Source organism: Lepisosteus oculatus, chromosome 27 (assembly GCF_040954835.1).
Source record: "Lepisosteus oculatus isolate fLepOcu1 chromosome 27, fLepOcu1.hap2, whole genome shotgun sequence".
NCBI lineage: Eukaryota > Metazoa > Chordata > Actinopteri > Semionotiformes > Lepisosteidae > Lepisosteus > Lepisosteus oculatus.
The window spans coordinates 1751279-1891750 of record NC_090722.1 but is presented as its reverse complement, the minus strand read 5'-3'; the positions used below and the strand labels follow the sequence as shown (position 1 = coordinate 1891750).

At 46.7% G+C, this 140472-nt stretch overlaps 7 protein-coding genes and 1 long non-coding RNA gene across 27 annotated transcripts; 6 read left to right on the top strand and 2 right to left on the bottom strand.

Annotated features, from left to right (window-relative positions):
- Nucleotides 1–10212: 10212 nt before the first annotated feature.
- On the top strand, nucleotides 10213–11334 carry LOC138225292 (fish-egg lectin-like). The gene is made up of 3 exons (XM_069185056.1): nucleotides 10213–10451; nucleotides 10631–10973; nucleotides 11061–11334. Exons 1-3 carry the CDS (start codon nucleotides 10346–10348, stop codon nucleotides 11200–11202), a joined length of 591 nt encoding a protein of 196 aa, XP_069041157.1. The 5' UTR covers nucleotides 10213–10345; the 3' UTR covers nucleotides 11203–11334.
- An 8092-nt stretch (nucleotides 11335–19426) lies between these two features.
- On the bottom strand, nucleotides 19427–30177 carry LOC138225322 (uncharacterized). 7 transcript variants are annotated; one of them, XM_069185170.1, is made up of 20 exons: nucleotides 29249–30177; nucleotides 28739–28836; nucleotides 27678–27820; nucleotides 27195–27329; nucleotides 26819–26981; nucleotides 26496–26594; nucleotides 26205–26332; nucleotides 25755–25901; nucleotides 25253–25345; nucleotides 24840–24962; nucleotides 24603–24728; nucleotides 24121–24243; nucleotides 23617–23765; nucleotides 23342–23462; nucleotides 22482–22670; nucleotides 22096–22245; nucleotides 21719–21790; nucleotides 21299–21395; nucleotides 20728–20793; nucleotides 19427–19648 (listed from the first exon to the last, which is right to left on the bottom strand). In XM_069185170.1, the coding sequence occupies exons 2-20, from the start codon at nucleotides 28827–28829 to the stop codon at nucleotides 19566–19568; spliced, it is 2298 nt and encodes a 765-aa protein (XP_069041271.1). In that variant the 5' UTR covers nucleotides 28830–28836; nucleotides 29249–30177; the 3' UTR covers nucleotides 19427–19565. The 7 variants fall into 7 exon arrangements, with proteins under 7 accessions (XP_069041271.1, XP_069041272.1, XP_069041273.1 ...); XM_069185171.1 differs by having other exon boundaries at nucleotides 19559–19648; nucleotides 21231–21395; XM_069185172.1 differs by lacking the exon at nucleotides 19427–19648 and adding an exon at nucleotides 19674–19851 and having other exon boundaries at nucleotides 21231–21395.
- A 5883-nt stretch (nucleotides 30178–36060) lies between these two features.
- LOC138225327 (maestro heat-like repeat-containing protein family member 1) lies at nucleotides 36061–73213 on the top strand. 5 transcript variants are annotated; one of them, XM_069185200.1, is made up of 8 exons: nucleotides 36061–36585; nucleotides 36814–36921; nucleotides 38307–38359; nucleotides 38575–38694; nucleotides 39112–39282; nucleotides 39514–39593; nucleotides 41208–41309; nucleotides 42968–46842. In XM_069185200.1, the coding sequence occupies exons 3-7, from the start codon at nucleotides 38339–38341 to the stop codon at nucleotides 41242–41244; spliced, it is 429 nt and encodes a 142-aa protein (XP_069041301.1). In that variant the 5' UTR covers nucleotides 36061–36585; nucleotides 36814–36921; nucleotides 38307–38338; the 3' UTR covers nucleotides 41245–41309; nucleotides 42968–46842. The 5 variants fall into 5 exon arrangements, 4 of the variants coding, with proteins under 4 accessions (XP_069041301.1, XP_069041300.1, XP_069041302.1 ...); XR_011183848.1 differs by lacking the exon at nucleotides 38307–38359; XM_069185199.1 differs by lacking the exons at nucleotides 41208–41309; nucleotides 42968–46842 and adding an exon at nucleotides 73003–73213.
- A 75-nt stretch (nucleotides 73214–73288) lies between these two features.
- On the top strand, nucleotides 73289–74879 carry LOC138225326 (fish-egg lectin-like). Its single transcript, XM_069185197.1, has 4 exons — nucleotides 73289–73377; nucleotides 73748–73993; nucleotides 74172–74514; nucleotides 74602–74879. Exons 1-4 carry the CDS (start codon nucleotides 73329–73331, stop codon nucleotides 74741–74743), a joined length of 780 nt encoding a protein of 259 aa, XP_069041298.1. The 5' UTR covers nucleotides 73289–73328; the 3' UTR covers nucleotides 74744–74879.
- An 8042-nt stretch (nucleotides 74880–82921) lies between these two features.
- LOC138225321 (uncharacterized) lies at nucleotides 82922–93672 on the bottom strand. 7 transcript variants are annotated; one of them, XM_069185162.1, is made up of 20 exons: nucleotides 92744–93672; nucleotides 92234–92331; nucleotides 91173–91315; nucleotides 90690–90824; nucleotides 90314–90476; nucleotides 89991–90089; nucleotides 89700–89827; nucleotides 89250–89396; nucleotides 88748–88840; nucleotides 88335–88457; nucleotides 88098–88223; nucleotides 87616–87738; nucleotides 87112–87260; nucleotides 86837–86957; nucleotides 85977–86165; nucleotides 85591–85740; nucleotides 85214–85285; nucleotides 84794–84890; nucleotides 84223–84288; nucleotides 82922–83143 (listed from the first exon to the last, which is right to left on the bottom strand). In XM_069185162.1, exons 2-20 carry the CDS (start codon nucleotides 92322–92324, stop codon nucleotides 83061–83063), a joined length of 2298 nt encoding a protein of 765 aa, XP_069041263.1. In that variant the 5' UTR covers nucleotides 92325–92331; nucleotides 92744–93672; the 3' UTR covers nucleotides 82922–83060. The 7 variants fall into 7 exon arrangements, with proteins under 7 accessions (XP_069041263.1, XP_069041264.1, XP_069041265.1 ...); XM_069185163.1 differs by having other exon boundaries at nucleotides 83054–83143; nucleotides 84726–84890; XM_069185164.1 differs by lacking the exon at nucleotides 82922–83143 and adding an exon at nucleotides 83170–83346 and having other exon boundaries at nucleotides 84726–84890.
- A 6095-nt stretch (nucleotides 93673–99767) lies between these two features.
- On the top strand, nucleotides 99768–137273 carry LOC138225330 (maestro heat-like repeat-containing protein family member 1). Of its 4 annotated transcripts, XM_069185220.1 has the most exons (8): nucleotides 99768–100079; nucleotides 100308–100415; nucleotides 101801–101853; nucleotides 102069–102188; nucleotides 102606–102776; nucleotides 103008–103087; nucleotides 104701–104802; nucleotides 106461–110338. In XM_069185220.1, the coding sequence occupies exons 3-7, from the start codon at nucleotides 101833–101835 to the stop codon at nucleotides 104735–104737; spliced, it is 429 nt and encodes a 142-aa protein (XP_069041321.1). In that variant the 5' UTR covers nucleotides 99768–100079; nucleotides 100308–100415; nucleotides 101801–101832; the 3' UTR covers nucleotides 104738–104802; nucleotides 106461–110338. The 4 variants fall into 4 exon arrangements, with proteins under 4 accessions (XP_069041321.1, XP_069041320.1, XP_069041322.1 ...); XM_069185219.1 differs by lacking the exons at nucleotides 104701–104802; nucleotides 106461–110338 and adding an exon at nucleotides 137099–137273; XM_069185221.1 differs by lacking the exons at nucleotides 104701–104802; nucleotides 106461–110338 and having other exon boundaries at nucleotides 102654–102776; nucleotides 103008–103274.
- Nucleotides 122850–129176, top strand: LOC138225341 (uncharacterized). Its single transcript, XR_011183853.1, has 2 exons — nucleotides 122850–124089; nucleotides 125748–129176. It is a non-coding gene; the product is annotated as an uncharacterized lncRNA (long non-coding RNA).
- Nucleotides 137274–137355: 82 nt separating the features above from the next.
- LOC138225329 (fish-egg lectin-like) lies at nucleotides 137356–138976 on the top strand. The gene is made up of 4 exons (XM_069185217.1): nucleotides 137356–137473; nucleotides 137844–138089; nucleotides 138269–138611; nucleotides 138699–138976. Exons 1-4 carry the CDS (start codon nucleotides 137425–137427, stop codon nucleotides 138838–138840), a joined length of 780 nt encoding a protein of 259 aa, XP_069041318.1. The 5' UTR covers nucleotides 137356–137424; the 3' UTR covers nucleotides 138841–138976.
- The last annotated feature ends 1496 nt before the right edge of the window (nucleotides 138977–140472 follow it).

Sequence of the window (140472 nt, the reverse complement as noted above, 5' to 3'; positions counted from 1 at the left end):
CACTGACCCGAAACTCACAAGTGAGTTAATGGAGATCCAAGACAGACTGTGAATCCCATGACTGTGGCACAGTCCTGTATGAGCTCCAGATTGAACCCCACGTGCTCATCTCTTTACATCTGGACTGGCAGATCAAAGTTGAGAGAATCAATGGGATGTCTTGCTTAAGACAGGGGTGACCTTCTACCTTAAACAGGGTAACAAGCAGCTACAACAACGCATCTAAGAAGATGGCACTGTGTTAGTGGCAGCCTGCTACAGCAGCTCTGTGTCTTTTTGTTGTCTTTTTGTTTCTTTCAGTTAGTTAATGGTAGTGTGTTAGTGTTTTTTCTTCATACCCTTGCCGGCAACTAGATTTGCGATCACAACATGATGGATGCTAGGAAAGCAGAGATACTTTTTCTTGTTTTTTCTGATACTTGGACCTCTGTTTCTATCGGGTTGCAATGCCGATAGCTACAAAGGCATTGTCTACACGCGGAACCAGCTGATCGCGCTAACGCGTCTGGCTCTACTCACTGGAGAGAAGCCATCAGTTCCAGAGAAGCTGAGGAGGAGAAGCCGAGGCTGTAGGCCTGGTGTGACGCGAAAGGCAAAGAGAAGGAGATTTAAACCCTATCTTCCTTCGATCATCATGGGAAATGCGAGGTCCTTAGTGAACAAGATGGACGAACTGGTGAGGAGCCAGAGGGAGTATAGAGAATACAGTATCATGTGTTTCACCGAGACGTGGCTCAAATGTTACCATCGGCGGCTTTCAGCCGGTGCGGGCGGACAGAAACGCCGTGAGCGGTAAGAGGAAAGGAGGGGGCTCGCTCTGCTTGTCAACAACAGATGGTGTAATCCTGGACATATTCATGTAAAGGAGCGCTTCTGTAACCCGGACATTGAACTGGTTGCCATAGGACTGCATCCATACTATCTGCCGCGGGAGTTTACATGCACCATCTTTGTTGTTGTTTACATTCCACCCACGGCGAACGCAGAGGCAGCGTGTGACATCATACACACAGTCACAGCCAGGCTACAAACAAAGCACCCTAACGCTTTTATAGCTATTTCAGGGGACTTAAACCACGTCTCTATTTCCATCACTTGGCCTACTTTCCCCCAGTTTGTTAAGTGCCCAACCAGAGAACAGAAAACACTGGACTTATTTTATGCCAACGCTAAGGATGCATATAGTTCCACAGCCCTTCCCCCCCTTGGCAGATCAGATCACAACCTTGTCTTGCTTACACCACTATACACGCCTATTGTCCAGCGCCAACCTCGGGCATTAGGACTGTGAGGAGATGGTCTTAGGAGGCTATGGAGGATCTATGTGGTGGTCTGGAGGCTACCAACTGGGATGTGCTGTGCGACCCACATGGGGACGACATAGACAACATGGTGGACTGTGTCACTGACTACATTAACTTCTGCGTACACAACACCATCCCCACCAAAGACGTACACTGCTTTTCCAATAACAAACCCTGGATCACCAGCGACCTGAAGGCTCTTTTGAATGATAAGAAGAGAGCCTTTAGGAGGGGGGATAAGGAAGAGGTGTACAGAGGGAACTAAAGCAGAAGTTTAGAGAGAACAAGGACGCCTACAGGAGGAATGTAGAGGACAAGCTGTAAAGGAATAGGGTGAGGGACGTATGGAGGAGCATGTGAGAGATCACTGGCTTCAAACAGGCTGGGGGTGCAACGGAGGGGAACCTGGAGATGCCCAACGAGTTGAACCAGTTTTTAACAGGTTTGATTCAGGGTCCTCTGTGGCTCAACACCCATCCCCTCACAGCCACACGCTCCCTAAGCCTTCACAGCTGCGACTGCCCAACACCTCCTCCATCCCCCACAATCATGGCCGCCTACAGCTACAACCCCCGACAGCTACTCACCCCCCCCATCCCCCACAGCTGCCACTCTCCAACACCTCCGCCATTAACACCTGCAGCACCTACAGCGCTATGAGCACCATCCCCCAGGCCAGGCTGACCATCACGGCTGACCAGGTGAAGAAGGAGCTGAAGAGGCTTCACCAGGGTAAGGCCACAGGTCAAGATGACGTCTGTCCCAGAGTTTTGAGGGCTTGTGCGGATCAGCTGAGTGGAGTGCTCCAGCGACTGTTCAACCTGAGACTGCGCTTGGAGAGAGTCCCTGTGCTCTGGAAGACATCATGCCTGGTCCCGGTACCAAAGAAAGGGTGCCCCTCTGTCCTCAATGACTACAGACCAGTAGAGCTGACTTCTCATGTCATGAAGGCACTGGAGAGGCTGGTCTTATCCCACCTGAGATCTCTAGTTAGTTTATCACTGGACACCCTACAGTTCGCCTACCAGCCCAGTTTTGGTGTGGAGGTTGCAATCATCTACATGCTGCTAAGGGCCTACTCACACCTGGACAAGGCTGGCAGCACTGTAAGGATTTTTTTTTTTACTTCTCCAGTGCCTTCAATACTATCCAGCCCTTACTTCTAAGGAGGAAGCTGGAGGAGATACAAGTCGGTGCCTCCATGATCTTGTGGATCACTGACTATCTGACAGGCAGACCACAGTCTGTGAGACTTCAGAACTGTGTGTCTGAACAGGTAGTAAGTAACACAGGGGCTCCTCAGAGACAGTTCTTTCTCCGTTCCGCTTCACCCTTTATACTTTGGACTTTAAATACAACTCAGAGTCATGCCACCTGCAGATGTTCTCAGATGTGCTGCAATTGTGCAATTGTGGGGTAGGCATCCTCTCATAAGACACCAATAAATGTAGGGGTTTTGTGCATTTACTGGGACAATTATTAATTGTAGTATTAAGTCACAAAATGATTCTTTGATGGCTATTAGAAGACCGACCCAGAGGGATACTCAGCAATGCACACACGGATACTAATACACGACAATACATTTATTAATACATAAAATGTACATAATAACATAACAGATCTTATCCAATCTGTGTGGATTCAGATCTCCTGCGGACACAAACAGCTGCAGGCTTGTTGCTGTGTCCAATCGGCGTTCTCTGGCTTGGTGCCAGGCAGTGCTGGTTCAGCGAGAGAAAAGTGGGAGAGATTTCTGCTGCGGTGTTCTGCTGATGCTCTCTGAAGACCGGCTAGTTAGTGTTGGCTGAAACTAGCAGAGTTTGTCCACAGGAGAAAAGTGACTGTGGGTCCAAGCAGGTCACACTCTTTAGACAGGAAGAAGACCGGTTCGTTCCTGATGTAGCGCAAGTCCTGAATCCACAGATTCCGCTGTCCACAGTTCTGACCGTAGTTCACTTGTTGAAGTGAAGTTCTGACTCTCGGACACACTGGTCGTTACGAGGTGGTCCGAGCTGAGTCTGAGGATGTCCAGGAGGACCTGAGTCTGAGAATGTCCGGGAGGCGCCCCAAGGAAGCCCTGTGCTGCCTATTTTACCTGGAGGAACTACGGTCGTTCATTGGTTGAAAGTTCTGTGGGCATTTGAGACCCACGTGGGCTAAACCTGCCCTACCAGTTCCTGATTGGCTGAGGATAGGTAACAATGCACTCTGACCTTAGGGTTGTAAACAACTTTGAATAAGACTCTCCCAGACAGTAAGGCGCAAGAGATGACCTTTTATTAGGGTTGCTGGAGAATCTCAGCTTTGGGAGTTGTTCCTTATCAGGACACTCTATCGGCTAGAAAAACACCTTAAATGTGAACCAACTGGAATGGCTTCTCTGTATCCAGCACCACTGAGATGAAGGAGAGAGGGACTGGCAAGGGAGCAGCAAACTTAATTCCTGTATTTTAATAAGCCTTGCCGCTACAGTGGGATGTATCAAGAATGGGCAGGAGGAAGAGTGCAGAGGAAGAGGTCAGCAGCTTTGTGGAGTGGTGTGGGGAGAACCACCTGCAATTGAATGTAACAAAGATGAAGGAACTGGTGGTAGATTTCAGGAGGAAAAGCGTCAAACATACTCCTGTCTATATCCATGGGAGTGGCGTGGAGATGTTGGACTCGTACAAGTACCTGGGAGTGCACATTGACGATGGAATGGTCTAAGAACATCGAGGCCATCTACAAGAAGGGTCAGAGCCGACTTTACTTCTTGAGGAGGCTCAGGTCCTTCAATGTATGTAGTAAGATGCTACATATGTTCTATCAGTTGGTGGTGGCGAGCGCCATTTTCTACGCAGTGGTGTGCTGGGACCCTGGGATTAGAGCAGTGGATTCTAACAGGCTGAACAAGCTCATCAGGAGAGCAAGCTCTGTCATTGGGTCTGGCCTGGACCCCCTGGAGGTAGTGGCCAAGAGGAGAATGGTGTCCAAACTAGAGGCCATCATGGACAACATCTCCCATCCCCTCTATGACATGCTTGTGAGATTGAAGAGCACGTTCTGCAATAGACTGATCGAACCACTGTGCGACAGGGAGCGCTACAGGAGGTCATTCTTGCCTTCTGCCATAAGACTGTACAACGCATCCACTGTGTGTCTGGGCAGAGGCAACATTGACAGGGACCTGTTTCTGGACTGAACAGTAAACTGATACAGCTGTTCTTTTTCTTTTTCCCGTTTAAAACCGTTTTTGGGCAATATATGCCAGGGACCTTTGCAATACATTTATATTCATATTTATATTGTGCAATTTGTGTACTGTTCTGTTCTTTGTGTGTTCTGGACTGTGAGTAACTCTTCGTAGTGCACTTCTCACTGTACTGATTGTACTGTATGTATAGTATTATTATTATTGTATCATTCGTTACACTGTTGCTGTGTTGTCTGTGTTAAGCTGCAATTTTTTAATCATGGACATAACCTTTTACATACATGTAAACTATTTTGAAAAGCCAGGATGCCTTTCTAAATTGGCAGCAAACTGGTCCCTGTCTTGGAATTTTTTCAAAGACGAGCCAGGAGAGGTGTTCTCATTCACTCAGTAAGGCATTTATTCATATTGCGCAATAGGGAAAAACAGCAACCACCAGTCTGTGCAGCAAGTGAGAGCTGATTTTCAAAGTAAAATAGGAAAAGGTCCCTTATTTTATACACTTAGCTGATGCAACACCTGAACTTGTTTACTTCATTATGGTAGGTTGGTAAAACAAAGACAGGCGAGACAGTCATTTTCCAGTCCTTATAGGTCTTAGGCTGAGGACAGAGAAGACAGCTACGTGCAGTTACCCATCGCCTTTTTGCTGGGACGGAGATCAACATATTCTTAGAACATCCCATGGCCTTGACTCGCTGGGTACAATCACACTTTGTTCTAAGAATCCAGCTGCTTTTACAACACAGCTCTGCCCGTAAACAGACATATTTAGGATAAAACACTTTTTTTCAGTAACTTTCCATTACATCCCATAGAGAAAATCCACATGGAAGACATGCAAGCTCCACACAGCTGGAAATTCAGTTGGACATCAACCCCAGGAACTGTGAGGCTGCAGTCCTTAATCCACACCACTGTGCTGTCCAAATGGTCACTCGTGAATTAAGTGCTTTAAGAGCTACAGTATCATTAATTCCCCATTCTGAATGCAGGAACTTGTGCTTTCATAAATTTTAATTATCACCAATCCTCCCCCACATGACATTAACTGAGAAAACAAGACTGGACTTTGAATATTTCAGTCTAGGGCCCAGATATTTTCCTCTAAGTGCTCAGAAAAATGTAATCTTTAATCTGGGAGATCAAATCTGAAATGAAAAAAAAATCTCATGACAAAGAGCAAGAGTAACCAAACATTCAGCTTTGCAATGAAACTATTTGTCTCGTTTTCTAATTTAGACCACCCCTGACCTGCACTACTGGAGGATGTCACTGCTGGTATTAGTACTAATCCAGCTCATGACTATCTGAAGCACTGGGCTTCAATTTCAGTTCTTGTCGCCGTGATTCCTAAACCCTTAGGATAAGGTCTATGGCCTATGGTCTATGGTCTATAAGGTCTATGGAGAGAATATAATTAATGATGTCTTCTGTAATTGATACTTGAGTGATTCAATCAGCAGCTCGTTATGGTTCACAATTTAACACCTGGTTAGACAGGTGTGTGTAGGAGTGGAAGCCCAGCAGCCTTGAGTATATAAAGGCCACTGTGGGGGTTTATACCATACATGAGGTTTGTGTGATCACTCATCAACATGGAAGGGAGAGGCTGTGTGTTGTGTTTGCTTGTAGGATTCTTTCTAGGTAAGGTTTGGGTTTCTTACTTTGAGTAAAAGGAGCAGCATAAAGGCAGATGGGAGGATTAACTGCATGCTGCTAGTATTTAAGGATTTCAGTATAGGTATTTGATCTTGAGTATAGATGCTGCCTGAGTGTTAAATCCATGACATGGATGTTTGTGTGCTCTCAAAGTTCTGCAAACCTTTGATTCTGTGTATGGAGCTCTGTTCACTTGTGGTTGTTGCTGATTCATTAATGCCCTATTGGCTTGTTTCTTCTGTCCTCGTATACTGACTTAGTCCCTTTGTGTCGGATGCTCATGATCCTATGTTGCCCTCGGCTTAGGCTGCTTTTAAGTGATCATTGACCCAGTGGTGTCCTCTCCTTCCCAGTATCTGTGGCTATCCGCTCCCTCTCTCTCTCTGCCTCCTTGGCCTCTTGGCTGGGAGCAGGTACACGTGGCCTGCCCGCGGTGCTTGCTTTCTTCCTTGAGACCCGGAAGCACTTTCCGCTCTTCTCTCTCTCTCCTCCTGTGCGTGCACCTAGCTGAGCTTTGCCCCCAAGGACAAAGGCCAGGGCTCCTTTTGCTCTTTTTTCCTCTTTTTTGTTCCCTTTTTCTCCCTCAGAGATGGCGGACAAGAGGACTTTGATCCGGTTCCACTGGACAAAGAAGACGGAGCCGATGCCGACTGCAAAGGCCTTTTTCATGACCTTCCTGCGAGGGATCTTGCAGTTGGTGGCCGGCGATCTCTACTGCCTCCAGGACAACAAGGCAGAGAGATGTATGGAGGCCTACATGGCCACGGACGCGGCGTACGAAAAGGCAACGAGACTGGTCAAGGAGAAAGGTAAGCACCCTGGTTTCTCTGATTTCAGGCCGGAGCCTATGAGGAAGACGAACCAGAGGACCATTACGGGGGCGTTGACGGTTTCCAGCACCCCCCGGCTCGCTTCAACATCGGAGCCGACAGGGGGTACCTCTACTACCCCAGGATGCCGGATTTCTGCAGCAAGTGCAGACGGTCCGGCCACAAGACAAACGCATGTGACCTCGTCAGATGTCACAACTGCAATGAGGACGGGCACCTGGCAAAAACCTGCCGGGCAGCCAAAAAGTGTGACGGATGCGGCACCGAGGGACACCTCCTTCGCCAATGCAAGGTAAGCAAACCTTCGTTTGCGCAGGTGGTGGAAGCCGGCAGGCAGAAACCGGTCTCCAGACAAAGGGAGAGGGCTGAGAACAAAGAACCCGCACCTCCCCCGCTGAGACCCGAAACTGCCGAGGCCACACCCCCAGCCGCATCGGTGCCACAAGATGGCCGCCAGGAAGAGGGACAAGATGGCCGACAGGAGGAAGGGCCCTGGATAACTCCCAGCAAAAAAGGGAAAGCGCAAGCGGGAGAAGAGACCCAGGGCGGACCCACCTTAGGAAGGACAGAAAAAGAGAGTGGTAAGGGAAAACCGTTTCCTCGTCCTAGAGGAAACGGAACTTTCTTCCCTCCAGGCCCAGGAACAACCGGAGGAGGCGCTCCAGGAAATGGAAACCCTCCCCCCCGAGGCCCAGGGACAAAAGGAGGAGGCAGCCCAGGAAGAGGTAACCCCCTCCCCCGAGGCCCAGGGACAAAAGGAAGAGGCAGCCCAGGAATTGGAGCCCCCTTCCCCCGAGGCGATGGAGAGGAAGTGCTGGACGAGAGCGACAAAGAGGCGGCCACCGCTTTCTACACGGGGCTCTTTTCAGAAAAGCAGACGGAGGTGGAGGCAGGCGATGCTTTTCTGGAGGGGCTGACGGCACGAGTACTGGAGGAGGTGAGGGAGGACTTGGAGGGTCCGATCACGGCCGAGGAGCTGAAGGTGGCGCTCTTGTCCATGGAGAATGGCAAGGTGCCGGGGCCGGACGGACTCCCCAAGGAATTCTACACCTGCTTCTGGGACACCCTGGCGGCAGATCTGGTGGAAGTGGCGCAGGAGATCTTCTGCCGGGGGAAACTCGGAGACACCATGAGGGAGGGCGTCATCTCCCTGCTCTTCAAGGGAGGAGACGCCGCCGACCTCAAAAACTGGAGGCCGATCACGATGCTCTGTGTGGACGTAAAGATCCTGTCCAAGCTCCTGACCGGCAGACTGAGAACCGCCCTCCCCCACATCATCCACAGCGACCAGACGTGTGGGGTGGAGGGGTGATCCGTCAGCTGGAACCTCCAGCTGACCAGAGACGCCATCGCCTGGGCCGAGGACCGGAACGTGCCCATGATGGTGGTTAGCCTGGACCAGGAGAAAGCCTTCGACAGAGTGAACCACAGCTATCTGTTCAGGGTGCTGGAACGCTTCGGTTTCGGAGAGCGTTTCAGCCTCTGGATTCAGATTCTGTACTCTGACGTGGGCAGCAGAGTGAACGTGAACGGAAACCTGGGGGATTTCATTCCCCAGGAATCCGGAGTACGACAGGACTGCCCCCTTTCACCCCTTCTCTATGTTCTCTTCACAGAGCCCTTAGCAGAGGCGGTGAGACGGGACCCCGTCATCGACGGCCTGGAGATACCGGGAGGCGCGGGGGAAACCCTGAAGATCTCCCAGTACGCCGACGACACGACGCTGTTCCTGAGGTCGGACAGGGGGTTGAGGAGGGCCCTGCAGGTCATGGAGCAATACTCCAGAGCCTCGGGGTCGAAGCTCAACCGCCGAAAGAGCAAACTGAAGTTCTCCGGACCCTGGAAGCACAGGACGACGGCGCCGGAGGGTCTCGAGCTCTGCACGGAGCCCCTCAGAATACTGGGGGTTTCCTTCCAGAGCCAGGACAACGAGACCAACAACTGGACTGAGAGGATCGCCAAGGTGAACGCGAAGCTGGGTCTGTGGAAAACGCGGTCGCTATCCTACACGGGGAAAGTGATGGTGTTGAAAGCAGACGTCCTGCCGGCTTTGGTTTACCTGGCGGTGGTGTACCCGCTGCCGGCCAGACTCAGACGAGCGCTGCAAGGGATGATCTTCGGCTTCGTCTGGGGCGGCAGGTACGAGTCCATCACCAGAAACCGGATGTGTCAGCCGGTCGAGGAAGGGGGTCGAGATGTCCCACATTTCCCCCTGAAACTCGACTGCATCTTCTTCTGCAACCTCTGTCGGGCGCTGCGGGAGCCCATCAGCCACAAGTACCAGTACTTTGTCAGGCTGTGGCTCTCCATCCCGATGAGGCACTTGGTCCAGTGGTCAAACACTGGGCCCAAGGCAGAGAGGCAACCGGAGTTCTACACCCACGCTGTCAAGTGGAGCAGGAGGTACGAGGCCACGAGACAGCCAGAGCTCTGCACCAACCACAGAGCTCTGTACAAAGAGGTGAGGGGGCACCTGGTCGCCAACGAAAGGCTGCGAGTTCCCAGACAAGTCTGGGAAAGAACGCAGCCGAAAGAACTGGCCAACGAACTGAAGGACCTCAACTGGATGGCCGTTCACAAGAGACTGGCTACCAGAGAGGTCCTCTACAGACTCGATTTCCAGGAATCCGCATTGCCCCCGGGACGCGTGTTTCGTCGAGGAGACTCAGGAGCACGTTTTCTGGAGCTGCCCCTTCGCCAAGGCGGTGTGGGGCAGAATGGACAACATAATGCAACTCCTGGAAACGAATGCGGTGCTCAGCTACCAGTACATTCTGCTGGGGCTGGCACCTACCGGACTGGACAGGGGGACGCAGTTCCTGATGTGGCTGCTGCTGTCCCTCACAAAGAAAGGCCTGTGGGACGTGAGGAACAATCTCATCCGGCACAACAACAAGTGGGGAGCGAGGGAGCTGGAAGAGAGGATCCTGGCGGACCTCAGGAGGAGGATGAAGCGCGACGTTGCTAAATGGGGTTTCCCCACGGCAAAGGAGCGCTGGAAAGGCCTATGGACCCTGTACAGGGATTAATGGGTTACAGCAAGCGGTAGGGTTTGGAGGGACACTCATAATAGCGCAAATCCGCCCACCCTTGCATGGATTGATAACGGACAATCACCGCCGTTCCGCCGTTGTTTGAATTTGAGGAGTGTTACTGTGTGAGATGTTTTTTTTTTTTTTCAGAATAAAGTAAATTTTATCTGTTAAAAAAAAAAATCTGTGGCTGAAGCCCTGCAGTGTCGGGCTGTGCCTGGCAGTCTGAAGCAGATAGATGCTGGTGCTGGAAGGGTGTGTGGAGTCGACAATGCAGACAACCTGGTCAGCTACCAGGGCAACAGCTGGGTCTCTCTGGCCATGAAGGGGAAACATGTGAGTGTGGGGCCAGCAGGGCTCTGGAGTGTGAGTGTCGCCAGCCTTGTGTTCAAGTGGCTTCGGGGAAAGTGGATCCAAGTACAGCCAGGTGAGGCTGCAGCTGATCTATATGGGTTAGAAATGATGGCTTTCAAGTTCATCCATGGTTAGTGGCTGCTTTCAGCCAGAACATCTTTAATTCCTAAAGTGTTCATGACTTCATACTGAGGAATGAGCACTGCACTGCCCCCTGCTGAGAACAGCTGTATTTCTTGCTCTCCTCTGCAGGCTCCCTCATCCAGATTGATGCTGGTGGAGACAAGTTCGTGGTTGGTGTCAATGCTGCCAATTCCATCTTCTGCCTGAACAGAGGACCTGTGCTGCAGTATGCTGGCCAGGGCAACATCCCCTGGATTCCTGTTGTGGGCTCCCTCAAGTACTATTCCTGTGGGCCTTTTGGCTGCTGGGGAGTGAACAGGCTGGACCAGATCTTCGTCAAGCTGGATGTGAGTGGGGATTCCTGCAGAGGCTCTGACAGGTGGTACCCCATTCAGGGCTCCCTGTCCCTGGTGGAGGTGGGCTCAGATGGCAGTGTGTATGGGGTGAACAGGAATGGAGTGGTCTTCAAGAGGTGAGCTGGGGGAGGGTTTAATGCACATGGTTGCATGAATGACTGTCCTAATTCTAGGCTGCTCTAACCCTGTGCCTTTTCCTGCAGGCTTGGTGTTGATGCCTGTAACCCCTTTGGCAGGAGCTGGTGGGCTCTAAGGGCAGCTGGTGTGGCCAGGCATGTGTCCTATGACCGAGGAATCCTCTGGGTTGTGTGCAAAGATGGCCGAGTCCAGAGGTGCCAGGTCTGAGCAGCCTGTGTGGTCTGGTCCTGAGTGGAAAGTGACAGGCATGACTGGGCTGCATGAAGGGTTCTGAGTTGAATGAGGCACTAATGCCCGTCTTGGGTTTTCTCTGTGCTGCAATAAAAATGCCTGAAAGACCCTGTTCTTCTGTGGTGTCTAATTCTGTAGCTTCAAATTGGTTAATGAACTTAAAACCAGTCCTCCTGATATAATGAGGAAGACTACCTGGCCTGTCCCATTAGGCATTAATATCCAGACCTTAAAGCCCTCTACTCACATGGCCCTTTGCCTGAAATAAGATAATGAAACACCTAGTCTCTTTCCACAGTGGCTTAGTCCCAGTTTTGTGCATGACTGGATTAGCTAGAGTGCCCCCATGTTTCTTGGGGAGCATCACTGATCGGTCTTTTCCAGTGGCCCTAAACAGGGATGTAAGTTGAGGCTGTGACTGGGGTCCTCAAGGCCTTCCACTCTCTTAACCCTAAACCACTTCAGTGTAACATTTGTTCCCATAATGTGTCAGTTCAAAGCACTTGGTCTTAACTTTCTATTACATCCCTGACCATGGTTACTGGGTGCCTTTTTTTTTTTTTTTTACAAGAGAGTTCACCTTCATGGTTGAATATTCACCTGAGGTTTAACTCAGGTTTAGGTGTGATACTTCATTGCTGTAACTAGTTCAGTGGGATGTGGCTTGGTGAACTTGTACAATTGAAGATGCAGTTGCCATATGAATACCTACAACACATTACAAAAATAACACTTATTAGTACTTTACCAAGTTGTGTGTGTGCATTTGTAGTCAAGTGAATCAGTATTGTGTACAGTCCACTCAACTGTGACTTTTTTTCAGGTGATTGTTTACATTTTTATTTCCTTACTTGTAATCAGTTTTCCCATTTATCTTTCAAAATGTTAATTTAAACTTTTAAAGTAGGCTGAGTACGTGACAATTGCTGATACAATGTCATTGAGATATCTTTTTGTAAAAGATCATTACCAACTGCAACAATATGGTTCCATGCAGTACTTCTGACCACACTTTGTGCACAGAAGTGACTCCTGTTTCCAGACAGGAAGGTGAAGGTCATACAGTAGAGTTGTAGTTGCCCTTCAGGATTTTCAATACATAAATTGGGCCCCTGACCAGTGCAGGATAATCACGTGAACCTGAGAATGTATCTGGTCACTCTTCACAGTTTGGGCTGATTCCAGAGCAAAAACTTTGTTGCAACAGACGGTGAACTTGAAATGAAGCATTACTAGTGGTACAGTTTTTGTATAGCATTTCCTTATTTAAATGTTACACTTAACTATGTATCCTAACAATATTTGCTTTATAATTTTTCCCACATAATCCCTCATGTCGTTATAATCCTACCCGTCTGTGCTCAGCTTTCTGACCACTAGGTGGCACTGCTGCTTGGCTGACTGGCCTCTGGATAGACTTCTCTGGGATCTTCAAAAAAGCTTTGATATTTTTAATGAGAAACATGAAAAACAGACAATAGATTAAAAATCCTCAAATTTGCTTCTGCCTTTTTACCAGTTTTCTTGTTAAGTCAAAACTTTTCAACAGCCATAATCACACAACAACAACAAAGCTCTATGTTTTTAAATATATTGAGGAAAAGGGCCCCAGATCTCATGACATGGCTCCAGATTGCTTGTGCCATAGAAGCAATTTTGTTCAGCCACAATTATTCCAAACGCCAGTGCTGATGGTTAATGTGAACATTGTCGCTGAACAACCAGAGAGTGCTAATTCAGGGTCTGGGGTATATTCTTCCCAAACACCTTTGAGTACCACTGAAATATTTCTACCCAAAGTTTATATAACTTGGGGCACAGCCTTCAGAAGATCTGCACCTGTCACATAAAGGAGAAACGGATATATCTTCAATTTAATTTGAGATTTTAGTCAAATTAGTTTTAAAATAATGCAGTCGACCTACGATCTTCTATTGCAATATCTGGTGTCTAACATTATTAGAGCACCAGTGGATATTGTTCTAATCCTCGTTAGTTCCTGACATCAGGTGTCCTTCATGTGATTAACAGACAGCTCTGTGTGCCTAGAAAAGCAGGAAGCAAACTCTGATATTAGTTGTCTAGAGATGTGAGGTCATTGCACAAGATTGTAAAACAGATCAACTCTTGTAAATTGAACATAGAACAGCTCAAATTTTCAAATTGAGAACATCTTGCTTAACAATGTGTCTGACCTGTAAATAAAAAGCATGTTTGTGAGAGGTCAACACTGTGGGATATTCTGCCTGAACCTCAGCAGTGAGTTAGTGAAGTCTCTGTTGATCCCATGTGAGAGCTGGTCCACAGTTCTACTGGACTGATGTCAGGAGAAAAGGTCTTGTCTCATCCCAGCAGCTCCCCAAATAAGCTCACAAATATGGACTTGACTGTGGCTTTGAACTGCATATAGAACTAATGGTGGCTTACAATGAGCTGAACAGCTGTACAAGTCACTGACCAAGTCACTGAAAGGAAATATCTTCAGTTAATAATACTACAATATTTATGTTTTAATAAATATTTTGCTTTCTTGTTCCATGTTAACAGACAACAACATGTGAAAATGTTACTGCAGCAGAAAAAAAATGCAGATCAGGGGGAATTTCAAGCTTTTCAAGAACAATGGACAGCGCTTTGTGAAGAGTGGCAAATCTCGGTGTCCTTTGTGAGAACACTCTTACTGAAAGAGTGCAATGTTAAAAGCTTTTGCATGTGTTAAGTATAGACAGTGCCTCTGTATGTTGACTTTTTCTTTTGCAATACTTTAAATTGGATTATTATGTGGTATTTTAGCCTATAAAATAACTTGTCCTACAGTATATATATATCCAACGATGTATGTACAAGACTCTTGTAAAACACATTGTGCGAAAGAATTAATTGATATTGGTACTCTCCATGGTTACACAAACAAAAGGTGGTGTCAGAGGTTATATCAGTCTGAATGGAAAGAGCCTCTCTGGAGTATGTATCAGTAAGACACTGAGTTCAAGCAGCAGCCAGGTAAGACTACAGCAGATGTGTATCATTCAGCAGCTGAGCATAAAGCATGTTAGATGAGTGACACCTGCAGGAAAAGGAAACCTGTTTGCAAGAGGGAATTATTTTCCTTCCTCAAAAAGGCGCCCTGAAAGACATACTATTCTATACAGTTGTTGAACACATTCCATTCTGAAGCACAGATGAGCTGTGTATTGGGCAAAGTGTAGTTTAGTTTCTGCCATAAACCCTCAGATGGAGGTGGATAGAAATGCCCAAGTTACAACACCCAGCTCTACTTGGGAGCCTCGTTGACTAACTCCTGAGTAACAGGGCTCTATGCTGCCGATGTTTGAAAAAAATGCTCCTTTGCTACTTGTTATGATCCCCGCTTCCCTGTTGCGTAGACCACGCTGAATTAGGCAACCTACCGGATCACTAATTCACCACCACACCACCATCTCATTATACACTGAAGCACAGTCTTCCCTGACCTCCTCGCTCGGAGTCCATGTGAGCTTTATTATTGCTTTTCGCTTGTTCTCGTTAACACCTCTTCAGCTTGGAACTGCTTGTCCCTGTTGGACCTGTGGCCTCTGGATTGCGGAAAGTACACTCCTCGGTTTCAGACTCCTGGCTTTCTGCTTTGAACGACGGCTCCTGGATCCCGGCTTTGATTTAGGATTACTGGCTTCCCCTTTTGATGTAGTTTTTTTCGAATTGCGGAAAAGATCAGTTGCAAGATTCTTTCAGCTCCCGCATTTATATTTTGTAATCTAAAATATATTGTAGGGCCCTTGCCCGGTGGTGAGGAGGAAGCACACCTAGGCACTCAGGGTACCGCGAAGCAGGCTGGGAGTTGTAGCCGGGGGGAGTCTGAGGGTCAGCACAATGACCAGCAGCTGACCCTGCTGATGTAAATAGTGTTATAGTAGTTTTAGTGTCCTGTGTAGCTTTATAAGTCTATAGCCTGTAGTTCATGAGTTACCACCCTAAACTGTGTACGTTTTCCGTCGGTCTCCTCATGTGTGCGTATATTTTGCGTGGTTTCGATAGCAGAATAAAGCAGTCGCTTTCTCTTCAGTCAAACTTCCTCCTACTGTACTGTAAAAAGTTACCGTCCTTTGGATGAGACGTAAAGTGAGGTCCTGACACTCTGTGGTCATTAAAAATCCCGGGGCATTTCTTGAAAAGAGTAGAGGTGTTACCCCAGTGTCCTGACCAAATTTCCCCCTGGCCCTTACCAATCATGGTTTTCTAATAATTCCCATCTCTGAACTGGCTTCATCACTCTGCTCTCCTCCCCACTGAGACCTGGTATGTGAGGAGTGTACTGGTGCATCATCCAGGTGGGGCTGCACACTGGTGGTTGTGGAGGGGATCCCCATTACTTGTAAAGCACTTTGAGTGAAGTGTCCAGAAATATATTTATTAATTTATAAGTGTAAGCAAATAGGCTAGGATTTGAATACTGAGATTGACTCGGCATCCTGAATATAGGGTGAGAGACTGTTCCATAAGATAGGGGTCCTGTAACCAAAGGCTTTACAGCCAACTGTTATTTTATTAATTCATAGAATATGAAGATGACCTGCATTCTGTGAACTAAGCAGGCGACTTGGGTGGTATACATTAATAAGTGCCATTAGAAAGACAGGTGTCTGACCTCTGAGAGCCTTGTAAGTAAGTACTGTGTAGAAGGATTTTGAAGTCCGCCCTGTACCTGATAGGAAGCCAATGAAGAGAGCTAAGTATGGGGGTTATATGGTCGTACTTTCAGCTCCTAGTAACGATTCTAGCTCCTGCATTCTGAATTCGCTGTAAGGTGTTGAAAGTGCGATATGTGCTCCCTGATAGTAGGGCATTGCAATAGTCTAACCTGCTGTTACAAGAGCATGTATGAATTTCTCTCTGTCTTGAGTGGAGAGAAACTGCCTTAGTTTTGTGATATTTCTTAACTATAGGAAGCATGTTTTAGATACTGTTTTAACATGAGAGTTAAATGAGAGCCTTGTGTCTAATATGACGCCTAGGTTACGTGCAGAGTCTTTGAGGCAAATTTTTAAATCCTCTGAGTTAAGTGCTGAAGTTATAGTAGTCCTATCAGTATTGTTGCCTCCAAACAATAGAACGTCAGTTGAGTAACACGTTTTCACACATCCTAATCTTTACTTCATTAATGCAATTAACTAAAGTGATAAGAGAAGAGTTGTCATTTGGTGTAAACAAAATGTATATTTGAGTGTCACCAGAATATGAATGAAATTTAATATTATGTTTTCATGTTTTCCTCCCTAGCGGCAGCATGTAAAGAGAGAACAATATTGATCTAACAACCGCTACCTTAAATTGATCAGGTACAACGCCTGATGCAAGGGACGTGTTCATCATACTAATTATAGGTCCTGCCAGTACTTCGAGGGAATCTTTGACTAGCTGAGTGGGGATGGGATCTACCGGGGGGTCTGTACACTAAAAGAATGTATGTAGATGATTCGGGAGCTATTTTAAGGAGCATTGCTTCAAATGTGTGAAAGTCATTAATAGTTTTTAATTCAATTCTCAGAGACTGACTGAAGATGGCTGCTAGGCCACCTCCATGCCCTGAGCAAAGAGCTTTCTGTAAAAAAGTTTCGCCATTAGGTGAGACTTCAACTAAAGGAATAGTGTCAGTGGGTCGAAACCAGGTTTCTGTTAGTAGGCAGAGGTCAGAGTTGGTGTCAAGAACCATATCATTAACCAGAACTGATTTGTTGCCTAGTGAGCCAACATTTAACAGTGAGCATTTTATGGTAGTTTCATGTTTTAACTGATTTAGGTTTACCTTCCTTTAGGTTTAATTTCCAGTGGAATGGAAATTAAATTGTCAACACAGGAGCCCCTAAAGGAACGTCTGAATTCTAATCTAGGTCTAGTGATAGTTGCAATACTCTGTCTATTCACACTCATAGCTGGTTCTGGATAGTAATGTGATTGATGGGATGCCGTGTGGTAGAGAACCTGGGTCGGTACAGGAGGTGAACTAGAGCTGGGAGTACAGACAGCACGCGATTTAAGATCACATGGCTGAGGCCTGGTTGGTGCTCTTAGTAGTCAAGCAAGCAGCTTCTCTGCTAGATTTTGGGATAGAATTAATGATCCCCTCTGGTTAAGGTGGAGACCGTCCCATTTATAAAAGCCATTCCCCAAAAATGTCCCAATTATTAATAAAGGTTATTCTATTGTATGCAACCAGTGATTTAGGGAGTTTAGCCTACTATAGGGTATGTCCCCTCTGTATAAGATTGGTAAGGGACCAGACACAACTAAATTCCGAACTTTTTCTTTGTGCTCTTTTGCACATTTATATCATTTGTTCCAGCATGAACAACCAAGGTGGAAGATTCATTACTGGAAAATGTGTCTAGTTTCGCCTCAATGTCAGAAACTCAGGCCCCAGGAAGGCATTTTACAGAGACCACTGCTTTGTGATGGTTAGGATTTCTAACATTCCTGATTATCAAGTCGCCAATTATGAGCACCTTATCTGCATCAACAGACGCACTGCCTAAAGCAGAGAACCTATTGTTGAGTCTGATTGGTGACTGGTGTGCAGGGGGTCTAGTCCTTGAGCTCTTAGACCCCTGTCTGCGACCCAGGGCTCACGTGTGGTTGCTGCTGGTGCCGGCGCTGACCTGGAGACAGCTGGGCCAGGAGGGACTGCAGCCACTTCTGAAATGACTGAGTGTTCTGACTGAGCTGAATCTATCCATCCCTCAACCTGGTTAATATCTAATAGTGTGCTAATGCACCCCTCCAAAACGGAATTCTGTCCTACAACTCTACTATAACTAAACGTTTCTGGCATTTAAAATTATCAACACAGTGAAGACGTGAGCTGGACATGCCTTCACGCTCGTGACAAGTCAACGTATTGCTCACAGGCCAGCAGCAACACTCACTAGGTACCACAGAACTCTCTTTTACCAACTTCTTGTACTGGAATACAATCCACCTCTGCTAACTGGCAGAATGGGGAAATGAAAGACGCAAGGAAGTCCTGCACTTCATGAACAGAAGCGACAATTCATTTCTCCTGAGATCTGCACTCTGTACATAGTCTTCTAGTGAATACACAACACCCATAAGTTAAGAGGCTTGAACTCCTTCCTGCTCAGAGTCATGTTCACACAGTAATAACTCGATCTGCCCAGGAGACACAACACTAGAACAATCCGATCTGTGTGACCGAGCCTCAGCACGTCCCTGCCTAGTCCAGTACACAGCTATGACTCTTGAATCCGCAGTGGAAAAAGAAGCTCAGAAGGTGAGATTTTTTCTTCGCTTCGTACTTGAGCTCTTTAAGTCAGTAAAATTGGAACGCGCTCCTGACTGCCGAATGTTACGTCACAATCCTGCTGCCACTACGTGACACATGCGCATAATCAGTGATTACAATCATTAATATTATTAATTGATTGAAAGTTATTATACAACTTAGTATTCTTCCTGCTCTCCCCACAAGCAAATGGTTCTCTTATTTCCAGTGTCAGTTGGAAAGTGTGTGAAGACACAGAGCAGCGCTTCTTCTTTATGACATGACCTCAGACATGCGTCTCCCCACGATCACTTCAGACTGCAGCTTCCTCCCACTTTCCACAGACCTGCTGCTTTGTCTTTCACGCTACACCATCACCGTGGCTTTTCCTGATCATAAAAATCTCCAACCAAACCAAACCAAGACAATTCATGTTCATTTGCTGCACCGATTGTATGAAAGAATGATCTAGATTTGCAACAGACAGATCTGTCTGCTATACAGTGCATTATAATGTTCCTACTTGATTCCCTCACACAGAGACCTCGTGCTCTCAACAATCTGTAAAAGCAAATCGCACTTTCAGAGCAGCTCGACTCCCAGCACACTGCAGCAGGGCGGCGGTGTGAGAAATCCCTGTGGGCCAGGAGAGCCAGAGACCTGCCGCTGTGCCACAGGAGGTCAGCGGACTGATGGGTGGACAGACTCGTCGGTTTGGGCTGAAGCTGAATCACCTGAGCTCTCCTGCGCCCCTCTGTCTCTCTCCTGCACTTCACTGCTCTGTATTCTGTACTTCTGTGTGAAACAGCTTGTTTCCAGCTTCTCCTGTCTGAACACTTGCAGACTGAAGACAGAAAAGCGCTTCATACACTTCAGTGTTGGTTCAGCACCATTCATACATTCTGGAATGAAAACCAGCTTCTGTACACGTTGTGTAATTTATTTAAACACAAAGTTGTGTGTGGAGGAGAGAGAGAGGTGTGCTGTCTGGTCCAGAATGAGCTGGGGCGCCCAGGTGTCTCTGCAGTGGCTGGGGAGGGGCGCCCCGACTCCAGAGTGCTGCTCAGGGCCGGGTGAAGAGCCCCATGGCTTCAGCAGCCCTCTCCCGCACCTGCGGCTCTGGGTCCTTCAGCAGGACCCTCAGATCTGCGGGAGGAAAGAGACGAGGCTGTTACTCGGGGTCCTGCAGCCCTGCTCAGCTCCTGACACACAGCTGCAGTGCTGATCCAGCTCTTGCCCAGCAGGTGTGAGTTAGGAGACACTGTGCAGAGCAGCAGGTCTGGACCTCATGCAGTGGGGTTAAAGAAGGAGTGTGAGATCCTTTCTGTGTGACATCTGTGTTCTCTTCACTGTCAGAAGGAACAGTAGTCAAAAATGTCAAACTATGAAGCTGGAAGAAACGGCCACACTGTAATTCACAGACCGCACAAGTCTCTAAAAAGAATAAAATAAAGCAGAGCTACTACAGATGTGCAATTCCACAAAAACCTGCTAAACAGGCCAACTATACATTTTTCATCTCCATGCTCTGAACTTCTCAAAACTTTGTACACTGGGTATCTATGGTGTGAGAGGCTACAGCCAGAATTTCTGGTTAAACAGACTCTAAAATACTAAATACTAACCCACTGAAGCTAAGCAGGTGTGAGCCTGGCCAGTAACTGGATGGGAGACCTCCTGGGAAAAACTAAGGTTGCTGCTGGAAGAGGTGTTAGTGGGGCCAGCAGGGGGCGCTCACCCTGAGGTCCATGTAGGTCCTAATGCCCCAGTATAGTGACGGGGACACTATACTGTAAACAGGTGCCGTCCTTAAGATGAGACGTCAAACCGAGGTCCTGACTCTCTGTGGTCATAAAAAAAACCAGGGTGTTTCTCGAAAAGAGTAGGGGTGTAACCCCAGCGCCCTGGCCAAATTTCCCATTGGCCCTTACCAATCGTGGCCTCCTAATAATCCCCATCTATGAATTGGCTTTATCACCCTGCTCTCCTCCCCACTGATAGCTGATGTGTGGTGAGCGTTCTGGCGCACTATGGCTGCCGTCGCATCATCCAGGTGGGGCTGCACATTGGTGGTGGTGGAGGGGATCCCCATTACCTGTAAAGCGCTTTCAGTGGAGTGTCCAGAAAAGTGCTATATAAGTGTAAGCAATTATTATTATTAATTATTATATACTGTACAAGAACAACTGGTCAACATACTGGACACAAAACACAAGCATCGTTACCTCGCTGAGCTCTTCTCAGAGCGAAACAAGAGCAGAGTCTCCTCTGCAGCTGCTGCACTTGGAGGCCTGAAACACAGAGGGGTTGAACAGCAGAGCTCCTGCACACACAGCACCACACAGGATACTGCACCAGCGCACACTGCCAACACTCTGAATGGAGAGCAGCTCATGGAAATGTGTTTCCTGGTGACATTGGTAAGTCTGATTAACCTGCCTCATTACTGACAGAAAAATGCATTTCAAACACTAGACAGAAAAAGGCTGAAAGTGGTGCCCAGTGTCCTGCTGCCGAAATGAGACTACTGTAGCTAGACATACTAGAGCCTTCTTACTAGAGGCCTTTTACTAGTGTGACATATCAGAGCCTGAGTCCTTTGAGAAAACCCCAGTGATCAAACACCTTCAGACTCAAACCTGTTTCAAGGGAAACCTACAGAGTAGCGTTTTAATGCTTGAATTCCCATCCCGGCAATACCCTCATCACTAACCACAGCACAACTCACTTTTACCAGTGGAGCATCATCTCTACACTGAGCCTCAATCACTCTTCTCATTGTCACTGAGCTCTTACCAATGAAGATGGCAGCACTTTCCCGAACCCAGGCCCTTCTGCTCTGTGCACCCTGGAGTGCAAGCCTCTGGGCCAGGCTGAACTGCCCACTCGTTATCTGGACACAGGGAATATTGCAGGGCAGTGTGAGACAGCACACTACTACTGTACAGGAGCCCCCATGTGAGAGACAGCCCTCCATTACACATAAACACCTCTAATCCATCTAATGAGAGTGTATGAACTCATCAGCACTACTGTGATTATAATCTGGATATAAACTGCTACTCACTGTAATTAGTGCTCAGTGTAAGCCTGGTTTAGCACAAATATATTTCCTAAATCTGACACAAGTCTTTGTGTGTTTGTGTCCCAAAAGCAGGGTGTGCTCCCCTCTCTCACCAGCAGCCCAGAAGCCAGCCCCAGGAGAACCTCACTCACCAGGATCCTGCACATCTCCTTCATGGACAGCACACATTCCAGGGTGAAGTGCTGTAGGACTGTCCAGCAGGCCTGGGGAAATCCACATTGTCAAAACCAGTTTATCTTGAAACAGAGCCCAAATTAAACAGAAACTACACAAATGTCACAAAATAGAAGCCAGCCCTGAAACCCTTTGACACATCCTTGATAGTAACCCTCTGAATGTTTAGATTTACAGGCTACAAGTTCGTACTGACTGTAGGGTTTTTTTTCTTCGCCAATTGCAAAGCTGGTCAAACACTGGATAGGTGACAAGTATCAATATCAAAGAAGGACGTGAGAAGACCCATAGTCCCACAGGCTCAGCCCAGCCAGCGGCAGCTCTGTGTCTTTACCTGGATGACCTCTGGGCTGGGGTCAGTCAGGTTCAGCAGCACGCTGACCAGGGAGCTGTGGACCTCTTTGTTGAGCCGGGCTTTCTCAGAGCCCAGCCTGACCAGCTGCCCCAGCAGAACCACTGTGACTCTGCGGACCTCCGGGCTCTCCTGTAACACAGACACAGGACAAGAGGGAAACTTTACACACAGACACGCACAAACTGTCACCACTTATTTTCTCCTCTCAGGGCTGGAGTCTGACCCCACTGTAGCTCAGTAGCTCAAAGAACAAACACTGTAATCATGGATATCCAATTGATTACAATTACAAACGTTATATTTAAATTTAATAGACAAAAACAAATGACACAATATTTGAATAAAGAACATCTTAAAAAACTTACACTTTCCAAGCAGGGCCTGGCTCTACAGTACACAAAGGGCACCAGTGCTTTGGCTTGACTCTTGTCCGCGATGGACAGGACAGTGATCAAGCCCAGTAGAGCCCGCAGAACAACTGGCTCAGCTGGGGTCTCCTGCTCTGTCAGGGCTGAGCTCTGAGCTGCCAGCTGCTCCTCTGTGTGTCTGTGGATCTGAAGACAGGAGGACACCAGTCGGCCTTCATTCCCAGTACTGCTGGGACAAGGGTTACACTGAGGGAGGGTCATGCTGGTCGCTGCTGGTCAGCAGAAGGGACAGCTAAAATTGACGTGCTAGCCAGCCACATCTGAAGATAATTGTCCACCACGCCTGCCTCAGGAGGTTCAAGCTACACAAGCCCTTGGTCTGGCAGCGCTCAGGAACTCGGCCAAAAGTCTCAAGCTTCTCCCTGTCTTCCGACTTTGCTCCTCGGATACTGGCCCCTAGCTTCACCCTGCCTTTGTTGTCTAGATCACCCTCTTGTGCTTGTGTGCTGTGTCTGTCTGTTTACAGACTGTGCTTATTACCATCAGCTCTGAGTTTGGAGTTTGCTGTGTGCTGAGCCTCTGTGTTCACCCAGCTTTGATCTGGCCTGTTCTGGACGTGGCTTTGGGCTGCTGGTCTGCACCACGCTTTTCTGTGCTCACCAGCCTGTCCCTGTGCTGCAAACAGGGAGCTGTTTGTTCACACAGCCGCTTGCCTGTTTGCTGGTGTCTCTCTGCCTGCTCTTGGGCAGCGACATATTACAGGGAGACAGTACCTCCGTGCTGTAGCTGTCAGCTGTCTGACTATCTGTCCTCTGCTCAGTTAGAAACACCAGCAGATTGGCTCTATAGTCACTTACATCCAGTTCTGGATCATCCACCTTCATCTCCCTCATCAGGCCGAGATGATCAGCCAGGTCCTTCACGGTCTCCGAGACCACCTGGCTGGTACTGAGGACCTGCCACACCTCCGAGAGTGAGCTGTAAAATACATCCCCAGCTGTCAGTGCAGGGCTCTGCATTCAAACTCATTCTCAGAGCTAAAATACACAAACACTGACGCCACAACACAGTGCTGTTGTTGTGATGCTTTTATCATTGCAAAGAGCTTCTCACTGTTAGAATTGTGCTCTACCTCTCAGAGGGAGAAATGAGGGTCACTAGGGACTGGATGGTCTGTCTGAGGTCCTGTGCAGCCAGATATAATATCCCCTCCCTCAAACTCTCTTCCAAGCTGTCATCCAGAGTATAACTACTGCCGAAGAATTGCAGCAGGTCAAGAGCCTACAGGGAACAAGAACAGCAGGTCAATCTCAGACAGATCACATGAGCTCTGTTACACTGACTGTTGAAGTTGTCCACTACTGCCCCTTTGTTGCAGTTCTCAGTGCTGTCTTCAGAGACAGGACACAGGATCATGTCACTAGGTGTGAACAAAGGAGTCATTTTTCTGAATACTTCTGGAGCAGTGTTTCCAAAAAGCTAAAAACACAACTGTATTGATCAATAGCAAAACAGTTTCCCGTCCAATCACTTCTCAAAAACTATCTGTTCTCCGATTCACAGTGACAGGATACAGCTTGTCCAGAGCATCCGTGTGGGAAAACAGCAGACAGGCGACTGCGTCAGACACACTGACCATCATTGTCGCCAGGAGCTCGGCCTTGGCAGGGAAGCTGGGAGCTCCGGAGGGACTGGCGCTGCGCACTGCCTGTGCCATCATGCCCACACTGCGGCACAGGCTCAGTCTGACATTGGGCTCCTGCAGGGGGACACACAGCAGCTCACTCACTGACAGCCCAGACGCCACCTCACCTCCACCAGCCCTGGACTCTGATGGACACTCACAGCCTGGACAGCCTTGGACACTGTATCCCTGTGTCCTCCTCCCCAGAACAATCCAATCAGGTTGAAGTATAATTAACAATGTCTACCCAGACACTGCAGGAAAGTAGCAGAACAAATAAGGAAGAACTTTTGCCTGAGAGTTGATACGAATACCTCCCTGCGTTAGAGAAGCACATTAAAGAATGTATCAGTGGTTGAATACACTCTTCAGACAGGAGCTGTGAGGTTCACTCTGTCAGGTCTCTTGTTCTTAAAGGAGGACATGTTGCCTACCTTCGTGGTGACATGGTGTCTCAGTCTCTCCATAAAGTCAGTGTCCATTCTCTGCAGTAGATCCTCTGCAGGTGCTTTAAGTGCAACGTGCCCATAGCACAGAATCAGGGCACAGGTGAAATCACTCTGCAGTAACAAGCATGACAATCCAGATCAAGGTGCTGAAACTTGTAGGTAGAAGCTGACATTAAGAGCAGCTTCTGTTTGTCTGTCAGGACTCTGATGCAGTACACCTACCCTAGAGCCCTGCTCATTGCAGGGGAAGGCTGGGTCAGTCAGCTGGGTCTCCAGTCTCTTCAGCACAGACAGCACCACATCCAGGTGCACACTGGCACACAGCCCCATCAGCACTGCCAGATCCTGGGACACCAGACAGGCATCAGAGCACTCTTACAACACCCACAAGGGCATCATGCACACTCTCTCATGGACTGCTGTTCTAATGCCATGATAAAATGAGCCGAGTCATCAATATCTTTCAACTGAATGAATAATGGCTTCAGCAGTCAGATACACGGCACTTCTGTGTTGCCATGAGCTGTGGAGAGGGGTAGATCACAGCACTGAGCTGCTGTCATTGATGAGGCTCCTGAGGGCTTCACTACTGTAACGTCTCTCTGTGCAGGTGAGCGGGCTGCTGTCCCCATTACCTGGGCGTGGACCATGGTCAGCAGCTGCTCCAGCTGGGATTCCAGCACTGGTCTGGCCTTCGGCACTGCTGCCCCCACAAGCACACTCAGACTCTGAAAGAAGAGCACGTTGGAGTCAATCTGGAGAGGCACTGCTGCTTCATCAAGAGGCCTCACTCTCTCAGTGTATGCAATAACACATTAGCATTAGGATTTTGGTAGTTTGATCACACACAAAAATCTGACAGAGCAGGATAACGCCTCCCCTGGACTCTACCCCTGGCAGATCCATCTTGTTCACACCCTTCCACAATCACATGGGGCACCACAGACCATAATCCTCTTCTGCACTGGGCCTCACCAGCACATCACTGGAGCTTGTGGACAAAGGGACACTGGGAAAGTGCTACTAGTGATTGTTTCGATCTACAATTTAAGGAATCAAAATCCATTTTCTAAAAGAAACGGACCTCGCAATCCACAACCTGTACACCTAAAGGCCCATTGTCGGTCACAGGCCTACCTTGTTGATTCTGGAGTAGCTGATGTCCAGCTCAGCTGCATACAGTGGCTGGAAGGCCTGTAAAACTGCTGGCAGCTCACTCTGAAACTTCTCCTCAGGGAGCAGGCAGCACATAGCTGCCAGGGCCAAGACAATGGCCTCCGTCACCTTCAGACAAAACACAAACACCATCATCCTCAAGGAAAGGATACAGTCACAGGAAAGCAAACTTGTCTAAAACCGCAGACAGTTAGAACAGCTTTAAGCAATGAATAAAACCTGCTTCATAAGTACACCCTATTCAACTTTGCTTACTGTGATCTGAACCCTAGACCCTGATACCCTTCCCTAATACCTGCATGGACACATCTTTTCTTGGCATTCAAGTCCATTCTTTCCTCCAGAACATCTGAGAATTCAGGATGATTAATAAGATGTCAAATAACCTACACTGGATTAAAGATCCCATACCTTTGGCTCAGAAGATGGCAGCCATCTGTGCACTACATCAAAACTTATGATGACCTGGCTTGAACAGTCCTGAACACACTGCCCGGGACCCTGGAATTTTGCCCAGCTCTCATACAGGCCTTCCAATGCTGACAACACAAGAGAGGAACAGCCTGCTACACTCCTCAGCTACATCAAAGCAGTCCTGTAGCTCAGTGGGAAGCGGTCTGAACAGGCCTTATCAGTGGATTGCCAGTGGAACCAAGCATTGATAACAACTGTCCCCCTAAATGAGACAGCTTGCACACTTACCAAAAGCCATCATTGCCTTCATTTTATTAGTCACAGCAAGGGGAAGAACAGGCACCAGCAGGTCCAGCAGTCTCACTATATCCCTTGCTATGTCACGACCTTCAAAGAAAACACATTTCACACTGGGTAGGGACCAAGGCTCATGATAACACTAGAGAGTCAGAAGCGGCATGAGTAACAAACACTGAGCCTTCATAATAAGCTCATGTATCAGGGCTTGAATGGACAGATACGAGCAGTATCATGAAGTTTGAAATACAACACAGTAAAAAATCTGGAATATATCTGTGCAGATCACACCCCATTAGCAGCACAGAACTTACTGCAGTTGCGGGAGATATCTCCTACAGCATTCAGCAGCGTGTGGTGAGGGAGCACTCCGGGCTGGAAGAAGGACAGTACCATATCCATGGTACTGTCGTAGTGGTCTCTCACCACACAAATGACTATGTTGCTGGCTGGCTGTTGCCAGTCAGGCAGCCATTTCTGAAACAACAGTAAAAAGAGATCAGAGTGACTTGGGAGTCGATAGTATTGGAGTTGAAGCTGCAGCTTGGATCAAGCCAATGAGCACACAAGTTAACATACAACGATTTGTTACCATTAGATGTAACAATGTGTGCTACAGGCAAGGAAACAGACCACAGCACTGCAGCAAGACAACAGTTCGATAGATTGAAATTAAAGGGATTTACATACCGGTGACATCGTCATCTCATTCAAGGCCATCGAGACGGTGCTCTTGGCCAAGGACTCATCCAGATGCTGCGCAGATGTTTTGCGCAGCAGCTTCTCCACTGCCTGGAGGACAGCAGAGCGATGGGCAGTTGTCACCTAGAGCAGGGAAGAACCAAAGCCAGGGGTGAGACTGCTGCTCTCATCACAGCACCAAGAGTGTCTGTTCAAAGGCTTCTCCTTCAGGGCCAGTCAGCCTGGCCAACGGGCACTGAGGGTGAAACAGCAGAACCACCCCAGCTCACCACACGAGGGAGTGGAAACACACAGAGAAACCCCAGCCTTCCACTCAAGCACATCTGTCAAGATGACAACACGTTAGGGCTTACATTCTGACTTATAGTTGTAAGAAAAAGCAGAGACAGTATCTTGGAGCACACTGGGCTCCTGATTAGTGCGTTTGCAACGACTATGTCAGGAGGTGTGTAGGGAGCTCCTTCATGTTACCTGGGGGCTCTCGAGGAATCCCAGGATAACTGGCAGTGTCCCCTTGGTGTTCCTCTGCAGGAGGGAGAGCAGCTCTTCTATCAGGAGCTTCCCAGATTCCTCATCAGAGCTGCTCATTCCCTCCAGAACAGCCAGGACCTCATCTACAGCAGACAAACAGACAGGGGAAACACTGGTGTCGCCGCAGCACAGACTTCTAGGGAGAAAACTCTTAAACTGACCTGTTGTCTGAGGGACCTAAAACCCTGCTGACACATGTCTGAGAATTATAGAGATCAAAATGATTTTTGATGCACAGCCCGTAAAAGCTGGGACTCTTTCACCCCAGAGAGGAATACAGATCTGCTCTAAGGGCAGGAGGCTTCAGAGTGCAGGGTTTTGTTTTCGTGGTCCTGAATAACAGCTGCAGCCACTGACACTTCTGAACCCTGAAGAGCCCACAAACAGAGCTGCTCTGTGGGTCACATCAGTCCTGTTAGCAGCTGCTCCTCCGCAAACAGAGGATCTCAGTGTTGAAGAAGAATCAGGCAGCAGCTCTGCTCCCAGGTGGAGAACCTCCTTCTGCTGCTCTAAGGGGATTAGAGCCTCTAATTCAGCGTCTCTCACACCCAGTCAAAAGGACTTGGACAGATCTTCATCAATATACATTTGCTTTTCCCAAAGTTACAATTAAATGTAAATGAAAGAATAATTGCAGTACATCACTCAGACACAGCTCATTTCATAACCACTGTGAGTTACTCATTTTCAACACTTTCAATGGTTTCATACCTTACATGGATGTTAGTCTTCTTAAAAATACTCTCATACTAAATTATTTTATATCTTATTATTTTAGCTTATATCTTGTTTATTTTTGCTCAAATCATTATTAGTTGAAAAGATGAGGAGACTGCTGTTGCTTTCCCTGCCTCGAGCTGAGGAGACCTGCAGGGTGACATCGAAGAGCCCCTCAGGTCAGTCAGCCCAGGGATGGAGTCCCAGTGGAAAGGGAAGCCAGGAGTCAGTGTGTGGGGGGACTGGCTTCAGGGGGCACTGGTCTAGATCCAGCTGTGTCATACCTGGCCCGGGGCACTGGCAGCCTGTGCGCTGCACACAGGAGGAGAGCCACTTCACCCTGCTGGGCTCACAGCTGCACTCCTTCGGGCTCATCTTGGACCTGTCAGTCAGCCAGTAGAACAGCACAGTGAAGCAGGGAGCTGGGTGGCTCTTTTCACACACTGGGAGTCAAGGTACTGCTGACAGGACAACAGCAGACCCACTAGACACCACAGAACTCTCTCTAACCAGCTGGTCCTACTGGAATACAACCCAACAGGCTGAAGGGCAGACACAGGATATTGAGAACACAAGCAAATTCTTCACATCAGTGAAAGCAGAGACAGGAACAGAAGCAGCAATGAATTCCTGTTCAGATCTGCACTCTGGGCTTTAATAAAACTCCAGCAGGTTAAGAGCTTTTAACCCCCTCTCACTGAACACCGTGTTAACACAATAACCGCTCGATCTGCCCAGGAGAAACAGGTCAAGAACAATCGGATCCGCGATACGGAGCCTCGGCAGGTCCCTACCTCGTCCGTAAACCACCAGGATCTTCAGTGAAAAGACAGAGAATATTGACAAGCCGTGTCGAGCTGAAGTGTTTTCTTCGCTACGAGCATCAGCGCTGAGCGACTCAGCAGCACCGGAGCGCTTTCCCGGACCGCAATTGTTGCGTCACAATCCCGATGTGTCGACGTCACGCTCACGTTTAATAAGTCATTATAATCACTATATTTAATTATAAAATTACAATTTTATATGCTTTCTGATTTTTCCCAACTCTACCAACAGAAGCACTAATTGTCTGATTTCCAAAGTGTCAGCCGGAAAGTTTCAGAAAACACGGAGCGGAGCGTCTTGCTCACGATATGACGTCAGACACCCCTTCCTCCCTCCATCCAGACTCGCCTCTCCCTCCTCTCTCACACGACTCGCTCATCAGGGCTTCTACTGTCACTCCAGTCTCCTGCCAGACCTCTCCCAGACACAGCCTGCTCATTAGTCCTCCTGTGACCCAGACTCGCCCTGCAGATCTGCTCTCCGGCTCCTCCTCATGGTCACTCCGCTCGCTCACGCACAGACCTTGTGCTCTAACCAGTCCGCAGCGACACATCTGGTCTTGAAGCAGCTCGTCTTGCAGCGCCCTGCAGCAGCGCCACGGTGTGTGAAGCCCTGCGGCCGGGAGCAGCAGAGACCCGTCGCTGGGCCGCAGGAGGTCCGAGACTGACGGTCCTGCAGACCCGCTGGTTCTCATAGCGGCGGAGCGGGGCTGCAGGTCTGCCCTCGGCTCTTCTCCGCAGTGACAGGAGGCAGAGAGAGCCGCGCCTCAGGAGCCCCACACGCCTCCACAGGGATCAGCCGCAGGGAGACGATCGCTCCTCCGACACACAGCCGCTCACAAATAACGGCTGCGCTCCTCTCGCGCCCTCAGCGGAGCGGGCAGCCGCGAGCCGGAGCCGGAGGAGGCGGAGACGCCGAGCGCTCGGAGCTGCGACTCAGCCAATCAGAAGCCGCGATCTGTAGGGGGCGGGGCCTGAATGAAGAACAAGAATACAGTAGGAATATGTTAGATTATTAATATAATAATAAAACAGTTGCCTATGAAAATGCTTGTCAGATGCACCTCAGTTCAGCTGGATCCATTTCTGTGTGAAACAGCTTGTTTCCTGTCTTCATGACAACTTGTCCAAGACATTCTGGATGAAATGAAAAAAAAGTTTAAAGTTTAAACGGTTTTTTCCTCATTTGAATGAAACCCAAATGGCTGGAGGTTTAACAGCAGGATATGCAACATGTGTTTCTTCCAAGTGGTCATTTTCCTTCTGCTTCTAAAACCAACTGAACTCCGATAATTTTTTTTTCAGTACATTCATTTCACCAGATGAGTAGTATCAAAAATCGGCTGCACATAAAATGAGCATTTCTGTCAGAACTCGTCAGTTTAACCTACTGCTGAACAGGCAAAGTAAGCTTTGCTGCAGGCAGTCACTTTCAAGATTCAAGATGTTTTATTGGCCATATACAACAAGTGTGTTGGAATGCCTACTCGTTCAGCTGTACCCAGCAACAGTGGAGGAAAAAGAAATAACAAACAGACATGGACAATACTGTAACGCTTACGGCCGACAGGCACTGTGTAAGAGCCGGCTTACCAGAGCGGTGACGTCGCTGCCCTTCCCTGTGATAGCAGGACTACAGCTACCGGGCTGTAGAGAGATCTCTCTTTAGCTCACCGGGCTGGGTCCCTGCTGAGTGACGCGGGAGTCCCGGGTTCGAGCCCCCGCCTGAACCCCCGTTGCTTTACAATACATTTAAATTATAGACATTATAACACAGCCATGACAGGACATAGTGCAAACAGTGCAGTACCTTAAAGTGCAGGTGCTAATTTGAGCTGTTTATGATGCGGACTGCCCTGGGGAAGAAATTGTTTTTGAATCTATTGGTCAGTGTTCTGATACTGCGATACCTCCTACCAGAACCCAGGGGTGAAACCAGATCGTGGCCAGTTTAGGTCCCAGTTTCTGTGAGACACCCCCAGACTGTCCTGATCTGGGTCTCCTGTGGGACGGGTGGTGACTCGAGTTTGGCAGCAGAGCAGCTGTGTGCTGGGCTGATTCCTTACCTTGGCCTCGGTCTGGCTCAAAGCCCTCAAGCCCAGAACAGACACATTGATGGTCACACGCAGCTGGAGATCCGCAAACACTATCAGACCGATATCCAGTCCCTGCAAAAGCATCTGGAGACAAAGCGAAGGAGACCGTGAGTGAAGCTGAGGCCAGCCTCACACTGTGAGCTGCAGGTGAGGCTCTCCAGGCCTGCTTCTGGTGAGCCCTGCTGTAGCTCAGCCCCAGTTCTGCTCCTGGATACCCAGGATGTCGGTGAGGTTTCCAGGGGTCTTTGAAGCAGCAGCTCCTGAAGAGCTGGAAGAAGCTGTAAAACTGGTCCAATTAAGTCAATAATGAGCTAATTGAGGTCACTGAAAGTCCAGCTGGACTGAAATCCTGCAGACACACAGGACTGGGGACCCTGGTCACAGGCTTTCATTCCTGCTGAGCTCCTAGTGTATCGATGAAGCCGTTTGCTGAGCTGATCAGCTGAGACTCCAAGTTAGCTCTTCGATCGAACATCTACAGCCCTTTAAGCACCTGAAAAGGGGAGTAAAACACCAAACGAAAGAACAAAGACAGACAGAGAGAAGCAGCGAAAGGCAGGTGGATTTTGTCCTGATCAGTTTTGGGGACCAGATTCTGGCTGAGAAACTTGATCGTTTGTTATATCAATGTTGTAAGAGAGCTTGCAGTTCCGTTATTTTAGGAAATTCTGATTATGGAAACATCTGTCCATTTTCACTTCATCCAAATTAGGGTCACAGGGAGCTTGAAACTGTCCCAGCAAGCAAGACGCTTGTCAGGATACACCCTGGACAGGACACTAGTCCACTGCAGGGCAGACTTACACAAACACAAACACAGACACGCACACTGGAGGTAGATTTCAGGAGGAACAAGGTCAAACCTACACCTGTCTACATCCTTGGGAGTGGCGTGGAGATGGTGGACTCATACAAGTATCTGGGAGTGCACATCGACGATAGACTGGAATGGTCTAAAAACATCCAGGCCCTCTATAAGAAGGGCCAGAGCCGACTTCACTTCTTGAGGAGGCTCAGGTCCTTCAATGTATGTAGTAAGATGCTACATATGTTCTATCCGTCGGTGGTAGCGAGCGCCATTTTCTACGCAGTGGTATGCTGGGGCTCTGGGATTAGAGCAGTGGATTCTAAAAGGCTGAACAAGCTCATCAGGAGAGCAAGCTCTGTCATTGGGTCTGGCCTGGACCCCCTGGAGGTAGTGGCCAAGAGGAGAATGGTGTCCAAACTAGAGGCCATCATGGACAACGTCTCCCATCCCCTCTATGACAGGCTTGTGAGATTGAAGAGCACGTTCAGCAATAGACTGATCGAACCACGGTGCGACAGGGAGCGCTACAGGAGGTCATTCTTGCCTTCTGCCATAAGACTGTACAACGCATCCACCTTGCGTCTGGGCAAAGGCAACATTGACAGTGACCTGTTTCTGGACTGAACACATCTACACATCTACTGCTACATCTGTTCTCTTTCTTTTCCCGTTTAATACTGTTTTTTGTGCAATATATGCCAGGTACCCGTGCAATACATTTATATTTATATCTATATTTACATCTATAATTATATGTGTTATATGATTTTTCTGGGTACTGTTCTGTTCTAGTTTGTTCTTTGTGTGTCCGCACTGTGAGTAACTCTTTTAGTGCACCCTCACTGTACTGATTGTATTGTACGTATTGTATTATTATTATTGTATCATTTGTTACACTGTGGCTGTGTTGTCCGTGTAAAGCTGCTGTTGCACTGCAATTTCCCTCATGGGATCAATAAAGTATCTATCTATCACACGCTCAAACACACTCACAGACACACACAGACACGCACACACTCAAACACACACAAACACAGACACACACACACTCAAACACACACTCACAGACATACGCAAACACAGACACAGACACACACACACTCAAACACACACTCACAGACACGCACACACTCAAACACACATTCACAGACACACATACACTCAAATACGTCACAGACAATTTTCCCAGAAGCCAATTAACCTACCTGTACATTTTAGGTCTGTGGGGGGGTGGGGGGTGGGAATGGAGCACCTTGAGGAAACCCACACAAACACCGGGAGAACATGCAAACTCCACACAGACCACAGCTCCAGAGTTGAACCCAGGGCCCCAGCACTGTGAGGCAACAAAGCTGTATTTAATTTAAAATCATTTCAGCATTTTGAACAGTAAAGGTGAATATACATCCACACCCACGCACACAGTACTCACTTGTATCTGTATCCAGGGAGCTGTGCTGCAGACAGTATTTACAGTCTTTCCTCACAGCTAACGAGACATGAGACACATTAATGTTTAGTGCACATGCCAGAAACAGATTCATGTCAATGATGGGCTCTTGAAACATCAATCTGAGCTATCTGAGATCAGATTTAGTGACAATCCAATGTGTTTTATGCAACCAAACTGACCTAATCATTGAATTAACAGCTCAAATTCCAGGGCTGTTTGACACGGGTCCAAGAGAGGAAACACTCTGGTGGAGAAGCTGTCCTCACCTCCAGATATAATGAACATCCTCAGCTGAGACATCAAGCTGAGACACTGACTGTGTGGGTGTGGAAACTCTCACTGGCACTGATCGCAAGGGTGGGCGCGTTCCCCTTGGTGCCCCTGTTTGGCTGCTGTGTGTCTCTCAGGCTGGTCTCCAGTCCCTGGTGGCAGCACTGGGCCCCACCCTTCCTGTGAAGCGCTTGCTGAAAATGTGAGGCAGCTGAAAAGAGCTCTTCCCATTCACACGATTCTTATCATTTGTGCACCAATAACACACAGAGGGACAGGAGCTGTGCTGCACCAGATTCTTCCAGGAGGAAAACACTCAGCCAAGGTATTGTACCGGTCAGAGGGACTGAACTGCTCGTCCTGCTAGTTCCGTCATTCTCACCAGGATCTACTCCTGGGGACTGCTCACCCACACGCTGCCTGACACTGGTCCACTGGGGCTGGGGGTCCTAACAATCTCAATGTAGTTTACAGGCATGTTCTTGCAGGTGAGAACCCCTCCATCACCTCATGCATCAGGTCCATCTTAAGCAAGACATCCCAGTGATTCTCTCAACGTTAGTGTGCCAGTCCAGATTTAAGAGACAAGTGCCTGAGGTTCAATCTGGAGCTCATACAGGACTGTGCCAGGATTTACTGATCTGAGTAGATCTCACATATCTCGATTTACTGATCTGGTCTCACTTGTGAGTTTCGGCTCAGTGCTGTAGGGATTCAGGCAAAGACCTTCAAGCTTGTGGAGGTGGAACGTCTGTTCCAGTGTGGGCTGACCATGAAAGACCTGCTTTGATATGACTGGAGACATAAGACTTCAAATCAGCTTTCTAGATGAAGTGAAAAACAACTGAGCCGCCCTGCAGTGAATGGAACCTTTCTGAGCTGCTGTACATATCAGAAAGCACTCTGGATCCTTCTGGATTCTCTCAGAGGTTGACAGCTCAGGGGCTTCATTTTGTGTTGAATGCTGTTGAAGAAAAGTTTAGAAATTGTAGAAGAAATGTCTTCACACAGGTTAGGTGTGGTCAAGCAGAGTCCTTTATTCATGTGCATGGGGAGAATATAACCATGCAGATCTGAGAGCAGCCTCTCATACAGATCTGTGAGTAACCTCTCCACCGAGATGATAAATGCAATGAGTTTTATCCAGCAGATTCACACAGGAAAGCGCATTCTAAGTTTCCATATTAGGAGATGTTTTATCTCTACAAACATTCACATTCTTCTTAAGGAGCAATTTTACCTTGTATACAGACAAAAGGAAGTATATAAATAAAAGGTGTGAAATGAGCTAGACATTCTGCTATTGTAGCATTAATATCAAAAAGTAAAAAAATATGGCATTTTTCAAAGCCAACTAGTCACTATCTTTTAAACTTTAGAAAAGGTAAATGCTAAAATTCTTCCTCAATGCAGAGTTAGCCTTCTCCACAGCCTTCTCATAATGACCTGATTCTATACCTGATTTCAAATCACAGGTATTGATTGCACACGGGGTAATAAACTGCCTACCATTTATTTTAATTATGGTGCTCGTTTTCCAATAAAACCAAAAAAACAATCAATGAACAAAACATCTGATTCAGCATAATCATGTCCGATTTAACAAAGTTTATGAAGTGTTAAAATCAATAGAGATGAGGCAAGAAGATTTCAAATAGGATCCTGAACAGTGCTCCCAGGAGAAACAAATACAACTCAAATCTCCCTGAATGGGACGAGCCTTTCACTACAAACATGAATTGCCGGTGTGTTAAAACTGGAAAGGAAGATACAGGAGTCTCTCAAGAAACTGTCCCAGTACATGGAAATGTTATTGTTAGAGTGTGGAACAAGCTGCCCAACAGTGGCGTCTTTCAGGAAACAGCTGGACATGACTCACCAGTCAGGACAGGAGTGAGTTCTTTACACAAAGTATTGTAGGAGTGTGGGACAAGCTACCCAGCCATGTTACTGAAACCTCTTTTAAGGAAAGGAAGGATACTGGACTGAGGTGTATCTGACAAGCATTTTCACTGGCGCCTGTGTTATTACTGTGTGAATAATTAATCTAAAATATTCCTACTGTACTACTGTGTATCATTCAGGCCCCGCCCCCTGTTGATCGCGGCTTCTGATTGGCTGAGTCGCAGCTCCGCGCGCTCGGCGTCTCCGCCTCCTCCGGCTCGCGGCTGCCCGCTCCGCTGAGGGCGCGAGAGGAGCGCAGCCGTTATTTGTGAGCGGCTGTGTGTCGGAGGAGCGATCGTCTCCCTGCGGCTGATCCCTGTGGAGGCGTGTGGGGCTCCTGAGGCGCGGCTCTCTCTGCCTCCTGTCACTGCGGAGAAGAGCCGAGGGCAGACCTGCAGCCCCGCTCCGCGACGGGTCTCTGCTGCTCCCGGCCGCAGGTATTTCCAGCAGCAGTGTGTCAGTCTCACACACTGACAGCGAAGCTCTCAAGAGAGGTTTTGCCTTCAGACTCAGCGAGTCCGGGTTGCAGCGGCGATGGGCTTCAGTTCCCGCAAAGCACTCTGGGAGAGTTTGCTCCGGCCCGCAGCAGTGACGTCACGGAGGAAGGAGCGTTCCGGCGTGTCTGCTCCTGAGAGGGTGTGCTGGCTCTCCTGAAGCTTGTGGAGTGGGGATTGATAACACACACAGGGAGCAGGAGGGGGTATAGACAGGGAAAGTGATCTTCTTCCTCTCCTAGGTAATGTCATATCATTCAGATGCAGTAACAGCTGTCTTGTGCTTCCTCTCCTGGGTTGCTGTGGATTCAAGAGAATAATCTCTCTTCTCTTGTTGAGGTGGTCCTGTCATGCTGTAGTGTGAGAGAATCGTTGTCAGTTCTCATAGCTGTGCAGTAATTTCAGCTGCCCAGTGTGGTGTGTGGGTGTGTTTGCTCATTCTGCTGATTGCCTTCCCTGTGTGTCTGCAGCTCCTCTCTAACACACTGAGCGCAGTGGCGGATGAGGTGTGGGCCTGTAGGCTCACTCAGGACACAGTCAGAGTGCTCTGCCCTCTCAGCACCACCTCTGAGGAGAAGGTGAGTCTCACAGAAGGCTGAGCTATATGAGAAGCTGGGACTTTTACTCACTAAAAGTCTTATTCCTCACCCAGTGTTGTGACGTAGTGGCATAGCAGGTGTGTCTGTAATTTGCCGTGTATTAGATGTTGTAAGGTGTGTGTCTGTTCAGGCTAGGTTCATACGTGTGTGCTGTTGTGTTGATGTGAGCTGTGAGCAGTGTTTGATTGTGCAGTAGAGGGGAGAGCCCCTTCAGGGTTCTGCGCTCTGTGCTCTGCTTCAGTGTGTCGTCTCCACAGCTAGGGATGCTCCCATCAGGCTGTTGAGGGCTGATTCCCTGTCATTAGAATCGGACGCTTTTTTCTGTTAAAATCATTACAATAAGCCCTGTACACGCCTCATGTCCCATGGCTAAGTGTTACCCTGGTTATTTTTTCCAATTAAAATAAACTAGACCACCGGTATAATTTGTTTATTTTTATTAACACAGTGATATGTAGTGGGCTTATTGTTAAATAAAATAAAACTCCTGACTAAAAGAAATAAAATAATCACTTAAAATAAAATAAAAACTTTTTACTCATCAAACATGGACACAAAACCTTTAAAAATATTACATATACATTTGGCACATATATAGCAAAACAAACAGCTAAAATAAAATTAAAGGCTTGTCTTAATCACAATCCACAATTTTAATAAAATAAAATAAATAAAATGTTCAATAGGATGTTTAACAAGCCGACTATGACCAAAAGAAAACAAGTCAGAATAATTTGTCTCTTTAGCTACTTGTTTACTAATCATCGAGGGCAGATTCTTGTTTATGAATAGGAGCAGCTGTGCGTGTGTTGAAGACAATATGTTCCTCTTCTCATGCAAAATGTGAGCTGCTGTACTGAATAGACGCTCGCTGTCCACACTCGTACAAGGAGCACCAAGGCAGACCTGAGCTGCTTCTGCCAAGGCAGGGAAACGGCTTGGATTGCTCTTCCAGAAAGCCATTGGCTCTGCGCTTCTTGGGATGAGTTGCTGACTGAGGTGGAGATTAATCTCTGATGCTGTTGAGTCATTCCTGTCCCGACCATCGGTTTTATCTTCATTCAGAATCTCCTCATACGTCGCCTGCAGAGATCCTGCCCGTAGTTCTTTCGGCTGTCTTGCTATGCCTACTGTAAGGCTCCAGTGTGTTAAGTGTTGCCGTTATTGATGGCTGAGCGAGAGTCGGTTTGCGAGTCGCTGCAGCTCTTGGACTTGCTAATTGTTCACACTCTGCGTATTCTTTTTGGTGTTGAGTTCTCAAATCTCTGATGAGGTTCATGGTGTTGAACGTTCTAGCCAGGATCCCCCACGAGTGACTTCTTTTGCACATGTATTGCATACTGCAAATTTTTCGTCTTTTGTAGAAGTGTGGAAAAACTGCCAGACCAGGGAGGACATGTTGCTACTGTATGTTCAGGTAATGTCGGAAATGTAGTCATTGCAAAATTGGTTTTTGAGATTGGTCAGTTTAGATACCACTGATCGAGTTATTTTGTGTGAAAATTGGCTGATATCGATCGGCGGCTGATCGATCGGAGCATCCCTATCCACGGCTAACATGTCCTCTCAGTGCAGCTGTACAGAGCAGCCTCCTGAGCTCAGTGCTCACTGTCCTCTTCTCCGGTGTCACAGGCCTTCCTGTACCAGTGTGTCGGTGCGGCTGCCCAGCACCTCTCTCAGCAGGAGACTGTGAAACAAGCGCTTCAGGACAGTGTGAAAGAAGCAGGGTTTGAGAATCCTGTGCAGAGAGAGGTGAGGTGATCTGTTCCCACTCCTCACACAGACTCAGGGCTTCTACTGCTGTTGACGACAGCCATGAAAACTGTAATATCAGCGTATCCTTTCTACATGACTTAATGGACAGACGGGGGGCATCTGGAGCAGTAAACTGGAGCACCTGGAGGAAACCCAGGGAAAACACGCAAACTCCACACAGCAATCAACCCAGGACTGGAGCTAAAACTAGTTTTACTGGTCATTTGACCACCAGAGAGGAAGGAAATTTAAAGATCTCAGTTATGAGTTTATGTTTCAATTTGTTATTAAGAACAGAAGAGCTCATAGTGTGAGCCTCACAACTGCTTTCTGCAGACTTGACTAACCTGCTGGTACATTCTGTAAGGTGTGTGCAGCCAGGATTTATTTCAGTGAGTTTTTCACTCCTTGCAGGGCCTACCTGGGCTGTCAGTGAGTGAGCTGCTGTGTGTCCCCCTGCAGGAGCCCAGTGTCAGACTGAGCCTGTGCCGCAGTGTGGGCATGATGGCACAGGCAGTGCGCAGCGCCAGTCCCTCCGGAGCTCCCAGCTTCCCTGCCAAGGCCGAGCTCCTGGCGACAATGATGGTCAGTGTGTCTGACGCAGCCGCCTGTCTGCTGTTTTCCCACACGGATGCTCTGACAGTCCTTACTGTCAGTAGAAATCAGAGGGGAGAGAGGTGCCCTCGCTCTCTTCCTCGCTGCAGCTGCACACAGTCTCGGGACTCTCAGCTGTGCCTGTAGATGAGCACAGGCCCTGTCCTGGTGTCTTTTGATGGAGGGAAGTGGGGTTTACATTTCTCTCCCATCTCTTCACAGGCGTTTGTTAAAAAGCAGCCCAGTGATGCCCTGAGCCGAGCTGTCTGTCTGCAGGCCCTGCGCGCCTGTTCCACACTGAGGTACTGTTTCCTGATGAAACTGCCTTCACTGCTTCCATTTCTTCACAATTACATTTTTAAGTGTGTTTGAGGCAGATGGGCATTATGTTTGATGCAATAAGATAGATAGATAAGACTTTATTGATCCTGAATGGAAATTGATGTGTTACAGCAGACCAAGAGAAGCAAAACAAAAACAGACATTAGGTGGACGAGAAATTAGTTATAAATAAATATAAAATAAATAAAAATAAATACATAGGTGTGTGCAAAATATGATTATAGTCACTGTAAAAACAATAAAATATGTGCAAAATGTGCATAGGTATATACAGATTGAGTGTCCAAAAAGTACAATGGAGCAACATGCTGTCCATAGACGAGCAAATGAAGGGCTAACAGTCCCAGCCTAGGGCAGCGTTATACACCCTGACAGCCGCAGAGAGGAAAGACCTGCGGAAATGTTCCCTTGAACACTGTAGCTGGAGCAGTCTGTTGCTAAAAGTGCTCCGCTGCCCAGTAACAGTCCCATGAAGCGGATGAGAGGCGTTGTTCATGATGGCTGTGAGCTTGGTCAGCATTCTCCTCTCAGCCACCAGCTCCAGGGAGTCAAGGCTCAGCCCCAACACAGAGCCAGCCTTCTTGATGAGTTTATTGAGCCTATTTGCATCTCTTGTCATGATGCTGCTACCCCACCATACAACAGTGTAGAAGATGGCCGCTGCCACCACTGATTCATAAAAAACGTGTAACAGTGTTCCACACACACCAAAGGACCTGAGAGTCGGCTATGGCCTTTCTTGTACAGGGCGTCAGTGTTACCAGACTACTCCAGGTTATTATCCAGGTGTACCCCTAAGTACTTGTAGGACTGCACCCCTTCTATGGCCTCACCCTGGATGGAAACAGGGTTCAGCAGAGACTTATTCCTCGAAAGTCCAGGACCATTTCTTTGGTCTTGCTGGTGTTTAGCTGGAGATGGTTAAGATGACACCACTCCAAAATGTTGGTAATCAAGCTCCTATATTCCTCCTCCCTCCCCTCTCTAATACACCCCACAATTGCAGAGTCATCTGAAAACGTCTACAGATGACATGCCTCAGAGTTGTACCTGAAGTCAGAGGTGTAAAAGGTGAACAGGAATGGAGCTAGGACAGTCCCTTGTGGAGCCCCAGTACTGCTAACAATCTGTTCGGACACACAGCTCTGTAGCCGTACATACTGTGGCCTGCAGGTCAGATAGTCTATAATCCAGGACACCAGGGGAGTGTCCACCTGCGCCGCCCTTAGCTTGTCTCTCAGTAAAGGTGGATGGATGGTGTTAAAGGCACTGGAGAAGTCAAAGAATATAACTCTCACAAAGCTCCCCGTCTTCTCCACTTCAATAAGTGCCATTTCCTAACATCAATATGTGGTGCATCAACTGCAGTACTCCTAAGTCTAAAACAATACATTCAAAATATATGATGTGATGTATTTTCAGACCTTTATAATGGCTTCTATAGGACAGGCCTGTGGTCATGCTTTTTCTAAAAGAGTTATAGTGACAGGTTGTATAGTTCCATCTGTTTACATCATGATGAGTCTTGAGGAAGAGCTTCTAACAGTGTCCTGTTGTTCCTTGTCCTACTGTAGCTGCAGCCCAGAGCTCCCTGCAGTGCAGAGCACCTGACTCGTATGCTTGTGAAAGATGTGCTGCCACTGCCTCTGCAGGATCCCAGAGGCCCTGAGCTCCAGGTAGGACTGCTAGACTCAGCCGCTGGTGTTGGGTACAGGCGGCAGACGGTGTCTTAAGAATAGCTGCTCTTGCATTGTGGAACCTGTGAAAATTCACAATGGCTGTACATCCTTTGGCAGAGCACAATCCCTGACACGTGTGCTGTATCCTTTTCTTAAAAATGACTGATTTCCAAGGTTTGGAAAAGGAGACATTAATTTGGACAACATATCGAAATCTTAGTATCAGAATAATACTGACCCAGTGAAGTTCACTGCACACAAATGTATTGGTGTTAAACAGAAATACACTGGTGCTGATCTCCTCTGTGTTTCCGAAATCATCCTCCTGAAAAACGCCTGGTTGTTACTCATGTTGGTCTGAGACAGCAGTTGACTGGGTGTCAGAAAGTGGCTCAGCCAGTCAAGCTGAAATCTACCTGTGTCAAGATAACAGAAGGAGGCAGAGTTCATTTCCAATTTGTGATTTCAGTTACATTGCGGTTCATGTGTATGTAATATTTAAATGATTGATTAAAGATTTGCCATTTGTGCCTGATCACACACACGTGAACACAGTCGACTGGTCCCTGCAGCTCACCTTCACAAACAGAGTGTGATGAGACTGTCAGCAGGGGAGAGCTCTCATGATGGTGTAATATTTCCATCCAGTCCTCAGTGTTGTCTGTTGGGTTGAGCTAATATGGACGTGATTTGGACTCATGAACAATAAGTCTTCACAACAGTCTTGTCTTTTAAATTCGACAGTTCATTGCAGAACATCAATGGCGATAAGCAGGGAAGCATAAAAACAGAATTACAGAACCAAACTAAGCTTGACAGTGACACATTGATGACACAAAGGGTGCAAACGATATTTATAGTTACAGTCAAACCTCAATCCTGCTGGGCAAGCTGATCAGAATTCTCCAGATAAGGTTTATAAAAATGTTGGAAAAAATAATACTACCTAACAGAAAAATGCTATAATTAACCAGATATTTTTTTTTGCTAGAAATAATTTGAGTAATCTAGTTTCTGGGAAAATATATTTATCCACAGCTAAAAATATGAGTAAATTAGAAAAATGTTAACAATGTAAAATACAGACTAGCTATTGCTGTATTCTAGCTTTAGTCATCAGTTCAATATATCTGAGGAACAAAAGCAGCACAACCACTACTTTCTGTGGCACAAATCACATTGTTAATACAGCTCATCATACTGGAACTCAGCGTTAAAAGAAACTTACAGTCTGTTCACAGGTAGGGCTGTGATTCCTTGTGACTGGAGCAGTTTTGTACTGTGTAGGCTACTCGGAGTGCTTGCAATAAGGAAAGTGGTGTCTGAAGTGTGTGAATCGTTACTTTCAGTAACTGGCACCTCCTCAAACAGAAATGACTTAGACAAAAGCTGTCCTATATTCAATTTCAATTCAATTTAATTTATTTTTATATAGCGCCTTTCACAACAAGGTTGCCCCAAAGCACTTAACAAAGCTGTGTGACAACACATGACGTTACTGCAGGGTGCGAATGATATCTTGGCATCAGGGGGAGCTCACCCCTGGTTTGGGGGGGGACGCATCACGTGTGAAAGGCCAGTCAGCTAGCGCATACAAAGTGAGCACTGGATTATATAGTTATAGTTTAACAGGAGTTACTCTTACCTTACAATAGAAGTGTCCACAGAGGTCTGGGCTCAGCTGTCTGTGGTGTCCATCCTGTTGCCCATGAAGTGGACGAGCCGTGGCCTGCTTTACTCCAAGATGATACAAGAGGCAGGGATCGAATCTCCCCAAAGGAGGTCCATTCAGATCAACAAAAAGAAGTGAGAGGCTTCGTTTTCTCTTAGTGTCACTCAGGGCAGAGAACCCCCGCTTGCAGTCGGCTGAGGTGGTGAGGCACGTCCGGCCTGCTGTGGAGTTTTCCCAGCGTCTGTCCTGATGCTTTGCCTTGTAATTTCCAGTCGCGGAATTCCTCCACTGCCTCTCGGACGGGGTCTCCCCGTGCTTAAGCAAGCGCACCAACTTCACCGTAAAAATTAAGACATCACGATCCTGTGGCCAGAAGCCCTTATCCAGGGGTTTAGCATCTGGACTAATTCAGAATCAGAGTCGCTTTGTAAGGCTACTGATCACAGACTGATAGAACTGGAGCCGGTTTATTTTTCCTGTACCCTCTGAGATGTCAACATCTTTAAACACGCCCAGTGATGAGCGCTGCTCGGCCTTCACTGCAGATTGACCGCCGGTGTCTTTCTTGGCTGTCAAGATATCGAAGGTCTGCTGAATGTGGCAACTGGAGTCCACCAGAGATGTGTCTGTGTTTTGGAGTTTCAGGGAGAGGCCCAGCAGCTCACGGAGAGCGTCTTTCATAGATGCCAAATCAGCAACAGATGAGGAGTTAGTGAGGTGTTTGTGTAGTCCCTTGTGTTTCTGTCTCTCAGTGGTGTGCTAATGCAGGGAAATATTTCCATACTGCTTTTACAGTATTAAAACTTCTTGCCACCCATCTAATATTCAAAAACTGGCCAAAGTGAATATAGTTTTGCAATAAAGAATTCGAAATGGTTACACCCAGCCACTTCTTTGAGAGCGTCTTGGACTGCCAGTTCATGGCGATGTGCCAGACAGTGTATGGACTGCACTTTAGGAAAGTCACGCTTTAGCCTAGCAGTCAGTCCAGAGGATTTGCCAGTGAGCACTGCAGCCCCGTCAGTGGCTATGCTGATGAGATATTTCTTCAAGAACTCATCATCCAAACCCACGTTACTAAGGCTCCCTCTCAGGCAACTGTAGATTGATTCCGTGTCTGTGCCATCCGTCAGCTCTGTGATGTCCAAAAATACATTGTCCACGTCCCCAGCCGCTAGCAGCAACAGTCAGATCGCGCAGTTTAGGTTGTTTTGTGAACCCAAAATTTGCGAGTAAAGTTCCCTGTCTTCTCTTGGGCATTATCGCCGCTTTTCAGAAATATATATAGAAAACTGAATTTTTTATATATGTATTGAAAACTGAACGTCATTGGAAAGTTTCTCTGCATATTTACTGTGCGCCTTTTTTTTTTGAGAAGACATAACCAAGAGTGACTTGTTAGCTTTTCTGTTTGTCACTTGAAAAGGAACGTTGCCTACTTTTGTAACAGCACCACCAGGCCTTGATCGGTAATAGTGTTCAATTGCTTAGGTATTTCTTTGGTAGCAACACACTCAAAACAGAAACTCAAATGTAGTCTATACTGGAAAAATTGACCCATACTGTATAAATAGGATTTTTTTTTAAATTGACAGTTTCCATATTTTAGTGACCCCCCAAAATTTCGCAAATGGTTTCTTCAGGGGAGCTCGTGTCTTATTCAGGGGAGCTAAGCTCCCCCTAGCTCCCCCGTAATTCGCACTACGTGTTACAGTACAGAAAGAGAAGAGGCCAAAACACAACAGAGGAGATTAACCCAAAACTCCTCAGTAAGGAGAAGAAAAACCTCTGGGGGTCCAAGTGTGTAGTATTAAACCTTCCATCATGTCCCTCTGTGTGACAGTACTCCATGCAGATCCCTGTAGACCAGCAAATTCTCCTTAAACGATAGCTATACTCGTGATGTCCCCCTTAGATCCATGGCAGTGATGCAGCATCCGACTCAGATGGTCCCCAGCCCGGGCGCCGTCCGGACATGTGGGGAGGAGAATAGGATAGTCTGGTCAGAACAGATGTATCTACCTGGTGGGCCAACACAGAGACACACAATGGCATGTACAGCAGCACCAGCAGCACCAGCAGCCATAGCTCCAGCGGGCTATGATGTAAGGTGTGAGTAGGCTGGGCTGAAGTCATAGGTTTTCAGTCGGGATTTAAGTCCGCCAGCTGTTATTTTATTAATTTGTGGATTAAAAAGAAGACCTGTGTTCTGTGATCTAAATGGGCGACTTGGATTGTATACATTAATCAGCTCCATTAATCAGACAGGCACCTGACCTCTGAGAGCCTTATAAGTAAAAGAATTTTGAGGTCTGCCCTGTACCTGACAGGAAGCCAATGGAGAGAGCTAAGTATAGGTGTTGTCGTACTTTCTGCTCCTAGTACCAATTCTAGCTGCCTCGTTTTGAATTCGCTATAAGGTGTTGAAAGTGTGATAGGTGCTCCCTGATAGCAGGGCATTATAGTAATCTGATCTTCTGTATACAAAAGCATGTATTAGTTTTTCTGTGTCTTGAGTGGAGAGAAAATGCCTTAGTTTTGCAATGTTTCTTAACTGTAGGAAGCACGCCTTCGATACTGTATTGACATGAGAGTTAAATGAGAGTCTCGTGTCTAAAATGATGCCTAGATTATGTGCCGAATCTTTGAAGCAAACTTTTAAACCCTCAGAGTTGAGTGCTGAGGTTATAGCAGTCGTATCTGCACTGTTGCCTCCAAACAACATAAGCTCAGTTTTATCAGAGTTGAGTGACAAAAGGTTTTCACATATCCAAGTCTTTAATTCATTGATGCAATTAGCTAAAGTGACAATCGACGAGTTGGGTGATTAGTTACCGAACTCTTAGTAACCATTAGTCTAGTTACAATGACTCACCTAATCCAAACGTGGATTTGTGACAGATCAGTGAAATATTGTAAGAAGGTGGAGATGAGCGGTTTGCTCTGTGTTTCCATTGGTGTCTGTGGGGACTTGGTCGAGGCATGACTGCGCACAGTATCTAAAGAGGGGGCGAGGCCATGGGGAGGTCAGTCCTGCTGGGATTCACTTTCGGGATTTATATTGCACTCAAGCCAGAGGGCTAAATCTCTCCGTGTGTAATTGACTTGATACACTCCAGTCATGTTCTTATTATTATTTTAGTAATTGAATTATCAGCTGAAAGGATCATCTGTCAGATGGGCCGATTTGTGGAACACTGAGTAGAATAAAAAATGTATAGTTTCAAAAATGTAAATGCAACGTTTCATCAAGTTGTCAGTGTGCCTTTATGTGAGATTTAAATGATCTGTTACAGATGTAGACATTCAGAATGCGCAGTAAAACCCCGTAAAATCCCCGTGGGATTGGGGCTGCAGGTTGCCACACGACACGTGATTCGCTGGGCAGAGATGATCGACAGGTGGCACTTGTGGTGCATTAGATGTTAGTGAAACGATTGCTTCATTCAATCTCTCTGCTGTGCATGTTTAAATCCTCTTAATCTGGAATATTAATAACTAAAGGGAAATTTTGGTAGCTGAGTATAAAAATGACAGGAACATAACGTCTCTGAACGTCATATCATCATAAACGATATTAATTTAAGAATATAAATATATTATACATACTGTATATGGCTGGTAATGGTTGCTTAAATACAAAGTACACAACAGTATTCCACTTTCTTCATAAACATTTTATGCATCAAAGTCTTTAATACGGTCACTTACGGTGGATATTCTGGAAAAGTTTTGACGTGCTCGTTCTGGCTATATTAAGTTTATATACTTTGTAAAAGCTATAATGTTTTAACCTTTTCTATGCATGCTTGCTGTTATTATTACAGTAAAAAATGTGTACCTTTTAGAATCAGTTTAATAGGGAATGTAATATGGAATCGCTTAACTAAAGAAATTAATAACGATATTAATTTCAAGATCTAAATATGATATATAAATCAGGTAGTATTACCGTAGTCCACTTTTAAAAAAATAAAACAATAAATATTATGGAGACTATATTAACATTTTAAATTATTTTTTTGTATATCACAGTGTATTCAGTGTTAAATGATATTAATAATAAAATAAAAACATGAAAGAGCAAATGTGAATACTGTCAACAGTGGAAGTACAAACCTGTTCCACCAGTTTAATTAAGTTCAATACAAAATACTTTATTCATCCCAGTAGGGCAGTTTAACACAAGCCTTTACAACAAGCCTTAAAACGAAATCATATACCTTGTAATTATAATCGGGAATAACAAAGTGGTATTAAAAAGGCCACTAAAACTATAATAATATATCTGATCATTATTAACAATATTAATGTATTAATAATAAATGATCATTTCAAATTTCTGTATTTTTTTCAGTTTTTCCGTTTTTCATTACCTCTGCTTTCTAATTAAAATGCCTGTTTATAAGACAAGTTTCTGATGTCAGTAACACAGAACCTTCAAAGCACAGGCATTTTAAAGATCGCGATTTTCACAACTTTTATTTAAACAATATTATTTAAACCTAGTACCAGGTTGCCTTTTTAGAAACCTTAGTGTGAATTAAGTGGATCCCAGGTGTAAACGAGTTCATAACGTCAGAATGCATTGTGCTACATTTTTATGCATCAGTCTAAGTGTTCTTAAGTGTCTTAAAAACATACAAAATGTAACATCACACTGTATGGCACAATGGGCAACTGATTCTTTTAACGTTGTAAAGAAAATCCAAAATAAGAAACAAGAACATGTCCCTTCCTAAATCAGACATTGCATGACTTTAAAAGCTATAAAAAACGATAGTTAAAACAACTTTTTATGTGCGATAAACAGGTGACTTTTCTTTCTCATGATCAGCTTATGATCTTAAGTGTTTTTGTACTTTTTAATTAAACTTTTAAAACACTTTAATTTTGTAAACATAACAATGTGTTTTCTACAGAAAGAATCACATTGTCCTCTCTTCTTGTGGTGTGAAGCAGGTCAGCAGGTCTGTAAGTAACAGCTTGATGAATGAACCAGGAGACCCGGAAAGCAGGGCTGTTTCGTGCCAGCCAGCGCATTACCACCTTGCAGTGGGGGAGGGAAGCGGGCTGTAATTCCACTCTCCATCAGTACATCTTCCCGATAGTCACTGACGCAGCTTTAGCCAAATCATTCCTGGTTTTAGAGAAGAATGTGATTTTTGTGTATACGTTTCGTGTTGCATTGGCAGTCTTATTTTAATTTACGGCGCTCACAAAGATTCTAAGCTGATCACGAGGAAGAAAAATCAGCTGCTTTTCATGCATAAGTGGTGTTTAACTATCTAAAAATGTTTTATAGCTTTTAAAGCCATGCAATAAAGTTAGGCAGGGGCATGTCATTGTTTCTTATTTTTAATTTTCTTTAAAAAAAATTAAAAATCTCCTCCCCACTTTCACCTTGCCGTTAATATAGTGGGGATGTAGCATGTTTGGGGACTTGTTTTGTGGAGCTGATATTTTTTCCTTGGTTCACGCGTGCTGCTCTTGGGCTTGTTTTAGTTTGTGGTGGTCCTTTGTATTACAGATATTACGGTACTGCAGTCTGTAATACTGACATACAGAAGACATGATGGATGGATTAATGCTCTCATTTATTTATTTCCTTTTTGAATTGTATAATGTTAGCATGCCCAGAGGGGTTGGGCAGCCAGTTGACCTTGGACCCCCAGAGGTTTTTCTTTTCCTAAGGAGTTTTGGGTTCCTCTCCTCCGTTGTCTTCCGGTCTTCTGTTCTGTATTTACAACATGCATGGTTACTTGCATTGTTAAGCACCTTGGGGCAACCTTGTTGTGAAAGGCACTATATAAAATAAATTGAATTGAATTGAATATTACGGGAGATTGTGGAGTCCATTGTAGCTTTCAGTTTAGAGGATGATACTCTGCGCCCGACTTTGGAGCCGTTTGAGAAGTGTCGCAAAGCAGATGTTTTATCGATAGTGGGTTTTAGTCTCTCGGTTTACTGCGGACGTATCAGACTTTAAACTGAGGAAGAGATACAGCCTCACACCCCAGGCAGGCAAAGGTAATAAAGGTGATAAAAATCCATTCAAAGGGGTGCAGTGTGTTAACTCAAACTCTGCTAACAGAACCGCTTATAAGAGCCCGGTGACTTTCTGCTCAATTACATGAGATCTGCAGTAGTCAGACGGATTTTAAATTCTTTAAGCAACTTTAGCTGTTGGTCAACGTCAGCTACTCTGCGCAGTTCACTGCGCCCTTTTCTCTCATGCAAGCTTGTTTTTTCACTCTTTCGAAATATTGGACGGTACGCCTCAGGGACTCATTAATTCATTATTCTTTATTGCCACGCAACAGTAGTTGGTGGAATTGGCTTTCGGTACAGCAAAGAACACAGATGAGACATACAAACAACATATACAGTACAAATTCAAATAGGACAGAAGACAAACATTGTCACATATGTAAACAACTTTCCATGTAACAGCATCATTATACAACTAAATGTCAGAGTTCAACGTGAATTCACAGTTCGTCTGGCAGTGGGATAGAAGCTGAGGTTGAAACGGGCAGTCCTTGAGAGGAAGGATTTGAAATGTTTTCCAGAGGGGAGAAGCTGAAAGAGATTTTGAGCTGGATGAGAGGGGACTGAAACAGTGGTGGGCAGTATAACCCGTATAGTCGGTATACCGGTAGAAACATGTGTCCGATATGGATTTGGCTAAACCGTTTATACCGGTAGAGAATGGATTTTGATGTTTACACAGATTGCGCCACCAGCACCGTCATAGTTTACAATTCTGCCATATTTTAGCTCCAATTCTCTAATTCTGAAAATGTTCATCTTGCTGATATTTGGAAATCGGATAGGTTCAGAATGATTGATCTTCAGTGGTTCAGACGTCCGGTTTATGACGCGTCTGAGGTCATGGCGGCCAATATAAACACACGGGCGTCCTCTTCCCTTTCCCTGAAAACAAACACCAGTTCGAGCCGGCCACAAGATACGGAATTGTTGAGAAGGAGGGCGCTTCATCGGTCGTTTGGAAATGGCGCGGATTTAAAAAGTCGGACCGCGAGCAGAAACCGGTTTTCTGCCAATTCTGTCGGCGGCGATTTTAGCCAGAGGCGGTAGTAGAAGCGCCCTCTTCCATCCGCTCAAGACGGAACAGGGGTGCGAGTCCAGCAGCTCTCGTGTCGGGGTGAAAAGACATTGCTGCCCGAGTCATTCACCACGCGGGCTTCCATGTGGACACGAAGCAGCCGTTTGAATACTGGAGGGGTTATTACTTTAATGCCTGAAGAGTTTTTATCTTATTTTTTTACTTTATTTTGTTTTAAGAAGTATTACAAATTTAAGTCGATAAGAATTTTACTTGAAGTATTACATATTTACTTATTTAATTCATGTTCATAAGTTTATTGTATTGTTTCAGTTCTGCAAAATAAAAATGTGCTTAAACTGTTCGACATGCACTTCAGTTCAGTGTGAAATTTCAAAACTACTAAAGGAACAACACGGTAGCTAACCAACAGTTAATAATAACCTAAAAGCTAACTCCAGGCAATAAAAAAGTTGTACTCCTTTTAAAGCATGTTCTATTGAAATGATGAGAAAACAATCTATATCGTGATATATATCGTTTCTGTGCAAAATTAAAATCTTGCTGGGCAAACGATTTTTTGAAGTTTTAAAAAAAGAAATTGAAAATATTGTAGCGTTTACAGGTTCTTTTCAGAACAAAGGACCAGTGGAGATGTGATTAACAAACCAAGCGCTGCTTTATTCATTAACAACCGCACAAAAACAAACACAGAATATACACGCACATGAGGAGACTGTCGGAACACGTACACATCTTTAGGGTGGTAATTACTTAACAACACGCTATACTCTTATAAGACTACACAAGACACTAGAACTACTATGACATTATTTACACAGGTAGGGTCGCTCAGACTCTCCCCGGCTACAACTCCTAGCCTGCCCAGCGGTACTATTAGCGCCTAGGGGCGCTTCCTCCTCACCACCAGGCGAGGGCGTTACACTGCCCCCACCTGAAGCGTCTGGCGTCTCGCCGACGTCGAACACCCACCTCAGGCTGTACTCGTACTCGGCTAACTGCTGTGGAACCCTGCGTGAGCGACCGCTGCGCCGCGGTGACGGCTGGCGACCCACAGACGCCCCACTATCGGCCGGCCCAGCCCCGGCTGCTCCTCGAGAGGCTCCCCACACGGCTCCTCCTCCCAGGCCCGGTAGGGGGCCAGGCGGTCTCGGTGCAGGACCACCACTCTCCCCCGTGTTTGCAACCGGACACGGTAGCAGACCTCGCCCACCACCCAGAGTACCTCAGCGGGCCCCTCCCACGACGGCACCAGCTTAGGGCTGAGGCCTTTGCGGCGGCGCGGGCTGTACCCCCAAACCTAGTCCCCAGACTGGAAGGCAGGCCCCCTGCAGTGCAGGTCGTAGTGCCGCTTCTACCGGACTCCCGCCTGAGTCAGGTGGGTCTGTGCAAAGCTGTGAACCCGCCGCATCCGCTGTCGCAGGTCCCACTCGCAGTCCGGTCCAGCCGGCAGTTCCGACCCGTTTCCGGGCGGTGGGCAGAAGACCAGGTCCACCGGGGTTCGCATTTCCCGGCCCAGCATGAGCGAGGCCGGGGTGCACCCGGTGGATTCCTGGACCGCGGTCCTATCTGCCCAGAGCACAAGGGGGAGGTGGCGGTCCCAGTCCCGTTGGTGCCGGGACACCAGGGTGGCCAGCTGGGTGGCGAGCGTCCGATTAAACCGCTCCACCAACGCGTCGCTCTGGGGATGCAGCGGTGTGGTCCGCGTCTTAGTGATCCCCAGACGCTAGCACACTCTGGCGAAGACCTGGGACTCGAAGTTACGCCCCTGGTCACTGTGTAACTCCTCCGGCACCCCCAGCCTGGCAAACATCCCCTCCAGCAGTGCATCGGCCACCGTGGGGGCACTCTGGTCCGGGAGGGCGTAGGCCTCCGGCCACTTCGTAAAATAGTCCATGGCCACCAAGACGTAGCGGTTCCTGGACTTGGTGCGTGGAAACGGGCCTAAAACATCCACCCCCACCCGCTCCATAGGAGCCCCCACCTGGTGTTGTTGGAGGGGGGCCCGAGAGCGCTCAGGGGGGCCCTTCTGCGCCACACACACCGCACACGTTTGGCAATACCACTCCACGTCCCAGTGGCAAAGACCCCAATAAAAATGGCCTCGGAGACGCTGCAGGGTTTTTTTACCGCCGAAGTGCCCCATGCCTGGCTGGCAGTGCACCGCTCGGAGCACCGCCCCGCGGAGCGACCGTGGCACCGCCAGCTGCCACCGTACCTCGCCACTGGAGGGTACCCGCCACCCCCAGCGCAGCACCCCGTCCTTTACCTCCAAGGCCTCCCACAGGGCGCAGAGGGCCTTGACAGACTTTGGGTGCGGGGCGAGCTCCTCTCGCGTAGGCCGCACTCCTGCTGCCCTCCAGCGGAGCACCGGCCCCACGTCAGGATCAGCTGCCTGACACTGCGCCAGGTCTGACAGGCCCACCCCCAGCGGCCCCTCCTGGGCCGTGGCCGCGGTTCTCGCCTCCGCCACGGTGCGGACAGCCTCCTCACGCTGCTCCCACCGGGCGCAGTGGTGGCAGTCCGTGGCCTCGCAGGGGCGCCGCGAGACAGCGTCGGCATTGAGATAGCGAGACTCCGGACGGTGCACGACAGTGAAGTCGTACTCCTGCAGGATCTCTATCCATCGTGCCATCTGCCCCTCCGGCTCCTTAAAGTGGAGCAGCCAGGTGAGGGACGCATGGTCGGTCCTCAGCCGGAACCGGGTCCCGAACAGGTACGGCCTGAAGTGGTGGACCGCCGCCATCACCGCCAGCAGCTCGCGACGGGTCACGCAGTAGTTCTGTTCAGCCCTAGTCAAAGCCCGACTATAGTAGGCCACTACGCGCTCCCCATCTGGCCCCTCCTGCGCCAACACTGCACCCACCCCCGAGTTACTCGCGTCGGTATCGAGAACATACGGTAACCACGGGTCGGGGTAGGCCAGCACGGGGGCCCCCACCAGGGCTTCACGCAACCGGCCGAAGGCCGTCTCACAGCCCGAGTCCCAGTCGAAACGGCGGTGCAGCAGGGCAGCGATGCTGGCAAAGTCCCGGACGAACCTCCGGTAGTACGAGGCCAACCCCAGAAAGCTGCGCTTGGCGTGAACCATGCGTCCCGGTGGGATGCGGATGGGCCGAGCGTCGCCGGTGTTGATTTCGTGTTGGACCAGGGCAGTGCGGGTGCAGTCCTCATCTTTCGCCGCAAAGAGATCCTCGTTCTGGGCGAGTAGCTCCTGGAGCCGCTGCCGCTGGTCCTGATCGAGGCCCTTGCAGCTCCGCTGGTAGAGGTCCTCAACGGTGCGCCTCGCTTCCACGCAACACTCAGCCCCCGCCGCCGCCGCCTTGTCTGGCCCCCCGGCTGACTCGGGGGCAGGATCCGGCACGCTCGCTCCCCGGCTCGCAGGCCTGGCCTGCCCCGGCGACTGCCGCCGCCGCCGCCACTGCCTCTTTTTCCCCCGGCTTCGGCAAGCCCGCATCCCTCGGCCTTCGCCGGGCCTGCCCTCCACCAGGCGAAGTCGCTCCCCCTGCCACACCAGCTCCTGCCGGCTCAAGTCCAAACTGGCCCCCACTCGCTGCAGTAGGTCCAGGGGTGGCGCACCGTCGCTGCACCTAGACGGAAGGCAAGCACCTTTTTCTCCCTGACTGCAGCGAGCTGTCCCGTCACGGTCTTCAGCCGCAGGCTGAAGGCCTCCCATCCTGCTGGGTTGGTGCCCTCGTCGTCGGGGAGGACGCCCGGCCGGAGTAGGGTTACCGATGAACCGGTGTCGAGTAGGGCCAGGCAGGGTTGGTCCTCGATTTGGCAGTGGAGGTACAGGCCCCGGCTAGAGCCGACTCGCCCTACAGTGGCGTGAGGGGCGCCGGTCTTAACAGCTCTCCCCGGAGCGGGGGTTGAGGTGTTCAAGGGGCAGCCTTCCCCGCGCAGAGCCGCCCCGTTCCCGTTTCCCGACGCCGATCGAGGAGTGCGAGGTTCGGGTGCCCGGCAGAACCGGGCTCGGTGTCCCCTCTTCCTGCAGCGGTTGCAAATCAGCGTGCGGGGCTGTTCCGCGGGGGTCGCTGCACTGGCTGGCTCCTCTTCCCCCTCGCTGGATTCCTCCGTCGCCGTCTCGGTCAGCCGGCAGGGCGCACTGCGTCTGCTGGTGCTTCTAGCCACCCGAACACGGCCTCAGCCCGTGTAGCAAGGGCCAAGGCCTGCTCCAGTGATGTTGGCGCGGCCAGCTGCACGTGGCGCCGCAGCTCCTCGGGTGAGAGGGCCTTGAGAAAGGCGTGGAGAGCCATCTCCCGCTGCCCCTCCCGAGGAAAAGCTGAGTATCCTCGGCGGGCGAGGAACGTGACATCAGCGGCAACCGGGCCCAGCCGCTCTCCTGGTCGGCGCCGCCGCAGGGCCAGCCTCTCCAGCATCAAGTCCGGCGCCTCCTCCACACCGAAGCGCAGCTGGAGAGCTGCTGCCAGCGCCGTGTATTCGCCTCTGTCCTCCTCCGGGACGTCCAGGAGCACCTGGCAGGCCGCTCCTTCCAGCGCCGCCGCCAGGTGGCCGGCCATCTCCGCCCGGCTCCAGCCATTCGTCCAGGCCGCGAGCCGGAACTGCGCCTCGTAGGTTTCCCAAGGTGCTTCACCATCGTAGCGACCTGGTCGCACCCGCGCCGATAGGTGTGGGAATCACTGATCGGCTCCGGCAGGGAGAGTATCCTCTCTCTGGGGTGCCCGCTGACCAGGAGTAGCGGCCAGTTGCCCCAATTCTACCGGCGGGACCACTACTGGGTAGCCCTGGTAAGGGCTGTGGCCACCTGTCGCACCCAGGAGTTGCTCAGGCTCCCTATGTGCGCTGCCGATGGGTTCTGTTTCTTTCAGCGTCAGCCGGCGCTTAACAGAATCGGGTAGTGTCTGCCACGATTTGTCCATCCTGCCTGCTTCTGACACCAATGTAGCGTTTACAGGTTCTTTTCAGAACAAAGGAGCAGTGGAGACGCGATTAACAAACCAAGCGCTAGCTTTATTCATTAACAACCACACAAAACCAAACACAAAAACCACCAGGCGAGGGCGTTACAATATGATACAGTGAGTGTCCCAGCTTGGAACATTGCATGACTTTAAACGCTATAAAAAACGGGATTCGATCATTAAGAAACGGGTGATCAGCTTATAATGTTTGTGTACATTGTACGTTTTTTACTTTATAATTAACCCTTTAAAATACTTGAATTTCATGAATGGAGTTTATAACGAAAGTTCGGGAGGGGTGACAACAACCACACTCAATCGTACTCAGCTGTCGGTAATAAGCAATCGCTCCCGTCATCCTTCCTCCACCTTCTTCTTCTTCTTCTTCTTTTTCACAGCCTTAGTCCCAGACTGTCCTGGGGTCAGCTGCTTTGGTTGCTCTTCTCCATTTGTCTCTGTCGAGCACATCTTCCTCACTCACTTCACATACCTCCATATCTTTTCTCACACAATCTATCCATCTCTTTCTAGGCCTGCCTCTTCCTCTGTTACCTTCCACCTCAAATTCCATTACCCTCTTTGTTACTTCCTCAACGTCCCTCCTCATGATATGTCCATATATCACCGTAACCTCGCCTCTCGCATCTTCTCAACCACATCCACCACCCTACATCGTCTACGGATTTCTTCATTTCTGATCTTATCCTTCATTGAAATCTGCAGAATCCATTTCAACATCCTCATTTCAGTTCTTCTCATCAGGTTCTCTTCCCTCTTTCCAACTGCCAAGCATTCAGCTCCATATAGTAGTACAGGTCTAATCACAGTCTTGTACATTTTGCACTTTAACTTTCTGGGAATTTTCCTGTCACAGATTATTCCAGTTATTTCTCTCCACTTGTTCCATCCAGCTTTCACTCTTTGTTTTACTGCCTCCAGTGTTTCTCCTCCCTTTACCAGTTTTGATCCAAGGTATTTAAAGTCATCAACTTGTTTCAGTTTTCCTCCATTTGTCTCCTCAACATTGGTCATAGTATCTCCTCTTCTCTCCATTACCATTATTTCAGATTTTTCTGCATTCATTTTCAGTCCACCCTTTTCCAGACTCCTCTGCCGTTTGAACACTTTCTCCTGTAGTTCTACTTCTGAGTCTGCCATCAGTGCCACATCATCGGCAAAGATGAGTTCCCAAGGCACTTCTGTTCTTACCTCCTCTGTCAGTGTGTCAATAATGTTTATGAAAAGGAAAGGACTTAGTGCTGATCCTTGGTGTACTCCAACTGTGATTTCAAACTCTTTTGTCTCTCCCTGTTGTGTTATCATCTTCGTAGTTGCATCTCTATAGGTTGCTTGAACTAAATTCACCATGGTTTCTGGTACTCCTTTCTTCCTCAAGCACCAATACACCACCTCTCTGGGCACACGGTCATATGCCTTCTCCAAGTCCAGAAAGGCCACATACAGCTTTTTCCCTTTCTCTAGTGTCTTCTCCTGTAACTGTCTCATCACAAAAATGGCATCTGTTGTGCTTTTCCCCGCTGAGAATCCAAATTGTGAGTTGTGGATCCTGATTATCTTCCTGAGTCTCTTGTCCAGAATTTTTTCCAGGATTTTCAATCCATGTTCCAGAAGTTTTATTCCTCTATAGTTTTTACACTCCATTGGGTCTCCTTTCTCCTTGTAGATGGTAACCATACTGCTTTTTGTCCATTCTTCTGGAATTCTCTCTTCCTTTGCAATATTGTTTAGCAATCTCGTCAGCCACTGAATCCCCTCTTCATCGAGGTTCTTAAAGTGTTCTGCTGCTATTCCTGATGGTCCAGTTGCTTTGCCCACTTTCATCTCTTTGATAGCTTCTGTCACTTCCTTTACTGAAATTTCTTGGATTGGTCCACACACTACGTCTGCCTCCACTAGGTTCTCCCTCTCATTTTCTACATTTAACAGATTTTTGAAGTACTCCAGCCATCTTTGCTTGATCTGTTCTTCTTTAATCAAGACTCTGCCTTCTCCATCCTTGAGTACCGCCACCCGGATAATATCTTTTTTCTGTCTCGCTCTATGTTTAGCAATCTTGTAGATTTGGTCCTCTCCTTCCTTTGTTTCAAGTTTCTCATACCATTCTTTCCAGGCTCTTTCCTTTGCTCTTGCTACACTTCTTTTTGCTAGCTTCTTTAGTCTCTTATATTCTTGTAATTCTCCAGTGCCATCTTTCAGTGCCTTGTATGCTTTTTTCTTTTCCTTCAGTGTTTCCTGAACTTCCATATCCCACCACCACTCTTCATTTTCCCTCGGTCTGCCTCCTCTTGTCTTTCCACAAACCCTGGTAGCAGCCTCTTCTAGGATGTGGCTCATCTCAGTCCACTCTTCTTCAGCTGAAGGCTCCTCTGTTTCCTCTGTGTTGTTTTTCATTTCTTTCACCAGCCTGTTGAAATCTACTTTGTTTTCTCTCAGTTTCCACACTTTTGTTCGTGCTGGGTGTTTCCTCTGCCTTATTCTTCGCTCCTTCAATATTGTGATGTCCATCACCAGTAGCCTGTGTTGTCTGGTAACAGCCTCATAGGGCAGGACTTTAGCATCTTGGACTTTCGCTCTATCAATTCTTCTCACTAATATGTAATCTATTTGGGTATCATGGCCTCCACTCCTGTATGTCACCTTTTGCTCATAATTCTTCGTGAACCCTGTGTTCACTGCAAACAATTCAAGAGCTTGGAGTGTTTCTAGTAGCCTTCCTCCTTCTTCATTTCTCTCTCCTAGCCCTCTCTGACCATGTTCATCTGGATAGTCTGGGCATTTCTCTCCTAAATGTGCATCGAAGTCTCCTCCAATTACCACCATTTCATTTCCTGGGATTCTGCTAACCACTTCTTCGAGATCTTCCAAAAAGCTATCCTTTTCCTCCTGTGGTCTTCCTACCTGTGGTGCATATACGGAGATGATATTCCATAACCCACTCTCAAAAGCCACCTGTACATTGATAATCCTGTCTGAGTGTCTAACCACCCTCACTATCTTGTCTGCTAGGTCTTTGCACACTATCACACCCACTCCATTCATTTTGGTACTCTTTCCAGCATATAGAATCTTGTATCCCTCTCCTAGGTGTCTTGAGCTGTTTCCTTTCCACTTGGTTTCTTGCACACACAAGATCTCCACTTTTCTCCTTGCCATAGTTTCAACCAATTCTCTCCCTCTCCCTGTCATGGTACCAACATTCCAACTCCCCACTCTCATTGACTTAACATTCCTTCCAGGCCCCTTCACCTTGTTTCTTTTCTGTAGCCCCCACTCTACAGTTTTCCCCACAGTAGCATAATTTCCATTAGTACCCTGTTGGGACACAGCACTAATGGCGGACGTTGTTAACCCGGGCCCCGGCCGATCCGGTATGTGCTTTGTGTTCTTTGCAACCATGGTTTTGGCAAGATGGTTTTACGTCGGATGCCCTTCCTGACACAACCCTTTTAGTTGCCTCTTACGACAGGCAGGGATACCCAGTAGGTATTCTGATCCCCCTCCCGAGGGAACATCCTTCCTCCACCAGACTCTAGAAATCCCAGTATGATTTCCTCCTCTCCCTCGCATGCGACTCTCGCACTCTCCCCAGGAGGTCGGCCCTCAGCCCAGCTGGGTAAAGGCAATATCCGCTCCGTAATAGTTCATCATGCTTTGATCTCGGGTGTTGTCACTCCCAGTGAAACACAACACACGTTTTGTGCAGAAACAATCTCCTTCTCTTCTCTTCCTGTGGTGTGAAACAGATCAGCGGGTCCGTGTTCCCCAGTCAGGATGGAGAACAGCGCCCCGCCCACTGCGTCCGTCACAGAGGGGGCAGAGCCTAGCAGCACAGACTGAGCGCTAATGGCACCGATCGCGTCTGCATTTATAACTTAGTGTTTAAAATTAATCAAACAATGTTAGTCATTTCTTTTTACTTCAAGTCCTTTGGTTTTTTAACAATTTCGACTGATCATTTGATAACATTGTTAAAGCAGGATCTTATTGTACTTCCTAATTATATTACACATGGAAAATAATGTTTTTAATCATCTTTAATGATTTATACATTTTGGAAAGGTTTCACCTATACAAAACAATGTACATATAAATTACACATTTAATAATTATTATGCATAATAAAAGGTATGAATTCAAATATAGTCATGAATATTAAAATAACGTTGGAGTCAATTGTTGCACTTTTTTCCACATCTTGTAAAAAGTGATAATTTACAAGACTTTGGTCAAATGTGCATTTGATCTGACAAACTAAAATCAAAATATCACAAAATGAAAGTAAACAAGTAAATTATAAAAAATAAATTTGGCACTAGTAAAATAAAATATATCAAATTAAAGTTCTAAAATAATGAGAAATAAAATGTAAAATATACTGAGAAAAGTTCCTTTTCCCATCAGCCCTGAGATGAAGCCCATCAGCAGCAAAGACCTGAGCAACGGGCTGCTGGTTCTGCAGAAGCACTCTGTTGCTCCTTAGGAGCTGCACATGGTCCATGTGAGAGGGGAGCTGTGGAAGAGCCCGGGCAGCTTCTTTCACAGCTCCAGCAGCAAAGAGGCATCGCAGAGCCGTGGCAAAACTGAGCAACTTGCCATATGAACCTTACAAGGAGATGCTCTCCTTCCTGCCACAGTCAGTTCTTTTCTAGCTCTAAGGATGTCATAGGAGGAGTCCCCCTGGGCTCTGTTATTGGTCCCCGTGTTAATGATCAGTAATATATCCTCGTTCAGGGCCTGGAGGTGGTACAGGTGCTGGTGGGCACTGCGTGTTGTGCCAGGGTGCAGCCACACCTGTTCTGCTGGCATCAGTGTTTCCAGGCCCCACAACATAGAGTCTCTGAGGATATGCACTTTCTTTGGACCTGATGGGAAAAAAGCCATTATCAAAGGCATTGCACGGCTACATCATAAGATAAATCTTAACAGGATATAAACTGTACTTGAATAACATACATATCCAACAAATAACAATGAACAACAGTGTAAAAATTATAACTCACAAGTAACTATAGACAATGTTGGAAACCAGCTATCACAAGGCAAGGAGGTTATTTACATCAGCCATTATATATAGAGCAGTAATTTCGTATTGCTGGCTCCAGGGATCAACTTTTCACCAGCCTCCCTGGCGCATCAGCATCAGCTACAAGATGTTTTCCTTTTCGTCTTCCTCAAAATTATCTGCATCTGACACACAGTGTAACATTAGCAACTGCCCGGAACTTAAGAAATCTAAGCAACAACCCTCACCTCATTATCCATGTGATCATCTAACAATGGATAATCAATTAAAGCCTAAAACGTGATCACCCTCCTCTACACAATCCACAACAAACAAGTCTCCTGTTCTATTTACACGGACTGCCCTGCCTGGCCACCAGCATTCACTCCCATCTTCACTGCTCACAAATGTGCTCCATTTTCTTGCCTACAAAGTCCTCTGCACTAACAGGAAGCAATTCTAAATAACTATTCATATAATCTTTCCACAAAGCAAACCACCACATTTTTCTAAATCCATCATATTTATTTAAAAACATACTCCTGGCCATCTAGGCTCATTTCAACGACTGTGCCCTTGTATCACACCTTCCTATCTTTCTCTTCAAAAGCATGTCTAACTCTCTTTCCTAACAAGTGTTCTGGTTTAATTAACATAAGAATTCTTAATCTTTCCATACAAACTGTTTTTCTACCTAGATCCCCAGCCTTAAAATGCTGCTTAAAAGCCTCCTTTAAAAACTCTACCTTTTCTTCAACAGTATGTCCAGATGGTGCCAAACATTAATCTTTGTCTTCTCTAGATGTACCTGGGATTTCCTCTGGCCTGCTGAAAACACTTTTTTAGTTATCAATCAGCTGTTCTAGACTAAGCCTTTTCCCCTCCTTTGAAAAATTGAAAACTCCATTTTCATGTTTCATTCCTCTCACAAAGATCCTAAACCTCAACTGTGCTGTAACTGCAGGAAGCTTCTTGTTCTCATCTAAATGCCTCAGCTGCTCATCTGTTTCTTCCTCGCTGTTCCAAAGTCCCCATACTTTCCTGTCTCTACCGCTAGTACTTCCTTTGTCCTTATATCTCGTTTCTTTTTCTATCTTTTTTTCCTTCTTCTCTCTAAGTGTCTGCAACCTGGCATCTCTTATCCTATCCATCCTCTCCCAAAACACAGCCCTCTGCTCTTTAACTGATACTCTAGCTTGAGATAAAACTTCTGCCTTCTTTTCAGAATCCAGTTTTTCAAGCCACTGCCAAGACCTGTTCTCCTTAAACATGATCAAACCCTCAACAGCTATTGCAGTTGCTCTGACCAGTATTTGAAGTAAATTGTCAAAGATTCCCAAGTCCCTCTCATAGCTTACATGTGTCTTGGTGCTGATTCAAACATTTTATACATCTCCTCTGAAACCTTATCATACAGTACCTGCCATATTCCAAATGATCTGCTACCATCCTACAACACACCTTTACAAAACTAGGAAGGATCAATTCCTCTGCCTGCCTAGTCATATCCTATAATTCAGGGCTCCTCTATTCTGTGAGCTTCTGCAGAACAGGTCCGGAATTTGCCTCCATGTTGGTAAACAAGCGTACCTCACCTCTGACTAACATACTGCTATCAGCCTGCCATTCCTTCAGCTTACACACTAGCTCCCTGTATCTCGCATTCATTTCTAAAACGTGCTTCAAGAGCTCTCCACAACTGCTCTGTCACAACCTTACAAATAATTCCCAGTGCTCTGCATCCTGCAACTGAGCTACACTCAAAACCTTAAACAGTGCTTCTATTAATTTGTTTTCATCACCTACAGTATATCATGCATGAATTCCAGCAATTCAGCTTGCAAAAAATAAACTCTAGCTGCATTGTGGAACATTGCATTAATTCAGTAATCAGAGGGACATGATCAGATTTTCCCTGGCTCAACAAAAAAGATCTAAACTGTACAGATTTGCCACTTTTCTCACACCCTCATTCATGGATGGCTTTGCACACTGATCTAATCAATCTAACTGTACCACTCTCTCCAACCCTTCTAGGCATCCAGTCTAAACTAACACTGCCCACCTTTTCGCCACCAACAATCATCCCAGACAGAAAGTGTAACATTTGCCTCATGTGCCAAGGCATCAATTAAATGCAATTCAGAGAACAACTCATTGATAAGTCTGATCCTAGCCTTGTCTGTCTCACTGAGTTCATCAAATCCATATACAGTTTCAGGCAAGATATCAGTTCTGTACCGTGCCAGGATTTCATTAATGTTTTTTTCTGTACTTGCCCTGTCGCCAATTAGATTTGTAATTTTGTAGACAATTTCCTTCTCAGAAAGCGTTGCATCCGAATCCCTGCTTCCACTGTTAACAACATCTTGCACCACCTCTCTGCTCTCTGAGTCCCAAATGCATCCTGCTACCCTCCTGGAAAGAAGTCCCTGCAGTTCCATATTTATGGCCATATTAAGTGGTCCCATCTGTGGCAAGGCTTCAATTACTTTCTTGCAACAGTTTTTCTTTTAGATGTTTTAGAAACTTGTCTCTCTTCTAACACAAGATATTTACAAAAACTTTCCCCTGGCAATCTGTTGACCTGAATACCTACCAATTTATCCAAAACTATTCTGACTATCTTAGACCTTTCGTGCACGAATGCCCATGTTTGCTACTAAATCCATATAAGCCTCTCTTACAGCATCACTATACTTTCCTTTTTCACACGTGCTAATATTGTGACTCACTCTCCTGTCTGTCTCTTTCAAGCCTTCATATTCTCCCTGCCAGAATTGCACCTGCTCATCCAAGTCCCTCTCCCCATGTGCTAAATCTGCTTCAGAATCACATTTCCTTTTGTAATACGCAACCTTCTGTGATTCCTTTTTTTGTACTGTATATCTAATCTTTTGCAACTGTTCCTGCCATTCATCAGTACTCTTCTCTAGTTGTGCCTTTTCCTTCTCTAACTCACTTTTCTGCAGTTCATTCAGAATGACTGCCTGCTCACATTCCACAACATTTTGCTCAAGTGTCGGAAGCTTACTATCCCTGCGTCTAAGCCTTTTATAAACATTCCTAACATTTCCATGTCCTAACTTTTCATTTGCCTTGTGTAATTTTGAGTACTTGAATTTCAGCTTCAGCCTTATAAAGCAGAAGTCCTCTGTTTTTTTCCTTCTCTACCTAGCTCTTTCATCATCTAGTTTCCTGCATTCCTCCAGTAATCTATGTACATTTTTAAACTGTGCTTCTAATAATAATAATAAACTTTATTTATAGAGCACCTTTCATACAGAGAGCATCTTAAAGTGCTTTACAAACCAAGCGTACAAATAAAATCTTAAATTAAGAGATATACTTTTAGTTGTAAAGGAAAACACAGTAATACAGTAAAGCAACATCAATGTCAATTTATGCTTGAAAAAGAAATAGAAATTAGGAAGGTCGTAATAGAATAAGAACAATAAAAGATAAATAAAAAAGAAAGATAAATAGAAAGAACAGAGAACCATTTTAACTAAAAGCTAAATTAAAAAGATGTTTTCAAATGTTTTTTAAAACAATGTACCGAGCTTGACTACCAGATAAAAAGTGGTAGTGAGTTTAATAATTTAGAAACATAAAAACAAAAAGCAGCCTCTCCACTCTTTCTGTATTTCACATGTGGTATCTGCAGAAGGCCAGTATTTGCAGATCTCAGGTCACGTACTGTATAGGAACATATAATGACAGACATTCAGTAAGGTACATAGGTGCTAGGCCATTTAGAGCTTTAAAAACAAGTAAAAGAACTTTAAAATCTATCCTAGAAAATACAGGTGACCAGTGAGGATCTTTCAAAACAGGAGTGATATGTGTTCTCTTTCTTGTTTTTGTTGGGATCCGTGCTGCTGCATTTTGAACAAGTTGTAAGGAATGTATTGTTTTCTTGGGAAGCCCACTAAACAGAGCATTACAATATTCGATTCTACTGGTAACAGCTTACATCTGACTTTTATTGTGGTTTAAAATACACTCATCAATGCTGATAGTTTCTAAGCTCTAAATATAAAAATGTGTTACAGTTCCCCTTTAAAGGAATACCAGAGATCGATGGTATAATGTTTACTTTCCATTCATATGTTGTCAGTTTCTAGAATAACATATCTCAGCTTTCAGTGACTTTCTGAAGACTGTAGAACATGCTTCTCTTGGGAAAAGTACTTTGAAAATCTGCCCATCTGTCCTCATACTCCATGTATGAGGTCAGATGGGAAGATTTTCAAAGATACACCTTGTCTGTCCATCAGTTGTGTAGAAAGAAAACGCTCAGAGAATTACAGTTTTCATGGCTGTAGAAGCAGTAGAAGCCCTGAGTCTGTGTGAGGAGTGGGAACAGATCACCTCACCTCTCTCTCTGCAGGATTCTCAAAATGAACTTCCTGTAGACTGTCCTGAAGCGCATCTCTCACAGTCTCCTTTTGAGAGATGTTCTGGGCAGCTGCACTGACACACTGGTACAGGAAGGGCTGTGACACCGGAGAAGAGGACAGTGAGCACTGAGCTCAGGAGGCTGCTCTGTACAGCTGCACTGAGAGGACATGTTAGCTCTGGAGACAACACACTCTGGAGACAACACACTGAAGTAGAGCGCAGAACGCACATTTCACACTGAATGGGCTCTCTCCTCTACTGGACAATCAAACACTGCTCATGGAAACACAGCTCACAGCTCACATGAATGAATCTAGCCTGAACAGCCACACACCTTACTACATCTAATACACAGCAAATTACAGACAAACCTGCTATGTCACTATGTCACAACACTAGGTGAGGAATAAGACTTTTAGTGAGTAAAAGTCCCAGATTCTCATGTAGCTCAGCCTTTTGTCAGACTCGCCTTCTCCTCAGAGCACTCTGACTGTGTCCTGAGTGAGCCTACAGGCCCACACCTCATCTGCCACTGTGCTCTGTGTGTTAGAGAGGAGCTGCAGACACATAGGGGAGGCTATCATTAGTCCCAGAACCAAGGAGCAAATTTGCTCTGGACTGGACTGTGACACTCCATCTGATCCCCAATACTAACCAAGCTCATAACTCCTCCAGGTGAGGAACTTCAGCAGGTACGACCAAAGCAGCACCACTTTCTAAAGAAACACAGTGAAAGAGGATGAAAGGATACAGGAAGAGATAATAGACAAGCTTGACAACAGTCTGCCTGAGAATCGAGCTGGAAGAGGTTTCCAGTCTCAGGTGGCAGAGACTGTAGACAGAGGCACTTACTTCAGTCACACTCTCATCGGCACACCAGCAGGCCAGCACAGCCTCAAAGCTCTGCCTCACAGTGCTGCTGCTCACACTCTGCTCGGCCTGAACACACAGAAACACACACATTATCCCACTGGGTGTGGAGCAGGGACATGCTCATGCTGTGCAAGAAGAGGGAAAGCCAAACACTTGGGATGGACTGACAGTTCTCAGGGCGCTGCTCAACAGGAAGTCCAAGGTTTTATTTCATGTTCATTCAGGAACATTACTGACAAAGAACCGTAAACTGCAGCTCCATACCTGGGTGGTGTCATCTGCAAGGGCACAGTTCTTTACTATGTACTCCAGAGCTAAGACTGTGGCCCCCAGCCCCAGGTAGCCCTTCTGCCCCATTTCAATCAGGACCTGCGACTCCAGATACTTCACCTGAGGACAGGAATAACAGCACATCCAGTTTGCAGAGGACCAGTCTGCACACGCTGAGACACACAAACACCCTCACACCTTCCACACACCTCAGGAGTACTTCACACATTCCCAGGCGCAGCAGAATACAGAGCACAGACACATGGCACCACAGTGAGGCCAGATCACTGCAGCTCTGACTGATCCTGATTGCTGGGGTTGTGAAGGGATGCCACAAAGCTCATGAGGACATACTCCTTCAGGGCCTCCTGGACACAGACTGAAAAAACACACAACCCTGTGAGTGCAGCCTTGGTCCAAGCAGCTTGACCAGATGCAGCAGATGAAGAGGACGAAGTAGAGACTAGGAATTGGGTGTGTGATTGTACACAAATGGCAAATCTTTAATTAATCATCTAAATATTAAATACTCTGCCATTGTTTTCCAAATTAATGTCTCCTTTTCAAAACCTTGGAAATGAGTCATTTTTAAGAAAAGGGTACAGCACATGTGTCAGGGATTGTGCTCTGCAAAAGAATGTACAGCCATTGTGAATTTTCACAGGTTCCACAATGCACGAGCAGGTATTCTTAAGACACCGTCTGCCGCCTGTACCAAACACTAGCGGCTGAGTCTAGCAGTCCTACCTGGAGCTCAGGGCCCCTGGGATCCTGCAGAGGCAGTAGCAGCACATCCTCCACAAGCACACGAGTCAGGTGCTCTGCACTGCAGGGAGCTCTGGGCTGCAGCTACAGTGGGACAAGGAACAACAGGACACTGTTAGCAGCTCTTCCTCAAGACTCAGCATGATGTAAACAGAGATGGAACTCTGACAAAAACTCAGTGTTACATCCTGCCAGTATATCAGTTGTATTTGTTTCTCCTGGGAGCACTGTTCAGGATCCTATTTGAAATTTTCTTGCCTCATCTCTAATGATGTTGACACTTTATAAACTTTATTATATTGGACTTGATTATGCTGAATCAGATGTTTTGTTAATTGTTTTTTTTTTTCAGTTTTATTGTAAAACAAGCACCATCATTAAAATAAATGATATGCAGTTTATGACCCCATGTGAAATCAATAGCTGTGATTTTAAATCTGGTATAGAATCAGGTCATTATGGGAAGGCTGTGGAGAAGACTAACTCCACATTCAACACAAAATGAATCCCCTGAGCTGTCAACCTCTGAGAGAATCCAGAAGGATCCAGAGTGCTTTCTGATATGTACAGCAGCTCAGAAAGGTTCCATTCACTGCAGGGCGGCTCAGTTGTTTTTCACTTCATCTAGAAAGCTGATTTGAAGTCTTATGTCTCCAATCATATCAAAGCAGGTCTTTCGTGGGCAGCCCACACTGGAACAGATGTTCCACCACCACAAGCTTGAAGGTCTTTGCCTGAACCCCTGCAGCACTGAACCGAAACTCACAAGTGAGTTAATGGAGATCCAAGACAGACTGTGAATCCCATGACTGTGGCACAGTCCTGTATGAGCTCCAGATTGAACCCCACGTGCTCATCTCTTTTCAATCTGGACTGGCAGATCAACGTTGAGAGAATCAGTGGAATGTCTTGCTTAAGACAGGGGTGACCTTCTACCTTAAACAGGGCAACAAGCAGCTACAACAACGCATCTAAGAAGATGGCGCTGTGTTAGTGGCAGCCTGCTACAGCAGCTCTGTGTCTTTTTGTTGTCTTTTTGTTTCTTTCAGTTAGTTAATGGTAGTGTGTTAGTGTTTTTTCTTCATACCCTTGCTGGCAACTAGATTTGCGATCACAACATGATGGATGCTAGGAAAGCTGAGATACGTTTTCTTGTTTTTTCTGATATTCGGACCTCTGTTTCTATTGGGTTGCAGTGCCGATAGCTACAAAGGCATTGTCTACACGCGGAACCAGCTGATAGCGCTAACACGTCCGGCTCTACTCACTGGAGAGAAGCCATCAGTTCCAGAGAAGCTGAGGAGGAGAAGCCGAGGCTGTAGGGCTGGTGTGACGCGAAAGGCAAAGAGAAGGAGATTTAAACCCTATCTTCCTTCGATCATCATGGGAAATGCGAGGTCCTTAGTGAACAAGATGGACGAACTTGTGTTACGCATTCCACTCGTGCCGCTCTCCCTTCTCGCATTCCCACGCACACACCCGGTAAGACAAGCTCACGCCGCAAGTAACGCCAATCAACTTCTCTTCCGTCTCTATTTTAGTTCTCCTTTTTCCCTCACTTCCCCGCTCACTATTGCGGATTCTCCTAGAGCTCCCTAGTGCGCGGTTTGAAAACTTCTGGTTTGTCTCAGGTTTTCGAATTCCTAGTCTGTCTTTCGTTTACTCTTTTGCCTAGTGATTTGGATTGTTGCCTCCTGTTCGCCACCCTGTGTACCGACTTACTCACCTGCCTCCTGGTTTTCGTTTTTTGCCTTGCGATTCTGCTCAGTGTTTTCTCCACTCTAGAGTCCTGCATATATATATATAGAGAATACAGTATCATGTGTTTCACCGAGACTTGGCTCAAATGTTACCATCGGCGGCTTTCAGCCGGTGCGGGCGGACAGAAACGCCGTGAGCGGTAAGAGGAAAGGAGGGGGCTCGCTCTGCTTGTCAACAACAGATGGTGTAATCCTGGACATATTCATGTTAAGGAGCGCTTCTGTAACCCGGACATTGAACTGGTTGCCATAGGACTGCGTCCATACTATCTGCCGCAGGAGTTTACATGCACCATCTTTGTTGTTGTTTACATTCCACCAACAGCAAACGCAGAGGCTACAAACAAAGCACCCTAGTGCTTTTATAGCTATTTCAGGGGACTTAAACCATGTCTCTATTTCCATCACATTGCCTACTTTCCACCAGTTTGTTAAGTGCCCGACCAGAGAAAAGAAAACACTGGACTTATTTTATGCCAACGGTAAGGATGCATATAGTTCCACAGCCCTTCCCCCCCTTGGCAGATCAGATTACAACCTTGTCTTGCTTACACCACTATACACGCCTATTGTCCAGCGCCAACCTCGGGCATTAGGACTGTGAGGAGATGGTCTTAGGAGGCTATGGAGGATCTATGTGGTGGTCTGGAGGCTACCAACTGGGATGTGCTGTGCGACCCACATGGGGACGACATAGACAACATGATGGACTGTGTCACTGACTACATTAACTTCTGCGTACACAACACCATCCCCACCAAAGACGTACACTGCTTTTCCAATAACAAACCCTGGATCACCAGCGACCTGAAGGCTCTTCTGAATGATAAGAAGAGAGCCTTTAGGAGGGGGGATAAGGAAGAGGTGTACAGAGGGAACTAAAGCAGAAGTTTAGAGAGAACAAGGACGCCTACAGGAGGAAGGTAGAGGACAAGCTGTAAAGGAATAGGGTGAGGGACGTATGGAGGAGCATGTGAGAGATCACTGGCTTCAAACAGGCTGGGGGTGCAACGGAGGGGAACCTGGAGATGCCCAACAAGTTGAACCAGTTTTTAACAGGTTTGATTTAGGGTCCTCTGTGGCTCAACACCCATCCCCTCACAGCCACACGCTCCCAAAGCCTTCACAGCTGCGACTGCCCAACACCTCCTCCATCCCCCACAATCATGGCCGCCTACAGCTACAACCCCCGACAGCTACTCACCCCCCCATCCCCCACAGCTGCCACTCTCCAACACCTCCGCCATTAACACCTGCAGCACCTACAGCGCTATGAGCACCATCCCCCAGGCCAGGCTGACCATCACGGCTGACCAGGTGAACAGGGAGCTGAAGAGGCTTCACCAGGGTAAGGCCACAGGTCCAGATGACGTCTGTCCCAGAGTTTTGAGGGCTTGTGCGGATCAGCTGAGTGGAGTGCTCCAGCGCCTGTTCAGCCTGAGACTGCGCTTGGAGAGATTCCTTGTGCTCTGGAAGACATCATGCCTGGTCCCGGTACCAAAGAAAGGGTGCTCCTCTGTCCTCAATGACTACAGACCAGTAGAGCTGACTTCTCATGTCATGAAGGCACTAGAGAGGCTGGTCTTATCCCACCTGAGATCTCTAGATAGTTTATCACTGGACACCCTACAGTTCGCCTACCAGCCCAGTTTTGGTGTGGAGGTTGCAATCATCTACATGCTGCTAAGGGCCTACTCACACCTGGACAAGGCTGGCAGCACTGTAAGGATTATGTTTTTTGATTCCAGTGCCTTCAATACTATCCAGCCCTTACTTCTAAGGAGGAAGCTGGAGGAGATACAAGTCGGTGCCTCCATGATCTTGTGGATCACTGACTATCTGACAGGCAGACCACAGTCTGTGAGACTTCAGAACTGTGTGTCTGAACAGGTAGTAAGTAACACAGGGGCTCCTCAGAGACAGTTCTTTCTCCGTTCCGCTTCACCCTCTATACTTTGGACTTTAAATACAACTCAGAGTCATGCCACCTGCAGATGTTCTCAGATGTGCTGCAATTGTGCAATTGTGGGGTAGGCATCCTCTCATGAGACACCAATAAATGTAGGGGTTTTGTGCATTTACTGGGACAATTATTAATTGTAGCATTAAGTCACAAAATGATTCTTTGATGGCTATTATAAGACCGACCCAGAGGGATACTCAGCAACGCACACACGGATACTAATACACCACAATACATTTATTAATACATAAAATGTGCATATAAACATAACAGATCTTATTGTGAGGGTTAGCAGAATACAAAAGGTATATATTCAGTCATGAAGAGTTACAAACCAAGAGGGACATACGTTCAGTATATCATTCATTTAGACCGTTTCGTAAATGAACTTGGATTACAACTTCTACACTAGATACTCAAAAGCAAGTACATCACTCATAGGAATTAAATTGATATAATCTCAGGTTGAGGTAACAATTGAATTCTCGAGCTGTAATGCAGAATGTTGAATACTCATCCAATCTGTGTGGATTCAGATCTCCCGCGGACACAAACAGCTGCAGGCTTGTTGCTGTGTCCAATCGGCGTTCTCTGGCTCGGTGCCAGGCAGTGCTGGTTCTGACTCTCGGACACACTGGCCGTTACGTGGTGGTCCGACCTAAGTCTGAGGATGTCCAGAAGGAGCTGAGTTTGAGAATGTCCAGGAGGCGCCCCAAGGAAGCCCTGTGCTGCCTGTTTTACCTGGAGGAACTACGGTCGTTCGTTGGCTGAAAGTTTTGTGGGCATTCGAGACCCACGTGGGGTTAACCTGCCCTACCAGTTCCTGATTGGCTGAGGATGGGTAACAATGCACTCTGACCTTAGGGTTGTAAACAACTTTGAATAAGACTCTCCCAGACAGTAAGGCGCAAGAGATGGCCATTTATTAGGGTTGCTGGAGAATCTCAGCTTTGGGAGTTGTTCCTTATCAGGACACTCTATCGGGTAGAAAAACACCTTAAATGTGAACCAACTGGAATGGCTTCTCTGTATCCAGCACCACTGAGATGAAGGAGAGAGGGACTGGCAAGGGAGCAGCAAACTTAATTCCTGTATTTTAATAAGCCTTGCCGCTACAGTGGGATGTATCAAGAATGGGCAGGAGGAAGAGTGCAGAGGAAGAGGTCAGCAGCTTTGTGGAGTGGTGTGGGGAGAACCACCTGCAATTGAATGTAACAAAGATGAAGGAACTGCTGGTAGATTTCAGGAGGAAAAGCGTCAAACATACTCCTGTCTATATCCATGGGAGTGGCGGAGATGGTGGACTCGTACAAGTACCTGGGAGTGCACATTGACGATGGAATGGTCTAAGAACATCGAGGCCATCTACAAGAAGGTTCAGAGCCGACTTTACTTCTTGAGGAGGCTCAGGTCCTTCAATGTATGTAGTAAGATGCTACATATGTTCTATCAGTTGGTGGTGGCGAGTGCCATTTTCTACGCAGTGGTAGATGCCATCATGGACAACGTCTCCCATCCCCTCTATGACATGCTTGTGAGATTGAAGAGCGCGTTCAGCAATAGACTGATCGAACCACGGTGCGACAGGGAGCGCTACAGGAGGTCATTCTTGCCTTCTGCCATAAGACTGTACAACGCATCCACTGTGTGTCTGGGCAGAGGCAACATTGACAGGGACCTGTTTCTGGACTGAACAGTAAACTGATCCAGCTGTTCTTTTTCTTTTTCCCGTTTAAAACTGTTTTTGGGCAATATATGCCAGGGACCTGTGCAATACATTTATATTCATATTTATATTGTGCAATTTTTGTACTGTTCTGTTCTTTGTGTGTTCTGGACTGTGAGTAACTCTTCGTAGTGCACTTCTCACTGTACTGATTGTACTGTATGTATAGTATTATTATTATTGTATCATTCGTTACACTGTTGCTGTGTTGTCTGTGTTAAGCTGCAATTTTTTAATCATGTACATAACCTTTTACATACCTGTAAACTATTTTGAAAAGCCAGGATGCCTTTCTAAATTGGCAGCAAACTAGTCCCTGTCTTGGAATTTTATCAAAGACGAGCCAGAAGAGGTGTTCTCATTCACTCAGTAATGCATTTATTCATATTGCGCAATAGGGAAAAACAGCAACCACCAGTCTGTGCAGCAAGTGAGAGCTGATTTTCAAAGTAAAATAGGAAAAGGTCCCTTATTTTATACACTTAGCTGATGCAACACCTCAACTTGTTTACTTCATTATGGTAGGTTGGTAAAACAAAGACAGGCGAGACAGTCATTTTCCAGTCCTTATAGGTCTTAGGCTAAGGACAGAGAAGACAGCTACGTGCAGTTACCCATCGCCTTTTTGCTGGGACGGAGATCAACATATTCTTAGAACATCCCATGGCCTTGACTCGCTGGGTACAATCACACTTTGTTCTAAGAATCCAGCTGCTTTTACAACACAGCTCTGCCCGTAAACAGACATATTTAGGATAAAACACTTTTTTTCAGTAACTTTCCATTACATCCCATAGAGAAAATCCACATGGAAGACATGCAAGCTCCACACAGCAGGAAATTCAGTTGGACATCAACCCCAGGAACTGTGAGGCTGCAGTCCTTAATCCACACCACTGTGCTGTCCAAATGGTCACTCGTGAATTAAGTGCTTTAAGAGCTACAGTATCATTAATTCCCCATTCTGAATGCAGGAACTTGTGCTTTCATAGATTTTAATTATCACTAATCCTCTCCCACATGACATTAACTGAGAAAACAAGACTGGACTTGGAATATTTCAGTCTAGGGCCCAGATATTTTCCTCTAAGTGCTCAGAAAAATGTAATCTTTAATCTGGGAGATCAAATCTGAAATGAAAAAAAATATCTCATGACAAAGAGCAAGAGTAACCAAACATTCATCTTTGCAATGAAACTATTTGTCTCGTTATCTAATTTAGACCACCCCTGACCTGCACTACTGGAGGATGTCACTGCTGGTATTAGTACTAATCCAGCTCATGACTATCTGAAGCACTGGGCTTCAATTTCAGTTCTTGTCGCCGTGATTCCTAAACCCTGAGGATAAGGTCTATGGAAAGAATATAATTAATGATGTCTTCTGTAATTGATACTTGAGTGATTCAATCAGCAGCTCGTTATGGTTCACAATTTAACACCTGGTTAGACAGGTGTGTGTAGGAGTGGACGCCCAGCAGCCTTGAGTATATAAAGGCCACTTTGGGGGTTTATACCATACATGAGGTTTGTGTGATCACTCATCAACATGGAAGGGAGAGGCTGTGTGTTGTGTTTGCTTGTAGGATTTTTTCTAGGTAAGGTTTGGGTTTCTTACTTTGACTAAAAGGAGCAGCATAAAGGCAGATGGGAGGATTAACTGCATGCTGCTAGTATTTAAGGATTTCAGTATAGGTATTTGATCTTGAGTATAGATGCTGCCTGAGTGTTAAATCCATGACATGGATGTTTGTGTGCTCTTGAAGTTCTGCAAACCTTTGATTCTCTGTGTATGGAGCTCTGTTCACTTGTGGTTGTTGCTGATTCATTAATGCCCTATTGGCTTGTTTCTTCTGTCCTCGTATACTGACTTAGTCCCTCAGTGTCGGATGCTCATGATCCTATGTTGCCCTCAGCTCAGGCTGCTTTTAAGTGATCATTGACCCAGTGGTGTCCTCTCCTTCCCAGTATCTGTGGCTGAAGCCCTGCAGTGTCGGGCTGTGCCTGGCAGTCTGAAGCAGATAGATGCTGGTGCTGGAAGGGTGTGTGGAGTCGACAATGCAGACAACCTGGTCAGCTACCAGGGCAACAGCTGGGTCTCTCTGGCCATGAAGGGGAAACATGTGAGTGTGGGGCCAGCAGGGCTCTGGAGTGTGAGTCTCGCCAGCCTTGTGTTCAAATGGCTTCGGGGAAGGTGGATCCAAGTACAGCCAGGTGAGGCTGCAGCTGATCTATATGGGTTAGAAATGATGGCTTTCAAGTTTATCCATGGCTAGTGGCTGCTTTCAGCCAGAACCTCTTTCATTCCTCAAGTGTTCATGACCAATACTGAGGAATGAGCTTTGCACTGCCCCCTGCTGAGATCAGCTGTATTTCTTGCTCTCCTCTGCAGGCTCCCTCATCCAGATTGATGCTGGTGGAGACAAGTTCGTGGTTGGTGTCAATGCTGCCAATTCCATCTTCTGCCTGAACAGTGGGCCTGTTGTGCAGTATGCTGGCCAGGGCAACATCCCCTGGATTCCTGTTGTGGGCTCCCTCAAGTACTATTCCTGTGGACCTTTTGGCTGCTGGGGAGTGAACAGGCTGGACCAGATCTTTGTCAAGCTGGATGTGAGTGGGGATTCCTGCAAAGGCTCTGACAGGTGGTACCCCATTCAGGGCTCCCTGTCCCTGGTGGAGGTGGGCTCAGATGGCAGTGTGTATGGGGTGAACAGGAATGGAGTGGTCTTCAAGAGGTGAGCTGGGGGAGGGTTTAATGCACATGGTTGAATGAATGACTGTCCTAATTCTGGGCTGCTCTAACCCTGTTCCTTTTCCTGCAGGCTTGGTGTTGATGCCTGTAACCCCTTTGGCAGGAGCTGGTGGGCTCTAAGGGCAGCTGGTGTGGCCAGGCATGTGTCCTATGACCGAGGGATCCTCTGGGTTGTGTGCAAAGATGGCCGAGTCCAGAGGTGCCAGGTCTGAGCAGCCTGTGTGGTCTGGTCCTGAGTGGAAAGTGACAGGCATGACTGGGCTGCATGAAGGGTTCCGAGTGGAATGAGGCATTAATGCCCGTCTTGGGTTTTCTCTGTGCTGCAATAAAAATGCCTGAAAAACCCTGTTCTTCTGTGGTGTCTAATTCTGTAGCTTCAGATTGGTTAATGATCTTAAAACCAGTCCTCCTGACTTAATGAGGAAGACTACCTGGCATGTCCCATTAGGCATTAATATCCAGACCTGAAAGCCCTCTACTCACATGGCTCTTTGCCTGAAATAAGATAATGAAACACCTAGTCTCTTTCCACAGTGGCTTAGTCCCAGTTTTGTGCATGACTGGATTAGCTAGAGTGCCCCCATGTTTCTTTGGGAGCATCAGTGATCGGTCTTTTCCAGTGGCCCTAAACAGGGATGTAAGTTGAGGCTGTGACTGGGGTCCTCAATGCCTTTCACTCTCTTAACCCTAAACCACTTCAGTGTAACACTTGTTCCCATAATGTGTCAGTGCAAAGCACTTGGTCTTAACTTTCTATTACATCCCTGACTATGTTGACTGGGTGCTTTTTTTTTTTTTTACAATAGTTTGTATTCATGGTTGAATACTCACTTGCGGTTTAACTCAGGTTTAGGTGTGATACTTCATTGCTGTAACTAGTTGAGTGGGATGGGGCTTGGTGAACCTGTACAATTGAAGATGCAGTTGCCATATGAATACCTACAACACATTACAAAAATAACACCTATTAGTACTTTACCAAGTTGTGTGTGTGCATTTGTAATCAAGTGAAGCAGTATTGTGTACAGTCCACTCACCTGTGACTTTTTTCAGGCGATTGTTTACATTTTTACTTCCTTACTTGTAATCCGTTTTTCCATTTATCTTTCAAAATGTTAATTTAAACTTTTAAAGTAGGCTGAGTATGTAACAATTGCTGATACAATGTCATTGAGATTTACCAACTGCAACAATATGGTTCCACACAGTACTTTTGACCACTTTGTGAAGTGACTCCTGTTTCCAGACAGGAAGGTGAAGGTCATACAGTAGAGTTGTTATTGCCCTTCAGGATTTTCAGTACATAAATTGGGCCCCTGAACAGTGCAGGACAATCACGTGAACCTGAGAATGTATCTGGTCACTCATCACAGTTTGGGCTGATTCCAGAAGAAAAAACTTTGTTGCAACTGACAGCAAATTTGAAATGAAGCATTACTAGTGGTACAGTTTTTGTATAGCATCTCCTTATTTAAATGTTACACTTAACTATGTATCCTAACAATATTTGCTTTATAATTTTTCCCACATTATCCCTCATCTCGTTATAGTCCTACCCGTCTGTGCTCAGCTTTCTGACCACTAGGTGGCACTGCTGCTTGGCTGACTGGCCTCTGGATTGACTTCTCTTGGATCTTCAAAAAAGCTTTGATATTTTTAATGAGAAACATGAAAAACAGACAATAATTAAAAATCCTCAAATTTGCTGCTGCCTTTTTAACAGTTTTCTTGTTAAGTCAAAATTTGCAACAGCCATAATCACACAACAACAACAAAGTTCTATGTTTTTAAATATATTGAGGAAAAGGGCCCCAGATCTCATGGCATGGCACCAGATTGCTTGTGCTATAGAAGCAATTTTGTTCAGCCACAATTATTCCAAACGCCAGTGCTGATGGTTAATGTGAACATTGTCGCTGAACAACCAGAGAGTGCTAATTCAGGGTCTGGGGTATATTCTTCCCAAATACCTTTGACTACCACTGAAATATTTCTACCTAAAGTTTATATAACTTGGGGCACAGCCTTCAGAAGATCTGCACCTGTCACATAAAGGAGAAACAGATATATCTTCAATTTAATTTGAGATTTTAGTCAAATTAGTTTTAAAATAATGCAGTCGACCTACGATCTTCTATTGCAATATCTGGTGTCTAACATTATTAGAGCACCAGTGGATATTGTTCTAATCCTCGTTAGTTCCTGACATCAGGTGTCCTTCATGTGATTAACAGACAGCTCTGTGTGCCTATAAAAGCAGGAAACAAACTCTGATATTAGTTGTCTAGAGATGTGAGGTCATTGCACAAGATTGTAAAACAGATCAACTCTTGTAAATTGAACATAGAACTGCTCAAATTTTCAAATTGAGACCATCTTGCTTAACAATGTGTCTGACCTGTAAATAAAAACGCATGTTTGTGAGAGGTCAACACTGTGGGATATTCTGCCTGAACCTCAGCAGTGAGTTAGTGAAGTCTCTGTTGATCCCATGTGAGAGCTGGTCCACAGTTCTGCTGGACTGATGTCAGGAGAAAAGGTCTTGTCTCATCCCAGCAGCTCCCCAAATAAGCTCACAAATATAGACTTGACTGTGGCTTTGAACTGCATATAGAACTAATGGTGGCTTACAATGAGCTGAACAGCTGTACAAGTCACTGACCAAGTTACTGAAAGGAAATATCTTCAGTAAATAATACTACAATATTTATGTTTTAATAAATATTTTGCTTTCTTGTTCCATGTTAACAGACAACAATATGTGAAAATGTTACTGCAACGGAAAAAAAATGCAGATCAAAGGGAATTTCAAGCTTTTCAAGAACAATGGACAGCGCTTTGTGAAGAGTGGCAAATCTCTGTGTCCTTTGTGAGAACACTCTTACTGAAAGAGTGCAATGTTAAAAGCTTTTGCATGTGTAAAGTATAGACAGTGTCTCTGTATGTTGACTTTTTCTTTTGCAATACTTTAAATTGGATTATTATATGGTATTGTAGCCTATAAAATAACTTGTCCTACAGTATATATATCCAACAATGTATGTACAAGACTCTTGTAAAACACATTGTGCGAAAGAATTAATTGATATTGATACTCTCCATGGTTACACAAACAAAAGGTGGTGTCAGAGGTTATATCAGTCTGAATGGAAAGAGCCTCTCTGGAGTATGTATCAGTAAGACACTGAGTTCAAGCAGCAGCCAGGTAAGACTACAGCAGATGTGTATCATTCAGCAGCTGAGCATAAAGCATGTTAGATGAGTGACACCTGCAGGAAAAGGAAACCTGTTTGCAAGAGGGAGTTCTTTTCCTTCCACCAAGAAGGCGCCCTGGAAGACATACTATTCTGTACAGTTGTTGAACACATTCCATTCTGAAGCACAGATGAGCTGTGTATTGGGCAAAGTGTAGTTTAGTTTCTGCCATAAACCCTCAGATGGAGGAGGTGGATAGAAATGCCCAAGCTACAACACCCAGCTCTACTTGGGAGCCTCGTTGACTAACTCCTGAGTAACAGGGCTCTATACAGCTGATGTTTGAAAAAAATGCTCCTTTGCTACTTGTTATGATCCCCGCTTCCCTGTTGCGTAGACCACGCTGAATTAGGCAACCTACCGGATCACTCATTCACCACCACACCACCATCTCATTATACACTGAAGCACAGTCTTCCCTGACCTCCTCGCTCGGAGTCCATGTGAGCTTTATTATTGCTTTTCGCTTGTTCTCGTTTACACCTCTTCAGCTTGGAACTGCTTGTCCCTGTTGGACCTGCGGTCTCTGGATTGCGGAAAGTACACTCCTCGGTTTCAGACTCCTGGCTTTCTGCTTTGAACGACGGCTCCTGGATCCCGGCTTTGATTTAGGATTTCTGGTGTAGTTTTTTTCGAATTGCGGAAAAGATCGGTTGCAAGATTCTTTTTCAGCTCCCGCGTTTATATTTTGTAATCTAAAATATATTGTAGGGCCCTCGCCCGGTGGTGAGGATGAAGCACACCTAGGCACTCAGGGTACCGCGAAGCAGGCTGAGAGTTGTAGCCGGGGGGAGTCTGAGGGTCAGCACAATGACCAGCAGCTGACCCTGCTGATGTAAATAGTGTTATAGTAGCTTTAGTGTCCTGTGTAGCTTTATAAGTCTATAGCCTGTAGTTAACGAGTTACCACCCTAAACTGTGTACGTTTTCCGTCGGTCTCCTCATGTGTGCATATATTTTGTGTGGTTTCGATAGCAGAATAAAGCAGTCGCTTTCTCTTCAGTCAAACTTCCTCCTACTGTAAATACTGTAAAAAGGCGCAGTCCTTTGGATGAGACGTAAAGTGAGATCCTGACACTCTGTGGTCATTCTAAATCCCAGGGCATTTCTTGAAAAGAGTAGAGGTGTTACCCCAGTGTCCTGACCAAATTTCCCCCTGGCCCTTACCAATCATGGTCTTCTAATAATTCCCATCTTAGAACTGGCTTTATCACTCTGCTCTCCTCCCAACTGAGACCTGGTATGTGAGGAGTGTACTGGTGCATCATCTAGGTGGGGCTGCACACTGGTGGTTGTGTAGGGGATCCCCATTACTTGTAAAGCACTTTGAGTGAAGTGTCCAGAAATATATTTTTTTATTTATAAGTGTAAGCAAATAGGCTAGGATTTGAATACTGAGATTGACTCGGCATCCTGAATATAGGGTGAGAGACTGTTCCATAAGATAGGGGTCCTGTAACCAAAGGCTTTACAGCCAACTGTTATTTTATTAATTCATAGAATATGAAGATGACCTGCATTCTGTGAACTAAGCAGGCGACTTGGGTGGTATACATTAATAAGTGCCATTAGAAAGACAGGTGTCTGACCTCTGAGAGCCTTGTAAGTACTGTGTAGAAGGATTTTGAAGTCCGCCCTGTACCTGACAGGAAGCCAATGAAGAGAGCTAAGTATGGGGGTTATATGGTTGTACTTTCAGCTCCTAGTAACGATTCTAGCTCCTGCATTCTGAATTCGCTGTAAGGTGTTGAAAGTGCGATATGTGCTCCCTGATAGTAGGGCATTGCAGTAGTCTAACCTGCTGTTACAAGAGCATGTATGAATTTCTCTCTGTCTTGAGTGGAGAGGAACTGCCTTAGTTTTGTGATATTTCTTAACTATAGTAAGCATGTTTTAGATACTGTTTTAACATGAGAGTTAAATGAGAGCCTTGTGTCTAATATGACGCCTAGGTTACGTGCAGAGTCTTTGAGGCAAATTTTTAAATCCTCTGAGTTAAGTTCTGAAGTTATAGTAGTCCTGTCAGTATTGTTGCCTCCAAACAATAGAACGTCAGTTGAGTAACACGTTTTCACACATCCTAATCTTTACTTCATTAATGCAATTAACTAAAGTGATAAGAGAAGAGTTGTCATTTGGTGTAAACAAAATGTATATTTGAGTGTCACCAGAATATGAATGAAAGTTAATATTATGTTTTCATGTTTTCCTTCTCTCGCGGCAGCATGTAAAGAGAGAACAATATTGATCTAACAACCGCTACCTTAAATTGATCAGGTACAATGCCTGATGCAAGGGATGTGTTCATCATACTAATTATAGGTCCTGCCAGTACTTCGAGGGAATCTTTGACTAGCTGAGTGGGGATGGGATCTACCGGGGGGTCTGTACACTAAAAGAATGTATGTAGATGATTCGGGAGCTATTTTAAGGAGCATTGCTTCAAATGTGTGAAAGTCATTAATAGTTTTTAATTCAATTCTCAGAGACTCACTGAAGATGGCTGCTAGGCCACCTCCATGCCCTGAGCAAAGAGCTTTCTGTAAAAAACCATTAGGTGAGACTTCAACTAAAGGAATAGTGTCAGTGGGTCGAAACCAGGTTTCTGTTAGTAGGCAGAGGTCAGAGTTGGTGTCAAGAACCATATCATTAACCAGAACTGATTTGTTGCCTAGTGAGCGAACATTTAACAGTGAGCATTTTATGGTAGTTTCATGTTTTAACTGATTTAGGTTTACCTTCCTTTAGGTTTAATTTCCAGTGGAATGGAAATTAAATTGTCAACACAGTAGCCCCTAAAGAAACGTCTGAATTCTAATCTAGGTCTAGTGATAGTTGCAATACTCTGTCTATTCACACTCATAGCTGGTTCTGGATAGTAATGTGATTGATGGGATGCCGTGTGGTAGAGAACCTGGGTCGGTACAGGAGGTGAACTAGAGCTGGGAGTACAGACAGCACGCGATTTAAGATCACATGGCTGAGGCCTGGTTGGTGCTCTTAGTAGTCAAGCAAGCAGCTTCTCTGCTATATTTTGGGATAGAATTAATGATCCCCTCTGGTTAACGTGGAGACGGTCCCATTTATAAAAGCCATTCCCCAAAAATGTCCCAATTATTAATAAAGGTGATTCTATTGTATGCAACCAGCGATTTAGGGAGTATAGCCTACTATAGGGTATGTCCCCTCTGTATAAGATTGGTAAGGGACCAGACACAACTAAATTCCGAAATGTTTCTTTGTGCTCTTTTGCACATTTATATCATTTGTTCCAGCGTGAACAACCAAGGTGGAAGATTCATTACTGGAAAATGTGTCTAGTTTCGCCTCAATGTCAGAAACTCAGGCCCCAGGAAGGCATTTTACAGAGACCACTGCTTTGTGATGGTTAGGATTTCTAACATTCCTGATTATCAAGTCGCCAATTATGAGCACCTTTTCTGCATCAACAGACGCACTGCCTAAAGCAGAGAACCTATTGTTGAGTCTGACTGGTGACTGGTGTGCAGGGGGTCTAGTCCTTGAGCTCTTAGACCCCTGTCTGCGACCCAGGGCTCACGTGTGGTTGCTGCTGGTGCCGGCGCTGACCTGGAGACAGCTGGGCCAGGAGGGACTGCAGCCACTTCTGAAATGACTGAGTGTTCTGACTGAGCTGAATCTATCCATCCCTCAACCTGGTTAATATCTAATAGTGTGCTAATGCACCCCTCCAAAACGGAATTCTGTCCTACAACTCTACTATAACTAAACGTTTCTGGCATTTAAAATTATCAACACAGTGAAGACGTGAGCTGGACATGCCTTCACGCTCGTGACAAGTCAACGTATTGCTCACAGGCCAGCAGCAACACTCACTAGGTACCACAGAACTCTCTTTTACCAACTTCTTGTACTGGAATACAATCCACCTCTGCTAACTGGCAGAATGGGGAAATGAAAGACGCAAGGAAGTCCTGCACTTCATGAACAGAAGCGACAATTCATTTCTCCTGAGATCTGCACTCTGTACATAGTCTTCTAGTGAATACACAACACCCATAAGTTAAGAGGCTTGAACTCCTTCCTGCTCAGAGTCATGTTCACACAGTAATAACTCGATCTGCCCAGGAGACACAACACTAGAACAATCCGATCTGTGTGACCGAGCCTCAGCACGTCCCTGCCTAGTCCAGTACACAGCTATGACTCTTGAATCCGCAGTGGAAAAAGAAGCTCAGAAGGTGAGATTTTTTCTTCGCTTCGTACTTGAGCTCTTTAAGTCAGTAAAATTGGAACGCGCTCCTGACTGCCGAATGTTACGTCACAATCCTGCTGCCACTACGTGACACATGCGCATAATCAGTGATTACAATCATTAATATTATTAATTGATTGAAAGTTATTATACAACTTAGTATTCTTCCTGCTCTCCCCACAAGCAAATGGTTCTCTTATTTCCAGTGTCAGTTGGAAAGTGTGTGAAGACACAGAGCAGCGCTTCTTCTTTATGACATGACCTCAGACATGCGTCTCCCCACGATCACTTCAGACTGCAGCTTCCTCCCACTTTCCACAGACCTGCTGCTTTGTCTTTCACGCTACACCATCACCGTGGCTTTTCCTGATCATAAAAATCTCCAACCAAACCAAACCAAGACAATTCATGTTCATTTGCTGCACCGATTGTATGAAAGAATGATCTAGATTTGCAACAGACAGATCTGTCTGCTATACAGTGCATTATAATGTTCCTACTTGATTCCCTCACACAGAGACCTCGTGCTCTCAACAATCTGTAAAAGCAAATCGCACTTTCAGAGCAGCTCGACTCCCAGCACACTGCAGCAGGGCGGCGGTGTGAGAAATCCCTGTGGGCCAGGAGAGCCAGAGACCTGCCGCTGTGCCACAGGAGGTCAGCGGACTGATGGGTGGACAGACTCGTCGGTTTGGGCTGAAGCTGAATCACCTGAGCTCTCCTGCGCCCCTCTGTCTCTCTCCTGCACTTCACTGCTCTGTATTCTGTACTTCTGTGTGAAACAGCTTGTTTCCAGCTTCTCCTGTCTGAACACTTGCAGACTGAAGACAGAAAAGCGCTTCATACACTTCAGTGTTGGTTCAGCACCATTCATACATTCTGGAATGAAAACCAGCTTCTGTACACGTTGTGTAATTTATTTAAACACAAAGTTGTGTGTGGAGGAGAGAGAGAGGTGTGCTGTCTGGTCCAGAATGAGCTGGGGCGCCCAGGTGTCTCTGCAGTGGCTGGGGAGGGGCGCCCCGACTCCAGAGTGCTGCTCAGGGCCGGGTGAAGAGCCCCATGGCTTCAGCAGCCCTCTCCCGCACCTGCGGCTCTGGGTCCTTCAGCAGGACCCTCAGATCTGCGGGAGGAAAGAGACGAGGCTGTTACTCGGGGTCCTGCAGCCCTGCTCAGCTCCTGACACACAGCTGCAGTGCTGATCCAGCTCTTGCCCAGCAGGTGTGAGTTAGGAGACACTGTGCAGAGCAGCAGGTCTGGACCTCATGCAGTGGGGTTAAAGAAGGAGTGTGAGATCCTTTCTGTGTGACATCTGTGTTCTCTTCACTGTCAGAAGGAACAGTAGTCAAAAATGTCAAACTATGAAGCTGGAAGAAACGGCCACACTGTAATTCACAGACCGCACAAGTCTCTAAAAAGAATAAAATAAAGCAGAGCTACTACAGATGTGCAATTCCACAAAAACCTGCTAAACAGGCCAACTATACATTTTTCATCTCCATGCTCTGAACTTCTCAAAACTTTGTACACTGGGTATCTATGGTGTGAGAGGCTACAGCCAGAATTTCTGGTTAAACAGACTCTAAAATACTAAATACTAACCCACTGAAGCTAAGCAGGTGTGAGCCTGGCCAGTAACTGGATGGGAGACCTCCTGGGAAAAACTAAGGTTGCTGCTGGAAGAGGTGTTAGTGGGGCCAGCAGGGGGCGCTCACCCTGAGGTCCATGTAGGTCCTAATGCCCCAGTATAGTGACGGGGACACTATACTGTAAACAGGTGCCGTCCTTAAGATGAGACGTCAAACCGAGGTCCTGACTCTCTGTGGTCATAAAAAAAACCAGGGTGTTTCTCGAAAAGAGTAGGGGTGTAACCCCAGCGCCCTGGCCAAATTTCCCATTGGCCCTTACCAATCGTGGCCTCCTAATAATCCCCATCTATGAATTGGCTTTATCACCCTGCTCTCCTCCCCACTGATAGCTGATGTGTGGTGAGCGTTCTGGCGCACTATGGCTGCCGTCGCATCATCCAGGTGGGGCTGCACATTGGTGGTGGTGGAGGGGATCCCCATTACCTGTAAAGCGCTTTCAGTGGAGTGTCCAGAAAAGTGCTATATAAGTGTAAGCAATTATTATTATTAATTATTATATACTGTACAAGAACAACTGGTCAACATACTGGACACAAAACACAAGCATCGTTACCTCGCTGAGCTCTTCTCAGAGCGAAACAAGAGCAGAGTCTCCTCTGCAGCTGCTGCACTTGGAGGCCTGAAACACAGAGGGGTTGAACAGCAGAGCTCCTGCACACACAGCACCACACAGGATACTGCACCAGCGCACACTGCCAACACTCTGAATGGAGAGCAGCTCATGGAAATGTGTTTCCTGGTGACATTGGTAAGTCTGATTAACCTGCCTCATTACTGACAGAAAAATGCATTTCAAACACTAGACAGAAAAAGGCTGAAAGTGGTGCCCAGTGTCCTGCTGCCGAAATGAGACTACTGTAGCTAGACATACTAGAGCCTTCTTACTAGAGGCCTTTTACTAGTGTGACATATCAGAGCCTGAGTCCTTTGAGAAAACCCCAGTGATCAAACACCTTCAGACTCAAACCTGTTTCAAGGGAAACCTACAGAGTAGCGTTTTAATGCTTGAATTCCCATCCCGGCAATACCCTCATCACTAACCACAGCACAACTCACTTTTACCAGTGGAGCATCATCTCTACACTGAGCCTCAATCACTCTTCTCATTGTCACTGAGCTCTTACCAATGAAGATGGCAGCACTTTCCCGAACCCAGGCCCTTCTGCTCTGTGCACCCTGGAGTGCAAGCCTCTGGGCCAGGCTGAACTGCCCACTCGTTATCTGGACACAGGGAATATTGCAGGGCAGTGTGAGACAGCACACTACTACTGTACAGGAGCCCCCATGTGAGAGACAGCCCTCCATTACACATAAACACCTCTAATCCATCTAATGAGAGTGTATGAACTCATCAGCACTACTGTGATTATAATCTGGATATAAACTGCTACTCACTGTAATTAGTGCTCAGTGTAAGCCTGGTTTAGCACAAATATATTTCCTAAATCTGACACAAGTCTTTGTGTGTTTGTGTCCCAAAAGCAGGGTGTGCTCCCCTCTCTCACCAGCAGCCCAGAAGCCAGCCCCAGGAGAACCTCACTCACCAGGATCCTGCACATCTCCTTCATGGACAGCACACATTCCAGGGTGAAGTGCTGTAGGACTGTCCAGCAGGCCTGGGGAAATCCACATTGTCAAAACCAGTTTATCTTGAAACAGAGCCCAAATTAAACAGAAACTACACAAATGTCACAAAATAGAAGCCAGCCCTGAAACCCTTTGACACATCCTTGATAGTAACCCTCTGAATGTTTAGATTTACAGGCTACAAGTTCGTACTGACTGTAGGGTTTTTTTTCTTCGCCAATTGCAAAGCTGGTCAAACACTGGATAGGTGACAAGTATCAATATCAAAGAAGGACGTGAGAAGACCCATAGTCCCACAGGCTCAGCCCAGCCAGCGGCAGCTCTGTGTCTTTACCTGGATGACCTCTGGGCTGGGGTCAGTCAGGTTCAGCAGCACGCTGACCAGGGAGCTGTGGACCTCTTTGTTGAGCCGGGCTTTCTCAGAGCCCAGCCTGACCAGCTGCCCCAGCAGAACCACTGTGACTCTGCGGACCTCCGGGCTCTCCTGTAACACAGACACAGGACAAGAGGGAAACTTTACACACAGACACGCACAAACTGTCACCACTTATTTTCTCCTCTCAGGGCTGGAGTCTGACCCCACTGTAGCTCAGTAGCTCAAAGAACAAACACTGTAATCATGGATATCCAATTGATTACAATTACAAACGTTATATTTAAATTTAATAGACAAAAACAAATGACACAATATTTGAATAAAGAACATCTTAAAAAACTTACACTTTCCAAGCAGGGCCTGGCTCTACAGTACACAAAGGGCACCAGTGCTTTGGCTTGACTCTTGTCCGCGATGGACAGGACAGTGATCAAGCCCAGTAGAGCCCGCAGAACAACTGGCTCAGCTGGGGTCTCCTGCTCTGTCAGGGCTGAGCTCTGAGCTGCCAGCTGCTCCTCTGTGTGTCTGTGGATCTGAAGACAGGAGGACACCAGTCGGCCTTCATTCCCAGTACTGCTGGGACAAGGGTTACACTGAGGGAGGGTCATGCTGGTCGCTGCTGGTCAGCAGAAGGGACAGCTAAAATTGACGTGCTAGCCAGCCACATCTGAAGATAATTGTCCACCACGCCTGCCTCAGGAGGTTCAAGCTACACAAGCCCTTGGTCTGGCAGCGCTCAGGAACTCGGCCAAAAGTCTCAAGCTTCTCCCTGTCTTCCGACTTTGCTCCTCGGATACTGGCCCCTAGCTTCACCCTGCCTTTGTTGTCTAGATCACCCTCTTGTGCTTGTGTGCTGTGTCTGTCTGTTTACAGACTGTGCTTATTACCATCAGCTCTGAGTTTGGAGTTTGCTGTGTGCTGAGCCTCTGTGTTCACCCAGCTTTGATCTGGCCTGTTCTGGACGTGGCTTTGGGCTGCTGGTCTGCACCACGCTTTTCTGTGCTCACCAGCCTGTCCCTGTGCTGCAAACAGGGAGCTGTTTGTTCACACAGCCGCTTGCCTGTTTGCTGGTGTCTCTCTGCCTGCTCTTGGGCAGCGACATATTACAGGGAGACAGTACCTCCGTGCTGTAGCTGTCAGCTGTCTGACTATCTGTCCTCTGCTCAGTTAGAAACACCAGCAGATTGGCTCTATAGTCACTTACATCCAGTTCTGGATCATCCACCTTCATCTCCCTCATCAGGCCGAGATGATCAGCCAGGTCCTTCACGGTCTCCGAGACCACCTGGCTGGTACTGAGGACCTGCCACACCTCCGAGAGTGAGCTGTAAAATACATCCCCAGCTGTCAGTGCAGGGCTCTGCATTCAAACTCATTCTCAGAGCTAAAATACACAAACACTGACGCCACAACACAGTGCTGTTGTTGTGATGCTTTTATCATTGCAAAGAGCTTCTCACTGTTAGAATTGTGCTCTACCTCTCAGAGGGAGAAATGAGGGTCACTAGGGACTGGATGGTCTGTCTGAGGTCCTGTGCAGCCAGATATAATATCCCCTCCCTCAAACTCTCTTCCAAGCTGTCATCCAGAGTATAACTACTGCCGAAGAATTGCAGCAGGTCAAGAGCCTACAGGGAACAAGAACAGCAGGTCAATCTCAGACAGATCACATGAGCTCTGTTACACTGACTGTTGAAGTTGTCCACTACTGCCCCTTTGTTGCAGTTCTCAGTGCTGTCTTCAGAGACAGGACACAGGATCATGTCACTAGGTGTGAACAAAGGAGTCATTTTTCTGAATACTTCTGGAGCAGTGTTTCCAAAAAGCTAAAAACACAACTGTATTGATCAATAGCAAAACAGTTTCCCGTCCAATCACTTCTCAAAAACTATCTGTTCTCCGATTCACAGTGACAGGATACAGCTTGTCCAGAGCATCCGTGTGGGAAAACAGCAGACAGGCGACTGCGTCAGACACACTGACCATCATTGTCGCCAGGAGCTCGGCCTTGGCAGGGAAGCTGGGAGCTCCGGAGGGACTGGCGCTGCGCACTGCCTGTGCCATCATGCCCACACTGCGGCACAGGCTCAGTCTGACATTGGGCTCCTGCAGGGGGACACACAGCAGCTCACTCACTGACAGCCCAGACGCCACCTCACCTCCACCAGCCCTGGACTCTGATGGACACTCACAGCCTGGACAGCCTTGGACACTGTATCCCTGTGTCCTCCTCCCCAGAACAATCCAATCAGGTTGAAGTATAATTAACAATGTCTACCCAGACACTGCAGGAAAGTAGCAGAACAAATAAGGAAGAACTTTTGCCTGAGAGTTGATACGAATACCTCCCTGCGTTAGAGAAGCACATTAAAGAATGTATCAGTGGTTGAATACACTCTTCAGACAGGAGCTGTGAGGTTCACTCTGTCAGGTCTCTTGTTCTTAAAGGAGGACATGTTGCCTACCTTCGTGGTGACATGGTGTCTCAGTCTCTCCATAAAGTCAGTGTCCATTCTCTGCAGTAGATCCTCTGCAGGTGCTTTAAGTGCAACGTGCCCATAGCACAGAATCAGGGCACAGGTGAAATCACTCTGCAGTAACAAGCATGACAATCCAGATCAAGGTGCTGAAACTTGTAGGTAGAAGCTGACATTAAGAGCAGCTTCTGTTTGTCTGTCAGGACTCTGATGCAGTACACCTACCCTAGAGCCCTGCTCATTGCAGGGGAAGGCTGGGTCAGTCAGCTGGGTCTCCAGTCTCTTCAGCACAGACAGCACCACATCCAGGTGCACACTGGCACACAGCCCCATCAGCACTGCCAGATCCTGGGACACCAGACAGGCATCAGAGCACTCTTACAACACCCACAAGGGCATCATGCACACTCTCTCATGGACTGCTGTTCTAATGCCATGATAAAATGAGCCGAGTCATCAATATCTTTCAACTGAATGAATAATGGCTTCAGCAGTCAGATACACGGCACTTCTGTGTTGCCATGAGCTGTGGAGAGGGGTAGATCACAGCACTGAGCTGCTGTCATTGATGAGGCTCCTGAGGGCTTCACTACTGTAACGTCTCTCTGTGCAGGTGAGCGGGCTGCTGTCCCCATTACCTGGGCGTGGACCATGGTCAGCAGCTGCTCCAGCTGGGATTCCAGCACTGGTCTGGCCTTCGGCACTGCTGCCCCCACAAGCACACTCAGACTCTGAAAGAAGAGCACGTTGGAGTCAATCTGGAGAGGCACTGCTGCTTCATCAAGAGGCCTCACTCTCTCAGTGTATGCAATAACACATTAGCATTAGGATTTTGGTAGTTTGATCACACACAAAAATCTGACAGAGCAGGATAACGCCTCCCCTGGACTCTACCCCTGGCAGATCCATCTTGTTCACACCCTTCCACAATCACATGGGGCACCACAGACCATAATCCTCTTCTGCACTGGGCCTCACCAGCACATCACTGGAGCTTGTGGACAAAGGGACACTGGGAAAGTGCTACTAGTGATTGTTTCGATCTACAATTTAAGGAATCAAAATCCATTTTCTAAAAGAAACGGACCTCGCAATCCACAACCTGTACACCTAAAGGCCCATTGTCGGTCACAGGCCTACCTTGTTGATTCTGGAGTAGCTGATGTCCAGCTCAGCTGCATACAGTGGCTGGAAGGCCTGTAAAACTGCTGGCAGCTCACTCTGAAACTTCTCCTCAGGGAGCAGGCAGCACATAGCTGCCAGGGCCAAGACAATGGCCTCCGTCACCTTCAGACAAAACACAAACACCATCATCCTCAAGGAAAGGATACAGTCACAGGAAAGCAAACTTGTCTAAAACCGCAGACAGTTAGAACAGCTTTAAGCAATGAATAAAACCTGCTTCATAAGTACACCCTATTCAACTTTGCTTACTGTGATCTGAACCCTAGACCCTGATACCCTTCCCTAATACCTGCATGGACACATCTTTTCTTGGCATTCAAGTCCATTCTTTCCTCCAGAACATCTGAGAATTCAGGATGATTAATAAGATGTCAAATAACCTACACTGGATTAAAGATCCCATACCTTTGGCTCAGAAGATGGCAGCCATCTGTGCACTACATCAAAACTTATGATGACCTGGCTTGAACAGTCCTGAACACACTGCCCGGGACCCTGGAATTTTGCCCAGCTCTCATACAGGCCTTCCAATGCTGACAACACAAGAGAGGAACAGCCTGCTACACTCCTCAGCTACATCAAAGCAGTCCTGTAGCTCAGTGGGAAGCGGTCTGAACAGGCCTTATCAGTGGATTGCCAGTGGAACCAAGCATTGATAACAACTGTCCCCCTAAATGAGACAGCTTGCACACTTACCAAAAGCCATCATTGCCTTCATTTTATTAGTCACAGCAAGGGGAAGAACAGGCACCAGCAGGTCCAGCAGTCTCACTATATCCCTTGCTATGTCACGACCTTCAAAGAAAACACATTTCACACTGGGTAGGGACCAAGGCTCATGATAACACTAGAGAGTCAGAAGCGGCATGAGTAACAAACACTGAGCCTTCATAATAAGCTCATGTATCAGGGCTTGAATGGACAGATACGAGCAGTATCATGAAGTTTGAAATACAACACAGTAAAAAATCTGGAATATATCTGTGCAGATCACACCCCATTAGCAGCACAGAACTTACTGCAGTTGCGGGAGATATCTCCTACAGCATTCAGCAGCGTGTGGTGAGGGAGCACTCCGGGCTGGAAGAAGGACAGTACCATATCCATGGTACTGTCGTAGTGGTCTCTCACCACACAAATGACTATGTTGCTGGCTGGCTGTTGCCAGTCAGGCAGCCATTTCTGAAACAACAGTAAAAAGAGATCAGAGTGACTTGGGAGTCGATAGTATTGGAGTTGAAGCTGCAGCTTGGATCAAGCCAATGAGCACACAAGTTAACATACAACGATTTGTTACCATTAGATGTAACAATGTGTGCTACAGGCAAGGAAACAGACCACAGCACTGCAGCAAGACAACAGTTCGATAGATTGAAATTAAAGGGATTTACATACCGGTGACATCGTCATCTCATTCAAGGCCATCGAGACGGTGCTCTTGGCCAAGGACTCATCCAGATGCTGCGCAGATGTTTTGCGCAGCAGCTTCTCCACTGCCTGGAGGACAGCAGAGCGATGGGCAGTTGTCACCTAGAGCAGGGAAGAACCAAAGCCAGGGGTGAGACTGCTGCTCTCATCACAGCACCAAGAGTGTCTGTTCAAAGGCTTCTCCTTCAGGGCCAGTCAGCCTGGCCAACGGGCACTGAGGGTGAAACAGCAGAACCACCCCAGCTCACCACACGAGGGAGTGGAAACACACAGAGAAACCCCAGCCTTCCACTCAAGCACATCTGTCAAGATGACAACACGTTAGGGCTTACATTCTGACTTATAGTTGTAAGAAAAAGCAGAGACAGTATCTTGGAGCACACTGGGCTCCTGATTAGTGCGTTTGCAACGACTATGTCAGGAGGTGTGTAGGGAGCTCCTTCATGTTACCTGGGGGCTCTCGAGGAATCCCAGGATAACTGGCAGTGTCCCCTTGGTGTTCCTCTGCAGGAGGGAGAGCAGCTCTTCTATCAGGAGCTTCCCAGATTCCTCATCAGAGCTGCTCATTCCCTCCAGAACAGCCAGGACCTCATCTACAGCAGACAAACAGACAGGGGAAACACTGGTGTCGCCGCAGCACAGACTTCTAGGGAGAAAACTCTTAAACTGACCTGTTGTCTGAGGGACCTAAAACCCTGCTGACACATGTCTGAGAATTATAGAGATCAAAATGATTTTTGATGCACAGCCCGTAAAAGCTGGGACTCTTTCACCCCAGAGAGGAATACAGATCTGCTCTAAGGGCAGGAGGCTTCAGAGTGCAGGGTTTTGTTTTCGTGGTCCTGAATAACAGCTGCAGCCACTGACACTTCTGAACCCTGAAGAGCCCACAAACAGAGCTGCTCTGTGGGTCACATCAGTCCTGTTAGCAGCTGCTCCTCCGCAAACAGAGGATCTCAGTGTTGAAGAAGAATCAGGCAGCAGCTCTGCTCCCAGGTGGAGAACCTCCTTCTGCTGCTCTAAGGGGATTAGAGCCTCTAATTCAGCGTCTCTCACACCCAGTCAAAAGGACTTGGACAGATCTTCATCAATATACATTTGCTTTTCCCAAAGTTACAATTAAATGTAAATGAAAGAATAATTGCAGTACATCACTCAGACACAGCTCATTTCATAACCACTGTGAGTTACTCATTTTCAACACTTTCAATGGTTTCATACCTTACATGGATGTTAGTCTTCTTAAAAATACTCTCATACTAAATTATTTTATATCTTATTATTTTAGCTTATATCTTGTTTATTTTTGCTCAAATCATTATTAGTTGAAAAGATGAGGAGACTGCTGTTGCTTTCCCTGCCTCGAGCTGAGGAGACCTGCAGGGTGACATCGAAGAGCCCCTCAGGTCAGTCAGCCCAGGGATGGAGTCCCAGTGGAAAGGGAAGCCAGGAGTCAGTGTGTGGGGGGACTGGCTTCAGGGGGCACTGGTCTAGATCCAGCTGTGTCATACCTGGCCCGGGGCACTGGCAGCCTGTGCGCTGCACACAGGAGGAGAGCCACTTCACCCTGCTGGGCTCACAGCTGCACTCCTTCGGGCTCATCTTGGACCTGTCAGTCAGCCAGTAGAACAGCACAGTGAAGCAGGGAGCTGGGTGGCTCTTTTCACACACTGGGAGTCAAGGTACTGCTGACAGGACAACAGCAGACCCACTAGACACCACAGAACTCTCTCTAACCAGCTGGTCCTACTGGAATACAACCCAACAGGCTGAAGGGCAGACACAGGATATTGAGAACACAAGCAAATTCTTCACATCAGTGAAAGCAGAGACAGGAACAGAAGCAGCAATGAATTCCTGTTCAGATCTGCACTCTGGGCTTTAATAAAACTCCAGCAGGTTAAGAGCTTTTAACCCCCTCTCACTGAACACCGTGTTAACACAATAACCGCTCGATCTGCCCAGGAGAAACAGGTCAAGAACAATCGGATCCGCGATACGGAGCCTCGGCAGGTCCCTACCTCGTCCGTAAACCACCAGGATCTTCAGTGAAAAGACAGAGAATATTGACAAGCCGTGTCGAGCTGAAGTGTTTTCTTCGCTACGAGCATCAGCGCTGAGCGACTCAGCAGCACCGGAGCGCTTTCCCGGACCGCAATTGTTGCGTCACAATCCCGATGTGTCGACGTCACGCTCACGTTTAATAAGTCATTATAATCACTATATTTAATTATAAAATTACAATTTTATATGCTTTCTGATTTTTCCCAACTCTACCAACAGAAGCACTAATTGTCTGATTTCCAAAGTGTCAGCCGGAAAGTTTCAGAAAACACGGAGCGGAGCGTCTTGCTCACGATATGACGTCAGACACCCCTTCCTCCCTCCATCCAGACTCGCCTCTCCCTCCTCTCTCACACGACTCGCTCATCAGGGCTTCTACTGTCACTCCAGTCTCCTGCCAGACCTCTCCCAGACACAGCCTGCTCATTAGTCCTCCTGTGACCCAGACTCGCCCTGCAGATCTGCTCTCCGGCTCCTCCTCATGGTCACTCCGCTCGCTCACGCACAGACCTTGTGCTCTAACCAGTCCGCAGCGACACATCTGGTCTTGAAGCAGCTCGTCTTGCAGCGCCCTGCAGCAGCGCCACGGTGTGTGAAGCCCTGCGGCCGGGAGCAGCAGAGACCCGTCGCTGGGCCGCAGGAGGTCCGAGACTGACGGTCCTGCAGACCCGCTGGTTCTCATAGCGGCGGAGCGGGGCTGCAGGTCTGCCCTCGGCTCTTCTCCGCAGTGACAGGAGGCAGAGAGAGCCGCGCCTCAGGAGCCCCACACGCCTCCACAGGGATCAGCCGCAGGGAGACGATCGCTCCTCCGACACACAGCCGCTCACAAATAACGGCTGCGCTCCTCTCGCGCCCTCAGCGGAGCGGGCAGCCGCGAGCCGGAGCCGGAGGAGGCGGAGACGCCGAGCGCTCGGAGCTGCGACTCAGCCAATCAGAAGCCGCGATCTGTAGGGGGCGGGGCCTGAATGAAGAACAAGAATACAGTAGGAATATGTTAGATTATTAATATAATAATAAAACAGTTGCCTATGAAAATGCTTGTCAGATGCACCTCAGTTCAGCTGGATCCATTTCTGTGTGAAACAGCTTGTTTCCTGTCTTCATGACAACTTGTCCAAGACATTCTGGATGAAATGAAAAAAAAGTTTAAAGTTTAAACGGTTTTTTCCTCATTTGAATGAAACCCAAATGGCTGGAGGTTTAACAGCAGGATATGCAACATGTGTTTCTTCCAAGTGGTCATTTTCCTTCTGCTTCTAAAACCAACTGAACTCCGATAATTTTTTTTTCAGTACATTCATTTCACCAGATGAGTAGTATCAAAAATCGGCTGCACATAAAATGAGCATTTCTGTCAGAACTCGTCAGTTTAACCTACTGCTGAACAGGCAAAGTAAGCTTTGCTGCAGGCAGTCACTTTCAAGATTCAAGATGTTTTATTGGCCATATACAACAAGTGTGTTGGAATGCCTACTCGTTCAGCTGTACCCAGCAACAGTGGAGGAAAAAGAAATAACAAACAGACATGGACAATACTGTAACGCTTACGGCCGACAGGCACTGTGTAAGAGCCGGCTTACCAGAGCGGTGACGTCGCTGCCCTTCCCTGTGATAGCAGGACTACAGCTACCGGGCTGTAGAGAGATCTCTCTTTAGCTCACCGGGCTGGGTCCCTGCTGAGTGACGCGGGAGTCCCGGGTTCGAGCCCCCGCCTGAACCCCCGTTGCTTTACAATACATTTAAATTATAGACATTATAACACAGCCATGACAGGACATAGTGCAAACAGTGCAGTACCTTAAAGTGCAGGTGCTAATTTGAGCTGTTTATGATGCGGACTGCCCTGGGGAAGAAATTGTTTTTGAATCTATTGGTCAGTGTTCTGATACTGCGATACCTCCTACCAGAACCCAGGGGTGAAACCAGATCGTGGCCAGTTTAGGTCCCAGTTTCTGTGAGACACCCCCAGACTGTCCTGATCTGGGTCTCCTGTGGGACGGGTGGTGACTCGAGTTTGGCAGCAGAGCAGCTGTGTGCTGGGCTGATTCCTTACCTTGGCCTCGGTCTGGCTCAAAGCCCTCAAGCCCAGAACAGACACATTGATGGTCACACGCAGCTGGAGATCCGCAAACACTATCAGACCGATATCCAGTCCCTGCAAAAGCATCTGGAGACAAAGCGAAGGAGACCGTGAGTGAAGCTGAGGCCAGCCTCACACTGTGAGCTGCAGGTGAGGCTCTCCAGGCCTGCTTCTGGTGAGCCCTGCTGTAGCTCAGCCCCAGTTCTGCTCCTGGATACCCAGGATGTCGGTGAGGTTTCCAGGGGTCTTTGAAGCAGCAGCTCCTGAAGAGCTGGAAGAAGCTGTAAAACTGGTCCAATTAAGTCAATAATGAGCTAATTGAGGTCACTGAAAGTCCAGCTGGACTGAAATCCTGCAGACACACAGGACTGGGGACCCTGGTCACAGGCTTTCATTCCTGCTGAGCTCCTAGTGTATCGATGAAGCCGTTTGCTGAGCTGATCAGCTGAGACTCCAAGTTAGCTCTTCGATCGAACATCTACAGCCCTTTAAGCACCTGAAAAGGGGAGTAAAACACCAAACGAAAGAACAAAGACAGACAGAGAGAAGCAGCGAAAGGCAGGTGGATTTTGTCCTGATCAGTTTTGGGGACCAGATTCTGGCTGAGAAACTTGATCGTTTGTTATATCAATGTTGTAAGAGAGCTTGCAGTTCCGTTATTTTAGGAAATTCTGATTATGGAAACGTCTGTCCATTTTCACTTCATCCAAATTAGGGTCACAGGGAGCTTGAAACTGTCCCAGCAAGCAAGACGCTTGTCAGGATACACCCTGGACAGGACACTAGTCCACTGCAGGGCAGACTTACACAAACACAAACACAGACACGCACACTGGAGGTAGATTTCAGGAGGAACAAGGTCAAACCTACACCTGTCTACATCCTTGGGAGTGGCGTGGAGATGGTGGACTCATACAAGTATCTGGGAGTGCACATCGACGATAGACTGGAATGGTCTAAAAACATCCAGGCCCTCTATAAGAAGGGCCAGAGCCGACTTCACTTCTTGAGGAGGCTCAGGTCCTTCAATGTATGTAGTAAGATGCTACATATGTTCTATCCGTCGGTGGTAGCGAGCGCCATTTTCTACGCAGTGGTATGCTGGGGCTCTGGGATTAGAGCAGTGGATTCTAAAAGGCTGAACAAGCTCATCAGGAGAGCAAGCTCTGTCATTGGGTCTGGCCTGGACCCCCTGGAGGTAGTGGCCAAGAGGAGAATGGTGTCCAAACTAGAGGCCATCATGGACAACGTCTCCCATCCCCTCTATGACAGGCTTGTGAGATTGAAGAGCACGTTCAGCAATAGACTGATCGAACCACGGTGCGACAGGGAGCGCTACAGGAGGTCATTCTTGCCTTCTGCCATAAGACTGTACAACGCATCCACCTTGCGTCTGGGCAAAGGCAACATTGACAGTGACCTGTTTCTGGACTGAACACATCTACACATCTACTGCTACATCTGTTCTCTTTCTTTTCCCGTTTAATACTGTTTTTTGTGCAATATATGCCAGGTACCCGTGCAATACATTTATATTTATATCTATATTTACATCTATAATTATATGTGTTATATGATTTTTCTGGGTACTGTTCTGTTCTAGTTTGTTCTTTGTGTGTCCGCACTGTGAGTAACTCTTTTAGTGCACCCTCACTGTACTGATTGTATTGTACGTATTGTATTATTATTATTGTATCATTTGTTACACTGTGGCTGTGTTGTCCGTGTAAAGCTGCTGTTGCACTGCAATTTCCCTCACGGGATCAATAAAGTATCTATCTATCACACGCTCAAACACACTCACAGACACACACAGACACGCACACACTCAAACACACACAAACACAGACACACACACACTCAAACACACACTCACAGACATACGCAAACACAGACACAGACACACACACACTCAAACACACACTCACAGACACGCACACACTCAAACACACATTCACAGACACACATACACTCAAATACGTCACAGACAATTTTCCCAGAAGCCAATTAACCTACCTGTACATTTTAGGTCTGTGGGGGGGTGGGGGGTGGGAATGGAGCACCTTGAGGAAACCCACACAAACACCGGGAGAACATGCAAACTCCACACAGACCACAGCTCCAGAGTTGAACCCAGGGCCCCAGCACTGTGAGGCAACAAAGCTGTATTTAATTTAAAATCATTTCAGCATTTTGAACAGTAAAGGTGAATATACATCCACACCCACGCACACAGTACTCACTTGTATCTGTATCCAGGGAGCTGTGCTGCAGACAGTATTTACAGTCTTTCCTCACAGCTAACGAGACATGAGACACATTAATGTTTAGTGCACATGCCAGAAACAGATTCATGTCAATGATGGGCTCTTGAAACATCAATCTGAGCTATCTGAGATCAGATTTAGTGACAATCCAATGTGTTTTATGCAACCAAACTGACCTAATCATTGAATTAACAGCTCAAATTCCAGGGCTGTTTGACACGGGTCCAAGAGAGGAAACACTCTGGTGGAGAAGCTGTCCTCACCTCCAGATATAATGAACATCCTCAGCTGAGACATCAAGCTGAGACACTGACTGTGTGGGTGTGGAAACTCTCACTGGCACTGATCGCAAGGGTGGGCGCGTTCCCCTTGGTGCCCCTGTTTGGCTGCTGTGTGTCTCTCAGGCTGGTCTCCAGTCCCTGGTGGCAGCACTGGGCCCCACCCTTCCTGTGAAGCGCTTGCTGAAAATGTGAGGCAGCTGAAAAGAGCTCTTCCCATTCACACGATTCTTATCATTTGTGCACCAATAACACACAGAGGGACAGGAGCTGTGCTGCACCAGATTCTTCCAGGAGGAAAACACTCAGCCAAGGTATTGTACCGGTCAGAGGGACTGAACTGCTCGTCCTGCTAGTTCCGTCATTCTCACCAGGATCTACTCCTGGGGACTGCTCACCCACACGCTGCCTGACACTGGTCCACTGGGGCTGGGGGTCCTAACAATCTCAATGTAGTTTACAGGCATGTTCTTGCAGGTGAGAACCCCTCCATCACCTCATGCATCAGGTCCATCTTAAGCAAGACATCCCAGTGATTCTCTCAACGTTAGTGTGCCAGTCCAGATTTAAGAGACAAGTGCCTGAGGTTCAATCTGGAGCTCATACAGGACTGTGCCAGGATTTACTGATCTGAGTAGATCTCACATATCTCGATTTACTGATCTGGTCTCACTTGTGAGTTTCGGCTCAGTGCTGTAGGGATTCAGGCAAAGACCTTCAAGCTTGTGGAGGTGGAACGTCTGTTCCAGTGTGGGCTGACCATGAAAGACCTGCTTTGATATGACTGGAGACATAAGACTTCAAATCAGCTTTCTAGATGAAGTGAAAAACAACTGAGCCGCCCTGCAGTGAATGGAACCTTTCTGAGCTGCTGTACATATCAGAAAGCACTCTGGATCCTTCTGGATTCTCTCAGAGGTTGACAGCTCAGGGGCTTCATTTTGTGTTGAATGCTGTTGAAGAAAAGTTTAGAAATTGTAGAAGAAATGTCTTCACACAGGTTAGGTGTGGTCAAGCAGAGTCCTTTATTCATGTGCATGGGGAGAATATAACCATGCAGATCTGAGAGCAGCCTCTCATACAGATCTGTGAGTAACCTCTCCACCGAGATGATAAATGCAATGAGTTTTATCCAGCAGATTCACACAGGAAAGCGCATTCTAAGTTTCCATATTAGGAGATGTTTTATCTCTACAAACATTCACATTCTTCTTAAGGAGCAATTTTACCTTGTATACAGACAAAAGGAAGTATATAAATAAAAGGTGTGAAATGAGCTAGACATTCTGCTATTGTAGCATTAATATCAAAAAGTAAAAAAATATGGCATTTTTCAAAGCCAACTAGTCACTATCTTTTAAACTTTAGAAAAGGTAAATGCTAAAATTCTTCCTCAATGCAGAGTTAGCCTTCTCCACAGCCTTCTCATAATGACCTGATTCTATACCTGATTTCAAATCACAGGTATTGATTGCACACGGGGTAATAAACTGCCTACCATTTATTTTAATTATGGTGCTCGTTTTCCAATAAAACCAAAAAAACAATCAATGAACAAAACATCTGATTCAGCATAATCATGTCCGATTTAACAAAGTTTATGAAGTGTTAAAATCAATAGAGATGAGGCAAGAAGATTTCAAATAGGATCCTGAACAGTGCTCCCAGGAGAAACAAATACAACTCAAATCTCCCTGAATGGGACGAGCCTTTCACTACAAACATGAATTGCCGGTGTGTTAAAACTGGAAAGGAAGATACAGGAGTCTCTCAAGAAACTGTCCCAGTACATGGAAATGTTATTGTTAGAGTGTGGAACAAGCTGCCCAACAGTGGCGTCTTTCAGGAAACAGCTGGACATGACTCACCAGTCAGGACAGGAGTGAGTTCTTTACACAAAGTATTGTAGGAGTGTGGGACAAGCTACCCAGCCATGTTACTGAAACCTCTTTTAAGGAAAGGAAGGATACTGGACTGAGGTGTATCTGACAAGCATTTTCACTGGCGCCTGTGTTATTACTGTGTGAATAATTAATCTAAAATATTCCTACTGTACTACTGTGTATCATTCAGGCCCCGCCCCCTGTTGATCGCGGCTTCTGATTGGCTGAGTCGCAGCTCCGCGCGCTCGGCGTCTCCGCCTCCTCCGGCTCGCGGCTGCCCGCTCCGCTGAGGGCGCGAGAGGAGCGCAGCCGTTATTTGTGAGCGGCTGTGTGTCGGAGGAGCGATCGTCTCCCTGCGGCTGATCCCTGTGGAGGCGTGTGGGGCTCCTGAGGCGCGGCTCTCTCTGCCTCCTGTCACTGCGGAGAAGAGCCGAGGGCAGACCTGCAGCCCCGCTCCGCGACGGTCTCTGCTGCTCCCGGCCGCAGGTATTTCCAGCAGCAGTGTGTCAGTCTCACACACTGACAGCGAAGCTCTCAAGAGAGGTTTTGCCTTCAGACTCAGCGAGTCCGGGTTGCAGCGGCGATGGGCTTCAGTTCCCGCAAAGCACTCTGGGAGAGTTTGCTCCGGCCCGCAGCAGTGACGTCACGGAGGAAGGAGCGTTCCGGCGTGTCTGCTCCTGAGAGGGTGTGCTGGCTCTCCTGAAGCTTGTGGAGTGGGGATTGATAACACACACAGGGAGCAGGAGGGGGTATAGACAGGGAAAGTGATCTTCTTCCTCTCCTAGGTAATGTCATATCATTCAGATGCAGTAACAGCTGTCTTGTGCTTCCTCTCCTGGGTTGCTGTGGATTCAAGAGAATAATCTCTCTTCTCTTGTTGAGGTGGTCCTGTCATGCTGTAGTGTGAGAGAATCGTTGTCAGTTCTCATAGCTGTGCAGTAATTTCAGCTGCCCAGTGTGGTGTGTGGGTGTGTTTGCTCATTCTGCTGATTGCCTTCCCTGTGTGTCTGCAGCTCCTCTCTAACACACTGAGCGCAGTGGCGGATGAGGTGTGGGCCTGTAGGCTCACTCAGGACACAGTCAGAGTGCTCTGCCCTCTCAGCACCACCTCTGAGGAGAAGGTGAGTCTCACAGAAGGCTGAGCTATATGAGAAGCTGGGACTTTTACTCACTAAAAGTCTTATTCCTCACCCAGTGTTGTGACGTAGTGGCATAGCAGGTGTGTCTGTAATTTGCCGTGTATTAGATGTTGTAAGGTGTGTGTCTGTTCAGGCTAGGTTCATACGTGTGTGCTGTTGTGTTGATGTGAGCTGTGAGCAGTGTTTGATTGTGCAGTAGAGGGGAGAGCCCCTTCAGGGTTCTGCGCTCTGTGCTCTGCTTCAGTGTGTCGTCTCCACAGCTAGGGATGCTCCCATCAGGCTGTTGAGGGCTGATTCCCTGTCATTAGAATCGGACGCTTTTTTCTGTTAAAATCATTACAATAAGCCCTGTACACGCCTCATGTCCCATGGCTAAGTGTTACCCTGGTTATTTTTTCCAATTAAAATAAACTAGACCACCGGTATAATTTGTTTATTTTTATTAACACAGTGATATGTAGTGGGCTTATTGTTAAATAAAATAAAACTCCTGACTAAAAGAAATAAAATAATCACTTAAAATAAAATAAAAACTTTTTACTCATCAAACATGGACACAAAACCTTTAAAAATATTACATATACATTTGGCACATATATAGCAAAACAAACAGCTAAAATAAAATTAAAGGCTTGTCTTAATCACAATCCACAATTTTAATAAAATAAAATAAATAAAATGTTCAATAGGATGTTTAACAAGCCGACTATGACCAAAAGAAAACAAGTCAGAATAATTTGTCTCTTTAGCTACTTGTTTACTAATCATCGAGGGCAGATTCTTGTTTATGAATAGGAGCAGCTGTGCGTGTGTTGAAGACAATATGTTCCTCTTCTCATGCAAAATGTGAGCTGCTGTACTGAATAGACGCTCGCTGTCCACACTCGTACAAGGAGCACCAAGGCAGACCTGAGCTGCTTCTGCCAAGGCAGGGAAACGGCTTGGATTGCTCTTCCAGAAAGCCATTGGCTCTGCGCTTCTTGGGATGAGTTGCTGACTGAGGTGGAGATTAATCTCTGATGCTGTTGAGTCATTCCTGTCCCGACCATCGGTTTTATCTTCATTCAGAATCTCCTCATACGTCGCCTGCAGAGATCCTGCCCGTAGTTCTTTCGGCTGTCTTGCTATGCCTACTGTAAGGCTCCAGTGTGTTAAGTGTTGCCGTTATTGATGGCTGAGCGAGAGTCGGTTTGCGAGTCGCTGCAGCTCTTGGACTTGCTAATTGTTCACACTCTGCGTATTCTTTTTGGTGTTGAGTTCTCAAATCTCTGATGAGGTTCATGGTGTTGAACGTTCTAGCCAGGATCCCCCACGAGTGACTTCTTTTGCACATGTATTGCATACTGCAAATTTTTCGTCTTTTGTAGAAGTGTGGAAAAACTGCCAGACCAGGGAGGACATGTTGCTACTGTATGTTCAGGTAATGTCGGAAATGTAGTCATTGCAAAATTGGTTTTTGAGATTGGTCAGTTTAGATACCACTGATCGAGTTATTTTGTGTGAAAATTGGCTGATATCGATCGGCGGCTGATCGATCGGAGCATCCCTATCCACGGCTAACATGTCCTCTCAGTGCAGCTGTACAGAGCAGCCTCCTGAGCTCAGTGCTCACTGTCCTCTTCTCCGGTGTCACAGGCCTTCCTGTACCAGTGTGTCGGTGCGGCTGCCCAGCACCTCTCTCAGCAGGAGACTGTGAAACAAGCGCTTCAGGACAGTGTGAAAGAAGCAGGGTTTGAGAATCCTGTGCAGAGAGAGGTGAGGTGATCTGTTCCCACTCCTCACACAGACTCAGGGCTTCTACTGCTGTTGACGACAGCCATGAAAACTGTAATATCAGCGTATCCTTTCTACATGACTTAATGGACAGACGGGGGGCATCTGGAGCAGTAAACTGGAGCACCTGGAGGAAACCCAGGGAAAACACGCAAACTCCACACAGCAATCAACCCAGGACTGGAGCTAAAACTAGTTTTACTGGTCATTTGACCACCAGAGAGGAAGGAAATTTAAAGATCTCAGTTATGAGTTTATGTTTCAATTTGTTATTAAGAACAGAAGAGCTCATAGTGTGAGCCTCACAACTGCTTTCTGCAGACTTGACTAACCTGCTGGTACATTCTGTAAGGTGTGTGCAGCCAGGATTTATTTCAGTGAGTTTTTCACTCCTTGCAGGGCCTACCTGGGCTGTCAGTGAGTGAGCTGCTGTGTGTCCCCCTGCAGGAGCCCAGTGTCAGACTGAGCCTGTGCCGCAGTGTGGGCATGATGGCACAGGCAGTGCGCAGCGCCAGTCCCTCCGGAGCTCCCAGCTTCCCTGCCAAGGCCGAGCTCCTGGCGACAATGATGGTCAGTGTGTCTGACGCAGCCGCCTGTCTGCTGTTTTCCCACACGGATGCTCTGACAGTCCTTACTGTCAGTAGAAATCAGAGGGGAGAGAGGTGCCCTCGCTCTCTTCCTCGCTGCAGCTGCACACAGTCTCGGGACTCTCAGCTGTGCCTGTAGATGAGCACAGGCCCTGTCCTGGTGTCTTTTGATGGAGGGAAGTGGGGTTTACATTTCTCTCCCATCTCTTCACAGGCGTTTGTTAAAAAGCAGCCCAGTGATGCCCTGAGCCGAGCTGTCTGTCTGCAGGCCCTGCGCGCCTGTTCCACACTGAGGTACTGTTTCCTGATGAAACTGCCTTCACTGCTTCCATTTCTTCACAATTACATTTTTAAGTGTGTTTGAGGCAGATGGGCATTATGTTTGATGCAATAAGATAGATAGATAAGACTTTATTGATCCTGAATGGAAATTGATGTGTTACAGCAGACCAAGAGAAGCAAAACAAAAACAGACATTAGGTGGACGAGAAATTAGTTATAAATAAATATAAAATAAATAAAAATAAATACATAGGTGTGTGCAAAATATGATTATAGTCACTGTAAAAACAATAAAATATGTGCAAAATGTGCATAGGTATATACAGATTGAGTGTCCAAAAAGTACAATGGAGCAACATGCTGTCCATAGACGAGCAAATGAAGGGCTAACAGTCCCAGCCTAGGGCAGCGTTATACACCCTGACAGCCGCAGAGAGGAAAGACCTGCGGAAATGTTCCCTTGAACACTGTAGCTGGAGCAGTCTGTTGCTAAAAGTGCTCCGCTGCCCAGTAACAGTCCCATGAAGCGGATGAGAGGCGTTGTTCATGATGGCTGTGAGCTTGGTCAGCATTCTCCTCTCAGCCACCAGCTCCAGGGAGTCAAGGCTCAGCCCCAACACAGAGCCAGCCTTCTTGATGAGTTTATTGAGCCTATTTGCATCTCTTGTCATGATGCTGCTACCCCACCATACAACAGTGTAGAAGATGGCCGCTGCCACCACTGATTCATAAAAAACGTGTAACAGTGTTCCACACACACCAAAGGACCTGAGAGTCGGCTATGGCCTTTCTTGTACAGGGCGTCAGTGTTACCAGACTACTCCAGGTTATTATCCAGGTGTACCCCTAAGTACTTGTAGGACTGCACCCCTTCTATGGCCTCACCCTGGATGGAAACAGGGTTCAGCAGAGACTTATCCTCGAAAGTCCAGGACCATTTCTTTGGTCTTGCTGGTGTTTAGCTGGAGATGGTTAAGATGACACCACTCCAAAATGTTGGTAATCAAGCTCCTATATTCCTCCTCCCTCCCCTCTCTAATACACCCCACAATTGCAGAGTCATCTGAAAACGTCTACAGATGACATGCCTCAGAGTTGTACCTGAAGTCAGAGGTGTAAAAGGTGAACAGGAATGGAGCTAGGACAGTCCCTTGTGGAGCCCCAGTACTGCTAACAATCTGTTCGGACACACAGCTCTGTAGCCGTACATACTGTGGCCTGCAGGTCAGATAGTCTATAATCCAGGACACCAGGGGAGTGTCCACCTGCGCCGCCCTTAGCTTGTCTCTCAGTAAAGGTGGATGGATGGTGTTAAAGGCACTGGAGAAGTCAAAGAATATAACTCTCACAAAGCTCCCCGTCTTCTCCACTTCAATAAGTGCCATTTCCTAACATCAATATGTGGTGCATCAACTGCAGTACTCCTAAGTCTAAAACAATACATTCAAAATATATGATGTGATGTATTTTCAGACCTTTATAATGGCTTCTATAGGACAGGCCTGTGGTCATGCTTTTTCTAAAAGAGTTATAGTGACAGGTTGTATAGTTCCATCTGTTTACATCATGATGAGTCTTGAGGAAGAGCTTCTAACAGTGTCCTGTTGTTCCTTGTCCTACTGTAGCTGCAGCCCAGAGCTCCCTGCAGTGCAGAGCACCTGACTCGTATGCTTGTGAAAGATGTGCTGCCACTGCCTCTGCAGGATCCCAGAGGCCCTGAGCTCCAGGTAGGACTGCTAGACTCAGCCGCTGGTGTTGGGTACAGGCGGCAGACGGTGTCTTAAGAATAGCTGCTCTTGCATTGTGGAACCTGTGAAAATTCACAATGGCTGTACATCCTTTGGCAGAGCACAATCCCTGACACGTGTGCTGTATCCTTTTCTTAAAAATGACTGATTTCCAAGGTTTGGAAAAGGAGACATTAATTTGGACAACATATCGAAATCTTAGTATCAGAATAATACTGACCCAGTGAAGTTCACTGCACACAAATGTATTGGTGTTAAACAGAAATACACTGGTGCTGATCTCCTCTGTGTTTCCGAAATCATCCTCCTGAAAAACGCCTGGTTGTTACTCATGTTGGTCTGAGACAGCAGTTGACTGGGTGTCAGAAAGTGGCTCAGCCAGTCAAGCTGAAATCTACCTGTGTCAAGATAACAGAAGGAGGCAGAGTTCATTTCCAATTTGTGATTTCAGTTACATTGCGGTTCATGTGTATGTAATATTTAAATGATTGATTAAAGATTTGCCATTTGTGCCTGATCACACACACGTGAACACAGTCGACTGGTCCCTGCAGCTCACCTTCACAAACAGAGTGTGATGAGACTGTCAGCAGGGGAGAGCTCTCATGATGGTGTAATATTTCCATCCAGTCCTCAGTGTTGTCTGTTGGGTTGAGCTAATATGGACGTGATTTGGACTCATGAACAATAAGTCTTCACAACAGTCTTGTCTTTTAAATTCGACAGTTCATTGCAGAACATCAATGGCGATAAGCAGGGAAGCATAAAAACAGAATTACAGAACCAAACTAAGCTTGACAGTGACACATTGATGACACAAAGGGTGCAAACGATATTTATAGTTACAGTCAAACCTCAATCCTGCTGGGCAAGCTGATCAGAATTCTCCAGATAAGGTTTATAAAAATGTTGGAAAAAATAATACTACCTAACAGAAAAATGCTATAATTAACCAGATATTTTTTTTTGCTAGAAATAATTTGAGTAATCTAGTTTCTGGGAAAATATATTTATCCACAGCTAAAAATATGAGTAAATTAGAAAAATGTTAACAATGTAAAATACAGACTAGCTATTGCTGTATTCTAGCTTTAGTCATCAGTTCAATATATCTGAGGAACAAAAGCAGCACAACCACTACTTTCTGTGGCACAAATCACATTGTTAATACAGCTCATCATACTGGAACTCAGCGTTAAAAGAAACTTACAGTCTGTTCACAGGTAGGGCTGTGATTCCTTGTGACTGGAGCAGTTTTGTACTGTGTAGGCTACTCGGAGTGCTTGCAATAAGGAAAGTGGTGTCTGAAGTGTGTGAATCGTTACTTTCAGTAACTGGCACCTCCTCAAACAGAAATGACTTAGACAAAAGCTGTCCTATATTCAATTTCAATTCAATTTAATTTATTTTTATATAGCGCCTTTCACAACAAGGTTGCCCCAAAGCACTTAACAAAGCTGTGTGACAACACATGACGTTACTGCAGGGTGCGAATGATATCTTGGCATCAGGGGGAGCTCACCCCTGGTTTGGGGGGGGACGCATCACGTGTGAAAGGCCAGTCAGCTAGCGCATACAAAGTGAGCACTGGATTATATAGTTATAGTTTAACAGGAGTTACTCTTACCTTACAATAGAAGTGTCCACAGAGGTCTGGGCTCAGCTGTCTGTGGTGTCCATCCTGTTGCCCATGAAGTGGACGAGCCGTGGCCTGCTTTACTCCAAGATGATACAAGAGGCAGGGATCGAATCTCCCCAAAGGAGGTCCATTCGGATCAACAAAAAGAAGAGAGGAGAGGCTTCGTTTTCTCTTAGTGTCACTCAGGGCAGAGAACCCCCGCTTGCAGTCGGCTGAGGTGGTGAGGCACGTCCGGCCTGCTGTGGAGTTTTCCCAGCGTCTGTCCTGATGCTTTGCCTTGTAATTTCCAGTCGCGGAATTCCTCCACTGCCTCTCGGACGGGGTCTCCCCGTGCTTAAGCAAGCGCACCAACTTCACCGTAAAAATTAAGACATCACGATCCTGTGGCCAGAAGCCCTTATCCAGGGGTTTAGCATCTGGACTAATTCAGAATCAGAGTCGCTTTGTAAGGCTACTGATCACAGACTGATAGAACTGGAGCCGGTTTATTTTTCCTGTACCCTCTGAGATGTCAACATCTTTAAACACGCCCAGTGATGAGCGCTGCTCGGCCTTCACTGCAGATTGACCGCCGGTGTCTTTCTTGGCTGTCAAGATATCGAAGGTCTGCTGAATGTGGCAACTGGAGTCCACCAGAGATGTGTCTGTGTTTTGGAGTTTCAGGGAGAGGCCCAGCAGCTCACGGAGAGCGTCTTTCATAGATGCCAAATCAGCAACAGATGAGGAGTTAGTGAGGTGTTTGTGTAGTCCCTTGTGTTTCTGTCTCTCAGTGGTGTGCTAATGCAGGGAAATATTTCCATACTGCTTTTACAGTATTAAAACTTCTTGCCACCCATCTAATATTCAAAAACTGGCCAAAGTGAATATAGTTTTGCAATAAAGAATTCGAAATGGTTACACCCAGCCACTTCTTTGAGAGCGTCTTGGACTGCCAGTTCATGGCGATGTGCCAGACAGTGTATGGACTGCACTTTAGGAAAGTCACGCTTTAGCCTAGCAGTCAGTCCAGAGGATTTGCCAGTGAGCACTGCAGCCCCGTCAGTGGCTATGCTGATGAGATATTTCTTCAAGAACTCATCATCCAAACCCACGTTACTAAGGCTCCCTCTCAGGCAACTGTAGATTGATTCCGTGTCTGTGCCATCCGTCAGCTCTGTGATGTCCAAAAATACATTGTCCACGTCCCCAGCCGCTAGCAGCAACAGTCAGATCGCGCAGTTTAGGTTGTTTTGTGAACCCAAAATTTGCGAGTAAAGTTCCCTGTCTTCTCTTGGGCATTATCGCCGCTTTTCAGAAATATATATAGAAAACTGAATTTTTTATATATGTATTGAAAACTGAACGTCATTGGAAAGTTTCTCTGCATATTTACTGTGCGCCTTTTTTTTTTGAGAAGACATAACCAAGAGTGACTTGTTAGCTTTTCTGTTTGTCACTTGAAAAGGAACGTTGCCTACTTTTGTAACAGCACCACCAGGCCTTGATCGGTAATAGTGTTCAATTGCTTAGGTATTTCTTTGGTAGCAACACACTCAAAACAGAAACTCAAATGTAGTCTATACTGGAAAAATTGACCCATACTGTATAAATAGGATTTTTTTTTAAATTGACAGTTTCCATATTTTAGTGACCCCCCAAAATTTCGCAAATGGTTTCTTCAGGGGAGCTCGTGTCTTATTCAGGGGAGCTAAGCTCCCCCTAGCTCCCCCGTAATTCGCACTACGTGTTACAGTACAGAAAGAGAAGAGGCCAAAACACAACAGAGGAGATTAACCCAAAACTCCTCAGTAAGGAGAAGAAAAACCTCTGGGGGTCCAAGTGTGTAGTATTAAACCTTCCATCATGTCCCTCTGTGTGACAGTACTCCATGCAGATCCCTGTAGACCAGCAAATTCTCCTTAAACGATAGCTATACTCGTGATGTCCCCCTTAGATCCATGGCAGTGATGCAGCATCCGACTCAGATGGTCCCCAGCCCGGGCGCCGTCCGGACATGTGGGGAGGAGAATAGGATAGTCTGGTCAGAACAGATGTATCTACCTGGTGGGCCAACACAGAGACACACAATGGCATGTACAGCAGCACCAGCAGCACCAGCAGCCATAGCTCCAGCGGGCTATGATGTAAGGTGTGAGTAGGCTGGGCTGAAGTCATAGGTTTTCAGTCGGGATTTAAGTCCGCCAGCTGTTATTTTATTAATTTGTGGATTAAAAAGAAGACCTGTGTTCTGTGATCTAAATGGGCGACTTGGATTGTATACATTAATCAGCTCCATTAATCAGACAGGCACCTGACCTCTGAGAGCCTTATAAGTAAAAGAATTTTGAGGTCTGCCCTGTACCTGACAGGAAGCCAATGGAGAGAGCTAAGTATAGGTGTTGTCGTACTTTCTGCTCCTAGTACCAATTCTAGCTGCCTCGTTTTGAATTCGCTATAAGGTGTTGAAAGTGTGATAGGTGCTCCCTGATAGCAGGGCATTATAGTAATCTGATCTTCTGTATACAAAAGCATGTATTAGTTTTTCTGTGTCTTGAGTGGAGAGAAAATGCCTTAGTTTTGCAATGTTTCTTAACTGTAGGAAGCACGCCTTCGATACTGTATTGACATGAGAGTTAAATGAGAGTCTCGTGTCTAAAATGATGCCTAGATTATGTGCCGAATCTTTGAAGCAAACTTTTAAACCCTCAGAGTTGAGTGCTGAGGTTATAGCAGTCGTATCTGCACTGTTGCCTCCAAACAACATAAGCTCAGTTTTATCAGAGTTGAGTGACAAAAGGTTTTCACATATCCAAGTCTTTAATTCATTGATGCAATTAGCTAAAGTGACAATCGACGAGTTGGGTGATTAGTTACCGAACTCTTAGTAACCATTAGTCTAGTTACAATGACTCACCTAATCCAAACGTGGATTTGTGACAGATCAGTGAAATATTGTAAGAAGGTGGAGATGAGCGGTTTGCTCTGTGTTTCCATTGGTGTCTGTGGGGACTTGGTCGAGGCATGACTGCGCACAGTATCTAAAGAGGGGGCGAGGCCATGGGGAGGTCAGTCCTGCTGGGATTCACTTTCGGGATTTATATTGCACTCAAGCCAGAGGGCTAAATCTCTCCGTGTGTAATTGACTTGATACACTCCAGTCATGTTCTTATTATTATTTTAGTAATTGAATTATCAGCTGAAAGGATCATCTGTCAGATGGGCCGATTTGTGGAACACTGAGTAGAATAAAAAATGTATAGTTTCAAAAATGTAAATGCAACGTTTCATCAAGTTGTCAGTGTGCCTTTATGTGAGATTTAAATGATCTGTTACAGATGTAGACATTCAGAATGCGCAGTAAAACCCCGTAAAATCCCCGTGGGATTGGGGCTGCAGGTTGCCACACGACACGTGATTCGCTGGGCAGAGATGATCGACAGGTGGCACTTGTGGTGCATTAGATGTTAGTGAAACGATTGCTTCATTCAATCTCTCTGCTGTGCATGTTTAAATCCTCTTAATCTGGAATATTAATAACTAAAGGGAAATTTTGGTAGCTGAGTATAAAAATGACAGGAACATAACGTCTCTGAACGTCATATCATCATAAACGATATTAATTTAAGAATATAAATATATTATACATACTGTATATGGCTGGTAATGGTTGCTTAAATACAAAGTACACAACAGTATTCCACTTTCTTCATAAACATTTTATGCATCAAAGTCTTTAATACGGTCACTTACGGTGGATATTCTGGAAAAGTTTTGACGTGCTCGTTCTGGCTATATTAAGTTTATATACTTTGTAAAAGCTATAATGTTTTAACCTTTTCTATGCATGCTTGCTGTTATTATTACAGTAAAAAATGTGTACCTTTTAGAATCAGTTTAATAGGGAATGTAATATGGAATCGCTTAACTAAAGAAATTAATAACGATATTAATTTCAAGATCTAAATATGATATATAAATCAGGTAGTATTACCGTAGTCCACTTTTAAAAAAATAAAACAATAAATATTATGGAGACTATATTAACATTTTAAATTATTTTTTTGTATATCACAGTGTATTCAGTGTTAAATGATATTAATAATAAAATAAAAACATGAAAGAGCAAATGTGAATACTGTCAACAGTGGAAGTACAAACCTGTTCCACCAGTTTAATTAAGTTCAATACAAAATACTTTATTCATCCCAGTAGGGCAGTTTAACACAAGCCTTTACAACAAGCCTTAAAACGAAATCATATACCTTGTAATTATAATCGGGAATAACAAAGTGGTATTAAAAAGGCCACTAAAACTATAATAATATATCTGATCATTATTAACAATATTAATGTATTAATAATAAATGATCATTTCAAATTTCTGTATTTTTTTCAGTTTTTCCGTTTTTCATTACCTCTGCTTTCTAATTAAAATGCCTGTTTATAAGACAAGTTTCTGATGTCAGTAACACAGAACCTTCAAAGCACAGGCATTTTAAAGATCGCGATTTTCACAACTTTTATTTAAACAATATTATTTAAACCTAGTACCAGGTTGCCTTTTTAGAAACCTTAGTGTGAATTAAGTGGATCCCAGGTGTAAACGAGTTCATAACGTCAGAATGCATTGTGCTACATTTTTATGCATCAGTCTAAGTGTTCTTAAGTGTCTTAAAAACATACAAAATGTAACATCACACTGTATGGCACAATGGGCAACTGATTCTTTTAACGTTGTAAAGAAAATCCAAAATAAGAAACAAGAACATGTCCCTTCCTAAATCAGACATTGCATGACTTTAAAAGCTATAAAAAACGATAGTTAAAACAACTTTTTATGTGCGATAAACAGGTGACTTTTCTTTCTCATGATCAGCTTATGATCTTAAGTGTTTTTGTACTTTTTAATTAAACTTTTAAAACACTTTAATTTTGTAAACATAACAATGTGTTTTCTACAGAAAGAATCACATTGTCCTCTCTTCTTGTGGTGTGAAGCAGGTCAGCAGGTCTGTAAGTAACAGCTTGATGAATGAACCAGGAGACCCGGAAAGCAGGGCTGTTTCGTGCCAGCCAGCGCATTACCACCTTGCAGTGGGGGAGGGAAGCGGGCTGTAATTCCACTCTCCATCAGTACATCTTCCCGATAGTCACTGACGCAGCTTTAGCCAAATCATTCCTGGTTTTAGAGAAGAATGTGATTTTTGTGTATACGTTTCGTGTTGCATTGGCAGTCTTATTTTAATTTACGGCGCTCACAAAGATTCTAAGCTGATCACGAGGAAGAAAAATCAGCTGCTTTTCATGCATAAGTGGTGTTTAACTATCTAAAAATGTTTTATAGCTTTTAAAGCCATGCAATAAAGTTAGGCAGGGGCATGTCATTGTTTCTTATTTTTAATTTTCTTTAAAAAAAATTAAAAATCTCCTCCCCACTTTCACCTTGCCGTTAATATAGTGGGGATGTAGCATGTTTGGGGACTTGTTTTGTGGAGCTGATATTTTTTCCTTGGTTCACGCGTGCTGCTCTTGGGCTTGTTTTAGTTTGTGGTGGTCCTTTGTATTACAGATATTACGGTACTGCAGTCTGTAATACTGACATACAGAAGACATGATGGATGGATTAATGCTCTCATTTATTTATTTCCTTTTTGAATTGTATAATGTTAGCATGCCCAGAGGGGTTGGGCAGCCAGTTGACCTTGGACCCCCAGAGGTTTTTCTTTTCCTAAGGAGTTTTGGGTTCCTCTCCTCCGTTGTCTTCCGGTCTTCTGTTCTGTATTTACAACATGCATGGTTACTTGCATTGTTAAGCACCTTGGGGCAACCTTGTTGTGAAAGGCACTATATAAAATAAATTGAATTGAATTGAATATTACGGGAGATTGTGGAGTCCATTGTAGCTTTCAGTTTAGAGGATGATACTCTGCGCCCGACTTTGGAGCCGTTTGAGAAGTGTCGCAAAGCAGATGTTTTATCGATAGTGGGTTTTAGTCTCTCGGTTTACTGCGGACGTATCAGACTTTAAACTGAGGAAGAGATACAGCCCCACACCCCAGACAGGCAAAGGTAATAAAGGTGATAAAAATCCATTCAAAGGGGTGCAGTGTGTTAACTCAAACTCTGCTAACAGAACCGCTTATAAGAGCCCGGTGACTTTCTGCTCAATTACATGAGATCTGCAGTAGTCAGACGGATTTTAAATTCTTTAAGCAACTTTAGCTGTTGGTCAACGTCAGCTACTCTGCGCAGTTCACTGCGCCCTTTTCTCTCATGCAAGCTTGTTTTTTCACTCTTTCGAAATATTGGACGGTACGCCTCAGGGACTCATTCATTCATTATTCTTTATTGCCACGCAACAGTAGTTGGTGGAATTGGCTTTCGGTACAGCAAAGAACACAGATGAGACATACAAACAACATATACAGTACAAATTCAAATAGGACAGAAGACAAACATTGTCACATATGTAAACAACTTTCCATGTAACAGCATCATTATACAACTAAATGTCAGAGTTCAACGTGAATTCACAGTTCGTCTGGCAGTGGGATAGAAGCTGAGGTTGAAACGGGCAGTCCTTGAGAGGAAGGATTTGAAATGTTTTCCAGAGGGGAGAAGCTGAAAGAGATTTTGAGCTGGATGAGAGGGGACTGAAACAGTGGTGGGCAGTATAACCCGTATAGTCGGTATACCGGTAGAAACATGTGTCCGATATGGATTTGGCTAAACCGTTTATACCGGTAGAGAATGGATTTTGATGTTTACACAGATTGCGCCACCAGCACCGTCATAGTTTACAATTCTGCCATATTTTAGCTCCAATTCTCTAATTCTGAAAATGTTCATCTTGCTGATATTTGGAAATCGGATAGGTTCAGAATGATTGATCTTCAGTGGTTCAGACGTCCGGTTTATGACGCGTCTGAGGTCATGGCGGCCAATATAAACACACGGGCGTCCTCTTCCCTTTCCCTGAAAACAAACACCAGTTCGAGCCGGCCACAAGATACGGAATTGTTGAGAAGGAGGGCGCTTCATCGGTCGTTTGGAAATGGCGCGGATTTAAAAAGTCGGACCGCGAGCAGAAACCGGTTTTCTGCCAATTCTGTCGGCGGCGATTTTAGCCAGAGGCGGTAGTAGAAGCGCCCTCTTCCATCCGCTCAAGACGGAACAGGGGTGCGAGTCCAGCAGCTCTCGTGTCGGGGTGAAAAGACATTGCTGCCCGAGTCATTCACCACGCGGGCTTCCATGTGGACACGAAGCAGCCGTTTGAATACTGGAGGGGTTATTACTTTAATGCCTGAAGAGTTTTTATCTTATTTTTTTACTTTATTTTGTTTTAAGAAGTATTACAAATTTAAGTCGATAAGAATTTTACTTGAAGTATTACATATTTACTTATTTAATTCATGTTCATAAGTTTATTGTATTGTTTCAGTTCTGCAAAATAAAAATGTGCTTAAACTGTTCGACATGCACTTCAGTTCAGTGTGAAATTTCAAAACTACTAAAGGAACAACACGGTAGCTAACCAACAGTTAATAATAACCTAAAAGCTAACTCCAGGCAATAAAAAAGTTGTACTCCTTTTAAAGCATGTTCTATTGAAATGATGAGAAAACAATCTATATCGTGATATATATCGTTTCTGTGCAAAATTAAAATCTTGCTGGGCAAACGATTTTTTGAAGTTTTAAAAAAAGAAATTGAAAATATTGTAGCGTTTACAGGTTCTTTTCAGAACAAAGGACCAGTGGAGATGTGATTAACAAACCAAGCGCTGCTTTATTCATTAACAACCGCACAAAAACAAACACAGAATATACACGCACATGAGGAGACTGTCGGAACACGTACACATCTTTAGGGTGGTAATTACTTAACAACACGCTATACTCTTATAAGACTACACAAGACACTAGAACTACTATGACATTATTTACACAGGTAGGGTCGCTCAGACTCTCCCCGGCTACAACTCCTAGCCTGCCCAGCGGTACTATTAGCGCCTAGGGGCGCTTCCTCCTCACCACCAGGCGAGGGCGTTACACTGCCCCCTCCTGAAGCGTCTGGCGTCTCGCCGACGTCGAACACCCACCTCAGGCTGTACTCGTACTCGGCTAACTGCTGTGGAACCCTGCGTGAGCGACCGCTGCGCCGCGGTGACGGCTGGCGACCCACAGACGCCCCACTATCGGCCGGCCCAGCCCCGGCTGCTCCTCGAGAGGCTCCCCACACGGCTCCTCCTCCCAGGCCCGGTAGGGGGCCAGGCGGTCTCGGTGCAGGACCACCACTCTCCCCCGTGTTTGCAACCGGACACGGTAGCAGACCTCGCCCACCACCCAGAGTACCTCAGCGGGCCCCTCCCACGACGGCACCAGCTTAGGGCTGAGGCCTTTGCGGCGGCGCGGGCTGTACCCCCAAACCTAGTCCCCAGACTGGAAGGCAGGCCCCCTGCAGTGCAGGTCGTAGTGCCGCTTCTACCGGACTCCCGCCTGAGTCAGGTGGGTCTGTGCAAAGCTGTGAACCCGCCGCATCCGCTGTCGCAGGTCCCACTCGCAGTCCGGTCCAGCCGGCGGTTCCGACCCGTTTCCGGGCGGTGGGCAGAAGACCAGGTCCACCGGGGTTCGCATTTCCCGGCCCAGCATAAGCGAGGCCGGGGTGCACCCGGTGGATTCCTGGACCGTGGTGCTATACGCCCAGAGTGCACGGGGGAGGTGGCGGTCCCAGTCCCGTTGGTGCCGGGACACCAGGGTGGCCAGCTGGGTGGCGAGCGTCCGATTAAACCGCTCCACCAACCCGTCGCTCTGGGGATGCAGCGGTGTGGTCCGCGTCTTAGTGATCCCCAGACGCTAGCACACTCTGGCGAAGACCTGGGACTCGAAGTTACGCCCCTGGTCACTGTGTAACTCCTCCGGCACCCCCAGCCTGGCAAACATCCCCTCCAGCAGTGCATCGGCCACCGTGGGGGCACTCTGGTCCGGGAGGGCGTAGGCCTCCGGCCACTTCGTAAAATAGTCCATGGCCACCAAGACGTAGCGGTTCCTGGACTTGGTGCGTGGAAACGGGCCTAAAACATCCACCCCCACCCGCTCCATAGGAGCCCCCACCTGGTGTTGTTGGAGGGGGGCCCGAGAGCGCTCAGGGGGGCCCTTCTGCGCCACACACACCGCACACGTTTGGCAATACCACTCCACGTCCCAGTGGCAAAGACCCCAATAAAAATGGCCTCGGAGACGCTGCAGGGTTTTTTTACCGCCGAAGTGCCCCATGCCTGGCTGGCAGTGCACCGCTCGGAGCACCGCCCCGCGGAGCGACCGTGGCACCGCCAGCTGCCACCGTACCTCGCCACTGGAGGGTACCCGCCACCCCCAGCGCAGCACCCCGTCCTTTACCTCCAAGGCCTCCCACAGGGCGCAGAGGGCCTTGACAGACTTTGGGTGCGGGGCGAGCTCCTCTCGCGTAGGCCGCACTCCTGCTGCCCTCCAGCGGAGCACCGGCCCCACGTCAGGATCAGCTGCCTGACACTGCGCCAGGTCTGACAGGCCCACCCCCAGCGGCCCCTCCTGGGCCGTGGCCGCGGTTCTCGCCTCCGCCACGGTGCGGACAGCCTCCTCACGCTGCTCCCACCGGGCGCAGTGGTGGCAGTCCGTGGCCTCGCAGGGGCGCCGCGAGACAGCGTCGGCATTGAGATAGCGAGACTCCGGACGGTGCACGACAGTGAAGTCGTACTCCTGCAGGATCTCTATCCATCGTGCCATCTGCCCCTCCGGCTCCTTAAAGTGGAGCAGCCAGGTGAGGGACGCATGGTCGGTCCTCAGCCGGAACCGGGTCCCGAACAGGTACGGCCTGAAGTGGTGGACCGCCGCCATCACCGCCAGCAGCTTGCGACGGGTCACGCAGTAGTTCTGTTCAGCCCTAGTCAAAGCCCGACTATAGTAGGCCACTACGCGCTCCCCATCTGGCCCCTCCTGCGCCAACACTGCACCCACCCCCGAGTTACTCGCGTCGGTATCGAGAACATACGGTAACCACGGGTCGGGGTAGGCCAGCACGGGGGCCCCCACCAGGGCTTCACGCAACCGGCCGAAGGCCGTCTCACAGCCCGAGTCCCAGTCGAAACGGCGGTGCAGCAGGGCAGCGATGCTGGCAAAGTCCCGGACGAACCTCCGGTAGTACGAGGCCAACCCCAGAAAGCTGCGCTTGGCGTGAACCATGCGTCCCGGTGGGATGCGGATGGGCCGAGCGTCGCCGGTGTTGATTTCGTGTTGGACCAGGGCAGTGCGGGTGCAGTCCTCATCTTTCGCCGCAAAGAGATCCTCGTTCTGGGCGAGTAGCTCCTGGAGCCGCTGCCGCTGGTCCTGATCGAGGCCCTTGCAGCTCCGCTGGTAGAGGTCCTCAACGGTGCGCCTCGCTTCCACGCAACACTCAGCCCCCGCCGCCGCCGCCTTGTCTGGCCCCCCGGCTGACTCGGGGGCAGGATCCGGCACGCTCGCTCCCCGGCTCGCAGGTCTGGCCTGCCCCGGCGACTGCCGCCGCCGCCGCCACTGCCTCTTTTTCCCCCGGCTTCGGCAAGCCCGCATCCCTCGGCCTTCGCCGGGCCTGCCCTCCACCAGGCGAAGTCGCTCCCCCTGCCACACCAGCTCCTGCCGGCTCAAGTCCAAACTGGCCCCCACTCGCTGCAGTAGGTCCAGGGGTGGCGCACCGTCGCTGCACCTAGACGGAAGGCAAGCACCTTTTTCTCCCTGACTGCAGCGAGCTGTCCCGTCACGGTCTTCAGCCGCAGGCTGAAGGCCTCCCATCCTGCTGGGTTGGTGCCCTCGTCGTCGGGGAGGACGCCCGGCCGGAGTAGGGTTACCGATGAACCGGTGTCGAGTAGGGCCAGGCAGGGTTGGTCCTCGATTTGGCAGTGGAGGTACAGGCCCCGGCTAGAGCCGACTCGCCCTACAGTGGCGTGAGGGGCGCCGGTCTTAACAGCTCTCCCCGGAGCGGGGGTTGAGGTGTTCAAGGGGCAGCCTTCCCCGCGCAGAGCCGCCCCGTTCCCGTTTCCCGACGCCGATCGAGGAGTGCGAGGTTCGGGTGCCCGGCAGAACCGGGCTCGGTGTCCCCTCTTCCTGCAGCGGTTGCAAATCAGCGTGCGGGGCTGTTCCGCGGGGGTCGCTGCACTGGCTGGCTCCTCTTCCCCCTCGCTGGATTCCTCCGTCGCCGTCTCGGTCAGCCGGCAGGGCGCACTGCGTCTGCTGGTGCTTCTAGCCACCCGAACACGGCCTCAGCCCGTGTAGCAAGGGCCAAGGCCTGCTCCAGTGATGTTGGCGCGGCCAGCTGCACGTGGCGCCGCAGCTCCTCGGGTGAGAGGGCCTTGAGAAAGGCGTGGAGAGCCATCTCCCGCTGCCCCTCCCGAGGAAAAGCTGAGTATCCTCGGCGGGCGAGGAACGTGACATCAGCGGCAACCGGGCCCAGCCGCTCTCCTGGTCGGCGCCGCCGCAGGGCCAGCCTCTCCAGCATCAAGTCCGGCGCCTCCTCCACACCGAAGCGCAGCTGGAGAGCTGCTGCCAGCGCCGTGTATTCGCCTCTGTCCTCCTCCGGGACGTCCAGGAGCACCTGGCAGGCCGCTCCTTCCAGCGCCGCCGCCAGGTGGCCGGCCATCTCCGCCCGGCTCCAGCCATTCGTCCAGGCCGCGAGCCGGAACTGCGCCTCGTAGGTTTCCCAAGGTGCTTCACCATCGTAGCGACCTGGTCGCACCCGCGCCGATAGGTGTGGGAATCACTGATCGGCTCCGGCAGGGAGAGTATCCTCTCTCTGGGGTGCCCGCTGACCAGGAGTAGCGGCCAGTTGCCCCAATTCTACCGGCGGGACCACTACTGGGTAGCCCTGGTAAGGGCTGTGGCCACCTGTCGCACCCAGGAGTTGCTCAGGCTCCCTATGTGCGCTGCCGATGGGTTCTGTTTCTTTCAGCGTCAGCCGGCGCTTAACAGAATCGGGTAGTGTCTGCCACGATTTGTCCATCCTGCCTGCTTCTGACACCAATGTAGCGTTTACAGGTTCTTTTCAGAACAAAGGACCAGTGGAGACGCGATTAACAAACCAAGCGCTAGCTTTATTCATTAACAACCACACAAAACCAAACACAAAAACCACCAGGCGAGGGCGTTACAATATGATACAGTGAGTGTCCCAGCTTGGAACATTGCATGACTTTAAACGCTATAAAAAACGGGATTCGATCATTAAGAAACGGGTGATCAGCTTATAATGTTTGTGTACATTGTACGTTTTTTACTTTATAATTAACCCTTTAAAATACTTGAATTTCATGAATGGAGTTTATAACGAAAGTTCGGGAGGGGTGACAACAACCACACTCAATCGTACTCAGCTGTCGGTAATAAGCAATCGCTCCCGTCATCCTTCCTCCACCTTCTTCTTCTTCTTCTTCTTTTTCACAGCCTTAGTCCCAGACTGTCCTGGGGTCAGCTGCTTTGGTTGCTCTTCTCCATTTGTCTCTGTCGAGCACATCTTCCTCACTCACTTCACATACCTCCATATCTTTTCTCACACAATCTATCCATCTCTTTCTAGGCCTGCCTCTTCCTCTGTTACCTTCCACCTCAAATTCCATTACCCTCTTTGTTACTTCCTCAACGTCCCTCCTCATGATATGTCCATATATCACCGTAACCTCGCCTCTCGCATCTTCTCAACCACATCCACCACCCTACATCGTCTACGGATTTCTTCATTTCTGATCTTATCCTTCATTGAAATCTGCAGAATCCATTTCAACATCCTCATTTCAGTTCTTCTCATCAGGTTCTCTTCCCTCTTTCCAACTGCCAAGCATTCAGCTCCATATAGTAGTACAGGTCTAATCACAGTCTTGTACATTTTGCACTTTAACTTTCTGGGAATTTTCCTGTCACAGATTATTCCAGTTATTTCTCTCCACTTGTTCCATCCAGCTTTCACTCTTTGTTTTACTGCCTCCAGTGTTTCTCCTCCCTTTACCAGTTTTGATCCAAGGTATTTAAAGTCATCAACTTGTTTCAGTTTTCCTCCATTTGTCTCCTCAACATTGGTCATAGTATCTCCTCTTCTCTCCATTACCATTATTTCAGATTTTTCTGCATTCATTTTCAGTCCACCCTTTTCCAGACTCCTCTGCCGTTTGAACACTTTCTCCTGTAGTTCTACTTCTGAGTCTGCCATCAGTGCCACATCATCGGCAAAGATGAGTTCCCAAGGCACTTCTGTTCTTACCTCCTCTGTCAGTGTGTCAATAATGTTTATGAAAAGGAAAGGACTTAGTGCTGATCCTTGGTGTACTCCAACTGTGATTTCAAACTCTTTTGTCTCTCCCTGTTGTGTTATCATCTTCGTAGTTGCATCTCTATAGGTTGCTTGAACTAAATTCACCATGGTTTCTGGTACTCCTTTCTTCCTCAAGCACCAATACACCACCTCTCTGGGCACACGGTCATATGCCTTCTCCAAGTCCAGAAAGGCCACATACAGCTTTTTCCCTTTCTCTAGTGTCTTCTCCTGTAACTGTCTCATCACAAAAATGGCATCTGTTGTGCTTTTCCCCGCTGAGAATCCAAATTGTGAGTTGTGGATCCTGATTATCTTCCTGAGTCTCTTGTCCAGAATTTTTTCCAGGATTTTCAATCCATGTTCCAGAAGTTTTATTCCTCTATAGTTTTTACACTCCATTGGGTCTCCTTTCTCCTTGTAGATGGTAACCATACTGCTTTTTGTCCATTCTTCTGGAATTCTCTCTTCCTTTGCAATATTGTTTAGCAATCTCGTCAGCCACTGAATCCCCTCTTCATCGAGGTTCTTAAAGTGTTCTGCTGCTATTCCTGATGGTCCAGTTGCTTTGCCCACTTTCATCTCTTTGATAGCTTCTGTCACTTCCTTTACTGAAATTTCTTGGATTGGTCCACACACTACGTCTGCCTCCACTAGGTTCTCCCTCTCATTTTCTACATTTAACAGATTTTTGAAGTACTCCAGCCATCTTTGCTTGATCTGTTCTTCTTTAATCAAGACTCTGCCTTCTCCATCCTTGAGTACCGCCACCCGGATAATATCTTTTTTCTGTCTCGCTCTATGTTTAGCAATCTTGTAGATTTGGTCCTCTCCTTCCTTTGTTTCAAGTTTCTCATACCATTCTTTCCAGGCTCTTTCCTTTGCTCTTGCTACACTTCTTTTTGCTAGCTTCTTTAGTCTCTTATATTCTTGTAATTCTCCAGTGCCATCTTTCAGTGCCTTGTATGCTTTTTTCTTTTCCTTCAGTGTTTCCTGAACTTCCATATCCCACCACCACTCTTCATTTTCCCTCGGTCTGCCTCCTCTTGTCTTTCCACAAACCCTGGTAGCAGCCTCTTCTAGGATGTGGCTCATCTCAGTCCACTCTTCTTCAGCTGAAGGCTCCTCTGTTTCCTCTGTGTTGTTTTTCATTTCTTTCACCAGCCTGTTGAAATCTACTTTGTTTTCTCTCAGTTTCCACACTTTTGTTCGTGCTGGGTGTTTCCTCTGCCTTATTCTTCGCTCCTTCAATATTGTGATGTCCATCACCAGTAGCCTGTGTTGTCTGGTAACAGCCTCATAGGGCAGTACTTTAGCATCTTGGACTTTAGCTCTATCGATTCTTCTCACTAATATGTAATCTATTTGGGTATCATGGCCTCCACTCCTGTATGTCACCTTTTGCTTATAATTCTTCGTGAACCCTGTGTTCACTGCAAACAATTCAAGAGCTTGGAGTGTTTCTAGTAGCCTTCCTCCTTCTTCATTTCTCTCTCCTAGCCCTCTCTGACCATGTTCATCTGGATAGTCTGGGCATTTCTCTCCTAAATGTGCATCGAAGTCTCCTCCAATTACCACCATTTCATTTCCTGGGATTCTGCTAACCACTTCTTCGAGATCTTCCAAAAAGCTATCCTTTTCCTCCTGTGGTCTTCCTACCTGTGGTGCATATACAGAGATGATATTCCATAACCCACTCTCAAAAGCCACCTGTACATTGATAATCCTGTCTGAGTGTCTAACCACCCTCACTATCTTGTCTGCTAGGTCTTTGCACACTATCACACCCACTCCATTCATTTTTGTACTCTTTCCAGCATATAGAATCTTGTATCCCTCTCCTAGGTGTCTTGAGCTGTTTCCTTTCCACTTGGTTTCTTGCACACACAAGATCTCCACTTTTCTCCTTGCCATAGTTTCAACCAATTCTCTCCCTCTCCCTGTCATGGTGCCAACATTCCAACTCCCCACTCTCATTGACTTAACATTCCTTCCAGGCCCCTTCACCTTGTTTCTTTTCTGTAGCCCCCACTCTACAGTTTTCCCCACAGTAGCATAATTTCCATTAGTACCCTGTTGGGACACAGCACTAATGGCGGACGTTGTTAACCTGGGCCCCGGCCGATCCGGTATGTGCTTTGTGTTCTTTGCAACCATGGTTTTGGCAAGATGGTTTTACGTCGGATGCCCTTCCTGACACAACCCTTTTAGTCGCCTCTTACGACAGGCAGGGATACCCAGTAGGTATTCTGATCCCCCTCCCGAGGGAACATCCTTCCTCCACCAGACTCTATAAATCCCAGTATGATTTCCTCCTCTCCCTCGCATGCGACTCTCGCACTCTCGCCAGGAGGTCGGCCCTCAGCCCAGCTGGGTAAAGGCAATATCCGCTCCGTAATAGTTCATCATGCTTTGATCTCGGGTGTTGTCACTCCCAGTGAAACACAACACACGTTTTGTGCAGAAACAATCTCCTTCTCTTCTCTTCCTGTGGTGTGAAACAGATCAGCGGGTCCGTGTTCCCCAGTCAGGCTGGAGAACAGCGCCCCACCCACTGCGTCCGTCACAGAGGGGGCAGAGCCTAGCAGCACAGACTGAGCGCTAATGGCACCGATCGCGTCTGCATTTATAACTTAGTGTTTAAAATTAATCAAACAATGTTAGTCATTTCTTTTTACTTCAAGTCCTTTGGTTTTTTAACAATTTCGACTGATCATTTGATAACATTGTTAAAGCAGGATCTTATTGTACTTCCTAATTATATTACACATGGAAAATAATGTTTTTAATCATCTTTAATGATTTATACATTTTGGAAAGGTTTCACCTATACAAAACAATGTACATATAAATTACACATTTAATAATTATTATGCATAATAAAAGGTATGAATTCAAATATAGTCATGAATATTAAAATAACGTTGGAGTCAATTGTTGCACTTTTTTCCACATCTTGTAAAAAGTGATAATTTACAAGACTTTGGTCAAATGTGCATTTGATCTGACAAACTAAAATCAAAATATCACAAAATGAAAGTAAACAAGTAAATTATAAAAAATAAATTTGGCACTAAAAATAAAATATATCAAATTAAAGTTCTAAAATAATGAGAAATAAAATGTAAAATATACTGAGAAAAGTTCCTTTTCCCATCAGCCCTGAGATGAAGCCCATCAGCAGCAAAGGCCTGAGCAACGGGCTGCTGGTTCTGCAGAAGCACTCTGTTGCTCCTGAGGAGCTGCACATGGTCCATGTGAGAGGGGAGCTGTGGAAGAGCCCGGGCAGCTTCTTTCACAGCTCCAGCAGCAAAGAGGCATCGCAGAGCCGTGGCAAAACTGAGCAACTTGCCATATGAACCTTACAAGGAGATGCTCTCCTTCCTGCCACAGTCAGTTCTTTTCTAGCTCTAAGGATGTCATAGGAGGAGTCCCCCTGGGCTCTGTTATTGGTCCCCGTGTTAATGATCAGTAATATATCCTCGTTCAGGGCCTGGAGGTGGTACAGGTGCTGGTGGGCACTGCGTGTTGTGCCAGGGTGCAGCCACACCTGTTCTGCTGGCATCAGTGTTTCCAGGCCCCACAACATAGAGTCTCTGAGGATATGCACTTTCTTTGGACCTGATGGGAAAAAAGCCATTATCAAAGGCATTGCACGGCTACATAATAAGATAAATCTTAACAGGATATAAACTGTACTTATAACATACATATCCAACAAATAACAATGAACAACAGTGTAAAAATTATAACTCACAAGTAACTATAGACAATGTTGGAAACCAGCTATCACAAGGCAAGGAGGTTATTTACATCAGCCATTATATATAGAGCAGTAATTTCGTATTGCTGGCTCCAGGGATCAACTTTTCACCAGCCTCCCTGGCGCATCAGCATCAGCTACAAGATGTTTTCCTTTTCGTCTTCCTCAAAATTATCTGCATCTGACACACAGTGTAACATTAGCAACTGCCCGGAACTTAAGAAATCTAAGCAACAACCCTCACCTCATTATCCATGTGATCATCTAACAATGGATAATCAATTAAAGCCTAAAACGTGATCACCCTCCTCTACACAATCCACAACAAACAAGTCTCCTGTTCTATTTACACGGACTGCCCTGCCTGGCCACCAGCATTCACTCCCATCTTCACTGCTCACAAATGTGCTCCATTTTCTTGCCTACAAAGTCCTCTGCACTAACAGGAAGCAATTCTAAATAACTATTCATATAATCTTTCCACAAAGCAAACCACCACATTTTTCTAAATCCATCATATTTATTTAAAAACATACTCCTGGCCATCTAGGCTCATTTCAACGACTGTGCCCTTGTATCACACCTTCCTATCTTTCTCTTCAAAAGCATGTCTAACTCTCTTTCCTAACAAGTGTTCTGGTTTAATTAACATAAGAATTCTTAATCTTTCCATACAAACTGTTTTTCTACCTAGATCCCCAGCCTTAAAATGCTGCTTAAAAGCATCCTTTAAAAACTCTACCTTTTCTTCAACAGTATGTCCTGATGGTGCCAAACATTAATCTTTGCCTTCTCTAGATGTACCTGGGATTTCCTCTGGCCTGCTGAAAACACTTTTTTAGTTATCAATCAGCTGTTCTAGACTAAGCCTTTTCCCCTCCTTTGAAAAATTGAAAACTCCATTTTCATGTTTCATTCCTCTCACAAATATCCTAAACCTCAACAGTGCTGTAACTGCAGGAAGCTTCTTGTTCTCATCTAAATGCCTCAGCTGCTCATCTATTTCTTCCTCGCTGTTCCAAAGTCCCCATACTTTCCTGTCTCTACCGCTAGTACTTCCTTTGTCCTTATATCTCGTTTCTTTTTCTATCTTTTTTTCCTTCTTCTCTCTAAGTGTCTTCAACCTGGCATCTCTTATCCTATCCATCCTCTCCCAAAACACAGCCCTCTGCTCTTTAACTGATACTCTAGCTTGAGATAAAACTTCTGCCTTCTTTTCAGAATCCAGTTTTTCAAGCCACTGCCAAGACCTGTTCTCCTTAAACATGATCAAACCCTCAACAGCTATTGCAGTTGCTCTGACCAGTATTTTAAGTAAATTGTCAAAGATTCCCAAGTCCCTCTCATAGCTTACATGTGTCTTGGTGCTGATTCAAACATTTTATATATCTCCTCTGAAACCTTATCATACAGTACCTGCCATATTCCAAATGATCTGCTACCATCCTACAACACACCTTTACAAAACTAGGAAGGATCAATTCCTCTGCCTGCCTAGTCATGTCCTATAATTCAGGGCTCCTCTATTCTGTGAGCTTCTGCAGAACAGGTCCGGAATTTGCCTCCATGTTGGTAAACAAGCGTACCTCACCTCTGACTAACGTACTGCTATCAGCCTGCCATTCCTTCAGCTTACACACTAGCTCCCTGTATCTCGCATTCATTTCTAAAACGTGCTCCCAGAGCTCTCCACAACTGCTCTGTCACAACCTTACAAATAATTCCCAGTGCTCTGCATCCTGCAACTGAGCTACACTCAAAACCTTAAACAGTGCTTGTATTAATTTGTTTTCATCACCTACAGTATATCATGCATGAATTCCAGCAATTCAGCTTGCAAAAAATAAACTCTAGCTGCATTGTGGAACATTGCATTAATTCAGTTTCCTTTAAAGGGAATCAGAGGGACATGATCAGATTTTCCCTGGCTCAACAAAAAAGATCTAAACTGTACAGATTTGCCACTTTTCTCACACCCTCATTCATGGATGGCTTTGCACACTGATCTAATCAATCTAACTGTACCACTCTCTCCAACCCTTCTAGGCATCCAGTCTAAACTAACACTGCCCACCTTTTCGCCACCAACAATCTTCCCAGACAGAAAGTGTAACATTTGCCTCATCATGCCAAGGCATCAAATGCAATTCAGAGAACAACTCATTGATAAGTCTGATCCTAGCCTTGTCTGTCTCACTGAGGTCATCAAATCCATATACAATTTCAGGCAAGATATCAGTTCTGTACCGTGCCAGGATTTCATTAATGTTTTTTTCTGTACTTGCCCTGTCGCCAATTAGATTTGTAATTTTGTAGACAATTTCCTTCTCAGAAAGCGTTGCATCCGAATCCCTGCTTCCACTGTTAACAACATCTTGCACCACCTCTGAAGAGTAATGCTGTCCTGCACCTGAACATCTGCAAATATGAAACGGTGTTGGGCAATACCTTTCGATCTGCTGCAGTGCTCTTTGCGGCAGCCGGAGCATTCCGAGTGACTGGACCTGCAAGAGCTGATTATTAAAGGTGACGTCTTGGCAAGGTGACGGAAGCCTGTCAAAGGTTCTTCATGCGCCGCCCAGCTTTCCAATAGAATTTCAAAGGGGAACTGCAGTCCCAGTTACTCAGACCGGTTAGTAAATCTCTGTAGCAAAATGAATTGATTAACGGCATAGAAAACATTGACAAATATCGAATTAACCACAAAATCATGAACGTTTTGAAAGTTCTGTAAGTCGCCATATTGTCACAAACCCCTGTTCTCTCCACGGGGAGAGCGAGAGTTCGTATGAATTGCGCCGTGAAGCGGCCCTTCCTGCTCACTAGTCACTAAAATGATACATGTACTGTGAGGTACGAGTGAATACGTACAGGTTGTGCTGCAGATATTTGACCACAGAAAGTTTCCAGTGTGATCTGCATTCAGAATTAACAAGTCAGTTCAATTTATCAGCTAGACTGTCTTAATGTCGAGAGCAATATTTCTGTTGAATCGCAGATGTTGGGCATTTCTGGAAATTTTGTCTATTTTGTGATGTACACAGTAACTTGTAAAGCCTCCAGCTTACATCTGACTTTTATTGTGGTTTAAAATACACTCATCAATGCTGATAGTTTCTAAGCTCCAAATATAAAAATGTGTTACAGTTCCCCTTTAAAGGAATACCAGAGATCGATGGTATAATGTTTACTTTCCATTCATATGTGTTCAGTTTCTAGAATAACATATCTCAGCTTTCAGTGACTTTCTGAAGAAGGTAGAACATGCTTCTCTTGGGAAAAGTACTTTGAAAATCTGCCCATCTGTCCTCATACTCCATGTATGAGGTCAGATGGGAAGATTTTCAAAGATACTCCTTGTCTGTCCATCAGTTGTGTAGAAAGAAAACGCTCAGAGAATTACAGTTTTCATGGCTGTAGAAGCAGTAGAAGCCCTGAGTCTGTGTGAGGAGTGGGAACAGATCACCTCACCTCCTCTGCAGGATTCTCAAAATGAACTTCCTGTAGACTGTCCTGAAGCGCATCTCTCACAGTCTCCTTTTGAGAGATGTTCTGGGCAGCTGCACTGACACACTGGTACAGGAAGGGCTGTGACACCGGAGAAGAGGACAGTGAGCACTGAGCTCAGGAGGCTGCTCTGTACAGCTGGACTGAGAGGACATGTTAGCTCTGGAGACAACACACTGAAGTAGAGCGCAGAACGCACATTTCACACTGAATGGGCTCTCTCCTCTACTGGACAATCAAACACTGCTCATGGAAACACAGCTCACAGCTCACATGAATGAATCTAGCCTGAACAGCCACACACCTTACAACATCCAATACACAGCAAATTACAGACAAACCTGCTATGTCACTACGTCACAACACTAGGTGAGGAATAAGACTTTTAGTGAGTAAAAGTCCCAGATTCTCATGTAGCTCAACCTTCTGTCAGACTCACCTTCTCCTCAGAGGTGGAGCTGAGAGGGCAGAGCACTCTGACTGTGTCCTGAGTGAGCCTACAGGCCCACACCTCATCCGCCACTGTGCTCAGTGTGTTAGAGAGGAGCTGCAGACACACAGGGGAGGCAATCATTAGTCCCAGAACCAAGGAGCAAATTTGCTCTGGACTGGACTGTGACACTCCATCTGATCCCCAATACTAACCAAGCTCATAACTCCTCCAGGTGAGGAACTTCAGCAGGTACGACCAAAGCAGCACCACTTTCTAAAGAAACACAGTGAAAGAGGATGAAAGGATACAGGAAGAGATAATAGACAGGCTTGACAACAGTCTGCCTGAGCATCGAGCTGGAAGAGGTTTCCAGTCTCAGGTGGCAGAGACTGTAGACAGAGGCACTTACTTCAGTCACACTCTCATTGGCACACCAGCAGGCCAGCATAGCCTCAAAGCTCTGCCTCACAGTGCTGCTGCTCTCACTCTGCTCGGCCTGAACACACAGAAACACACACATTATCCCACTGGGTGTGGAGCAGGGACATGCTCATCCTGTGCAAGAAGAGGTAAAGCCAAACACTTGGGATGGACTGACAGTTCTCAGGGTGCTGCTCAACAGGAAGTCCAAGGTTTTATTTCATGTTCATTCAGGAACATTACTGACAAAGAACCGTAAACTGCAGCTCCATACCTGGGTGGTGTCATCTGCAAGGGCACAGTTCTTTACTATGTACTCCAGAGCTATGAATGTGCCCCCCAGCCCCGGGTAGCCCTTCTGCCCCATTTCAATCAGGACCTGTGACTCCAGATACTTCACCTGAGGACAGGAATAACAGCACATCCAGTTTGCAGAGGACCAGTCTGCACACGCTGAGACACACAAACACCCTCACACCTTCCACACACCTCAGGAGTACTTCACACATTCCCAGGCGCAGCAGAATACAGATCACAGACACATGGCAGCACAGTGAGGCCAGATCACTGCAGCTCTGACTGTACCTGATTGCTGGGGTTGTGAAGGGATGCCACAAAGCTCATGAGGACATACTCCTTCAGGGCCTCCTTGACACAGACTGAAAAAACACACAACCCTGTGAGTGCAGCCTTGGTCCAAGCAGCTTGACCAGATGCAGCAGATGAAGAGGACGAAGTAGAGACTAGGAATCGGGTGTGTGATTGTACACAAATGGCAAATCTTTAATTAATCATTTAAATATTAAATACTCTGCCAATGTTTTCCAAATTAATGTCTCCTTTTCAAAACCTTGGAAATGAGTCATTTTTAAGAAAAGGGTACAGCACATGTGTCAGGGATTGTGCTCTGCAAAAGAATGTACAGCCATTGTGAATTTTCACAGGTTCCACAATGCAAGAGCAGCTATTCTTAAGACCGTCTGCCGCCTGTACCCAACACCAGCGGCTGAGTCTAGCAGTCCTACCTGGAGCTCAGGGCCCCTGGGATCCTGCAGAGGCAGTGGCAGCACATCCTCCACAAGCACACGAGTCAGGTGCTCTGCACTGCAGGGAGCTCTGGGCTGCAGCTACAGTGGGACAAGAAACAACAGGACACTGTTAGCAGCTCTTCCTCAAGACTCAGCATGATGTAAACAGAGATGGAACTCTGACAAAAACTCAGTGTTACATCCTGCCAGTATATCAGTTTTAGAAAAATGAGTATAAGTTACATATGGCAATAAAGTTCAATTTGAGTTGTATTTGTTTCTCCTGGGAGCACTGTTCAGGATCCTATTTGAAATCTTCTTGCCTCATCTCTAATGATGTTGACACTTTATAAACTTTATTATATTGGACTTGATTATGCTGAATCAGATGTTTTGTTAATTGTTTTTTTTTTCAGTTTTATTGTAAAACAAGCACCATCATTAAAATAAATGATATGCAGTTTATGACCCCATGTGAAATCAATAGCTGTGATTTTAAATCTGGTATAGAATCAGGTCATTATGAGAAGGCTGTGGAGAAGACTAACTCCACATTCAACACAAAATGAATCCCCTGAGCTGTCAACCTCTGAGAGAATCCAGAAGGAGCCAGAGTGCTTTCTGATATGTACAGCAGCTCAGAAAGGTTCCATTCACTGCAGGGCGGCTCAGTTGTTTTTCACTTCATCTAGAAAGCTGATTTGAAGTCTTATGTCTCCAATCATATCAAAGCAGGTCTTTCGTGGGCAGCCCACACTGGAACAGATGTTCCACCACCACAAGCTTGAAGGTCTTTGCCTGAACCCCTGCAGCACTGAACCGAAACTCACAAGTGACTTAATGGAGATCCAAGACAGACTGTGAATCCCATGACTGTGGCACAGTACTGTATGAGCTCCAGATTGAACCCCACGTGCTCATCTCTTTACATCTGGACTGGCAGATCAACGTTTTGAGAATCAGTGGGATGTCTTGCTTAAGACAGGGGTGACCTTCTACCTTAAACAGGGTAACAAGCAGCTACAACAACGCATCTAAGAAGATGGCGCTGTGTTAGTGGCAGCCTGCTACAGCAGCTCTGTGTCTTTTTGTTGTCTTTTTGTTTCTTTCAGTTAGTTAATGGTAGTGTGTTAGTGTTTTTTCTTCATACCCTTGCCGGCAACTAGATTTGCGATCACAACATGATGGATGCTAGGAAAGCGGAGATACTTTTTCTTGTTTTTTCTGATACTCGGACCTCTGTTTCTATCGGGTTGCAGTGCCGATAGCTACAAAGGCATTGTCTACACGCGGAACCAGCTGATCGCGCTAACGCGTCCGGCTCTACTCACTGGAGAGAAGCCATCAGTTCCAGAGTAGCTGAGGAGGAGAAGCCGAGGCTGTAGGGCTGGTGTGACGCGAAAGGCAAAGAGAAGGAGATTTAAACCCTATCTTCCTTCGATCATTATGGGAAATGCGAGGTCCTTAGTGAACAAGATGGACGAACTGGTGAGGAGCCAGAGGGAGTATAGAGAATACAGTATCATGTGTTTCACCGAGACTTGGCTCAAATGTTACCATCGGCGGCTTTCAGCCAGTGCGGGCGGACAGAAACACCGTGAGCGGTAAGAGGAAAGGAGGGGGCTCGCTCTGCTTGTCAACAACAGATGGTGGAATCCTGGACATATTCATGTTAAGGAGCGCTTCTGTAACCCGGACATTGAACTGGTTGCCATAGGACTGTATCCATACTATCTGCCGCGGGAGTTTACATGCACCATCTTTGTTGTTGTTTACATTCCACCCACGGCGAACACAGAGGCAGCGTGTGACATCATACACACAGTCACAGCCAGGCTACAAACAAAGCACCCTAGCGCTTTTATAGCTATTTCAGGGGACTTAAACCACGTCTCTATTTCCATCACTTTGCCTACTTTCCCCCAGTTTGTTAAGTGCCCGACCAGAGAAAAGAAAACACTGGACTTATTTTATGCCAACGCTAAGGATGCATATAGTTCCACAGCCCTTCCCCCCCTTGGCAGATCAGATCACAACCTTGTCTTGCTTACACCACTATACACGCCTATTGTCCAGCGCCAACCTCGGGCATTAGGACTGTGAGGAGATGGTCTTAGGAGGCTATGGAGGATCTATGTGGTGGTCTGGAGGCTACCAACTGGGATGTGCTGTGCAAACCACATGGGGACGACATAGACAACATGATGGACTGTGTCACTGACTACATTAACTTCTGCGTACACAACACCATCCCCACCAAAGACGTACACTGCTTTTCCAATAACAAACCCTGGATCACCAGCGACCTGAAGGCTCTTCTGAATGATAAGAAGAGAGCCTTTAGGAGGGGGGATAAGGAAGAGGTGTACAGAGGGAACTAAAACAGAAGTTTAGAGAGAACAAGGACGCCTACAGGAGGAAGGTAGAGGACAAGCTGTAAAGGAATAGGGTGAGGGACGTATGGAGGAGCATGTGAGAGATCACTGGCTTCAAACAGGCTGGGGGTGCAACGGAGGGGAACCTGGAGATGCCCAACGAGTTGAACCAGTTTTTAACAGGTTTGATTCAGGGCCCTCTGTGGCTCAAAACCCATCCCCTCACAGCCACACGCTCCCTAAGCCTTCACAGCTGCGACTGCCCAACACCTCCTCCATCCCCCACAATCATGGCCGCCTACAGCTACAACCCCCGACAGCTACTCACCCCCCCATCCCCCACAGCTGCCACTCTCCAACACCTCCGCCATTAACACCTGCAGCACCTACAGCGCTATGAGCACCATCCCCCAGGCCAGGCTGACCATCACGGCTGACCAGGTGAAGAAGGAGCTGAAGAGGCTTCACCAGGGTAAGGCCACAGGTCCAGATGACGTCTGTCCCAGAGTTTTGAGGGCTTGTGCGGATCAGCTGAGTGGAGTGCTCCACCGACTGTTCAACTTGAGACTGCGCTTGGAGAGAGTCCCTGTGCTCTGGAAGACATCATGCCTGGTCCTGGTACCAAAGAAAGGGTGCCCCTCTGTCCTCAATGACTACAGACCAGTAGAGCTGACTTCTCATGTCATGAAGGCACTGGAGAGGCTGGTCTTATCCCACCTGAGATCTCTAGTTAGTTTATCACTGGACACCCTACAGTTCGCCTACCAGCCCAGTTTTGGTGTGGAGGTTGCAATCATCTACATGCTGCTAAGGGCCTACTCACACCTGGACAAGGCTGGCAGCACTGTAAGGATTATTTTTTTTTACTTCTCCAGTGCCTTCAATACTATCCAGCCCTTACTTCTAAGGAGGAAGCTGGAGGAGATACAAGTCGGTGCCTCCATGATCTTGTGGATCACTGACTATCTGACAGGCAGACCACAGTCTGTGAGACTTCAGAACTGTGTGTCTGAACAGGTAGTAAGTAACACAGGGGGTCCTCAGAGACAGTTCTTTCTCCGTTCCGCTTCACCCTCTATACTTTGGACTTTAAATACAACTCAGAGTCATGCCACCTGCAGATGTTCTCAGATGTGCTGCAATTGTGCAATTGTGGGGTAGGCATCCTCTAATGAGACACCAATAAATGTAGGGGTTTTGTGCATTTACTGGGACAATTATTAATTGTAGCATTAAGTCACAAAATGATTCTTTGATGGCTATTATAAGACCGACCCAGAGGGATACTCAGCAACGCACACACGGATACTAATACACCACAATACATTTATTAATACATAAAATGTGCATATAAACATAACAGATCTTATTGTGAGGGTTAGCAGAATACAAAAGGTATATATTCAGTCATGAAGAGTTACAAACCAAGAGGGACATACGTTCAGTATATCATTCATTTAGACCGTTTCGTAAATGAACTTGGATTACAACTTCTACACTAGATACTCAAAAGCAAGTACATCACTCATAGGAATTAAATTGATATAATCTCAGGTTGAGGTAACAATTGAATTCTCGAGCTGTAATGCAGAATGTTGAATACTCATCCAATCTGTGTGGATTCAGATCTCCCGCGGACACAAACAGCTGCAGGCTTGTTGCTGTGTCCAATCGGCGTTCTCTGGCTCGGTGCCAGGCAGTGCTGGTTCAGCGAGAGAAAAGTGGGAGAGATTTCTGCTGCGGTGTTCTGCTGATGCTCTCTGAAGACCGGCTAGTTAGTGTTGGCTGAAACTAGCAGAGTTTGTCCACAGGAGAAAAGTGACTGTGGGTCCAAGCAGGTCACACTCTTTAGACAGGAAGAAGACCGGTTCGTTCCTGATGTAGCGCAAGTCCTGAATCCACAGATTCAGCTGTCCGTTCTGACCGTAGTTCACTTGTTGAAGTGAAGTTCTGACTCTCGGACACACTGGCCGTTACGTGGTGGTCCGAGCTGAGTCTGAGGATGTCCAGGAGGAGCCCCAAGGAAGCCCTGTGCTGCCTATTTTACCTGGAGGAACTACGGTCGTTCGTTGGTTGAAAGTTCTGTGGGCATTCGAGACCCACGTGGGGTTAACCTGCCCTACCAGTTCCTGATTGGCTGAGGATGGGTAACAATGCACTCTGACCTTAGGGTTGTAAACATCTTTGAATAAGACTCTCCCAGACAGTAAGGCGCAAGAGATGGCCATTTATTAGGGTTGCTGGAGAATCTCAGCTTTGGGAGTTGTTCCTTATCAGGACACTCTATCGACTAGAAAAACACCTTAAATGTGAACCAACTGGAATGACCTCTCTTAATCCAGCACCACTGAGATGAAGGAGAGAGGGACTGGCAAGGGAGCAGCAAACTTAATTCCTGTATTTTAATAAGCCTTGCCGCTACAGTGGGATGTATCAAGAATGGGCATGTAGAGAATACCGGTTCAGGGACGCCAAATATGTAGATTATAGTGGCTCTCTGAAGGCACCAGTTCTGTAGGGTTTGGGCATTTACTGAGACAATTATTAATTGTAGCAGTAAATCACAAAGTTGATTCTTTTGATGGCTTTAGAATCCAACCATGCGACATAACTCAAACAACGCGCACACACAGGTACTAATACACGAGGATACATTTATTAATACATAGAATATGCATATAACCTAACAGATCTTATCGAGAGGGTTATCAGAATACAAAAGATATATATTCAATCAGTTACAAAGAGTTACACATATCAAGAGGACATACGTTCAGTATATCATTCATTAAGACCGTTTCGTAAAGTGAACTTGGTTACAACTTCTACATTAGATACTCAAAACAAGTACATAACTCTTAGGAATTAAATTGATATCAACTGGTTGGGATAACAATTGAATTCTCGAGCTGTAATGCATTGAAGTTGAATACTCATCCAATCTCTGGGGATTCAGATCTCCTGCGGGCACAAAGGAACAGTTGCAGGCTGTTGCTGTCCAATCCGCGCTCTCTGGCTCCGTGCCAGGCTGTGCTGTGCGGCTTGCGACGGTGCGCTGCTGATGCTCACTGTTGGCATTAACTAGCAAAGTTTGTGCACAGGAGAAAAGATGACTGTGGGTCCCAGCAAGTCAGGAAGAGGACTGGTTCGTTCCTGATGAAGAGCTAGTTCTGAATAGTGATTCAGCTGTCCACAGTTCCGACCTGTTCACAAGGCCTGCTGCTGGTTACTCTCTGGCAACCTCCACTCTAGACTCTTAGAACAAAGGAAAGTTCTGGCACTCGGACACACTGGCCGTTCCGTGGTTGTCCGGGCTGAGTCTCAGGATGGTCAGGAGGCGCGCTGCGAGAATGTCCTGCCCTTGGGAGCCTTCTGCTCCTGGGCCGTCCTGCCCTGGAATTCTCCTTTGAATCTTGTTGAATCTGAATCTCAATCTTGTCGAATCTGAATCTTGTTGAATCTTGTTGAATCTCTCTCTCACAGGCTCTCTGTGTTGCCTGTTTTTACCTGGAGGAACTTCAGCTCATTGATTGGTTGAAAGTTCCATGGGCATCAGAGTCCCACGTGGGTTACTCGGCCCTACCAGTCCCTGATTGGTTGATCAAGGTGAGATATGAGTCACTTACTCCTGACACTTAGTAATGCAGTCCAGATGTCCAACTCGCACTCCCTAGACAGATAGGCGCCAATGGGTGACCATTGATCATGATAGCCAGGCTTAGCTAAGTGCATCCCCCTTTGGGAGCTGTCCTTGGACCTTAAATCACCTTGCATGAATGGTTTCTCTGTGGCTGCACCACAGAGATGAACAGAGAAATGAGGCCTAATTTGGGAAAGCTCAGAAACACTTAATTCTGTCTTATTATTAAGCCTCGCCGCTACAGGCAGGAGGAAGAGTGCAGAGGAAGAGGTCAGGAGCTTTGTGGAGTGGTGTGGGGAGAACCACCTGCAATTGAATGTAACAAAGATGAAGGAACTGGTGGTAGATTTCAGGAGGAAAAGCGTCAAACATACTCCTGTCTATATCCATGGGAGTGGCGTGGAGATGGTGGACTCGTACAAGTACCTGGGAGTGCACATTGACGATGGAATGGTCTAAGAACATCGAGGCCATCTACAAGAAGGGTCAGAGCCGACTTTACTTCTTGAGGAGGCTCAGGTCCTTCAATGTATGTAGTAAGATGCTACATATGTTCTATCAGTTGGTGGCGAGTGCCATTTTCTACGCAGTGGTATGCTGGGACCCTGGGATTAGAGCAGTGTATTCTAACAGGCTGAACAAGCTCATCAGGAGAGCAAGCTCTGTCATTGGGTCTGGCCTGGACCCCCTGGAGTTAGTGGCCAAGAGGAGAATGGTGTCCAAACTAGAGGCCATCATGGACAACGTCTCCCATCTATGACATGCTTGTGAGATTGAAGAGCACGTTCAGCAATAGACTGATCGAACCACGGCACGACAGGGAGCGCTACAGGAGGTCATTCTTGCCTTCTGCCATAAGACTGTACAACGCATCCACTGTGTGTCTGGACAGAGGCAACATTGACAGGGACCTGTTTCTGGACTGAACAGTAAACTGATCCAGCTGTTCTTTTTCTTTTTCCCGTTTAAAGACGTTTTTGGGCAATATATGCCAGGGACCTGTGCAATACATTTATAATCATATTTATATTGTGCAATTTGTGTACTGTTCTGTTCTTTGTGTGTTCTGGACTGTGAGTAACTCTTCGTAGTGCACTTCTCACTGTACTGATTGTACTGTATGTATAGTATTATTATTATTGTATCATTCGTTACACTGTTGCTGTGTTGTCTGTGTTAAGCTGCAATTTTTTAATCATTGACATAACTTTTTACATACATGTAAACTATTTTGAAAAGCCAGGATGCCTTTCTAAATTGGCAGCAAACATGTCCCTGTCTTAGAATTTTATCAAAGACGAGCCAGAAGAGGTGTTCTCATTCACTCAGTAAGGCATTTATTCATATTGCGCAATAGGGAAAAACAGCAACCACCAGTCTGTGCAGCAAGTGAGAGCTGATTTTCAAAGTAAAATAGGAAAAGGTCCCTTATTTTATACACTTAGCTGGTGCAACACCTCAACGTGTTTACTTCATTATGGTAGGTTGGTAAAACAAAGACAGGCGAGACAGTCATTTTCCAGTCCTTATAGGTCTTAGGCTTAGGACAGAGAAGACAGCTACGTGCAGTTACCCATCGCCTTTTTGCTGGGACAGAGATCAACATATTCTTAGAACATCCCATGGCCTTGACTCGCTGGGTACAATCACACTTTGTTCTAAGAATCCAGCTGCTTTTACAACACAGCTCTGCCCGTAAACTGACATATTTAGGATAAAACACTTTTTTTCAGTAACTTTCCATTACATCCCATAGAGAAAACCGCATGGAAGACATGCAAGCTCCACACAGCAGGAAATTCAGTTGGACATCAACCCCAGGAACTGTGAGGCTGCAGTCCTTAATCCACACCACTGTGCTGTCCAAATGGTCACTCGTGAATTAAGTGCTTTAAGAGCTACAGTATCATTAATTCCCCATTCTGAATGCAGGAACTTGTGCTTTCATAGATTTTAATTATCACCAATCCTCTCCCACATGACATTAACTAAGAAAACAAGACTGGACTTGGAATATTTCAGTCTAGGGCCCAGATATTTTCCTCTAATTGCTCAGAAAAATGTAATCTTTAATCTGGGAGATCAAATCTGAAATGAAAAAAAATATCTCATGACAAAGAGCAAGAGTAACCAAACATTCAGCTTTGCAATGATACTATTTGTCTCGTTATCTAATTTAGACCACCCCTGACCTGCACTACTGGAGGATGTCACTGCTGGTATTAGTACTAATCCAGCTCATGACTATCTGAAGCACTGGGCTTCAATTTCAGTTCTTGTCGCCATGATTCCTAAACCCTGAGGATAAGGTCTATGGAAAGAATATAATTAATGATGTCTTCTGTAATTGATACTTGAGTGATTCAATCAGCAGCTGGTTATGGTTCACAATTTAACACCTGGTTAGACAGGTGTGTGTAGGAGCTGAAGCCCAGCAGTCTTGAGTATATAAAGGCCACTGTGGGGGTTTATACCATACATGAGGTTTGTGTGATCACTCATCAACATGGAAGGGAGAGGCTGTGTGTTGTGTTTGCTTGTAGGATTCTTTCTAGGTAAGGTTTGGGTTTCTTACTTTGACTAAAAGGAGCAGCATAAAGGCAGATGGGAGGATTAACTGCATGCTGCTAGTATTTAAGGATTTCAGTATAGGTATTTGATCTTGAGTATAGATGCTGCCTGAGTGTTAAATCCATGACATGGATGTTTGTGTGCTCTTAAAGTTCTGCAAGCCTTTGATTCTCTGTGTATGGAGCTCTGTTCACTTGTGGTTGTTGCTGATTCATTAATGCCCTATTGGCTTGTTTCTTCTGTCCTCGTATACTGACTTAGTCCCTCCGTGTCGGATGCTCATGATCCTATGTTGCCCTCAGCCCAGGCTGCTTCCACATGATCATTGACCCAGTGGTGTCCTCTCCTTCCCAGTGTCTGTGGCTGAAGCCCTGCAGTGTCGGGCTGTGCCTGGCAGTCTGAAGCAGGTAGACGCTGGTGCTGGAAGGGTGTGTGGAGTCGACAATGCAGACAACCTGGTCAGCTACCAGGGCAACAGCTGGGTCTCTCTGGCCATGAAGGGGAAACATGTGAGTGTGGGGCCAGCAGGGCTCTGGAGTGTGAGTCTCGCCAGCCTTGTGTTCAAGTGGCTTCGGGGAAGGTGGATCCAAGTACAGCCAGGTGAGGCTGCAGCTGATCTATATGGGTTAGAAATGATAGCTTTCAAGTTTATCCATGGTTAGTGGCTGCTTTCAGCCAGAACATCTTTCATTCCTCAAGTGTTCATGACTTCATACTGAGGAATGAGCACTGCACTGCCCCCTGCTGAGAACAGCTGTATTTCTTGCTCTCCTCTGCAGGCTCCCTCATCCAGATTGATGCTGGTGGAGACAAGTTCGTGGTTGGTGTCAATGCTGCCAATTCCATCTTCTGCCTGAACAGCGGGCCTGTGCTGCAGTATGCTGGCCAGGGCAACATCCCCTGGATTCCTGTTGTGGGCTCCCTCAAGTACTATTCCTGTGGGCCTTTTGGCTGCTGGGGAGTGAACAGGTTGGACCGGATCTTCGTCAAGCTGGATGTGAGTGGGGATTCCTGCAAAGGCTCTGACAGGTGGTACCCCATTCAGGGCTCCCTGTCCCTGGTGGAGGTGGGCTCAGATGGCAGTGTGTATGGGGTGAACAGGAATGGAGTGGTCTTCAAGAGGTGAGCTGGGGGAGGGTTAAATGCACATGGGTGCATGACTGACTGTCCTAATTCTAGGCTGCTCTAACCCTGTGCCTTTTCCTGCAGGCTTGGTGTTGATGCCTGTAACCCCTTTGGCAGGAGCTGGTGGGCTCTAAGGGCAGCTGGTGTGGCCAGGCATGTGTCCTATGACCGAGGAATCCTCTGGGTTGTGTGCAAAGATGGCCGAGTCCAGAGGTGCCAGGTCTGAGCAGCCTGTGTGGTCTGGTCCTGAGTGGAAAGTGACAGGCATGACTGGGCTGCATGAAGGATTCAGAGTGGAATGAGGCACTAATGCCCGTCTTTGGTTTTCTCTGTGCTGCAATAAAAATGCCTGAAAAACCCTGTTCTTCTGTGGTGTCTAATTCTGTAGCTTCAAATTGGTTAATGATCTTAAAACCAGTCCTCCTGATTTAATGAGGAAGACTACCTGGCATGTCCCATTAGGCATCAATATCCAGACCTGTAAGCCCTCTACTCACATGGCCCTTTGCCTGAAATAAGATAATGAAACACCTAGTCTCTTTCCACAGTGGCTTAGTCCCAGTTTTGTGCATGACTGGATTAGCTAGAGTGCCCCCATGTTTCTTGGGGAGCATCACTGATCGGTCTTTTCCAGTGGCCCTAAACAGGGATGTAAATTGAGGCTGTGACTGGGGTCCTCAAGGCCTTTCACTCTCTTAACCCTAAACCACTCCAGTGTAACATTTGTTCCCATAATGTGTCAGTGCAAAGCACTTGGTCTTAACTTTCTTTTACATCCCTAACCATGTTAACTGGGTGCTTTTTTTTTTGTTAACAGCTGAGTTCATATTCATGGTTGAATACTCACCTGAGGTTTAACTCAGGTTTAGGTGTGATACTTCATTGCTGTTACGAGTTGAGTGGGATGTGGCTTGGTGAACCTGTACAATTGAAAATGCAGTTGCCATATGAATACCTACAACACATTACAAAAATAACCCCTATTAGTACTTTACCAAGTTGTGTGTGTGCATTTGTAGTCAAGTGAAGAAGTATTGTGTACAGTCCACTCAACTGCCTTTTTTTCAGGTGCCTGTTTACATTTTTACTTCCTTACTTGTAATCAGTTTTTCCATTTATTGTTAATGTAGAATTAAACTTTTAAAGTAGGCTGACTATGTAACAATTGCTGATACAATGTCATTGAGATCTGTTTTTGTAAAAGATCATTACCAACTGCAACAATATGGTTCCACACAGTACTTCTGACCACACTTTGTGCACAGAAGTGACTCCTGTTTCCAGACAGGAAGGTGAAGGTCATACAGTAGAGTTGTTGTTGCCCTTCAGGATTTTCAATACATAAATTGGGCCCCTGAACAGTGCAGGACAATCACGTGAACCTGAGAATGTATCTGGTCACTCTTCACAGTTTGGGCTGATTCCAGAGCAAAAACTTTGTTGCAACAGACAGCAAATTTGAAATGAAGCATTACTAGTGGTACAGTTTTTGTATAGCATCTCCTTATTTAAATGTTACACTTAACTATGTATCCTAACAATATTTGCTTTATAATTTTTCCCACATTATCCCTCATCTCGTTATAGTCCTACCCGTCTGTGCTCAGCTTTCTGACCACTAGGTGGCACTGCTGCTTGGCTGACTGGCCTCTGGATTGACTTCTCTTGGATCTTCAAAAAAGCTTTGATATTTTTAATGAGAAACATGAAAAACAGACAATAGATTAAAAATCCTCAAATTTGCTGCTGCTTATTTACCAGTTTTCTTGTTAAGTCAAAATTTGCAACAGCCATAATCACACAACAACAACAACAAAGCTCTATGTTTTTAAATATATTGAGGAAAAGGGCCCCAGAT

Excerpts from the sequence above, each read along its gene's own strand:
- LOC138225292 (XM_069185056.1), top strand. The coding sequence starts at position 10,346 with ATGAAGGGGAAACATGTGAGTGTGGGGCCAGCAGGGCTCTGGAGTGTG. Across the intron at positions 10,452-10,630 it reads GTGGATCCAAGTACAGCCAG|GCTCCCTCATCCAGATTGAT; the intron begins GTGAGGCTGCAG and ends TCTCCTCTGCAG. Across the intron at positions 10,974-11,060 it reads AATGGAGTGGTCTTCAAGAG|GCTTGGTGTTGATGCCTGTA; the intron begins GTGAGCTGGGGG and ends CTTTTCCTGCAG.
- LOC138225322 (XM_069185169.1), bottom strand. The coding sequence starts at position 28,829 with ATGAGCCCGAAGGAGTGCAGCTGTGAGCCCAGCAGGGTGAAGTGGCTC. Across the intron at positions 27,821-28,738 it reads CTGCCAGTGCCCCGGGCCAG|ATGAGGTCCTGGCTGTTCTG; the intron begins GTATGACACAGC and ends TGTCTGCTGTAG. Across the intron at positions 24,963-25,252 it reads TGACCATGGTCCACGCCCAG|GATCTGGCAGTGCTGATGGG; the intron begins GTAATGGGGACA and ends CTGGTGTCCCAG.
- LOC138225327 (XM_069185198.1), top strand. The coding sequence starts at position 38,339 with ATGTTGCTACTGTATGTTCAG. Across the intron at positions 38,695-39,111 it reads AGAATCCTGTGCAGAGAGAG|GGCCTACCTGGGCTGTCAGT; the intron begins GTGAGGTGATCT and ends CACTCCTTGCAG. Across the intron at positions 39,283-39,513 it reads AGCTCCTGGCGACAATGATG|GCGTTTGTTAAAAAGCAGCC; the intron begins GTCAGTGTGTCT and ends ATCTCTTCACAG.
- LOC138225326 (XM_069185197.1), top strand. The coding sequence starts at position 73,329 with ATGGAAGGGAGAGGCTGTGTGTTGTGTTTGCTTGTAGGATTTTTTCTA. Across the intron at positions 73,378-73,747 it reads GCTTGTAGGATTTTTTCTAG|TATCTGTGGCTGAAGCCCTG; the intron begins GTAAGGTTTGGG and ends TCTCCTTCCCAG. Across the intron at positions 73,994-74,171 it reads GTGGATCCAAGTACAGCCAG|GCTCCCTCATCCAGATTGAT; the intron begins GTGAGGCTGCAG and ends TCTCCTCTGCAG.
- LOC138225321 (XM_069185161.1), bottom strand. The coding sequence starts at position 92,324 with ATGAGCCCGAAGGAGTGCAGCTGTGAGCCCAGCAGGGTGAAGTGGCTC. Across the intron at positions 90,090-90,313 it reads AGATATCTCCCGCAACTGCA|GTCGTGACATAGCAAGGGAT; the intron begins GTAAGTTCTGTG and ends TTTTCTTTGAAG. Across the intron at positions 85,741-85,976 it reads CCAGGCCCTGCTTGGAAAGT|GAGAGCCCGGAGGTCCGCAG; the intron begins GTAAGTTTTTTA and ends TCTGTGTTACAG.
- LOC138225330 (XM_069185218.1), top strand. The coding sequence starts at position 101,833 with ATGTTGCTACTGTATGTTCAG. Across the intron at positions 101,854-102,068 it reads TGTTGCTACTGTATGTTCAG|GCCTTCCTGTACCAGTGTGT; the intron begins GTAATGTCGGAA and ends CCGGTGTCACAG. Across the intron at positions 102,189-102,605 it reads AGAATCCTGTGCAGAGAGAG|GGCCTACCTGGGCTGTCAGT; the intron begins GTGAGGTGATCT and ends CACTCCTTGCAG.
- LOC138225329 (XM_069185217.1), top strand. The coding sequence starts at position 137,425 with ATGGAAGGGAGAGGCTGTGTGTTGTGTTTGCTTGTAGGATTCTTTCTA. Across the intron at positions 138,090-138,268 it reads GTGGATCCAAGTACAGCCAG|GCTCCCTCATCCAGATTGAT; the intron begins GTGAGGCTGCAG and ends TCTCCTCTGCAG. Across the intron at positions 138,612-138,698 it reads AATGGAGTGGTCTTCAAGAG|GCTTGGTGTTGATGCCTGTA; the intron begins GTGAGCTGGGGG and ends CTTTTCCTGCAG.